This window comes from Ptychodera flava, unplaced genomic scaffold (genome assembly GCF_041260155.1).
Source record: "Ptychodera flava strain L36383 unplaced genomic scaffold, AS_Pfla_20210202 Scaffold_80__1_contigs__length_553813_pilon, whole genome shotgun sequence".
Classification (NCBI taxonomy): Eukaryota; Metazoa; Hemichordata; class Enteropneusta; family Ptychoderidae; genus Ptychodera; species Ptychodera flava.
The window spans coordinates 331366-475544 of NW_027248402.1; the positions used below are offsets into that span (position 1 = coordinate 331366).

The following is a 144179-nucleotide window of genomic DNA, read 5'->3' on the forward strand; positions in this document are numbered from 1 at the left end:
TTTATAATTGCAGTCATAACTTTAACGTGTACATCAGCAATTAAACCCGCCCCTTGAAATTCTTTTGGGGGAATGCTGGAAGGTTGAAAACCATACTTATCATGCAGATATCAATAGTTGCACAATACTGTACCAAAAACAACAGTTATGTTCTGTTTACTTGAAAGCTTCATGTATTTGACAGCTCTAAAATATCACCCAATTTTTGAAATGTTCAAAACTTGTCAGAACGAATAGCAATATAGATTCCTGTCTTGTGAATACTACACATAAAAGTTTTTAAGTTTACACTTGACAAGATTTTTTGAGTTTGACATCTGCAAATATAGATTAGACATTTAGCGACTACCAACAAAATTCAATGATTCGGTGAAAGAGCTGTCACCAAAACGTATCTGTTCCAAAGTGAGCATATCATCGAGATGAAAATAATCACCCCACTCGTCTAGAAAGTTTGCCAGAACTTTGAAATGATTTAAGAGTTATAAAACAACTGAAAGACTGTTTCATCTTAAATTGTTTTCATAAAATGTATATACAGCTGATGAAATTTCGAAGGAATCGTCGTAGTCAGATGACTATCTGTCATAGGAACTTATTTTGTCAATTTCCATTGAAAACTCCTCAATTTACAATATAAAGTACGCTTAAAAGGGAGATTAAAATTGTAATCCCGATTTTCATGCCTGGCTTGTAGAACATGATCAAAGTGATTTTGTGCTTTAGGCCAAATAAAGTACCTTGAAACCAAAACCTGCGTTAACAGTTTTGTTTCACAATTTTTTATACTATGAGAGACTCGTGAGAACGTAATACAGACTGTGTCCTCTTCGGTGTAAAGATTTGTAATATCAGAAAAATTAATAATATCATATAGTTCTCAGCCCTTTGTGTCGCGCCAGAGGTTAAGATAAGAAATTTTATTTGTATTGATTCATGATCAGTACTTTTACTAGCTATGTGCGTTTGTACGACAACTATACCCTGTTTACCCTCTGATGAAAACAGTTTACACACGTATGTCAGACCCTCCAGGTATAGATTTTCTATAATGTGTAAAAATTTTGGATGTAAATTGGCAATTTTCACCATGATAACCACCCTTTGTGTTTTATCAAGGGACGTATTGTGCCATCATTATCGTTGCAATAGTAACTGCACTGCCTAACTTCGAATAGCAAGCTGCAACAATCGTTTCCTATAAAGACTGGCAATTTTGGCATAAGCCACTGACACAGAGGGCGCTTTCTAAAATTCAATCTCAGCATTCTTTGCGTATGTCCGCGTCCATATGCACGACAGTTTTCTCTCTTTTCTCTTTTTGGGCATGAAAGTAACGATGTTTTGTATCAGTGACAAGGTGGATAATAATATCTACTGGCTAATAAGAGAGATATATTTTATGAATGGCATGTTATAAAATAATACTTTGCACTGTTTATATTTGTTTATCTACGAGCACTCAAAAAATATGGCAGCGTCTATGAATTTAGTCGCGATCGGGAACACTTCCCTTTATATTATGAATCTGCTCATGCGCAGTCATTAAGCCGCTGGTGCGACAATTAACTTCCAATTGCCTTGGAATAGAATAAGTAATACTACACCATTTTAATAACATTTTTGCAGAATTCCGATCCAGAGCTTTACCAGATCTGTCAAAAAAATGTCTGACATAAACAAAACTATTGATAATATCTCTCTACATTATTGAACCATGCATTGCTGAAATTCTGACAAGTTCATGGACAAAAACTTCATATGAAAATTACATAAGAATTGATTATTATAAAACGTTTGCGTTTCAAATCTAAATCTAAATCAAATATCTCCAAGTAACATCAGATATAACCTTACACTACAGCAATAAATCACAATCGATTGATCTTCAACTGTTATGTGAGTCTCTACTCTGTCTGTGGAATTAATTTTCTCCCATTGCGCATCAAGAATATGAAATTGACATCATTTGCATCTATCATACAATTAATAAATGCCATATCTTTTCTTGTGCGAATTTGATGTCAGTGATGTAAATTCACAATTTACAGCCTTGGAAATTTCGTGTCCATGACGTAGAAGCAATCATGTCCCTGACAACGAAGTTTTATTCAAGATGAAGTAAAATTCTCATCGTTAACCTGCCTTTATACAGACTTCGGGATTACAAAATAATATTCAAGGCATGGGAAAATTTTAATCTGTAATAAGGATATTGCACACAGTATACCACGCAAATCTTCATGTGACAAAAATGTTTATTACAATATATCAAGAAACTGTGTACAGAAACTTAAGTGACAGTTCGCGTATCTTCAAATCTCGTCTGGGAAAATTCAACTTGTTCACAGTAACATTGTGCAGTCTGCTAAGGTGTTACATCATTTCTTTTTCTCGTTGTATTCTGCATGGCGTAAGCTGTAAACGTAACTCAACTTCATTTAACTGCGGTTTCTCTATATTCCTGAAATATAAAAATGAACAATACATCTGAGTTGGAGAAAGTTCTGCCGTTTTTTGCAAGTGTACCTGTAAATGAAATCATCGAAGGTAAGATTAAGGACTGCTCTGACATATTTCCTGAAAGTACACTTTCCATGAAAGTCAGTGTTCTAAAGATGGGTGGAATACAAGATAATGATGTTTAAAAATATAACGATAATCGTTGATTGTGAACTTCACACGATATCGCAAACGTATGGATAATTCATGCTACAATACTCTTTGTCTGAATTAAGTCACAACTTCCTGTAGCCGGTGACTATATTCTCAACCAGAAGACATGCACTGAATAGAAAATGTAGATATAAACATATGGAGGTCTGTGACGTAGGGATAATTGATGTTTGCATAACATCTGCAAACTATCTCAGTCTCTATATTTCAAAATCTGATATCCAGCAGGACATCATATCAGACGATCAATCTCAGACCAACTTTACCATAATCTCTTCATTTAACAAGGTACATGCACAATGGATCTGTAAATTACAGATTATTGAAGAGTGAATAGCGATGGAACAACAGCGTCATGGCAAAGTTGACTGTTCTAACTGTTGTACTATGACGCATGCCTGGTATGGCATTGTTGAGAACAGTGAGATATGAGGCCCCTCACCTAAGCTATGTGTTCGAAATAAATAAATTCTCCGTTTTCGTACATTTCACACTTATTTTGATGTTCGAAACAGTCCGCTAAGGGCTTGTGTATGTAACAAAATATTTTTCCTGATCCGATACACGACCAATCTGCAATACCCACGCTGAACCGAAATATTGTATCGCCTTTCAAAGCATCGACTTTCAAATAGCTAAGTCCTACAGTGCTTTGTTTTGTTTATTTTGTTAGTTACAAACGGAGGCATACGTGTTTTGTTTTGGGTAATTTATATGCATATTTTGACGCAAAGGATCGTCATGTTTATAACTGGATGCACTTTCCCGCCAGAAATAATCCGACACAAAATGCTTTCTGCTTATTAAACCTCCCACATAAGTCTACTTATATCCTTCATCTAAAACGTCACGCAAGTTCAATTTAAGTATCCGAAGTATCAGTCGTCAAAGGCCGCTGTACTGTTGATTGTATTGCCGTTTATTAGAATGTGATTAGTAATTCGGTAAGTTCAAGTTTGGACTTCAATTTATTACAGCAACACTCAAAAAAGGAGGTTTCAATGCTTCAATTAAGCTTGTTACATTACAATTTGTCTCTTGCTTGTAAATTAAAACAGTAGCTTTCTTGATGCTCTACAAGTGAATTTTCCCTACATATACACATATCTTACTTACAAGGAAAGCGACCAGCTTCATATTCTTCAATCTTTGTAACGAGCTTTTCTTTCTCCATTTTAATAAACAATTCTTTCAGGTAGTTTACATCATTGCTGCTGATAATTCCCTTGTCCTCTAGACTCTTGAAAATATCTGTGGCGTTTTCCATTTTCTCGAGTTGCCTTGGAGCAATCTTGTCGTCAACGAAGGTTTTAAGCTTATCGAGGTCATCTCTTCGGCAACAATCGCTTAAAGACACATATAGTTGCGCCAGTGGTTTGATTTCATGTTCCGCCGTAGGGTCTCTCTATAAAGAGATGGACAGAAAACCAAATAACATAAAGTTTGTTGCGAGCCTTCGTGAGATATGAAGTTGTCAGTATCAAAACAAGAAATTTAAAATAAAACCGTCGTGATTTTTCACAAACTGATTCAACACCTACTATTTTCTTACCATATTGGCTCTCATCCTTACCCTACAATTTAACTCGAAAATCCAACCTACTTTCTCTTCATGATATATCCGTTGAACATAACTCTAATAATTCTCTTGCCACCTAAAGTAGTGTTAATTGTGAAACATCTAGCTCAACGTAATTACCAAATGAAAAACTGTAATTTAAGATAATCATGAGACTGCTTAACCTCTAACGTTCAGAAGAAAATTTACTTTTGAATCTGCCGTTATCCTGCAATAGAGTCAAGCATTTAAGGCCATAAATATTGCTCATGGTACATGATTAAATTGAATTTGACATACTTGGATTTATTGTAATGTTTGTTTAATAAGAAAATTTAAGCTCATCTATTTTTTCTGCAATTCGCTTGTGTTTATTGAACTTGCAATATTGAAACTTTCAGCTACTGAGGTCCTGACCACTTTTAATAAACTTAAACTTCAACAATTAAAATACTCTATTTTCCAAAACTAGTTCAAATCATCTTTTATTGATTTTGATAAAATCAGAAAACAAGATTTTTTTAAAGATGACAACCTTATTTGTTTGGACAAGGGCTGAAAAAATATATATCACCCTCAAGGTATTTTGTGCCTTAATGAACTGCAACAATACAGACAGATTGAAAAGTTAAAAAATCTTGATAACAACTATCACTGATCACTAGTTCCCTAAACGGTCAGGTCGGGCCAGCCGGTAGCCGGCTTGCAGAGCCGGAATAGTCTAAGCTAGGAAGCAGCGCAGATGAGGTACACATAGCCTGAGGTACTTTGACAGATTCGAGATGACAAGTGTTTTGTAATTAACAAAGAGTGTGAAGAAGTGTATCCTACGATAAAACAAAGAAATAGACAACTTTTTACAACTCTTAGCATGCAAAACGTGGCTTGTTTCTACTGAGGATGGTATTCGTTCTTTATTATTGAGCTTAAATCGTCCATTATTTTCAGGAATACAACCTGATATTTATTTGATACTTTTTCAGATTAAAACAAATAGCTTATAAATTTCACAGAAACTGCCATATTAAAATTGCAATCGTCAAATGCAAAGGGTAAGATAAGGGATACACTACCATTCGTACTACAGATATCCACAGTGATGCCGAAGGCATGCTGCTAAGACGACAATGACTGTCAACCAAAATAAAAAGTTCCAGTTCTCTTTTCTAGAGTTCTCGAAGCCAGAAAGAAAATTAATGATCTACCATTTGTTTTCATTTCTTTTGTAATTCAGTCAGCTGATTACACTACAAGGCCGAGCTTAACTTTTTTAATCTGTGCTTATAGTTTTAGACCTTGAACCCTGAGTAAACATTGCTAACGACAAAATCTGTCATCTGTTGCGAAAATAGCTATCTAGTTATCACAAAAATGTGAGAATTAGAAATGATCACAATGAAAGCTTGAAAATTATAATTATTTCAGAACCAGATAGGACTGTTTACACATTTCATAGTTCTATACATATGAAATGTGTAAAATATATAGGGTTTAGTATTTACATTTCGGACATGATAAATCACCAAAATGTTTAACTGACGACGAGTGATGAAATAGATTTTTTGACAGGTTGTAGCTTCCGATACCAGAGTGACTACAAAAACAATGCCACTTGTTTGAAAACTAAACAATAAAAAAGCAAAACTTACCCCGCTTGAATTTGGTGGCCTTCAAACAGAAAGAAAGAAATATGTTCATTCAAAAGCGGCGAATTAAAGGAAAGTGTGCTGTGTAAGGCTGATACTTGTGTTGGGTATGTTAAAAAATGCGCATGTACCGTCTAAACCTAAACAGTATAAATTATGTGACCCTGCACGCAAGTTCTACCGATAGCAGTTCTTTGTCACAATAAGTTTTTTCCCCTCCCCATCAAGTTTATTATTTAGGTCATCATAGAGATTCTTGCGTCTACTTAGGGTTTGGGACTGTGTATCACTGTGTAGTAAGCACAAGTCCATACAATAGCTAGATTACATTAATGGAGCCACTGGAAACTGATTAACTTGAAATGTACTATATGTTCCGTTCAATAGATTAAATGTAGCTTTAAAGCAATACGGTAATACGTTTAAGTTATAGAACGCGTGAACGTTTGTGCCAACAAGTATTACCCGATTTACCTTCCGGTGTCTTTCCTTGCATCAGCTGCACCATCATCACGATTTCCGGGATATGGGAACAAAATAAGATACATTTGAAGTTATGAAGTTAGCAAAGGGTTAAAAAATATCAGAGATGTAAGGCGGCATCACAATTGTTCATACTACTTCTACTGTCATCACCAACATTACTAATTAATTGTACGCTTTCGTTCCCATTCAAATTGTTGTCGGGATAATATCCACTGATTATTTTCATCTTTATCCCGTATTTTAGATATGATGCACAATATGTTATGAATGCTACAATGTTTTGAACAATGTAAGACCACTTACGTTGGGGTGAATCAGACAGATCCTTCTTGAAATGTTCGATGACACCTTCACATTTTGTTTTCTTCAGAATATCATGGATTATCTTCTTTCTTTGGATAATTTCAAAACGACTCGTTAATAGGTTAGCCATGTCATCTGCATCCTTAAGCTCTTCGACTCTTCCCCCAGGGACACCATGATCCTTCAAGAATCCTTTAGCCCGTTTGAATTGAGCCCCAGTCAATTCCTCGAATATAGCGATGATGACTTCCCGATCACCCATATCTTCGATGATTACGCTAATGTATTACCAGTGAGAGTTATTACCCAATCTGCAACAAGAAAGTGAGCAATTTATGGCATGGATTAGTATTGATACAACTAAATTTTTCTTTAAAGCGATCTATTACGCCTACTACTCAAAAACAGATAATTTGTCTATACATATTTCCTTCGTTTACAAATCTCTGTCTATCAGTTCACTTTCTATCTGTCGCTCGCCTGTATGGACTAGATATACAAATAAAAGTCAAATTAGTCTAGTGCAGTTTTTAAGAAAAACTGAAATTCATAATCATACTCTGAGAATGTACTCCTCGTCTCATTTCTCAATATTTTTAGGACCATGGTTTGCAAAGAAGTATGCCCTCCTAAATCAAAGCTTCCCAGTAAAGAACGTGGTACATAAAAAAAATCGAGAGCTCCGCGTCGTCCTGCTTTAGGTTTGTTGAGTAAGATTTTATTCCAGGAAGTGGAAGGAATTGTCACTTAGGTTTGTTGAGTAAGATTTTATTCCAGGAAGTGGAAGGAATTGTCACATATGGGTTCTCTCGAAATATCAGAACTGTTGACATCGCCCTACCTCTCATTCATCAATAAAACTAAACCGTTTGGTCTGATTTGCATTTCAAATTAAGGTTATGTTGCCTAAACGTGACACCAAAGTAACAGTGCAAATCAATTATTTTTAAAATATTTATTACTCAAAGCGGCCATCATCCTTGTGATATATCTGTTGGGGAAAATAAAAATTCTATAATTGATGCAAGCTTCAGAACGACCCTCACAACTGATAGATCAGAAACCTTGAGCTCAAGTTAAAGTCCATGAATCAGGTCAATGAATTCAGTTGAATCTCCACTCGTACGAGGTGAGTTGATGAGATTAAGGAGACGAAAACGAAGGAGTGTTTACACATTATGACGGTGTCCTTGAAGAATTTTTGAAAGATCCATTTACAGTTCAATATAGGGCTGTCCTGTAAACAACTATAAAACTGTTGTGCCCAACAAAATACCAATCTCATTGATGAATCATGTGATATTTTTGGTCCACGTTTTGCTTAAACATTTACTCACTGAATACCAGATGTAATGAAAACTGGCTGTTCTAAGCTGTATTCAGTAATGACGGGACATGTAACCGATCCTTGCTCCACAAATCAAATTTTCCAATCAGCAAAACCGGTGTCATTCAAGGGTTCGAGTTTCTCGTTCTCGGAATTCACTTAGCCACAAAAAATTGAGTTGGCTGGTTATAGTTTAACACATTTACTTCTCCTGTGAAAATTGTCTCGTTGTATAGAGAGTTGATAAACAAGAGTATTGGGGGACTGAAAGGTGTCTCTCAGAAATGCTGATATAACTCCACTCTGCTATTTTAAAAATATAATGGCACACAAAATACGTACAGCATTTTGGAAAATTCCATGATACGAGTTTTGAGAACGCCAATAGTTAGGTGTGATCTTTCCTCTTTTGTTAATGTCACAGGCGTTACTTACAAACTAGCTAAGTGTAAAAAAGAACTGCTCAAAAGCAGCCACTGGGTTAACCAACAGACAATTTGCCTCATGTCAACCAGCACAGAGTTTTGCTTGATTGATTAGTTGGTGTATGGCAAAGAAGCTAAAGGTGTTGGCGGTGTGGTTCGTCCAGGTAGTGGAAAGATGTCTGAACTACCTAGAAATAGGTAGGTCAAACAAGTACTTAGATATCTGATCATGTTATAAAATGATGACGCTATAACTATATGGTATAAAGAGGCAAATTTGGAAATTTGTAATTCTGCGAAGAGAAGTAATTTTCCATCATGTGCGATGGCATTAATATTAACCAGAATAAATGCATGCCCAGCGTCTTTCAGAGGGATTGTAGGGTAAAGTTGGAAGCAACTAAACGTTTTCGAAATGAAATGAAACACTGAATGACACATGAATATTTACTTTCAACAGAATCGTAATCATAAGCAACAAAATTGTAAGCCTAGGTTAGAATCTGTACAAAAGAAATACAACAGCCAAGACTTGAATGACATTTTTAAATTTGCGACTCCTGTAGAATGCACCACAGGGACAGACATTCAGTCTCTGAAACTTCAACGATTCTTCTCTAATCTACCACTTGAAAAGGCTCCTTTAGAAGCTCTTGTGTTAAAATTTCTCCACCGTCCTATATTTTCAGAAATGTAAAATTGTATTTTTCTCCATACAGTTAACACATAAGTAGCGGCCGTTTTGAATTTAAATTATCGGTTAAACTTGAGTAATTTGTTTCTCTAGTACCAAATTTGCAACGAGTGACCCCCGATTATTATTTATCGGTTTTGAAAGAGAATGATTGAAATCTTCCTTAAGAAATTTTGAGCAAAAGTCTAAGTACTTCATTTTCGAGGCTCACACTACATTATTATGTTTAAATGTATGCTTAAATAGTATATACAATACTGGATACAATATCACTGTCTATTACCTCACGGTTACTTAAACAGTGGTTACATACACTAGTGCCCTCAACGGTCAGCCTAGGCCAGCCAAAAGCCAGCCCATAGAGCTGGACTAGTCTAAGGTAGAAGGAAGCACAGGTTAGGCACACACAGCGAGAAAGTCTTGATTAAAGTATTCGAGTCATTAACAAATGCTGTGCAGGAGTTTTTCCTATACTGACACAAACATACGTAGGACTCTTTACAACCATTGGGATGTAAAACGTAGAATGCAAAACGTAACTCTAACAATGCTCATGTTTTCCTTCATTTTATTGCTATTATATCGTCCGGTTTTTTTAGAAAAACAACATTATATGTATTTGTTTCCTTCTCTGAATTTCTCTGAAAGAAATTACACAACAATTGCCACATAACAATTACAATCTTCAAACGAAGATGGCGAATTATGGGATACGTACCGATTTCTACTAAAGATGGCCGACCTGCCAAAGGCATGCTGCCATGGGATAATGAGTACATACCAAAAGGTTGTTGCTCTTTTTCTTGCAACTAGACGAATCCAGGAAACTCATTAAAGACCTTCTCTGTCGCAATTATTGCTCATTGTTTCAAAATACTATCTTTGCCATTGTCTTTTTAGCTTTACAGTCTGTGTTTGTCAACTTTACAGTCAGTCACCTGGCTCTTGGAATTTATTCGACAAACAGATTAAACAATGGCGACTCAGTCAACGAACTATCTCGTTAATGCTGGGACATTACATTGCAAACAGGGTGGTCACCAGCATATGTTTAAGCAATACTACTTGTTTGAAAATAAAGCAAATATGCCATCAAAAACTTACCTCTGTAGAATTCGATGCCCTTCAAACAGAGAGATAGAAATGTATTCATTAAAAACGTCGAATGAAAGGACACTTTTAGTGTTATGTTGGTTGTCACATGATAAAACTTGTGCGCAAGCGCATGTACCGCCTATAACTGAAGAATATAAATATTGTAACTTTACACGCAAGTTCTACTGATTAAAGTTCTTTTTTGGAATCAACAAGCATCAAATGTGGAAATTATTTTTATTTTTCAGTGTAAGAGCTAACTGTATCAATCTACCTATTTAATTTTGGCTGTGAATTATCAAATAGAATTAAGATTTAGCACAATCAATACGTAAAAAGATTCTAATCGTAAAAGTTAGAACAAAGATTGACTGCATTTGTGTTTGTCTATATAACTACATATGGATTGTTTATGTTATTTGTTTTCCCTATTTCCTTTGTAATGGAAATAAAACCGTGACATTGATATTCTCTTTACCTGACAACAACGACAAAACGTTCCGAACAATGGCAGGTGCTGTCTGCTGAGGTAAAACTCTGAGACCGTCTGTTCTTCTGATAATCCCTACATTTTGGAAATACGTTTATTTTAATCATATTTTAATCATATATTAAAACAGCTTCATCCAACGCCATGCCAAACAACATCCCAATGAAAGAGATTCCATCAGCATTCATGAATTATTTTGAAAACAAGGTGTCGCAACTTCGTGACAGGATTGGTTTACAACCGCACAGCTGTGAGATTAATGATGTAATGCCGACCCATACTTTAGCTGAATTTGACCCGGTGTCACCTGGGGATATAATTGCGTTAGTGAAACAGTCATCACCGAAATCTTGTGAACTCGACATTCTACCACATGGAGTGTTGAAGAAATGTGTACACATCTTGGCACCTTTCCTTGCGGATCTATTCAACAATTCGTTCACAACTGGCATCGTTCCGAGTCATTTTACGTCAGCGATCATTCGTCCATTGATAAAGAAAGTAGATCTTGATCAGAACATTCTGAAGAACTACAGGCCGGTTTCAAACCTCCCTTTCTTATCGAAAGTCCTCGAGCGGGCTGTTGTTCAGCAATTGAACCAGTACCTCAGTCTTTTCACAAAGTTTCAAAGCGCTTACCGGCTGACCATAGCACAGAAACTGCTCTCCTCCGTGTTCACAACGACATAATGCTTGCCTTGAATAACAAACATGATGTGATTCTCATCATGTTAGATCTATCAGCGGCATTCGACACAATTGATCATGAAATTATGCTTCAGAGACTACAATTTCGTTTCGGTATAACGGGCAAATGTCTATCTTGGTTTCGTTCGTACCTCGTTGATCGCCAGCAATGCGTCAAGGTTGGATCTGCATCATCCCCATTTTCTCGCATGAAATACGGTGTTCCGCAAGGATCTGTTCTCGGCCCTCTCTTGTTTACACTCTACACTGCACCTCTTGAAGACATCTTCGTACTCCATGGGATTGATTGCATGATATACGCGGACGATACGCAAATTTATGTCATCTGCAATAGACCTGACGATATTCGTAATAACATTGAACTCTGTGTCGACGACGTCCGCAGCTGGATGAAATCTAACATGCTTGTACTGAACGACAACAAAACTGAAGTTATTCACTTCTCATCACGTTTAAAATCTGATGTGACAAAGCTAGACAGTCTGAGAATTGGTCAATGCGACATAATCCCTTCAATTTCAGTCAGAAATCTTGGCATTACTTTAAGTCAGGACGGTAGCATGTCTGACCATATCAATATGTTGTGCAGAAATGGTTTCTTCTCTTGCATAGAATAAGTAAGATTCGTAAACTTCTTGACAGATCTACAACTGAAAAACTAGTCCATGCATTTGTGACTTCCCACTTAGACTATTGTAACAGTCTTTTGTTTGGTATCCCTAGAGACAACTTGCTCGACTACAGTCTTTACAGAATGCTGCGGCGAGGTTAGTTTCTCATACGCGCAAATTCGATCATGTCACACCCGTTCTCAAAGATTTAAATTGGTTACCTGTAGAGGCCCGCATCAGATTTAAAATTCTGTTGCTTACATTCAAAATTATCCATGGAAATGCACCTATTTATCTGAGAGATTTATTAGATTTATATGTACCTGCCAGAGACCTGCGATCGAGTGACAAATTATGTTTAACCCAGCCCCGTGGCAACTTTAACAAGACATATGGACAGAGAGCATTTTCAGTATGTTCACCCTTACTATGGAATGATTTGCCATTTGAAATTAAGACCGCCAGAAGTGTAGATAGTTTTAAGCGCAGTTTGAAAACCTACCTTTTTACTCAGTTTTATTTGTAATTTTCTGTTTTAATTTTTTAGTGTGGTTGTATTTTTAAATTATTTTATACAGCTATGTACAATGTGCTGAGACGTATGTGTAGTGCATTTTAAACAATTTTTAATAATAATAATAATAATAATAATAATAATATTATACTACAGGTAACGAATTATAGCAAAGGTGAGGAAAACGTGATAACATCATGCCAAATGAAGATTTTTTGCCTTCATTAAAATACATACTACTTCAAATAAGATAAACACCAAAATGTTATCAACACTTGTTGCAGTCGTCGGTCTGGGGGAGTTCACCCAGAGACGAGAGGTATGCTGGAACTTTGAAAATGTGAATATCAGTCGATGTTAAATAAGGCTTGTATTGATGAAATGTAAGATGACATATCTGTGATGCCCAGATGAAGATTGACTGTGTTCTTCTCATCACTGATTAGTTAAGACAAAACATACATATTTTTACATCTCTTACACAATTATTGAATAAACGTGCTACATATTCTCTTATCCAATTTGACAACAATTATGACTGAAGACGCAAAACTCATGTATCACATCCTTAGGAGTAAAGGAACATCTTCAATGTCTCAAGCAACGAGTTTCTTACTGTTCGTATCGTTTATTTACCTTTACAAAAACTTTGGGATTACAAAACAATATTAAACGCAAAGAAAAGAAAATTTAGTCTGTAACGTGCTCACATTTGTAAAAGGAAGCTTATTGCTCAAGATTTGTTCTAATAGTCTCTTGCGCCACATGAATTGGTATTATATTGTAAAACAGTTATACATATTAACTATTTTTGTATACCGTAGGCTTTACAATTTTAAGGATTGAGACATTCGATATCGTAGTAAATTTGTAGAGAAATGTGCACAGTATGTATATAAAGTTAGATTTAGCACTCCGTGTTGGCTAAATACTTGCAAATGGACCGTTATATTTATGCTAATTTATGCTACAAACAAAGGGAAATTATTTTTTAAGTCAAAATGTTCTCTCCTGACGTATAAACTTGTAAACTCTTGATTTGCTGACAAAAAGTGACCATTCCAATAACGAAGTTAAATTAATAGGATCCATAGATCAAGTTTCAAGGGCAAGATTCGGTACGTCGTGGATCCCATAAGCTCTTAAACAATGGCGATGAATAGAGACTAATAAATAAAGGCACTTAATTCATTCTTACGCTGAAAATCTTACTGCTGATAATCTTACGTTATGAGTCTCTCTGTCTGTCCGTCTGTCTGTCTGTCTGTCTGTCTCTCTCTCTCTCTCTCTCTCTCTCTCTCTCTCAATCAATCAATCAATCAATCAATCAATCAATCAATCAGTAGCTTATAATTGTGGAGGTGCGTATCTTCAAAATGATCACAAGCATGAACATATACTTAAAATGGAATAATGGACATCGATCGGTCAGTTTCAAATCTATTATGAAAGTGAAACATATTCGGTCAATCTTGTCATGTGCACGCCAACAATAAATTACAAGTATAATATGCAATATGCACAGGAGTCACATTTTATTTCAAATGTGTGAAAATGTTGTACACACTACAAGGCAATGACAAAGACTTCCAGCAACCGACGAAAATATGGAAAGTCGAAGTGTATGTAAAGGTAAACAATGTTTTTATGCTTGTTCTTATAGCCAATCTTTCAGCAAAAATGAACCAAGAACAGTTTTCTCCGGAATGACTTTTAGGTGAAGGGGGACTGCAGACCGTAACTCCTGTAGTCTGTACGAGTCGATATAAACCAAAAATATGGCATGATGCTGTTGCTATAAGTCTGGAATGGAATAGTAAACACAGAGATTAGTTAAACTTGAGTAGAGATGATTTTCTTATACTTCTTAATATTTTGCCCTGCATTACTTTGCTTTGCTGTACAAGACTCGTTTCAAAAATTGAGAAAAGGAATAACATTTCTAGCTGGCATGTGTGAATACATAATCTTAGGAATAATGTTGTCGTTCTAGGAATAGCATATCTTCCCTGCACAATTATGCTGAACGTCTTGTCATAAGTTTAGCTTAGCCGACTATGGTTTTGTACTTACCTGTTCATTTCATGAACTTGTTTCTCTTGCCATATCCCGTTCGCATTGCTCTACAAGTTTGATCAATGGCTTTCTTTGAATTTGCTTCAGCAGGTCCTTGAGCAACTCAAAACCATGGTCGAACTCGCCCTTGTCATCTAACCTGTTTAGAATTCCAGTTACATTTTTTAACTCTTGTAACTCTCTCTTTTCGAGTTGGTTTCCTTCCAATAAATGCCGCAATTTGTCTTCTTCGTCCACTCCAAGCTTATTATTAAGGTCATCATAGAGTCTCTTGCGCCTACTTAAAGTTGAGGCCTTTGCATCGCTGTGTTGTAAGTAAAAGTCAATACATAAATCCGATTACCTTAATGGAATAACTTCACATTTATTAACAATTCAATAGATTAAATGTGCCTTTTAAGTGTAGTTCAGTGCGTAAAATTGACTTTAGGACTTAAGAGTTCTTACGAGTTAGAAGGCGTGAACATCTGTTTAAAAATTTTGTATAAAAGCCCATTTACCTTGAGGTGACATTCTGTGCAGTAACGCTGGCTTCATCACCATCAGCAATTCCTGTATATAGTAACAAAATTACATACCTTTCAAAGTTCGCAAAGGCAAACAAATATTAAACATGAAGATTTGCGTTTCTATTTTCCTTACTACTAGCATACAATGTACCCAATTCAAAGCGTTGTTGGGAAAATTAGCAGAGTGTAATTTCCTATTTATTGCGTATTTCCAATATGGCACGAAATATTGTATAAATTCTGCAAACTGTGGAACCATGTAAGACAACTTACGTTGGGTTGACTTGGACAGATATTCATTGAACATTTCAATGACATCTTCACATTTGGTTTTCTTCAGAATGTCGAGAATAATCGTTTTTCTCTTACTACTTTCAAAGTGACGCCTTATTAAGTCAGCCATGTCATCTGCATCCTTAACCTGTTCGACTGTTCCCCCAGGAACACCATGATCCTTCAGGAAGCCTTTAGCCCGTTTGAATTGAGCTCCAGTCAATTCAAGAAATATATCTGCGATGACTGCCCGATCGCTCATGATCGTCGACGATTACGATAATATTTAACCAGTTAGAGGTATTGTACAGTCTGCAACAAGAAAGTGAGCGTTTTGTGTCATGAATATAATATCTGAATACATTTTCTGTATCATGATATTTTATTCTACCCAGGCACAGCCAGTTAATTATCAAAATATCGCTTACAAACTCTGCATCTGACTAAAAATGTATGTTTTAGTTATGGTCCGTCGACTTGCCTATTGTGACTGGATAGTTAAGGTCATTAGTTCACTCATTGTCAAGAAAACTAAAGTTCATAATCACATTCTGGAAATGCGCTCCTCGACTCGTTTCTCAATATTTCTAAGAATATTGTCTGATCATCATGACGAATTATGCCCTCTGAAGTTAGAAACTCTCTGTAAAGGACATGGTAATTTAAACGTTCAGAGCTCACTTCGTCTTTCTTGGTGGTTGTTGAGTTAAATTATATTTCGTGACCTACATAACAGACATAATCACTACATTGGTTTCGTTTGAAATGTTCGACTACTTGACATAGCCGTACCTTTGAGTCAGCAATAGATCTCAACATTTGGTATGATTTGCACTTAAAATATGGTATTGTTGTAGAAAAGTGGCCAAAACAACAAGGTCATCCAATTTGACTGATTTTAATTGTCTCAGAGAAATTTATCAGTTATATTCATATTGACCAATGTTTACACCGTTCAATTAACCCCAGTATATAGATTACACTATGAATAAATAAATATATATACAAACACATACACACTCATATATAATATATATATATATATATATATATATTATATATATATATATATATATAATATATATATATATATATATAGTTAGTTACGGCAAATTTATATCTACACAGATATATATATATATATTATATATATATATATATATATATATATATATATTTATATATATATATATTCTGATGATTGCTTAGCGCATAAAACAGCCTGTAGAGTGACAACTACGAGTTCCAAGATTCTCAGTATATATATATATATATATATATATATATATATATATATATATATATATATATATATATATATATATATATATATATATGGATATATTTGGATATATATAGATATATTTATATATATATATATATATATATATATATATATATATATATATATATATATATATATATAACCAAGCACTTGCAGCACTAAACCACTCAGTAAAGCGGTTTTTAGTGTCTTTAAATTAATTTTGAACAAGTACACAGATTCCATCTAAAAATAATTTTTACAGCAACATCAAAACTTTCTGGGTTGTGAAAAATTCTTTTCAAGTAATTGAAAAGTTGAACGTCATCAACACTAGGAAAAAGGCCAAATGCATCTCAACATTCGATTTCAGTACACTATACACCAAAATTGAACGTAAGGATCTACTGAAAGAATTGTATAACGTAGTTGACTTTGTATTTGAGGATGGAACTAAACGATATATTGATTTCTCTTCTTATAAGGCATTTTGGTGCAAAGAGAAACAAAGCCTTTGTTTTTCTCAGGCATCACTGAAGTCTGATATAAAACATCTCATAGTTGAAAGCTATTTCCAGATAGGCAACATACTCCTTTTAAAAACACAGGCATTCCTATGGGTATTGATCCAGCACCATTTTCGGCAAATTTATATCTACACAGGCATGAGTATAGATTCATGTCAAAACTCATTCAAACCGATATAGCTCTTCCTTAAAAATTTCATGGATGCGCACGATTCATCGATGACATATGTCTTCTCAATGATGGTGGAGAGTTTTGTAGATCATATGAGCAAATATATCCTGCAGAGCTCACGTTGAAGTGTGAGCATAATGGACAACATGCTACATTTCTCGAATTGGACATATCTATAGTAGATGGAATATTCGTCTATAAACTCTTTGACAAGCGCGATGATTTCAAGTTTTCTACAGTGCGAATGCCAGATCGCGAAAGTAACATCCCTTCGTATATTTTTATGGCACTGTATTGTCAGAATATCTTCGCATTGCTCGCGCAACACTTCTAATAGAAGATTTTCTTCCAAGAGTTGCCAGCCTGTACAACAGGATGTTGTCTCAAGGAGGACAACAACCTAAAATTATCAGACAGTTTCATAAAGCTATGTCAAGACATCCTCAACTTTTTGAAAAATTCAATGTAACACCGCAAGACATCATATGTAACATAACACTCAGAATAACTTAAGGTGTGGTGGTACCTGATCAGTACTGCTTGGGGAGCCAAGGCAGTTGACTGTATTGTTTTCAAATCCCCGAAACAGTCGCCTTGGTAAATAACTGATGAACACCTAGGAGATTTTGATGATGTTATTTCTTTGCTGTATATTAATTGTTATAAACTAATCCTGCTGATGTCATATCTTCATCACTCATATGACGCAATCATAGTGAACCCATATGATCTATTGCTTGCACTTGCATGACGTTACTTTACATCATTGCTGTATTTATTCCATCCGAGTGAATTTAAACTGTTTAACTACTTTTGATTATATATATACATTAAAAAGATGTTGTCTAAGAATGTTTACTCTTATTTATATTCACCTTAGTTCAGTTCATACTGTTAACATTGAATTAAAACAAAAAATTTATGATTGGGGATGAGATGGAAGCTATCTTCTATAAAACGTACATAAATTGTCCTTGCACGATTTCCAGAAACTTGTCATATTATAGACGACTACGCATGTTTAGTATTTTTCTTGATCACATGTTATTGAAAGACCCAAATTGTGCATTAATTTCTAAAGGATGGGAACAATAACTTGTACCGAGTTCAAACGATAAATGACATCACTTGAGGTAGAATATGGCTCTAGGACAGATATTATGACTCTCAAACTTTTTCAATTCTTTTCTGATCTGCCACTTGTCGGGTTCATTTTGAAGCACTTTGAGTAAAAGAAACCTTCCACCCTCTTAGAATTATGCCAATGAGAACTGTATTCCCCCGTGGATTTAACGCAGGGATGGCGGTCATTTCTTTCGGTAAATCTTGGCTTATAAGTTTCTCTAGATCTAGTACCAAAATTTACACGGTGACCAATGATTGTTATTCTTCATTGTGAAAGTGAATGGTTGAAAGATTCTTTGTGGAAAATTTCAGCGAAAGCTTACAAATTTTACTTTCGAGGCGCATAATACTTTAATGTTGCCGTCATTTTTTTCTTTGTGACATTTCAAATGATGACCTCGAGACTGGCAAAATGTAAATGCTTTATTGTGGTAGTATATCCCGAGAATTTTAAAATATGCAAGGTCCGTCTTTTGTTACACAATCTGAAGTCCATGCATCTGTATTATTTCTGAGGACATGACTTTGTAAATAATTGATTACGACTATTATGTCTTCAATTAGTAGGGTAATTCGCAACTTGAAATTGAAAGAGTTAAAAGTTTGCTCAAACTTTCCTCAAAAAATCTTACAGGCATTTTATTTCAAAATCAAGATCGGGTCAACGTAAAAATTTTAGTACTTTCGAAACAATAACCACATATTTACCAATATTTGAATTTCAAAATGGGCACCATCCCTGTGTTTTCTCTATGGAAGGAAATTCCCTGTTTTCACAAAACTGATGTGATGAAAACTATACTCCATAAGCTTCAAATTTGTTAAAGTAAAAAAAAAATATAGCCCCGTATACTAGGCGCAATCTATCTAATATTCCCTGAGCTCAAACATAAGTCCATGAATCAACTCTTTGACTCAAAGAGTCAATCGGAGATGTGAAAGGCGACCGAGTTATTTCATTTAGATCAAATCCAAGCTCTGGGCATTACGCCTAACCTTTACAACTCAGACGCCTGCATCCGGAATTAAAATGATTCAAACACAGAGACTTAATTTTTTTCGGTTAACGTTTTATTTAGGGAACTCTAAGGCTGCATTCAAAGGGGCTTTGGGAGGGGGCTGGAGGAATTCAGGGGGATTCGAAAATTCTGGGGGTAGCCGAGGGGGGACTTGAAAGTTTTCCTCTGCCTACAGGGGGGACTGAAAATCTTTTGGTTCCCAACATTTTGATGTCGTTCAAAGGTTCTAATGTTACCAATAACTACAAATCTAAAAGGCGTTTGGTAAATTTTATGACTTGAATCTCGAAAAATCGAAAAGTGTATGAACGCCATTAAAATTTTCGTAAAAACAACAAGTTGGCCTTGTAACGGGGCAGGAGCTGCAACTGTTGATATTTTTTTTAATTTATCTATACAATGAATCATATATAGTTTCGTCGTGTCTCTATAAGCATGCTGAAAAACACAATATTCAGTTTGTCAACAAACCCGTTTATCGAAATATTGGTGATAGTTGATTTAAAGTTAAGATTTAAAGTTATTTGTCAATGATACAAATGCGGGGTATTATACAATATATTCACAGGCTGTGTTTGCAATCTGAATACTGGACAGTTCAACACGGTTGTATAAACTGACTAAAAATATTGTTAAAATGCAAAGTTAATACAGCTGCTGCCCTGCTACTGTCTTCGGGCGGTGTCACTGTCACTGCACACCGGCTGTGAGAGTGATACATGTAGCTCTGACTCTGATATAGTTTAAGAAGAGTCTGGGCCATAGGACACTCAAGTGACAGTAAAACATACATCTAAGTTGTACACAAGATCGGATCAGAGAGCAACACATAGGCGACTAGGAGACTTAACAGTTACCACGTATTATTTTAATTTTGACCTATGAGAAATAGAATAATTCAATATTAGAGAAAATATTAGAGAAAAATGGGGTCACAATGCTTGATTTTTTACAAATGTTTGATGAAAAGTCTGATGCAAAGAGTACTTCTCAAATCACTTAAAATCAATGTATAAAATCACTCATTTAAAGTTCATGCAATAAATGAAATTTTCTCATCTCATCGTACAACAACACAAAAATAAACTTTGGAAGAGTAAGACTCTAATTTAAATCTAAAAACGCGTGACTGAATAGAATTATTTATTTTTTACCTAATTAACCATTATTACACCCAAATTTTCTGAGATTGAAACATTTCTTTGATGGGATATTTAAACTTTCCAGTATTGTCCATTTTGTAAACCATTTATAAGTAGCATCCAAGATGTATATGTCTTGCACTTAAAAAAAAATTATGGGTATGTCATTGTTCTCAGTTTTTCACACTCTGGTACATTTTTTCACACTCTGGTAAAATGTTGCCAGGAATTCACAATTTGCATACTCTCTCATGATTGTCATTTTGTGTGCTGTTCAGCTGGTGCCATTCACCTGACCAGAGTTGGATAAACTCAAGTCGGCTTAGACTGATAAATCCAAATAGTCTACTGATGCGTTTAAAAGTGAATCAATCTAAGAACTTGCCTTAGGAATACATGTATGGCTCTATAACCTGCTGAAAAGAGGTACTGTCGAACATTTGCGTGTAGAAGTGCGCAATACGTGTTAAATTTTACTCTGCGTGCATTCCTAATAAATATGCGGCTGTATGATAATGTTTGGGGGGGGGGACTTTAAAATTTTTGATCATATAGACTGGACGGGGAACTTGAAAATTTTTCAGGGTGTTGAGGGGGGTCTGAAAAAAATAAGATTTCAATCGAAATTCCCCCAGCCCCTCCGTCTAACCATTTTTGAACGCAGCCTAAACCTTTGTACTCTGGCAGTGCCACCCTTCTGTCGTCGTAAATCTGCACTCAGTCTACCACAGATCTTTTTGTCGATCGTAGGCTACTTATAAGATTAACCGAGTCATATTTTAGAATTAAGCGTTAAAAAAAACCAATCATATTCGTTCCACGAGTTTGCGAATAAATTGGTAACCTCCACAGCCAAAACAACTATAAGACACCTACATAACTTGCTGTAATATCATGGCGCTTCTTCATCCAAGCATTCTGTATAAGGAACGTAACCTTTAACCTGCCATGAACATAGTCATTCAATGGCTATATTGACAGTCAAGCATTATCAAGTAATAAAATTCAGCATTCTTTACTTTACATCCGTTTTCAATGGCAACTATACCCTCCATTTGCATTGAAAAACAACAAGCCGAACTGTAGTATTACACTAGTAAGCCGCCCACTGTATCCCTATTTTCAACGATTGATTGGTGTTGATTTCAAGGACATAGTAAAGAGTTGCAATCTTTCTGTTTGTTGTCGTTAGCCAATACAAGTCTGGTTCCGTGACACACATCGAAACTGATGATGTTAATCAAGCCTATCTTGATATTTACTACGATATCGAAAGTCAGGTATTTATTTTAAATGAGCGATAAGGACATGCCTATTACCAAAATTGTAGCAGCTGAATCTTTTATTAAACAAACAATCCTATCAGCAACTCAGCTAGATTAATGGTGTACAAACATGCAATCAATGGATCTTCAAATTACCCTTTGGCGAAGTGCTGGCGGCGAATTTACACAATACCATTCTGACACAATGATTACCCATGTCTAATTGGTTGTAAACACTATCATTTTCATATCAGGATATTGTATCTCATACGGTAAATCGGTTTGAAGTGATGTTTCCGGTATTTTCTGTCAAAAGCCCAAACTCCATGCACGTTAACATGTACTTGACAATGAATTCCATTCCTCATTACCCTCTACAGACATATGCACACGGACAAAAAGTAGAAGCAACGGTACCTTAAGTCTACTGAATTCCCTTGGTAGACGTTTTCTGCCAGGAAATTTTCGCTAGGTATATCCAAAATGAGGGCGATGCCGTCTATTACTTCTTTGGTGCAATGTCACAAACACTAAACTGCCCATGCGCAGTCACTGCCGCCATTTAACGGAAATGCAGGAGGTGTTTATTTAATATATTGGTGTGAGTTAGAAACCCAGCCATCGTCATGTGTGCAAAATTGAAAGCCAGACAACAGTAGAGACCTAAATATGTAGCACCGACCTATCCCATAGTGAAGAGGATGGAGAAATGCAAATATATGTTACTATATGCATTAAACACACTGTTGGGCATAACGGAATATATTTAACGTAACTCTAAGCGCCACTGATCATTCTTTAGCTTTAGATATTTGGCGCTATACAAAGCAGGATAGATAGATAGATAGATAGATAGATAGATAGATAGATAGATAGATAGACAGACAGACAGACAGACAGACAGACAGACAGACAGACAGATAGATAGACAGATAGACAGACAGACACACAGACAGACAGAGCCGTGCTTCTTCACAACTTTGATCATTGTACCTTAACAAGTCACTCCCTAGGTTTAAGTACACTCTATCCCTGACTACATTTTTCACATTTCCTCCTCTACGTCAGTATTTCATGTCTTTACTTAACGGCTGTCATTAGCCGCATATATAACCTCACAGAGTTTATCCAGTTTAGCAATACTATAGTGACCCGGAACTATTTTGTACCTGGCGCTGCTGCTCAAGATTGGCGACAAGCTAGAAAACCAGGGTGCAGGAAACTAAATGTTTGCACTCATACAAAGTTGATCTAGCTCATATCTTGTATAATAAACATACTGACACACAAAAGAAGCCTGTTTAATGGAAATTTCATATGACTATTCGAAACACCTATAGATAGGTGTGATCTTTGCCTTTTTAGCTCCGCTCTCAGCGATGCGGAGCTTATCAAATAGATTGATTTTCAGTCGTCGTCCGTCGTCGTCCATCAACAATTGCCTTCTCCTTTGAAACCACAAGTCCGATCGCTTTGAAATTTTATATGCAGTTAACCGAGGGTAACCTCACTTAGGGTGGTTGGAAAGGCTATTTTTGCACCAATTCTTTTCTCAGAGTTAATGTCAAGTTTCAAGTGTTAGAATCAAGATATTTAGTTCAAATTTTCAGGATAACTCCCTTAGTTTATATTTTCTCCATAGAATCTAAAATTGTATATTTGTAGCCATGATTTTGAAAAATGACACCAGTAAATATTAAAATTTAATTTTTCATATTTTTTTACATATTTGAATTTAATAATAATTGGATAGTATTAATATTACCAAATTAGTTATACATATGTTGACAATATTTATTGTAAGATTTGTACGGCAGGATTTGTAAATAAAATTTGTTTTTATGATTTACATGGGTTATATATCAAAAAATTATTAAAAATTCTTTCAAATTTCAAAATGTGATTTTTCAAAAAGTACTTCAAATACAGGAAAATTGTGCCGTACAAATCTTATCTGTAACCTTGTTAATAGGCTGTAAAAATTCCATGTCCATATCTCATTTCAAAGTTGGATTAAATTGGTATACAATTATGTAGGAAAACTGTTATTCTGTCAAAAATGTTGAAAACAAGCCATATTTGCACCCCTCTTTAGAAGTCATAGAGCAGTTTTTTTGGTTAATCTCACTTTTGACACCTCTTTGACACTCAAAGAATCTAAAAATGCATTTACAATAGCAGTCACTCACTCTAAATGCCAGCACCGCCTTGTCAAACTTTCCTGAAAAACAGCAAATAATGACTTTCCCTTTTGAAACATTTTATTAAAAGCTAGGGGACCTCTACCATAGTTAATACACTAAGGACTCCCCAACTTCTTCTTATTTGGTCAGTTTTTCAGAAGTTTTAAAGGCTATAACTCTGCAATGCCTTTGTGCCCAAATGTCTAGTTTTTTTTATTCCACAGAGAATGTTGACTACTTTTATATTTTAATAATTTTGTTGAAATTTATAACTGACGCTCTAGCCTTTCCAACCATCTTAAGTTTGTTCAAATCGTGGTGAAATTTGCATATTTTGTATTTAGGGGGAATTTTTTACTGGTTTTTGGTAAAAAAAATCTTCTTCTCTGAAACCACTTGTCCGATTGCTTTCAAATTTGATATGCAGTTTACTTAGGGTGACCTCAGTTACATTTGTTCAAATCGTGGTAAAACTTGTTTACTTGTATTTTTAAGGCAACTTTTGTCGGTTTTTGGTAAAAAAATCTTTAAAAATCTTCTTCTTCAAAACTACCTGTCAGATAGCTTTGATCTTTGGTACAAACGTCTCTAGGGATGATTTATTTCACATTTGTTCAAATTGTGCAGAAATATGCAAATTTGCATTTTTAAGGCAATTTTTGCCATTTTTGGTCAAAAAATGAGTTTCTGATAAAGTACTTGTCTGATAGCTTTGAAATTTGGTATACAGGTTTTTATAGATGAACTGAGTAATATGTATTGAATTTCTGATGAAATCTGTAATTTTGTAATTTTGGTGCAATTTTTGCCATTTTTGGTCAAAAAATGAGTATTTCCAAAACTACTCATCCGATAGCTTTGAAATTTGGCATACAGGTTCCTACAGATGAACTAAATGATCTTCATTGAAATTATGATGAAATCTGCAATTTTGTATTTTTGGGGCAATTTTTTCAATTTTTGGTCAAAAAATGTGTTTCTCAAAAAGTACTTATCTGATAGCTTTTAAATTTGGTATACAGGTTTCTACAGATGAACTTAGTAATATATTGAATTTCTGATTAAATCTCTAATTTCATATTTTTTCGGCAATTTTTGCCATTTTTGTCAAAAAATGTGTATTTCCAAAACTACTCATCTGATAGCTTTGAAACTTGGTATACAGGTTTCTATAGATGATGTAAATGATATCTATTGAAATTATGATGAAATCTGCAATTTTGAATTTTGGGGGCAATTTTTGCCATTTTTTTCGGTCAAAAAATGTTTTTAGTCGCCACGGACACCATGTGGGGGGACCTATAGGTGTGGTCATGTCCGTGTGTCCGTGCGTGCATGTGTGCGTCCGTGCGTCCGTCCGTTCAAACAGATATCTCAGAGATGCGTTGAGCGATTTCATTCTAACTTGGTACAACGATTACTTCATTTATCATACATATGCACGTTGATTTGTTTTGTGATACGATCCAATATGGCTGCCATGCGGCCATTTTTTACGATTTTTTTCATGTACGGAGCCATAACTCAGGCATATCTCAACAAATTTTATTCAAAGTTGGTACAAGGACATTAACCCATGTCCTACATATGGATGTCAATCTGTTTCATAGTATGATCTAATATGGCCGCATGGCAGCCATTTTGTTACAATTTTTTCATGTCCTTAGCCTTAACTCAGGCCCGTCTCGACCGACTTTATTCAAACTCGATTTTATTCAAACTTGGTACAAGGACATTGACCTATGTCATACATATGCACATTTTTTTCTTTTTATAATCAAAATTCTTTATTCAAATTCACACTTGAAGTGAAAAAGCACAACTTTACATAAGCAAAAGGAAAATCAGCCGCTAGAAAAGAATACGACGAATTCTCAGTTCTTGTCTATATAACATTTCACATGCACATTGATTTGTTTGGTGATATGATCCATATGGCTGCCATGCGGCTATTTTGTTACGATTTTTTCATGTCCTTAGCCATAACTCAGGCACATCTCAACCGATTTTATTCAAAGCTTGTACAAGGACATTGGCCTATGTCATGCATATGCACACTGTACGATAAGATTGAATATGGCTGCATGGTGGCCATTTTTAATGTGTTTTTTTTCATGTCGAGAGCCATAACTCTTAAGTCGCGCAAGTCTCAACCGATTTTTTTTTCAAACTTGGTAAATGGACATTGACTTATGTTATACACATGAGCGTTGATTTTTTAGACAGTAAGATAAAATATGACTGCGTGGCGGCCATTTTTACGATATTTTCATGTACAGAGCCATAAGGCAGAAATATTTCAACCAGTATCATTCAAAGTTGGTACAAGGACATTGACGTAATTCATACATACGCACATCACTTTGTTTCACGGCATGTAGCAGTATCATGTCAACTACTTAAGTTTATTAATTAGGCTGAAATGTCAAGAAATACTCCATCAAAAATTCATGAAACTTGGTACAGATGTTAAGCTCACATTGCTTTAACATTGAAAAAGTCATTTATTAGTGTCATGTTAATTAATTTGTAATTGCTTATGTAATGAACTTTCCTAATTAGAGTGATATATCCACAAATACTGCATCAACGTTTCTGAAACTTGGTACAGATGTTGATCTCATAGTGTTGTAAACACTGCATCAAACTTTATGAAATATGGTACTGGTGATAATCTGTCAGTGTTAGGATAGTATGCAAAAATGTTTGACAACATCCTGTCGATTAATTACTAATTGACTCATTTAATGACCTTTTGTAATTAGGATGGCGGCGTACATTGGTTTTATGTTTTCACTACCATGGAACTCATTCTTAGCCACTGAGCGCCATCTGTCTCACAGTAGTTTTATCACAGACCTACTTAATGAAGATGACTCTATCCTCTCTGAGGACTTGTAACTAAATTACCCATTAACAAGTGGGGACTGTGTCATCAACGATGACTTGTTCTCAAAAAAGTACTGGTTTAATAGCTTTGACATTTGGTATACGGTTTCTTCAGATGAACTGAGTAAAATATATTAAATTTCTAATGAAATCTGTAATTTTGTATTTTTGGGGCAATGTTTGCCTTTTTTGGTCAAAAATGTGTATTTCTAAAACTACTCATCTGACAGCTTTGAAATTTGGTACACAGGTTTCTACAGATAAACTAAATTATATTTTTTGAAAAAATGATGAAATCTGCAATTGTGTATTTTAGGGGCAATTTTTGCCATTTTTGGTCAGAAAATTTCTTTCTCAAAAAACTACTTGTCAGATAGGTTTCGTTGACATGTTCTCAGGGATGATCCAATGTGATATATTCAAATTAAGATGAAATCTTCAATTGTGTATTTGTGCAGCTATTTTAGCCACTTTTTTCTGGCCATTGAAATGAGCTATCAGAGATTTCCACCTTCTTCATCAACATGTGTCAAAAATAGTTATTCTCTACATAAATACAGCGGAGCTATATCGGCCGTTGGGTCGCTTGTTGTTAATATCGCAGGAGTTACTGACAAAGTTAAATGCAAAAAGAGCATGGTTAGTCAGCAGAAACGTTGCCTCATGTCACCAAGCATATAATTTTGCCTGTTTCATTTGTGAGTACACGAAAAGAAGGTGGATGGGTGCGGGGTAGCAAGTGGAATGTTCGTCCAGGTCGTGGATTTTCCAGCAGGGAGGGCTATATACAAACTGATTGTATAAACAAATATGGAGATATTTGATCATATTATGAAATGATGGGGTCAGAACCATGTTACATGAAGAGGCTACTTAGTAGAATTTCCAATTTGGCAAGGGAAATGAAATTATTTTTTACTCTTGTGCAATAAGAGGCACCAATATTGACTGGAAAGAAATGCCCTGCATCTTGCAGAGGGATCTCAAGGTAGTTGGAAGCAACTTCACATTTTCGAAATGAAATTAAAAACTGAATGAATCTTTACTTTCATCAAAGTTCCAACCAAGCGCCAGGAAATTGTAGGCCTAAGTAAGTGTGTTTACAAGGGGAGAGTTAAACTTAAAACGCGTTTCAGAAATACAACAATCATGACATGAATGGTATTTTTATTTGCTATAAAGTGATGTTTAAATGTATGCTTGGACAATATGATATCATCGATAGTTTAAATTCGCCATAAAATCCCATTACAATGCATATCTTTGTATGATGTGTAAGCTACTTAAACTATCTAATGGTACTGCCAACTACTAATAAAATAAACTGACAAACCATGCATCTTCATCAGGTGATGTAAGGATCGACATATTCAGAAAAGCAGAAGGTAACTGCTATAAAAGAACAGTCACTTTTACATGTTCACAGAAATATCACCACATGCACGTAGATTTGTATAGGTTTACTCTCATGCCTGCTGTTACTATGATATATCATAGCACCAAATCCAATTGGAAAATTCGAATACTATGTTGACTAAAACTACCAATCATACTAATAAGATACCTGGTATTAAACCAAAGGGCAGCTTTTTCTTACTGTAACACCTATAGTGTGCAAGCAGGGAAAGCAAAAGACTCTATGGGCTTAGCGTTGTATTTTGATCATTGGTGTCTTTGCTATATCGTGGGTATATGTATCATACGGTAGGTTTTGAATTGAAATCCGATAAAAATTGTATAAATCTATCTATATGGAATGCTTGGGTCAAGCTAAATAAAAACAAAACTGTAATGATGTTTATTTTGAAAATAGTAATCACAAACTCATTTATTTCTAGGGAAGATTCTGGCATCCATGGGTTCCACTTTAAGGAATAGTTGTCCCTTTATTAAGAAATAAAAATTGTCATTTGTTCGAATGTTTACGTAACAGTTTACTCAGAACACACTTCCTTAAACCTCATTTGTGTCTTCTTGATGTCTTCACATTTCAAAAGTAACTGTTTGATCTCCTGTGCTCTCTTAAAAGCCCCTTCGTAATCATTCAGAACTTGTTGTATGCGAACTGACCACTTCTCAATATCTTCTTCACGCTGTCTATCGTTGACCCCTACATCAAGGATGACAGCATTAGCCCTATCTCTGTCGATGTACTTTATCAGAAACTTCGCCAAGCCTGAATTTTTGGTCAAGAGGACAGGTATACCTGCTGCGATGGCTTCAAGGCCGACCATACCGAAGGGCTCACTGCGTGAAGGCATTAAGCAGATATGGCTCTGCTGTAGATCTTCTCGAATCTGATCCTGGGATCCATAAGGATAAAGATTATACTGCAGGTCTCCGCAGGTCACATGTTTTTCTATGTATTCCCTTGACTGTTCTCCCTCTCCTTCTGGGATACCTCTGATGGTCCATACTGGAGCATCTTCGTTTGGTCTGAACTTCTTATAGTCTGCAGCTACTTTGCTCAGGGCACCTGCGACAAGATCATAACCCTTCAAATTGGCCACTCCATGTACTCTGCCAAAGGTGAGTATCTGGACTTTACAATCAGCCGTTGGCTTCTTCATTGTGATTTGAAAGAACTTCTCATCTGGCATGGGAAGGAAGAGCTCATGTCTGAGTGAAGGATACTTCCGGTATTTGTTTTCAAAATGGCTGTACATCCGGGGCCCAACAGAGAATACGACAAAGGCCCTAGAAGCTTCCTTGCAGAGTGCATTTTCCTTTTCTTGTACCTTCTCTGGGGACCATGAAGATTTGTGAACTTCGTTATCTTCTGGTATGACGTGGTTGAAAAGAATGACCTTTTTTGACTCGAACAGTTGGTCCCTGATATTAAGGGCGGCCGTGGACGTGATTGGAAGGTGACCAATGATAATGTCAATGTCTTCGTCTTTTATGTCTGGAAAGTGGACAGTAGAGTAATACTCTAACCAGGACATATCAGGCTTTCCTGGAGCACCTTTCGATGATGGTAGCATTAATGTTATCCCCTTTGAGTTGGCGTCATCTATGTCTTCTCGGGTGGCTTCAAGGGCGGTTGCATAAACCTTCTCTGTAATTTCTGCAGCAAGCTCACCAATGTGTCTGTTGACGGTTGATAGGCCACCTTTCTGTGTCCCCCACTCGCTGCCCACAATGAGGATGCCTTTATTTATCTTGCTGCAAGAGGAAAATAGCAAGCAAAATCTCAAACTTGATTCTCTTTGCGTGTTATGAGGTAATATCTTTTTATGATGGGACTATGTTCGTATTATCCTTTCTGCAAACTCTGCTCATTGATGGACACGTGCCTAATATATAGTTTCAGATATGTCAACAATGTCATGCCTTATCCATCATGTGTTTAGTTGCACAAACAAAAATCATTCATCAAGCTTTCTTTCTAAGAATTACCTTTTCAAGAAATCTTTCAAAATGAATTGTATTCAGCTGTATCTATCTCTCACACTTACCTGGATGCAGTGGGGCCTTTTTTATGAACCTTGCTACCTTCGCCTGCTGTACCTGAAAGGGGACAGTAAAACACGTATTATAATTGTTAAAATATAAAATCTTTAATGGGATAGAAAAAGAGTGAATACATTCCCTCCCTGTTTCCGCTAAATACCAATACAATCTAGGCAACATACTGAAGTACTTTAGGTAGTTGGACGACTATATTTCAAGGTATGCAAACTAGATACATTAATTTGTTCATCATCTATTATTATAAATTCATTTGTATATTTTTTCTATAAATACAAGTTTTGAAAAAACAGCATTTTGATTCATATTTTCCTTCTAAAAACAAACTTTATATTTATATTCACATGCTTTTTCCATGGCACTGCAAATTATAAAAATGTGAGCCACACGTAAACCATATCATAGCATTTAAAATTTCTTGGCGTTCAGTGATGAGATTTAAATTTGAAATCAGTCAAACAAAACCTTACAGATTGTCACAGAGACCCCGTACAAATGAATTGTACATCAAAATGTGGAGTCATGCCACATGTAAATCTGAATAAACAAGGGACAAACCTGATAAACGCAAAGCATGATCCGAGGAACAATTGTCATACTTTGCACTAACATTTTGTATGTCAATTCATTTTGGCAAAACTGGTTGAAACGTGGTTGATTTTGTAGAATTAAATTTTAAACATGTAATCAAAGGTTTTTCAGCTTGTATGATCATTACAGGGTGTTTGATTTCTTCTGACTTACCCGAAGCGTGTTCATGTCCTGCAATCGGTTGTTTAGACCGTACTGTGGTTGATACTCGCTCTGAACCATATGAAGTAGTCGAACTGGTTCCTTTTGTCGATGATGTGACTGCTACATTTTCGATTGGTGAACATTGAAATAAATTACGTTAGATTACAAAATACAATAGATTAGAATGCAAATGGTTTTCATTATGTATTTATTTTTTTCTGTCGCTCAAGTTATTTTGCGACGATAATGGTAGTTTAGATCTGTGTTTTGAAGTGAATGTACAGCTCAACTTAGGCTCAATATGTTTACGATGTCGTGCATTATTTCACTTGTGGCAGTTGTTTGAATTTTATGATAATAACTAACGAATTAAATAAGGAAGAATGGTTGGACTTCCGGAGACATAACATGGTGACCCGTAAATGGTAATGGGCTTAACATTTTACTATGACGCACATAAATCGAGATTTAATTCGACCAGTTGCATCAAGGATATCAAAGATATTAAACCTGTATAATATAAAATAAGTTTAATCAGATTTTTAATGAGACAAATTAGTAACTACAATAGGACTAATGCAAATAATGCAAGACACTTCTACCATCATCACCAGCATTACAAACTTTGAGTAAGCTATATTCCTCATTCAAATGTTGTCACGGTGATTTGCGCAATGTGAACGTCATGTTTACTGCGTATTCTAGATAAAACGCGTAAAATATTAGAAAACGCCACAAAACGTTTGGAATCAGATGATTCAACTTACGTTGGGGTGGATCAGACAAAACGTCCGAGAACTTTTCGATCACATTTTCGCATTTGATCTTCCTCAGAATACTAATAATTATCTTCTTCCGCTCCCCGTGTCGAAAGTGACCCTGTATTAGGTCAGCCATGTCGTCTGCATCATTGACCCGTTCAACCATTCCACCAGGGACATTATGATCTTTCAAGGCGGCTTTAGCTCGTTTGAATTTAGCTCCCTCCAGTTCCAAAAATATGTCTGCGATTTCTTCCCGGTTGCTCATGATCGCCGATGTCTGGGATCAAGTATTCACCTGTTAGGGATATCGTACGATCTGCAATAAGAAAGATAGTCGTTTCTTGTAAGAAGAAATAAACATATGTTTTGAACGGTAAACTTAGGGAAGATGAATTTCATCAATTTTGTATGTATCATCCCCGATTATTTACATTATGTACAAGAAATTTATAAAAAATCATAAGTTGAAACTTGTTAATTCGGTGGCCCGCTACTTATGACTATGAGTATTCTGACGAACTGCATGCTTTCCTTAAAGAGACAGGACATTCTGTAAATAAGTAGAAAACCAATAAAATAGGGTTAAAAGCTGGGGCGAAATACATGTGTTCTATTTAATTTTCACACGTTGGGTATGGATTAGGGGGCCGTATGAGTAGGTTGAAGTGACGTAACGACCTAGCGAAGGACCGTCTGTTAATCAGTCAAAGTTCATGGTCCACAACACATACGAAGCCATACAAATATTTAAAAAAGAACCCGACAGAATGAAATCGCAATAACATTAGGTAGAAACTAACTGTATTGCCTCATGCAACTGTGCGTTCAATGGATCACAACAAATTGAACGATTACGGAATAATTTTAAACTTTTCTCTCCAACACTCGTCATCAGCCAATAGACCGATTTGTAACAATAAAAGTAGCTTCAGGCAGAAACGTAGACATGACGATTACCTGTTAGCCTAGTTTTCTGAATGACGCCTAGTCACACACCATTCACTGTTACAGTAAAAAGCTAGAGACTCGTAGAGCCCGAAGAAATAACATTTCACAGGTGTGCGGCCATCCGTTTTTTCCACTCCATTTGATTTTCTACCGGTAAGCACGAGTCTTTGTAACTACTTTCAAATTAAAGTTGATCCGTTAGAAGTTACGAAAATCGCCATTATTTTTGAAGACCTTCAAAAGTAACGGCGATTTTCGTAACTTCATGCTTCGATTGATTTATTGTGTACAAAAGAAATTTAACATCTACAAATAAGGAATAAAACGTAAGGAATGTTATTACGAAGATGACAACTAACACTTGTTACATCAAATCAGTACAATCGGAATTTATGATCACGCGACGTTAGAATTACCGGAGGAAAAATTATTAGAGGTGACAATATCTTAATAAGATCGTGTTGAAGGGTACGCTTTACCCTCACAGGGACACCATGAACATGAACGCGGTCGTATTGTTTCGTAAAATGGGTCCTTGACAGGCTGCATGGCTGGATGGATGGGGAATCTTAAATTTCAATCGCCCTGCTGATCTATTGTTGCATTTCAGTAGCTTGACAGCGAGCCATCTCTTCCGAGTGCGTAAGGGTGGGCGTCTGCTGACATCAACTGGCTTCGCATAGGTCTCTACGTCACTTCCGCCTACATGCTTCCCGACACTGGATTCTTGGAAGAGTGAAACTGTGGCACTATCGGAAAGTAAAAGTGAATAACTCTGAAACAATAAACCAAATGATTCGTAGAACTAACGTTTAACCAACAGAAAAACGGGGGACCCCCTGTTAAATTGGTCAAATTTTGCTGCGAATGTTAAAATCTAACTATTGGTATTTTATCTTACGATAAGACACAAGGCTACAAGCGCGATAAAACAACTATGAAAAACAAAAAAGGATTCGTGTCAGAGGGTATCATAAATTATCACTTGTGTAAAGTTGATAACAAATCGTCATATGTAAGGTCTATGTGCGAACTTCAATAACAGATTTACAAATGCAGGTGCTTATTGTATTCGTCCAGGCATATTTATTTACGTGGTCGTAACAGCAATCAGACCAAACATTATGGTTATGGTTATGTTGCAGTTATTTTTGTGGATAATATAATTACAGTTTCGATACGTGCTACGCAGATGAAACATACAACAAAAAATATCATTGAAATACCATAGCTACGCACGCTTTGCCAGTCCATGGCGCTTATGGACGCAATTTAGAGATAACTCAGCTACCAAAGTCATAAATAGATCTTAAAAGATGTCTTTTGTCGTTGAAATACGCAAAAAAAAGCAGCGGTAATTTCGATTTTAAAGGTTGATAAAGGTAACGTACCTGCAATTTCGCAAAAATGACTACAGAGCTTCAGATGTTACGGGATCTCCGATTTTCCTTGGGAAGAACATATTCAAGGTAAAATTACTGAGAGCCTTGGAGGCTCCTATGGATGCTGCGCGCAGACTAATAACAACTTTAAGATATTTAATCGTTGGTTACGGAGGTGGGTTGAGGGCTTGAGGAGGTTGGGGTTTTGACGGTTACTGCTTTGATGGTTGAGGTGCATTGGAAGGATTACTGGAACACATGATTACAGAGTCTGCGTAATAGTATGCAGATAAGAAAACTGGGAGTTTTCTTAACCGAAACTTGCCAGGTTGCATGACGTGTAAACGCTATCTCAGAACATTCGGATATCCGAACAAACGTTCCCTTCCTCGCTTGCGAATATTTCGAGTCTATTTTTTAGTTTCGTTTATGTGGTGTTCACACAACACTATTGTTCTTTGTTCAATTTTGAAATGCAAAATACCAAAATAAGTAGTGTTAACCTTTTTCAGTAAAATTTCAGGCTTGCTTTTTCTTTACGTGAAATCGTTTTCGGGAATAACCGACAACGTTGTGGGTTATATGTAACACATCGACGCGAAAATTAAGGCGCTATAATCCATGTATTGGATAAAGTCAAAAAAGTATTTTGAACTTTGTGTTCATTCTTTTTAAACACAGAGAATGCATATCTTCTGGTATTTGCTACACTTAGTTTTTTATGTAACATCGAATTTTTTAAAAAAAAACGTAATTGGAATGTATTAAAAGTGTTGCAGGTCAAGTGGAGACACCAACTCTGTTTTGAAAAATGAAAAATAATCAATTTTTGGGGCAAAGACAAGTAGATTCTCCACCACTGGGCTATCACTTCCTGTTTCAGCAGTTCTTTAAGTGATTGATATTCCATTATACTTATACGAGACAATAAATTTTAAAACTGTTAGGCATATCTTATTAAATATCTCACCAAAGCTAAATTTACAATTTGACTAAGTTTATACAATGACTGTACCTTTTCAGTGAGTTTACAAATAAAATGCAATGCGAATACTTAATCTAATCTTGTAACACCTTTCCCTGGTGTAAGACCGTGGACTGTCACGAAAATCAAGCTGGTTGTAAACATTTACCCTTTCATGTCACCTCACGTCAATGGAAATTTCAACCAGCATGCGATGAGATATGTGACCCGAAGACACACAACATCTCATTCAGACGGAGGGTCAAAGTTAAATTTTTACACATTCATTATGCAATGACAACACTATGCAAGAAAAAGGCCAACGCCTAAGGCATATCACACAGCAGCTCGAGTAAAGGAAATTGCAGTCATACACAGGCGACAGAACGCTCAGTCAGAAACCCATACAGCTATATGCTCTCAAATTATTTTTGCCGACTACACCCCTAAACGCTTGACACAAGTCGTTATCCAGACAAAAATTGTAAGTGGAGTAGGCAAACATAATGGAAGACAAAAATGTACTTTGGCACGACCGTTGCCACAATCATCACACGCTAAACAAAACAAATGAATCGAATACATACATACATACATACATACATACATACATACATACATACATACATACATACATACATACATACATACATACATACATACATACATACATACATACATACATACATACATACATACATACATACATACATACATACGTTCATGTGTACGTACATACGTACGTACATGAGCTTACATGTGAAACTCGTTGCCATTATCATGGTGCAAAGTTTGCGATCAGAGAAATTCAAAATGGCCGCCACAGCATGTGCAATCTCTACAGGGAGACATGAAATTATCACTTAAATACAAAACATGGTGAAGCCTTCATTATATCCACAAGGTCGAGATGAGTTCATAAAAAATAGAAGACGATAGAGCCCAACAACTGTCAAGATGGCGCCGGCTACATAAAGTAAACATTTAACCGTATAGATAAACCGCGACAACGGCAACAGTGTTAATGATTTTGTTCCTTTGCATATTATTCCCTTCTGCTAATTGAGCGTACATTAAATGTGTACAGTGACCAAAATGATAACATCACCAACCTATTAACGGCGTCAAAAGAACCTGGCAGCGCTTCAGTTGAACAGTTCGGTCTGTGTGAAGAAAGACAAGACTCACAAAGTCTCCTTTGCGGACTCTTCGTGTATTGTGGCGTATAATTGCAGAAGGGCTGCGCAGTGGTTCCTGTTAGGGTCTGGTCAGTTTCTTTGGCCTGGGGGTAGATTATTTTTGCGGACATCAAAGCGTGCGGACACTGCCCCCCCCCCCCAACCTTTAATAAACAAACACAGGCCAACCCCTTCCTTTACCGACTTCTCTCTCTCTCTCTCTCTCTCTCTCTCTCTCTCTCTCTCTCTCTCTCTCTCTCTCTCTCTCTCTCTCTCTCTCTCTCTCTCTCTCTCTCTCTCTCTCTCTCTCTCTCTCACTCACACACACACATACAAATATATATATAATATATATATATATATATATATATATATATATATATATATATATATATATATATATATAATATATATATATATATATATATATATATTCATAAATTGGAGATACTCTCTCAAAGGAGAGCTAAGACAAGACTACTTTAACTCTGTGTTTTCACGATAATTTAAGTATAACAGTTTAATTCAGTGAGTATGCATTATTTTAGTTCTCTGAAACCGTACTTACGTAGTTGTCCTACAATCCACTTTATTGAATATGATTTTTTGTATTTTTATTCATTTCAGAACAATAGCTTAAATTCGACTCCTGATAGCCAAAGAAGGTCTACTGCTATACATTTGATATTACTCTATTGCCCTGGCGGATAAGTTAATGAATCACATTCAAGATATCCACCAACCAGTACGAGTTTTGTTTGCACACAAAATACACTGGCCAACTTCTGCAGAAGTTCAAAATAAGGGAGCGTTCAGTTATTATGGCCGGGGGTGGGCCGGCAAAATCCAGGGGGGGGTCACCTCAAATTTGAAAACTGCAAAGGGGGGTCATGTATTTTTCAAACAGCTCAGAGGGGGGTCACTTAATTTTCATAAGTATCCGTCTCGTCAAAAAGCAGTTTCAGTGTTCAGAAATATTCTGGGAGATAAAAATGATTCGTTGCATGATTTCATTCTCTGAAGTTATTCACCTGTAAATCTGAACAAAAGAATAATTAATCTGTCACATGAACATCTTGACTTGACAACTCTGAGGCTTGTCTTATTGTAAATCAAGCTCACTGCACTGAGGGCGATGAACAATTCCTATTACTTACATATTAGAGATATAGCAAGTTTTGTCAGGGAAATTATTTAACAGTTACTTGGACTGAGACTACTAGTACCATGAAAAGTTAAATAATACTTTTAGGTGAAATTCCAATATCATAATTGTTGTCCACATCTGAACTTTTAAATACCGTATTTGAATCAAGTACATTTGTATCAATTATCAAACACCTATAAAAGCACAAATTAATTTAGTTTAGCATTGTAAAAAAAATTATTCTTAGTTTTCTCATAGACTCCAATGTTTAGTGAATCAACATTTCGGTGAAATTCCAAAATCCAATTTCTTGCACACATATCAACCTTTAACCATCCTAGGCTAACTAAGTACTTTAAAATGAATTATCAAATGTCTATAAATACACAGATTTTGATAGTTTTGTATTGGAAAAAAATTATTCATTTTCCTCAAAGACTCCCATGTACAGTGAATCTACATTTTAGTATAATTCCAAAATCCAATTTCTGGCGAACACATCCATTTGTTACCACCCTAATGTAATCAAGTACATTGATATCAATAATCGAGAGTACATAAATACATGGGTTTACCTATTTTTGTATTGGAAAAAAATTATTCATACTTTCCTCATAGACTCCCATGTATAGTGGATGAACATTTTCAGTGGAATTCCACAATCAGATTTCTTGTACACATAATATGCACCTTTAACCATCATATTCTAATCAAGTAAAATTATGTTAATTATTGAACATCTGTATATGCACAAGTATACCAAGTTTTTCATTGAAAAAAAATTATTCACAATTTTATCATTGACTCCCATGTATAATGTTATCATTGACTCCCATGTATAGTGGATGAACATTTTTGGTGAAATTCTAAGGTCAAACTTTTTGTCCACATGCCAGTTGTAACAACCCTATTTCATTTAAGTACATTTATGTAAATTATCAAATATCTATAAATGCATAGATATAGTTTTGCATTGAAAAAGTATTACATAGATTTCTCATGCATGTATGAGAAAATATATGTATACCATGTATGGTGAATCAACATTATCAACAGCTGATTTTTAATTAAATCCAAATATCAAAATTTTGTATACACACGCTTGCGCAAAAATATTGCGATCGACCAGTAATTTCTGTCCAACCCCTTTGAGGGGTAATTTCAAAATTATAGCAAGTCAGAAGGGGAAATCTGAGAATTAACACCTTTTGAGTTTTGTAAGGAAGGTCATTTGAAAAAATCTAAGCTCTTTTTGGGGGGATTCTATTGCTCCATACCCCCAAGGTGTTTGTGTGTGCAGCTTTACTCAAGCAATGTGGGGGGGGGGTCATGAAATTTTTGTCATCTTGAAAGGGGGGTCATCATTTTTTTGGTACAATGGGAAGGGGGGTTCACTTATTTTGACTGATGCGCAGGAAGAATTTGCCGGCCCACCCCCGGCCATAATAACTGAACACTCCCTAGGTAAGCCAATCAGATATGTTTCACTTGTCCGTACCCAAGTTGCATGTATATCAAAGTATAGTTAACTACAGTTGACAAAAGGTGTCGAATACGCTCGTATTATGAACAACAGTAAGGCTAGAAGCCTTGTTGTTGTAGTAAATATTTCACAGTAACTTAATCGTTTACATATTTATCAGCATTTCCATGACAGTGGTGTTAAGTGTTTACCAACTTATCTACACGCAAAGTGGAACGACACCACCTCCTTTTTAAATATTTAGTTCAGATCTGATAAGTAAGGTCAACGGATTCCATGAATCCGTATCTACATACATGAGAATATGTATTTGCAACAATACCAAGAACTAGTCGGAGTTTCATCACATTAGGTACGTAATGGGGAAAACCCAGGCAGATAACAGAGCCGTGTGTCATGCTCTGTAAGGATCTTTAATAGATATCATGTGTATATATTCAAGGCGATATCTTAGGTAAAATTCCATCAGATAAATTAAGTTTATTCACTTTATTCTTGAACTTGACCATCAAATATACATCTATCATTGAGTGAACACATATTGTATTGAAACTCTGTCAACACTTTGCAATCATACGTATATCTGAAATTATATCGCTTACTTATTTGTGTTTTGCCGATGACACATGATTATTAGGCTTAAAAGCACAGTGTTTAGGAAAATACCAAATTGTCTTAATGCATTGTTTAGCGACATCTCAACAACAACGACGATGTTGTTATATTTTCTGTAATGTATATTCATAAAGTTACAAATTAACTAATTCAACTTGATGTCTTATTCGACATTACTCTACTACCGAACAAGCGTTTGATATTCACACAGCATGGCTACGCTGATAAAAAGATTTCAAACAGTTCTAATCCCATATTCTTACTCAATGAATTATTTCAGAGTGCAACATTTCACGAAAATGTGATGAAGGATTTCCTATGACTCATAGCCGACATTCTAAAATTAGAAACGGCACAAACAAGTCATAAACGAGGAGACGCATATGATAATGTTGCGCGACTTGACCTGTCAATTGACCAATCACGACACAGCAAACTATTAGTGTACGTATGTCGTCAAAAAAGCTGAAACCTGAAGACCGTATGTTTTCTACTAACGCCGTGTTGCTTTGTAGTATAGAAATTTGCTCCACATCTCTTGACTGCATTTTAAAGCTCCAGTATAATATGACTGGAACGCTATCTTGCAGTGAGGCCTTCCACCTCGTTTATTTTTTCAGTTTAAGAAAGCAACACCTACAACCTGATAACAAAAAAATAATTCTCAGTCAATGTTATCGGTTGAGACTGTGGTCCATTTTAATGTACCACCCTATACCTATGCATAGGGACGTGACCTTTCAGTAAGATGTATCCGTTTTATAAAAAGAACGTGTAACCGATCTCATTGTTTTCGAGTCAGTTTCCTGTGCTTTTTAGGTCATGCCCTGCATAGTGATGATGTCATGTCTGTACGCGAAAACAATGAGCTTGTCGACGTCAACGCATTGCTCTAGTTCTTTGTCCGAAGATCAATGTATTATCATTCCTATAGTATCATCTGTTGTACAGACACTGAGACAGTATGAATAATGCTGAGTTTTCTGCCACTTTGCACGGTCTATTTTCGGTGCACGTGTCATCCTTTCTGCAGCACTAGTGTCTCACATTCGTTCACAAAACAATGGCCGGTCACAGTTCTCGTTGCTTGTCCAAAGTTCCGTCAATAGCTAATCTATCGATAAATTTATTTGATAAGAAATCCATTTTGATATACGCTTATCGAACAAGGAGTCTGGTTTTAGAACAGTTCACCTCAAAATTTTGAAGGGAGTGACATCAACATTCATCTCATATCCATCTCGTCTTTGAAAGAAGACACTTCAATAGATAAATATGGGGTGGATGAGAACAAATAGATAAACTACAAATATGACATGAATTATGTCGATACGAAAACATCCAAAATTCCCAATTGATAAGCTTATCATTTGATAAATAAATGGAATGACTGCAAACTCTCAAATAGTAAGCCATTATGGCGTGGATATTTGCAAAAAGCCAGTTAATCATTAAACCTTTAAGGTTGTGGGAACTGTTAACATGGCAGCTAGGCCTAACAGTTGAACAACACTTACCTGGGCAAGTTTGAAAGCAGCTTAATATACGCATATGAATATTCTCAAAATCGTAAACGTAGATAGCTTTGTGTTTAGCGGGGAATTATTATTATTATTATTTTTTTTTTTTGACGAGGCGAGTAATAGCAGAAACATTTTAAATTTTGTTTAGTGTGGAAATAGGAGAGTATGCTACCAAATACATGGTGAATGGTGATAAGGATAACACCGGACGATTGTTTCCCCTCAGGCATATTAGCTGCCCCAAATCGTCTGCTCAATACGCCTATGACCTCGTATAATAGTCTACCGGGTATTTTTCTGGCGCCTCTTATAAGCCCATGGGATGGCAAGCGTATGTTATTGTCCCAATGGCGTCGGTGATATGTGAATAACAAAGCTATCAAGAATTTATGACTGCCATGCATCCATGTTTGTCATTGCTGTGAACATAGAAGCTATCGCTTCTCTCGATTTCCCCTAGCGTTGTGAGACGTCTGACTTCGAAATACTTCATTTCTCAATTGTGTACAATTATTAAACATCAAAATCACCAAGACCGACAACTACATTGTAGATCATACATCACAGCTTTATGTGGTCAAGCTTAATTCTTTGAACCCTGATCTCTTGATGACCCGTGACACCATTTGGAGATTATCAGCAGAGTAAAAACTACTATGCCTGATGTTCTAACATAGTTTGAAAGCAGATCAGGATCTACAATAAATACAAGAATTAAGGATTTTACCCAGTAGGAAATGGTGGATAAATATGGAATACTGCTTTGCTTTCAAATTGATTCTAATGCAGAACCCGCCTGTGTGTCTGTCGGTTTTTCTGTTTCCCTTGCTGTCTGGCTTATTTTCTTCCTCTGCCACTCAATGTTTGCTTTTTTATGATGGCTCAAATGTTTAGCATTAGTAAAATACAAACATAAATTTAAGTGATATACACAAAATATGATGTGGGACAGTCTACCTGCCATTGTCATGATATCATGGCCGGCCGCTTGTGTTCCTCTCTGTCGCGATTTAAACACTCAGCAGATTAAATGTGATGATATGTGTTAACAGGTGACGGTTACTTCAGCAAGGCCGTCTTTTATTCTTTCGCTTTCGGTTCGTAACTTTGCACCAATACAAAATAACGGCACCGCAAATATTCGTAAAACATGAATCAAATTTTATATCAGCTTTACATGTGTCCTGGCAGATCTACCGAGAAGAAAAGATTGGCTATCAACATTAAATATTTGCATATCCAGTGAATAATTATTGATCACCTACAAGTCACAAATACGTAATTGTGATACCGCTTAACCACTCTAGCTGTTTTGAGTTGGAAATTGTTGAGAAAAAATCTCTCTACCATCCATTCAAACTGGTCGATCATATAAGAAGCTTTTTGCTGTACTGGAAGGAATCTTTACAAAGTAATATCTGCAAGTATATGGAAGTAGTCCAGAATGAAATTTCTAACAGGTTCGACATGACATTAAAGGTCACGCGATTTTCGCTCTCCCTTTTAAAGTTAATTCTCCAAGAAAGTTTTCAATTTCTTGGAGTCATACCATGCATCTTAGAAAGAGTTAAAATTCTCAAAGAAACATGTATAGAAATTCAAGGAGGGCGTAAAATAACTCTACAGTATAACTGTCACGTTACGATTCATCAAGTGGAAGCAACCTACAAATCCACTGGAAGCACAGTAAAATAGTATCCATATCATCTACGCGTGAGAAAATGTCCTGTGATTATGGTCACGTGATAACTTCCTTTATTGAAGCGCAGAGAGTGAACCAGTGAACTAAATGCATATAAATAGTTGGGGCAACGAGAAGAGTTATTTATATCTCGTTTTCTAACAAAGAGGATAAAGTAGAAAAATGCATTTGTCAATACGCTTAAATGAAAGGCAGCTTTTGTGGATTTAGATATCCAAAAAGACCACACAATATTTGAAGTAGTTTTGGTGGTGATAACCTCAGACGATCAAACTCTGATTACACTGTGAAAGAAATTTAGTCACCTTTTCTTAACTTTGAATAGTAGTACAAATTAGAAGGGCAGTCTACGGTGTCACTTGAGACATGTTAAATTTATGGCAGGTGTCAGAGGCCATGCAAGGCCAGAGTTTCTCTAAGTCATTGATTCAATGCATATGGGCACTGGCCATGCTTAGGATTAAAATTACTCAAAGAAACCGGATGTTATAAAAGGGAATAGCAAACTTTCCTTAGTCTCACAGACTGCCTTAAACATAGTCCCATTTCCTGTTCGATGGTAATTCACAAAACTATCTGCAACATCATCATTTTTCCTAAAGCTTCAAAACAGTATGTCCACTTGTCCGACGCTTTGGAAGCAATCACGGACTTAATAAACGTCGAAATATAGTAAACACAGAAATATATCTGGGAAAGAAATACAATGGGAAGACTACTGCAATATCAACCAGGTTTTTGCATTAAATCTACACTTTTTCGGAACAGGGCTAGGCTTTGTGAGGGAAGGCTGCTTCGAATTCTGGCAATTGTTGCCTTTATTGTGACTATTGAAGTTTTTGTTACTCTTGATTTTCTCCAGCCTTTTTAAGACATTTGACTTCGGAATATTTCATTTCTTAATATATTTGTTCACTTTTAAATATCGAATTCATCAAGAACAACAAGCAGACTGTGAATCATACAACACAGCTCTGTGTGGCCTGACTTAGTTCTTTGAACCCTGGCATCTTGATGACCTATGACTTTATTTGGAGGATAATTATCAAGTGTCCAAAACATTGATACCGGATGCTCTAAATATTTTGAAAACAGATAAGGATCTAAAATAAATATAAAAAAATTGAATTTTATCCGATGAGAACTGATGGATAAATATGAAATACTGCTATGCTATGATTCTAATGCAGAACCCGTCTTTGTGTTTGTCTGTCTGTTTTCCTGTATATCTGGCTTATTTTCCCATTTGGGTTATTGTAAAATTATGTTTCTTTAATCTGAGTGGACAGTATTGCTGGTGGATATTTACTGTCCCCGAGTCTGTCTGATAGCTCAGTAAAAAGCTTCGTGCTTTTCCGATTACTATATGTGTGTACTGTGCGTGTGTGTGTGCTGTGTCTGTGTGTCGTCTGCTCCACGCACACCGTGTTGCACGGTCGCGCACAGAATTGCAACATCTAAGTCGGTTACTGTGACCAACTCTTTTTGGGGTTGGAAGCAGTGGCCGACTGGTTTTGTGTGAGGCCTATCAGCTGGGCGATGTTGCCGTGAGTGTGTTTGGGTTCGAATCGCATTTGGGTTATAGTAAAATTTATGTTTCTTCCTCTGCCACTCCATGTTTGCCATTTTATGATGGCTAAAATGTTTAGAATTAGTAAAATGTAAACATGAATTTAATTGATATACACGAAATATGTTGTGTGACAGTCTATCTGCCATTGTGGCTTGTTTTCCCCTGTCAATACTTAAACAGTGAGCCACACAAATTGTAATGATTTCAACCTTCCTATCTTTCCCTACATATACACAGACTCTTTGCATTTAGATTTTTAACATGAGTAAACAGGCGTCGGTTACTTCAGGAAGGACCTCTTTTATTCTTTCGCTTTCGAATCGTGACTTTGCACAATACAAAATGGCGGCACTGCAAATTATTTGCAAAAAAAATCAATGTAGTGTTATGTCAGCTTTACATAGGTCCTGGCAAATATACTGAGAAAAAAACATTAGCTATCAATGTTTCAAGTTGTATGTTTGCTTGTCAAATGGATAATTATTGATCACCTTCAAGTCACAAAAACGTGATTGTGATACCACTGAATCACTCTGTTTGTGTTGGTAATTTTAGAGAAAAATTATCCATACCATCCATTTAAACTGGTCGATGATATAAGAAGCGTTTCAATGTACTTGAAGAAATCTTTATAAAGTAATATCTGCAAGTATATGGTATCAGGCAAGAATGAAATTTTAACACGTTTGTCATCACGTCTAAGGTCACGCCATTTTCGCTTTCCTTCTGACATTAATTCTCCAAGAAAGTTTTCAAGTTCTTGGAGTCACACCTTGCATCGTCGAAAGAGTTGAAAATTCTCAAAGAAATCTGGAAAAAATGCAAGGGAGGCGTAATGTAACACTTTGGAGCTTTACTATAAATTATAAATTTTCCAGAGGTGAGGCATGGCAGAGGTACAGAGGGTAGTCTCTACGGCTTGAACAATAAAGGCTTAGGCATAAGGATTTATCAAATGGAAGCAACCTACAAATCCATTGGAAGCACAGTCAAATAGTATTCATATCATCTACGCGTGAGAAAATGTCCTGTGATTATGGTCACGTGATAACTCTTTTATGGAAGCGCAGAGGGTGAACCAGTGAACTAAATCCATATCAATAGTTGGGGCAACGCGAAGGGTTATTTATGTCTCGTTTTCTAACAAGGAGGATCAAGTAGAAAAATGCATGCTCAAATGAAAGGAAGATTTTATGGATTTAAATATCCCAAAAAACCACACAATATTTGAAGTAGTTTTGGTGGTAATGACCTCAGACGACCAAACTCTGCATACGATATATGAATGAATTTTAGTCATTTATCTTAACTGTGAATAGTGCTACAAACTATAGAAGGGAAGTCTACCATGTCACTTGTGTACGGATGTTAAATTTACAGCAGGTGTCAGAGGCCATGCAGGGCAGAGTTTCTCTACATCATAAATTCATTGGGCAGTGATGGTTATTAGGATTGAAATTACTTACAGAAATAATCCGAAATTTACAGGTTGTAGTACTTTCTTGTGTTTCTTAGAATGAAACGTTTATTTTTTATTTTGTGCACAAAGCTGAATCAGTTATAGGAGGAAACAACAATATTTTGAAAAAATATCATTTTGCAACACAAAGTTGATCAAAGCGTTTGCATCCTTGTTTTCATGGTTTTAGAATTAATAAATTTAACTTAATCCATTAATGATGTCATTTAAGTTTACCTATATATAAGATGCATACTTGGTATCGGCTAGTTGATATTTGTGTACAGGGTAATGTATTCAAAGGAAGATAAGATAATAATCGGAGCTGACCTCATTCCAGGCAGTATAAGCACTGATTTATAAAACTTCACAGTAGAGTGCAGACAGCTTTGCTAAGTTTCACAGACCGTGAAACAAACAAGACCATAAAATGACAAAAACATGACACAAATCTGTTGACCCGGCCAGTAGCTACCCTGGCTAATAAAACTATTATAAAGGAAAATTTACTATCCTGACCGAAGCTGTCAATAATTTCGTCTGACCAACCTTAACCTTAGATGCCTATCGAAGAAAAGACACTGCTTTCTATTTCGACAGTGTTAGCCAATTAGTGTTTCAACAGTCGGCGATTTATATCAGGCAATGGGACACCTTTGCGAGGTCACTCTGCTTCTATGCTCTGAACACTTACAATAGACTGCGTTTCGGCGACAAGTACCAGTATTCGGTACTGATCGTGGGGCCTGAGTTCAAAGGTTATGGAGTAACTTGAGTTTCCACCAGCTTACTTTTGTTAAAATCTGCAGTTTTGTTTTTCCATCACAGATAGATATTTGGCCATTAAATGTCGGCAAACAAAAGGAAATTCGTTTCTCTTTCATGAAGGCCCCCTATTTTTATTCATGATTTCGAAAATGGAATGGTTCAAAGATTCCTTGAGGAAAGTTTGAGCAAAAGTTAATTTCGGGGCGCTAACTACCTTGATCAACAAAGGGTGACTGTTTATTCGGTAGGGTAGTCTTTCATTTAAATTTCTTCTTTCATTTTGGAACATGGCCTTACAAAAATCGAAAATGGAAGCGTTACAAATTCGGGGAAGAAGCCAATTTAGTACGATCCGTTCTAACGTAGTTCTTTGAAATCTCTCGAGGAAAACAATCAAGTCGCTTTTGAACGTCGAATGAACAATAATGATTTGCAGTGATTATATCCAAAGGAAACAATGACTGACACTGACGCTTATATACAGAAATCCAGATATGTCAAATCGCTTCAGCCCTGCAAAATCGAATTTCTATGTTGTTATTTATCTGCCGTCCGTGGTCGTAGAATAGTGAAGCCATTTTCACTATATTTTCAGAGATCTGTACAAAATAAGGTCTTACCTGTTTTGTTCCGCCTTCCGTCAATCGAGTGGGTGGCAGCTTGTCAGCCGATCTTCAGGGTTTGACCTTCAGCAGGGGTCATAAAGCACGAATAGGGAGGGTAAACTTTTAACTCAATTTCTCCCGCCCTTTATTGTGAAACTTCGTGTCAATGCGTGCAGTTTCTTCACGTCGCCAGTCATCATGTAGTCATTTGAATTTGTCTTGCAAAACGAACACTATCTAAGTCTGGTTTTAATTTTGCATACGTTTTCCAAGAAACCAGTGCTTCAGAAGTAAGCAGAACTACATCAACATAGATACTCCGCCATTTTCAATTGAAATAAAATAGAGCTACAGGTGGTAGTGATTATTACTTCAACAACGACAAATAAAAGCTTTATAAGACAAAATCATCCCTAACCATATTTTAAGCACAGACATGATAAACGAAGACGTCCTCTGTGCTAAAAACACTCCTTTTTTGGTCAGGTGAACATTTCCACATAGGAAACGTGAACACTCTGGACAAGTGAAATACATGTCGATGGTGTTTGGCATCGCAAGATAGTCTGGGTGTCAGGATGTCTGGAAATAGTGAAAGTGAAACCCTAATTTTAATGGCTCACTGTTCTCGTGGTTCGTACGCATTTTTAGAAAACCCCAATGAGCGAAAGATTTGTAGTTTTTGATTGTCCAAAAATACTTTACATTTGGATCATTGGGTTCTGATACAAAAGATACGACACAAAGTAGTATATGCCTCGAAAGTGAAAGACTTAAATTTATGCTCAAACTTTCCATGGAACTTGTTACAATTTTCTTATCAGATCAAGAATAAAAATCAGGGGTCACCATGCAAAGCTTGGTGCCAGAGAAACAAATTACCCAAATACATTTATTGATTTTTAATTCAAAATGGCCGCGGTCCCTGTTTTAACTCTATGGGGAAAAAATTCGATGTTCAAAAAAATGAAGAGCTCCAAGAGTTTCAAAATAAGCCCCATCAAGCACTAGATCAGAGAAGAATTGTAAAATTTGAGAGTCTGAATATCTGTCCCAGAGGCCCATTCTACTTTTTAAACATACTGTACATGCACTGTAGAACGGCTTCAGTCAGAATTGTACACAGCTCTGAACAGCGGTACAGGTATGGACTAACTGGGGGGAGAGATTTCGTTGCCACGTCAGCCGTGTCAAACTTAAAAATAGATGTGAGAGGTCATGCAAGGTCAGAGTTTCGCTACGTCATCAATTGTGGGTAGAATTTTCTTTACTTTTTTTTGGAATTCACAAGAAATATTCTCAACTGACAATGTAAATCCTACCAGCTCGAATACAATTTACCTATGAAGTATTTATCGTGATAAATGATATATCTGATCTCGATAAGAGTTGTGGTCTATTAAAAAGATTTGTTTTTACCCTAGAAAAAGGCCTGTTTACTGACCAAAGTACAATTTAAAAATACCGACAAGTACAGCAACAACTGGTTTCTTAAAATTCATGCCGTTTCTATGCTGATATTTAATTTAAAGCAAGCATAATCAGTCAAACCAATTGCTGCTAACTGTCAATATGATTGTATCAGGACTTTCTTTGAGTATGAAACTTATTTATGTACACCATTAATCAGAGCATATCATTGTTTTTTCCTTCTTTTCTTGACAACTAACACACCTACGGGTTTAGACAACAATGCTCAGTGCTGTCGCTATCTGTTCAAAGTTCAAACCATTGTTATGTTTTGGCGAGATCTTTCTGACAGAGAAATTGGATACCAGCTCGGAACAGTGGCACATTATATATACACTATCTGGTAGTTAATGTTGCAGCCCTTGAAATTGAAGAAAACTAAAAAATCTATAAGATAAATCAGAACGTAAAAATGAGAGTAGGTACCACGTCTAGTATATCTATTCATTTTTCCTTGAAAATATGGCAACGATTACAAAGTAGTGTGAATGGTGACATATGTACCTGGCGGTGAAAGATCACGTGACCATTTTAAAAACATAGTGGCCTCTGCCAAGTGAATACAAGCTGATAAATTTAGTCTTCTAACTGTTAAGTGTAACTGGTTGTTTTGTAAAGACAGGGAATCAAAACCGAAAATCAAATTTCTCTAATGTCTTGCTATTCGAAGATTTTTGAGAAACGTCGAATCAAAAGAATGTAGTCACGGTTGTTTTTCGATTAATTATAAATTAACCATCGATGAATAAGATATAATAGTCTGAATTCTGTCTCCATTTTACGAAGACTTCGATCAGCTTTTACACAACTCTAGTGATACAGGTATGAACAAAGAAGACATGAATAGCCACGCTGCCACTTCAGACATGTGAAACTTATCAATAGTGGGTGTGTGAGGGTTTGAGGTTATACAATGCAATGCACTACGGTTTCTGTACGTCATCAATTGTGCACGGTTGTTGCTTTGGTTTAAATTTAAACCAAAGCAACAAGACTGCGAATAGCGCACAACAGTCGAAAAGATCTGAACCCCTATTCTCCATAGGAGAAATTTTCACAGCCTGTAGACAGCCATGCAAATATTAGTTTCTAAACTATACTAAATATTTATTATCTGTAGAAAAGATACAGCATGCTTCTGTCTGTGGACCAAAGCATAAATACAGACGGTTAAAATCAAAATCTACTTTGATCAGAATTGGCTCTCTGATATGCGTTCTGTCAATATCAAAAGCTTGTAATCGTATAGGGGTGAAGTCTAACTACATCATTCTAAACTTACAGATCAAAACAGTGAACAAGCATACTACCAGAGTTCCCGTTTTCATATTTTTCAAACGCTTTGTTGATCACAGAAAAATAGTCAAATTTCAATGTCTATGCGTTGACTGTGGTCATGTCTTGGCTGGGTGACTGAGTTCGATTCCGGTCGAAAAGATGAATTTAGTATGAAATCTAAAACTTTAAAATTTTTCGTACCAAATTTAGAAAATGTCACAATAGGTACAAGCAAAATTTGAATACACTAAATATTATTTACAGAGAATTAAAACGCCATCAAAACATGTAACATTGTCGTTTTAAGAAATCATATTTTAGACAATTCATTCAAGAAATATTTCAGTATATAGACTTCCTGAAACCTTTTGTAGGGACACTAATTATTGATGCATGATCAAAAGACGGATGATTTCAGTCATTAGAAGTACTGTTTTTAGATGTGACATTGCACGATGAAGTACGGATGTAGAGCTACGAAGTACATAGACTAAGGAAGTAAAACTTAAAAACGAATAAACCAGTCAACAAATGTGATAAACATGACATGGAATGTTAACCCGACGAGGTGCATAGTTTGACCCTACAAGATGACTTGCAAGGACCAATCAGACCAGAGGAAAGGTGTCCTTACATGACCCAGTCAGTGAATAATATCGACAGGCAGTGTCCTGAGTGACCGAAATACATAACAACCGGGACTGAGTGACACCGTGTCCATCACATATTCTTAGCAGTCCCTCTTAAGCTATCCTAGGAGAGTTAATGAAAGCGCACATTTGTTCTTGCCCTGTGTTGTTGATTTATTCGTATCCACTTAACAACAGGCCATCATTGAATCGAACAGAAATTGTCATTCAAATCCAAGATCAAGGTATAAGTGGACGTCCAGGTCAACAGGTGAATTTCAAAATTGACAGTTATATGCAGGAACTTTGTGAGATGACGACGAATTTCCGTCATGACACTGGGTACTCACGATAAAACGATGTCATATTTGCCCCATGGTCGCCCGTTTCATTACACTATATTGCTGTGGGCTATGAAGGTTTTGCCTGGCTCAAATAGCGTTTGCTGTGAGGGCTCAGACCAGTTGAGATAATAATATCCAGATTCATTTGTTCACACTCCTATCCAATAGGGGTATTTTGACCGCTAAGTCCGACCAGATCATTGATTTTTAAAGTTGTGTATCAAGCACACTCCCACGACTCAGTGCATTGGAAAATATTGTGCGGGACTACACTGTGAATTCATATCCGCTCATTTGCTTGATTCCACTCTTTATTTGCGCTCTCTGTCTTCTGCTGTTAACTTTCTCTTTTAGCAGTCCCCCTAGGAGTAAAAAAGGTATAAAATCGCCATGAATTAAAACGCAATACCAAGACAGTCGATAGTACACCAGTGATATAAGTGCAGGCCCTGGAATAATTTTGTGGTCGAGCCAATAAATTAAAAACTGAAGCTGCTACTACATTTCGCGTTAACTTACAGTAATATAAAACCTAATCCTCTTTTGTTAGAATGTGTAGCAATCGAATTACGTTATTTAGGATAAATGACAACTTAAATGTAATCAATACGCCTGAAGTGGATAATTCCAAATAGCACGGTCAAAAAATGAATGGCTGTTACTCGCCTGTGATTTGTATTCTTCATAGTTGTTCTTCACATCTTACGACCTTTTATTAATGGCGACCTGTCTATCCCTTTCAAGAGAGCCTTCAAAAATTCAAAACCACCTCTCTTTCTCTGTATATGGCCTCTTTCTTCTAGATTTACAAAAATGGCAGCAGCGTCCCTCAGTTGCTCAAGTTTTCTAGGAGGTATGTTCGGACGGACTAAGTTCTTAAGCTTGTTCAGATCATCTTCGGTTATCTGGTCATTTAGATGGACATAGAGACTTGACACTGGGTCGATGCCACCTGTAGCTGGTAGTCTGGAAGCCATCGCTGAGGTATGTCGAAATGAAAATGCTTAACTTTAAACTTTTGATTACAATCCTACAAGGAAATGACGAAACAAAATAATTATGTTTTAGCAAAACGGTAGCTATAACAGAGAGAGGGGGAGAGAGGGGGAGGGAGGGAGGAGGAGGGAAGGAAGGCAGACCGAGATAGATACTCAGACAGAGACATAGAGACAGGGATACAGAGAGTCCAAAGAAACAGAGTGACAACAGATAGACAGAAAGACAGAAAACAAACAGACATAGATTTCCGCATACAAGTTAGTGCTCTGTGTATCATGTCTATGTTCAAATCACTAACATCACGAATCATAATAATACAAATATGAAAATGAATTCTGATGCTTCAAAATGCAACTGAAAGTAGATCAGTATTCTAAAGGTATCTTAACTAAAAACGATTGATTCACTACACAAAATGAGAAAACCACGATTTACATCATAGCATGTAACGTGCACGGTTTCAATCTATATTTAGCCTGTCGCTTGAAAATTTTGTGGAAATTGTGTTTATCGATAATTTATAACAAATGTTGCAACGCCAAAACTTCATTTAACCGCGTGGAAGGCGGATATATTCAAACATATTGAGGTTGAGTTATATGTCTACACCATCAAACTTTGACATTCATGAAATACGACCATCACACCGCCATTCTTCCCACATTAGTATGCTGTTAGGTTAAACAAAAAGTGCGTCGGTGATTTTTTTTCTGAGGGGCTAGTTTTGTCCCAAAGACAGCACTAGCACAAAAAGACGTAGACTTGCCAATGTGGGAGATGTACTATATTTGAACGAGTAAGCTTTGCTGTTGCTACTAAAACTGATCTCCATTAAAACTCCTTGTTTATGGATTGTTTGTTTGATAAGTCCCTAATGAGAAAATGTTTCTTTCGCAACGCATACGTGCCATTGATCTTCCCAACAATGGCGTCCCAACGCGTTATATAGAGCTGCGGAATCCTCGAAAGTTTAGATATCTATACATGACCGGTAAACGTCATGCAAAAGGTGAGAAAACGTCTCGTATTTCTTGAACACAAAGATACACATTTCACGCTCGCCAACCCGAAATATATTATCATATGAGCAAAGCCCACAAGTGCAACGGGGTCAGTTTGTTAATTATCCACCAAGTTCTTTAGATCTCATTTCCTCAAATATATGATAATTGAACAGACACACTAAATTCCTGACTTACTTACCCTGTTCCTAGATGCATATAACAGAAAAACAGACACAACTATACGTCGACAGAAAGAAACAATGATGGTACAGCGTCAACTAAGGGACTGGTCAGTTTCTTCAGCCTGGGCGGAAGATCCTTTTGGGTGTCACCCTGTTGTAAACTCTGTTGATGGCGGGGTGGGGGGGGTGGGGGGTGGTCACCATGTGACAAACATTCAACATGCACAACAGTTTGGGCATCTGGTTATGCAGAGAGAGTGTGAAAGGCATTAAGAGTAACTGTATTCACACCTTAAAAATGACTTTTAAATTCCTATCCTACAACCGATACGTCAACAATTTCTCCATTATATATATATATATATATATATATATATATATATATATATATATATACCGGTATATAAAAGCTTATATATACACTTTTGCAGAGGCTACCCCCGTTTCGAAAGTGTGAATATGGTGATTAGCCTGTTTTAGTTTCTTCGTAGAGGGATGGCACAATAATCCACGCACCCCCGCCGAAGAAATCGATCAGGTCCTCGCGGCACTCGCTCTTCACTAGTAAAAATCACTCAAAAACTAGCCTACCTGTTTCCAGTGAATGATCAGCGAAAATTTCTCAGATCCTTTATATTTGAAGAATAGGAAACACGACAGCAACGTGAAGCCTTCTTAGTTGTGGTTTCAGGTTCGAGGGAAAACACCCAATTGTGTACATTGGGGGATATCTGTATCTAAGCGGTATGATGGACGAGTCGAAATTCACCAAGTGGTGGATGTGAATGGCCTTCAAGGCGGCTAGTAAGAATTGACTTTACTGACACGGAACTACCGGTATCTCCGTGCTGACATCATGTCCTTGGACGGAAACACAACGATTGGAAATAAAGTTTTTGGCTTTCTAATTCACAGTTATCTCAGACAATGACCATTAGCTTCGGCGACATATATGCCATTCCTTGTAAGAGTGTCAAAGTTTTATCGTCTGAGGGACTGCTTTACAGGTATAGGTTTAAGCACTAGCAGCTGTTTGTTTGTTTGAGTTCCCTCACACCTACTTTCAACAACTTGCTTTTACAACGGTCTACCCTAAGCGTCCCATCAAAGAATGGCGAGGATTAGTGAATGTCGCGTGACTAGTTTTTCCACGAACTGTTAAATCCAGCTAAGATATAAACAGAACAATGGTGTTTTTCTGCTTTATTGGTTAATTGACTTAATGGTTCATTCATTATAGAGTTAGACTTAAACGAGCAAAAAATACGGATGCATAAATATATACGGTGATCAATGGCAACATAAAGCTCACATTTCCGCTGACACGCTTCTGCTTTGATGTTCGCAACTTTGAAAAGACTTTCTGATCTATTTTCATAATATGTAGGGAGGGCACATTTTCCGCTCTGCACGACTCAACACCTTTTGTTTCCATGCGTGATTGAAATACACTATGCCATTGTGTCAGCCGTCATAGATCACTGCTGTGGAATCAGACAGACAAACAATTCTCAGTATTTCGTCTATTTTTAGTGAGCACAGCTACAAATATTTAGGTCAACGGCCATATGTTATTATGAAGGTCTCCTGCTTACCTGCTCAATCGGGATATTTATTACTCAAATAAACCAAGGCTGTGTGGCCATTGATTTGGAAAGCTTTAGCATGGCAAATAATCAGTTGAAAGTCTACTACACTCCTGGATGACTTTTTACAGAGTGATGGGGCTTCGATAACCAAATGTGGAAGATGGGCTGCGGCCCTGACCAAGAGCCATTTGTCTCAGCTACATCACAGGGGCTGTCAGCCGGTAGCTACAATGATTTTCGTCTTGAGGCCCAACTTCGCTAGCCAAGGGCGTTTCGTCGGTCAGAGACCATTGTTCTCCCTCGTTGGTATGGCATGGAGGTCGAAATTAAAGAAAGACTACCTCCATGGTTTTGGGGACTATGCTAGGTAACTATGCCAGGACGACCAAAACGAAGCCAGTACACCTAGGCTCGTGCGCTGCTGGCTTCTGTCCGCACCGTCACTCCACAGTCCCTCTAGGGACTGTGGTCACACGTACGTTGTTCAGAGCTATAGCTAGAGGTTATACCTTGGTATGTGTTCTGACGGCAAAACTAGACCGACACACACATACCAAGATTAAAAAAACCCCTCTAGCTACGGGTAGTACAAGATATCCAGTGTAACACATCCAAGGGTGAAATCACGTTACTGGTCTTCGGCTTGTGTTTCAATATTGTCCTGTATTGTAGTGTGCTTGGTTTTTTTTGTCTTCTTTGTAATTTTTTGTCCTGTGGACGGTTTTTGACCAGTCTGATATAAAGTAAACAATAAGAAAGATGATAATTTTTTTACTGGACTTTCCTGTTTTGTCTCTTTTCATACATCCTATTTTTGGCTTCAAACGAATTAATACTTTACTTTATTGCTCAACAACACACTCAGGGAGTGTGGTATTAAGGCAAACAATTACAATGGAGCACGTTGTGAATGGAGTTGGCCAAAATCAGACTGATACATAATCAAAAAGTCAATCATATTTTTTCGGCCAGCAAATGTCAGTAAAACTGAAGTAGCCTTTGTTTTGTTTATATTGAATCAGTAATTAATGTACACAAGTGTGTGAAGACTTCCTCACCAAATCTGACATTGTTGGCTTTCCACACACGACCCGGATCCCGAGAGCATGCACAGAGCGAGCACCGAGAATAGAGGGGCGCCCTCTACAGATTTTCCTAGATAAAGTCACAAAAATACGGAAGTGGTGGCATGTGAATTTGCAGGATATGTGATCAGGTAATGTTCTTTATCTACAGTTGATCTCATCGGCAAGGAAGATTCGAGCATAGACCTACGTCCGTTTTTAAGGTCTATGATTCGAGAGAGTTTTTTTAGGTGCCAAGTATTTATCATTGCATTTAGGATCTGTGACTAAGTTGGTGAACAATCTTGACGGCTTCATTTTTTAAGTTCGCAACTCGCGATCGACGCTTTAGCAAACTTAACCAGGACAATTTACACTTCGTTGATTGAACCATGCATGGGGGCAAAAGTATATTATAACTTAACACACCGTCATTCAAACATGTTCTGAGAGTGACAATGTGCATCACACTCGAACGAGTTTAGCAATATACCTGAGAAAACTACTAGTATCAGTACACCTGGTCGATCATCATATCGCAGGAATATCACCTGACCTGACCAGGCGTAGACAACAGATACACCCACCATTGCAGGACCTGTAATTATCGCCGGCTGTTTTCCCCGATGTTGTCAGATAATTGATAATCGTTCACTTCTGTTTGACAGCGACAATTCACGATTAACTCACATCCATTCATAACTGATACAAAAATTCTAACCCCAAACGGAGGGTATTGTATGCACACATTTGTACTATGAATGCATTCTTATCTCTAGACACAATATGCAAGTACGTTACGTATGTACCGGTATGTATGTGTGTGTATTACAAGTGCATGGTACAGCAGTTATGTATGTCTGTAGGCCTATATGTCTGTACATGTATAATAATAACCAATCACATCACATCAAAATGGCACATGTGTTTGTTTAATACTGGTAGGTATATACCGTAAATACCGGTATATATATATATATACATGGAGGTAGTCATGATATATATATATATATATATATATATATATATATATATATATATGTATATATGTATATATAAATATATATATATATATATATATATATATATATATATATATATATATATATATATACGTATATGTATATATGTATATATATATAATATATATATATATATATATATATATATATATATATTATATATATATATATATATATATATATATATATATATATATATATTTATATTCAAAATTTCACCACCAAAACAAATATTATTTCTTAATAACATCGTGCAGCGGAGGTATTGTCCGAGATGCGTAGCGTCGAGGACAATACCGAAGCGTACAAGGACATAAATTCCGGTTTTTTGGGAATAACCTTATTATTATACACCTTTTTAGTCCAACTTTAGAAAAACGTTGAAATTAAGGTGTCTTTTGGATGGCATTTAAGTTTCCCAAGTTGTTTTAAATTCCTCAAAAAACCAGCAACAAATTGTGTCAAAGTGCCTCCTTAACTTTGAAATTTGAAGAGACTTTGAGATATAAACTGATGAGGAACTGATTTCTTTTTAGGATACTACTGTGCATGACAGGACCAGTTCAGATAATGGCATTAAGAATGACAGTGCATCTGTTTGAAAAGCAAGAAGCTGAGAAACTCTGGCGGTTGAAGCTATGTGAATATGCCGAGACAAGGTACATGGAAGAGAGGTCAAAGGTCACAGGAAGTGGCAGTGTAGGTGTATGTTCAGCACAGCATCTTGGGATTGAACAGGAAATGTTGCTAGCACATCCAAATAAGGCTGGATTTGAGAATGAGCAAAGAGACAGATTTTGATGGAGAAATCATGTCATCAAGATGACCTGGTGGGATTGTCAGAGAAATTTGGAAATCTCTCAGTCAGAGAAGTACCAGAAACATTTGAAGGTATTGTAAATCTTGCAGAACCAGGAAAAGGACAACAAACTGAAATGATGCCAAATTTGTTGAAACATTCTTCAGATAGGAGTAAGACATCAACTCAGAATTGGCAGCAAATTGCCCCATTTGAGAGACAGTTTGCTGAAAAATTGCAGTTGATTAAAGCAATGGAACATGCTGAACTGCATCATGAGGAAAACAAAGCCAATAGGAAGAGTGGTAACAGATAGTGAAGATCAGAATTTAGATAGACTGGGATTTGAATTTGTAGTTGGACATACTGTTGAAAAATCTAAAGGAAAGGCAGGGTTAGAAAATGATAGTTGTACCGGTAGTGTGCGTATGACAGAACATAAGCTGTCTCATTCTGCAGAGGTCCAGGACAGTAATAATGTTGAATTAGTTGTTGATGCAACCAAGACTTCAGACTGTACTACCAGTGGAACAGTACCATCCGTGGTATCTTGCAAGATAGACGAGACAAATATTATTGATGAGGACAGCAGTAGCCATCAGAGATTTGTCTCTGGATTTTATTCTGAAATTCACTCTCTGTCCTGTGAGTCTGCATCAGTGGAGAAGATTGAAGTTGCAGCTCAGACAGAAAACGTCGATGGTGGACCCACAAAATCAGAGCATGCAGAAACACAGACAATCTCCCCGACAATGCTGACAGTGGCAACAAACTTTCCTGAGGAACCCATCAGCCATTCCGACTCTGAAACCCAGACTCTCCAGATATTTACAGAGTGCTGCAAGTGTGGCCAGTTCTCAACTCCGGAGTCAGTGAGGCTATCCTTGGATTTAAAACGGGAACAGGGTCAAAGGTTGGCGCTGGAGAAACTTGTCTCCATTGTGGAACAGGAATCCAGGGAATTGAGGCAGCAGCTGCTTCTTGAAAGAACATCAACATGTACTGTTCAGAATGAACTCATTGATATGAAGGTAACCATGCTGTTTGCTTCATATTGAGAAAAAATATTAGTATGCCACTCTTTGTGTTTATGATGGAAAGGTTAGACCACCACAGAAGTAGGGGACAATATAATATGCAGCACTACTATTCTAATTTTTATCAGCATTGCCATCTTTTCTTTAAAACTTTATAATATATCACACATACAGCAGGCCTTATGCTGTTTGCAGCCATGGTAACATAGGTCAAAGTTCATATATTTAGCATGTCATTGGTGTATTTTGCAAATATTTATGTATACCGTAATACAGTTACCTTTAGTATGTTAGTTTTGTCTGTTAAAATTCTTTTGATATTTTTAAGTATAAATGAAAAGGTGAAGCCAAAATGGCCATAAGCAATTGGGCCTTCATGTTCTGTGTGTAATCTTTATTTTCTGAACTTCAGGCAGAGTTAACAAATGCCAGGAAGGTGTCATCAGAATATAAAATGAGAGTTGAAGAGCTTGAACAAATCTTCAAGGAGCAAGACAAATGGTAAGAATCTCATGACTCGTGATAGTCTTTCTGACATTGAGACGATTCTTAAATAGTTCCAATTCAATATTTCCCATCTTTGGAACTGCACTCCAGTTAGGTTACCTGGTCCATTATTACATTGCGACAACTTATCGCTAAAAAATGGCGAAGTTCATGCATCATAGTAATGAATATTTGCATCCATTGGGGACAGTGGAAAAAGGTAGAGATGCTGGTGTCTGGCTATGCAGTGTATGTACTTGTCAAGTTAAAGGGTCGAGTACTGGTATCTGTAATTTTTGATGACTTTTCCAGTATTTTTGTTTTCTATATCAACTAAAGTTTCTTGTTCTGCTGCCCAAAGCATGTTGAGATACACATTCAGCTTGTCAACTCAGCCTGTACATGTGTAGACTGCAATATTATTGTTTACAAGTCAATTCTGGTCTGGACGAAGATTCAGATGCAAAAAATAACAATGAATGCATTTTAAGTGTATATGCTCGACGTTGACAAGCCAAAGTTGTTTTTTTTATTTTTTTGGAGTAGAACATTGACAAAATTTAGTAGATCTTTGATCAGATTTGAACCCACAATGTATGGTACAGCACACCTAGCATTATACCGGTATGATACATCACAGTCAAAACTGCTCGGCCAAATCCCCACTCTGAAGAAGAGTGATTCAATAACTGAGCTAAGTTAATAGAGGAAAAGTCACCAAAATTACATTTATGGCGTTGCTGAAAAGCTACTATAACCGCTGTTGCAGGCACAGCACCGAATGACAGCTGCGAGATGTATTTGAGTCCCACTTATCAACAAACAAAATGAATAGCTCAACCATTACACCATGACATCTCTGGTTTAGGTCACAGACTAGTGACATCATCAGCATGAATGTTTAACCCTTGAGTGGTGTATTTTTGCCGCAAAAAAATTAAGTTCAACATTTCACCAATTTTTTATGAAGTTTTTTCTGCAATTATGTCGTTAATTTTGAAGCAAATGGACATCACATTTCATTGGCTTCAGTTTTATCAAAACTTTGGCAAAAATGTGAAAAAAATTGACCGGGGTATATATTTTGTAAGGGGGACAAACACTGACTGACACTCAAAGGGTAAGATTAATGTTAGATAACCTTTGGCAGGAAGAAAAACAATATAGTTAACTGTCATTCTGGCAATCTGGCTTTAGTCTGTTGTCTTGTTTTTGAAAATTTTGTCAAACAACAAACCAGTTAATTTTGACAAATAAAATGTGATCTGTTAGATCATAAAAAATATGTAAATATTTGTCATTTTATCAATAAACAAAATTCATCAGAAAAGACCATTCTAGCTCTTTTTATCAGATTGAATGAATTCCCTTTCCAATCATATTTCATTATTTTATTTTTTCTTCAGGTTTTCAAGATGGAAGAACAGATAGAAAATACCAACTACTTCAAAAGGTCCAATGTTCATTTTATTCAGCGATATGTTGTGTCAAGATACCGGTACCAGCAACCAAATGTTTCCGTTGCCAGCGTAACTGTGCAAACAGAAATACAAAGTGTTGCTTGTGCCGCCCTAAGTATATTTATATAATCCCTGTTAACCCAAATATTGAGGTCACGTCATTTGATAATCACCATAAAATCAGGTTTATCAAAAGGTCAGTAGACACAAACACACCATCAATGAGGAAGTGGATTAGAAAAACATGTGTATGATGATCAAAATGTAGTACAGTACTTAGAGTCAGACAGATTTCACCACTACATGTGGTTTTAATTTTGATGACACAGCTTGGTATATGACACAGACACATTGTATGTACAAAACGATATAAGCTATATTTTTATTATTGTTCACAATTCACATTGATGAATGGCATGGCTAGGTCATAGAGATTATTATGCATGACGCAGGATTACTGTTCAGTCTTTGCTGTGAGGTTTTCAAACTTTAATTTTGTAATCTAGGTTTTTGTAATTCAAGTTCAGTATTCTTTAGTAGAGGAGAAAATTTAAGGTCAACAACAATTTGACTTAAGTCACTCTAAAAGTAAGAGACAAGACTATCATGACTGCTTGCAAGTTTTAATCGTGATCACGACAGGAATATTTAATACCAATAGAATTCTCCTCCATTAGACCAGTGTGTATAGTACCGGTATTTCAGTCAACAGGTTTTGGGGATTACAGAGAATTATTCAGGCTAATAAAATGCATTATGTACACTGAAGGTGCAATGTAATTGTTGGCATTGTGAGCAGAATAAATTCACAGTGGACTTTATCCATGTAGTCCAGACTGAAATTAAGTTGTCAAGAATTACATTGGCCATTACGTTATTCAGACCTGCTAGGTGACAAATACCCGTGGAATGATAGGCATTTGACATTTTGGTTGAAGAACCAGTGATGGTATTCTACAAACAGGATAAAAATTGCGCAAAATACATCAAAATTTGCAATTCTGTGTTTGCAATCATCAAGATTCACAGCCAGGTCATCTGCAGTAATCAGGATTTTTCAACTGTCATATCACACATGTAGTGACAGACAGTGGTTGATGACATCAAACCATCATGCATGGACTTAAACATAAAATATGATGTACAAATAATGTCACAGTCATGTGTGTCATATTATTTGCCTCAGAGGACAAATCTATTTTGCAATTTGCTCTCAAGTTGAGTAAATTGGTCCTGAAATCTAATTTGCCAGCATTCCTGTAGACACACCTAGCCATTCAAGCACATTCATATTCTCTGGTCGGTCTGACCAGAGTAACAGCAAAACCACTGATCTGAGACAAACATGGAATGTCAGGTCTTCTCAGATCGCTGGATTTACTCACTTGTGTCACCACAGTGTATAAATATCATTTGGATTTTGACTTGTGATATTATAAGCCTTTTCAACATGTGTCTCAATTTATTTACTTCAGTGGGGTGGATTACTTGTTGGAAGCCAAACTAGCAACATCAAAATCGGCAGAGGCTCAGAAAAAACTGGAAGGTAAGAGAGGAAAAGATTTTTGTCTTTGGCATAAATTTATATCCAGTTGGAAGTTTATATTTCCAACACTTTTTCCCTTGACAGATCTCAAAGTCACATGTCAACCTAAGTTAACTTTGATGTTTCTCAAGTTAATATTTCCAATGACAGTTGCCTTCAAAAATTGTGTTGATATTTTGCATAATTTCAAGCTTTTTAGAGTAATATGCATCCACTCTATCTTACCAACCACACAAGTGCATTACACATGTGTAGACCTGATTTTGAGTAAAGAGTGATAGCATTTGAATGGAGGAGAAGACAAAATGTTGTAAGCAAAAGTTCAAAGGTCACTCCTTTCTGAAAAGATTGTCTGACAGCATTGTTAGTATTGTTGTGTGAATATTTTAACATCAACAACTCTTTTGCTACATATATATTACACAGTATGTTTTATCAGGAAAATGTTGCCAAATTTTGAAATTTTACATCGGAATTTATGGTATTGTTGTCTGTTATAATGCTCGCATAAAAGCTGTACCACAAGGTGCTCCATCAAATGACATTCTTTTGAAAATATAAAGCAAATCACTTGCCATTCACTTCAGAAAATACTGTGTCATGCAGGAAAATATGAACCCACCACAGACACTGGTAGAGAGCTGACACTAAGAAATTCCTAAATTGACTAAAAAGAGTTTGCAACAGTGAGGGTGCACTGCATGGTTCAAGAATGACACCCATGTTTTTCTCCTGATAAAATTAGTCAGGGATCCATTGCAAGTGGTTTGAACAGACCAGAATTTGAATATGAAAAGAGCCTGGCTATTTGTATGTACAATGAAAATTTCAGGTCATGGTATTGGGGACAGAGCAGTCACCTGATAGTCTTTTCACCAGTGACAGGTTCCTGTTTATGAATTATACATTTCAATGACAAGACTGCATGACCTTTAACATCTTGTCACTTTCAGTGACATGAATTGACCAATTTGACTGAACCACAACCATTGCCAACAAATTCTTCTTTGAATTGCCATTACATGTGATTTTCAGACAAAAAATATTCCTTTTAGACCCAGTAAAATGTTGAAATGTAAATACTACACACTACCAAAAATACCAGGATGTTAAGGTCATGTAGAGGTCATGAAAATGGCCATCTTTGATTGACAGGGTAAAATTGCAGCTAACTCTCCCTGGTTGTTGTTTTCATTTCACTACCGGTAGGCGTTCAGACTGAACTTCTGAGGTCACAGCAGGAGGTCAATCACCTCCTTGATAAGCTGGCTGAAATGAACAAAGAGAAGTAAGAATTATTTCCATGCTCTTCTAAAATTTGTCTTAGAATTTCAAGAAGCTTTGCATGTATTTGAAAACTTCAAGACATCACAAATGTTGCTTTTGAGATATTCACAATTTTTTCGCTTAATCTGAGCTTCATGACATTCTGTGTGAATTCACAGTAACAGTCTATAATTTTACATTGGCTTCCTGTGGTTTGAAATCTTGTAATTAAGAATTTTGTATTGCAATTTCAAGAACCTAGATAAATGCACATAAGAATAGTATCTCCTCTCTGTTCCAAATCTTTTACCATAGTCCCAATTTTTATCTAGGACTATCTTTTGTTTATTGTATTGTTTTCTAACAAGTATCAAAAGGGGGAACATTGCTTCCTTTTGCAGATACACACACTCAGTATAGAGTCCATGTGTTATGCATTTTATGAGCATAAATGAACGCATGTCCTATAACAAATGAAACAGATAAAGAAATCTAGCATTTCATATGTTGTAAGAGGTTATTTTTGTCTTTTTTGTATCAACAGAACTGACATGATATCCAGCAATGTGCACCATGAGTTGTTGAAGATTTCTGACCAAAGAGCAAAAGATGCCGAGATGAGATCACAGCAGCTGGAATATGAGGTGCGTTATATCTTTTTTTGAGTGAGAAAATATTACAGTTACATACAAATATTTATGGATATATGTTATGTCTTTAAAGTTCATGTCAGCCGTCTGAATGCTACAAAGTTAAGTTTAGCTTGTTGTACCGGTATGTACAAATGGGATAATTCAGAGACTACACATGCCTTTTTGTACGCCAGGCTGTAAAGTTTTCCTTGAAAGATTTATTGGTTAGCAACCACCCGACTGTGAAAGTTTTATGCAGAACAGACCTCGTACCTCAACTAGTACAAGGACAAATTAAATTGTAATTCTTTTCAAGCCCATCATCTGTCTTGAAGTCAGTAAAAAAGTGATCTAAAGCAATTGGCCCAATAATATTGGCCTAAAGCAATTTGTGGATAGATAGTGGTGAGCAGTCTTTTTAAAAATATTTCCTGTGAGAAGTTTGACACTATGATCTGTGTCATTTAACATGTACACCTCAATGCCCTGTGAACGGTCCACACAATCACCAGTGATAACAGTGTTTTTAGGCCAATTGCAATATGGTGATGAAGGTTAATCTGTGAACTTTCATTTTTCCTGGTCTGTATATACCAGTATGAGAGAGTGTTGTTCGTCCTCATTGTAAAAACAAACTGAGCTTTAATTGGTAAAGGTCACAGTCTGTGATCTAGATAAACATTAATGTACAATTTGTTCATGAAAAGATGGCTGAAATTCACTGGATGGAGACAACAGTTAGAGCGCCCTCATACATGGTGTTCTACATAAACAAAATTCTTATAAATGGACTCCCTAGGCTATTCACTGTTAATTTAATTTTGTGCTCTGTTTTCTTCATCAGGTATAATAGTGAAAAAAAGGAATACATATTTTGGTAAAGAGCAAGTAGACAGATGCAGATCATTTTACTGAATTTTAGTATTTTTATCTTGCCATAAAGACAATTTACCATTCTATGTTCCAGGTGCGACAGCTTAAAAATCAACTCCAAGCATCTCCAAAGAAAACTGTTAGTTTTGCCAAACATGTGACAAAACCGAGCAGTCCAAGTACCACAGTCCAAAATGTGGCAAAGAAGCCACCAACTACAGGGTTGTCGCAGACCAAAGAATCCAGTTTTCAGTATAAAATTTTCAGCACAGACAGTGTTCTGAAATCCATGGCATTGTCCAGGGAAAAAGGAAAGGAAAAGATTGAAGTTCCTGGAACATTCCAACTTCCAGAGGTCTCATCTCTCAAATCAAGTGGGAATATCAGTGCGGACCCAGCGGAATTCAAGGAAGCTCCTCTGATGGGTAAGATATGTCCTGTCACGGTTCCTTTGGAGTAGAGTAACCGTGGTCTTATAAAGATTTCTCTGATGTTACTTTGTAACATACATGTGTTTTTGTAAGTTACAGAGAACCTTCACTGATATACAGTGTAGTGTGGATTAATTTCATTACGTTGAACTTGAATGTGACTAACACTAAACTGAAGCAAACACCAGATAAAGGTAGTCCGTGAGATTTTGTCTGGTCCAAGCTAAGGGTGAAAGCAATTTATAATCCATTCCAAGCATTTGTTGTGCATGGATTATCTCAGGAGTCAAGACAGCTGATTTGATAAGACACTGATCACTGTGTTAATAGATACATGTATGCATCATAATGACATACTAATGTACCTTCACTTCAAACTATTTATGTACCAGGCTGGCCAAAACCTAATGGCCACTCTATATAGACAGCGATATTTTTATCAATTTTGTTGATGTGAAATTGTTAGTCATCTGAGACCATAAAGTCAAGTGCATGAAAAAATTTAAGGTTGTATTAACCCAAGGCTAAGGACTCCAATTGTCAGACACTGTATGATTTTTAAGCAATTAAGAGTTTCTTGGGATTTCATAACTTTATGTGTCTCCAGCATCTCCGATACATAATCCAGTACACATAAAGTTTTCAAAAAAAGATCTGTGTTGGTTCATGTCACCAGAATTGGCCTATAGGACACTGTGTACTGGTATATGAGTGCAATGATAAAAGGGGAGAATGTAGTATTCCAATGTGAGACAAGGAGTTAATATTATCTGAAGTTCATAGACATCAATTGACATTGTTGTTACCTTGTCAGTTTCAGCTGCCAGTGACAGTGACAGTGATTGGTCGTCAAGTGGCGCTGAAGATGACAACAAGAGAGAAGTTCAATTTTCACCTCCTGCCAAGAAACCAAAACCAATGTCAAGGAAATCAATTACACCAGAAAGAAAACCAATCATTGACCAATCAGGAAGAAGACCTCCCATCGCCCCAAAGCCATCTCTGCCGCCAAAACCAGTGTCTACCACGCCAATGAAAATGAACTTGAAATCTGTGGAAGAAAAACCCATTTCTTTTGATGATGTATGTATTTCATATTGTGAAAACATCAGTAGATTTTTACATGGTCACTCCATTTTGACTGTTATATATACCGGTGTACCGGTATATATATATATATATATATATATTGTTATGTAGGTCATTTACCCCACACTCATCATGACCTGAGTTCAATTAGTCTAGAACATTCTCTAGGTCACTGCCCTTGATGACCTCACAACCTTGAATTCAATTAGTCATGTTTGGAATGTTCTGGAAAGTTGATTAGTTGTGTAAGGGAGATAATTTTAGAACAGTAATTAGCATGTCAATAAAAGTTCTAGATTGTTCTTATATGCCTTTATAAAAGGGACGTGCACAGCTTCCAGTCAGACTTTTGGGATCGTGTCTCTTGTGTGTTACTAAACTCCAGCAGTAGTCATTCTCAAGACTTTTCAAGACCTTCACTGTCAACGCTGGATTTATACTGTGGACTTTGTGCAGCTTCAAGCCTGCAAGCCAAAGGACTGTTCATTCATCCGACTGACTGTTACAACTCTGAGACTGGAGCTTTGCCGTCCCAGCTGAGATAAGTAGTCTGTACACTTTTAAAGCTTGTACTCTGTCCCTGACTTAGCAATTAGTTTTGTTTTCGTAATAATTTTGTTTAAACGTAAACTGCTGAGTTCACCCTTTTGTTCGTTTTCTCTGCACGTAACAAATTGGGGGCTCGTCCGGGAGACGAATATTTTGAGCCGTTTGACAACATTTTGCCTACCTTTTCAAAACTACTTTACACTGTGAACTCAGCGAAATTTAATCATGGCGGAATTTAAGCCAGACGAATTTATGGATGACCTTGATCAGGACACATTTAATTCCCTCAGAAAAGACAACCTCATAGCACTGGCCAATTTCCTTAAAGTAGATGTCAAAAGATCTATGCGCAAGCGAGAAATACAGTTCAAGATTGCAAAACATTTAGTTAATTCTGGCCATTTTGAGGAGTCTGCCTTAAAAGATTATGAGCCTGAGTCTTCCTTTGAACTCAAAAAATTAGAATTGGAAATACAGGCAGATTTCGAGCTAAAAAAATTGGCATTAGAAAAAGAAAAGAATTACAATGAAAGAAAAAGAATTACAAATGGAAAAGGAGAGACAGGCATTAGAAAAAGAAAAATACAAATGCAGTTAGAAATGGAAGAAAGACAGAAAGAGAGGGAATTGGAAATGAAAGAAAAAGAATTGCAAATGGAAGAAAGACAAAGGGAGAAAGAAAGAGAGGAAAAAGAAAAGGAAGAGAATTAGCAGAACACCGACTGCAGTTAGAAATAAAACGTTTAGAGCTTGGACAGTCAGGAAAATTCTTCCCTTCAGACAAGTTTGACATCACTAAGCATTTCAGGTTAGTTCCCCCTTTCCAAGAAAAGGATGTTGATAAATATTTCCTTCATTTTGAGAAAATTGCTCAGAGTCTGAACTGGCCTAAGGAGTCCTGGTCTATGCTTTTGCAGAGTGCTTTGGTGGGTAAAGCCAGAGAAATTTACATTCAGTTGTCAGTAGAGCAGGCTTCAGATTATGATTCTGTGAAGGAATTAATTCTCAAGGGCTATGAATTGGTGCCTGAAGCTTACCGTCAGAAATTTAGGGATTGTGAGAAGGTGAAAGATCAAACTTACGTTGAATTTGCTCGAACAAAAGAACAACTGTTTGATCGTTGGTGTTCTTCTGAAAAGGTCAGTCAGAATTATGACAAATTACGACAGCTTGTTTTGATTGAGGAATTTAAAAGGTGCATTCGGAGTGACATCAAGACATTTATCAATGAACAAAAGGCAGATACATTAGAGGTTGCTGCACGTTTGGCCGATGATTATTCATTGACCCACAAATCTTCCTTTCTCAGCAAACCATCCCAGTCCTTTTCCTACAGAAACAATGCAGGCAAATTTAACTCCTCCTTTTTCATCCAAGAATTTTTCAAAGGAGAGTAGGAAATCAAATGAAAACAGTTCACAAAATTCAAGTAACACTTCCACATCATCAGATCCCAAGTCTCAATCTCCTTCTGACAAACAGTTCGGTACACTTTCTTGTAATTATTGCAAGAAAGACGGCCATTTAATGTCAGATTGTTTCAAATTGAAAAGAAAACGTGAAGGTCAAAGTAGTCAAAGTGGATCTAAGCCCACCGGCTTTATTTCTTCATCAACTCAATTAGAGTCTAATAATGTGTGCAACACATTTTCTGAGGTTAAACCCCTCTCATCCCCAATTAATGAGGTCAAGGTCAATTCTTCTCAAGATAGCATTATGGGTATTTTCGAACCATTTATTCATAATGGTTTTATATCACTTTCTAGTGATTTCTCTTCCGCTACCCCTGTCAAAATTTTAAGAGATACCGGGGCTTCCCAGTCTCTTTTGTTGGCAGATACCCTGCCGTTTTCTGAAAAGTCATTTTCAGGTTCTAAAGTTCTTATTAAGGGGGTAGATTGTAATGACTACATTCCTGTTCCTCTCCATAATGTCTATTTGTCTTCGGACTTTGTTTCTGGACCTGTGGCTTTAGGTATTAGGCCTTTTTTGCCTTTCGAAGGGATTCACCTTCTTCTTGGAAACGACCTTGCTGGGGACAAGGTCATTACTAATCCACTTGTGACTGATAATCCTACTTTAGATCAGGATCCAGAGCCAATTGAACAAGAGATACCCGATTTATTTCCTTCATGTGCCATTACTCGAGCCATGTCAAAGAAAACTTCCGAGAATCAAAATACTCTCAAGAATAATGTCACAGATGTTGACTTAAATGACACCTTTCTCAGTCAGGTGTTTGACACGGATCATTCCGTTATCCCTCGTGGATTTGAAACTTCCAGTAAAACTTCTGCTGACCAAAGTCAGACATTTTCTAGATCAAATCTCATTGCAGAACAACACAAAGACCCAGATATTTTGTCTTTGTTTGACAGGGTAGATGATGAAGGTAAAACTTCAGATAGCTCTGTTTCCTATTATACAAAATCTGGTATTCTCATGCGTAAATGGAGACCTCCAGATGTTTTGGTTGATGACGATTGGGCTATAAAACATCAAATTGTGGTTCCAAATCCCTATCGTGCTGAAATATTGCGCCTGGCCCATGAAACGCCCTGGGCTGGTCACTTAGGAGTCAGGAAAACTTATCATAAAATTCTCAGTCACTTTTATTGGCCTAATCTCAGGCAGGATGTAGCACATTTCTGTAAAACTTGTCACACATGTCAAATGGTAGGAAAGCCAAATCAGACCATTCCAAAGGCCCCTTTACAGCCAATTCCTGCATTTCAAGAACCATTTAGTAGGATACTAATAGACTGTGTTGGGCCCCTACCAAAAACAAGATCAGGAAATGAGTACATGCTGACAATAATGTGTACATCAACTCGGTTCCCGAAGCCATACCACTGAGAAATATAAAGACAAAGACTATAGTGAGAGCTTTAGTCAAATTTTTCACTTTATTTGGCCTCCCTAAATGTGTCCAGCCGATCAAGGCTCCAACTTTATGTCTGGAATTTTTCAACAAGTAATGGATCAGCTAGGCATTAAACAGTATAGGTCATCCGCCTATCATCCAGAAAGTCAGGGTGCTCTTGAGCGATTTCATCAAACTTTGAAAAACATGATTAGGACCTACTGTTTTGACACAGAGAAGCAGTGGGATGAAGGAATTCATTTTCTGCTCTTTGCTGTTAGAGAGTCAATTCAAGAGTCTCTTGGTTTTAGCCCATTTGAGCTTGTATTTGGACATACAGTCCGTGGCCCACTTAAGCTCGTTAAAGAGAAATTCCTATCAGACGATGATGATTGTCTGAATATTTTGCAATATGTGTCAGATTTTCGTACAAAACTCTCTAAAGCATGTGAATTAGCCAGAGAAAATCTTGAGTCATCTCAGCAGTCAATGAAAACCAAATATGATAAAAGCACCTCAAAACGGAAGTTTGAACCAGGTCAAAAAGTTGTTGTTCTACTTCCATTCCTGGCAAACCACTCCATGCTCGTTACTTTGGGCCATACCTAATTGATAAGAAATTGAGTGATTTAAATTACATCATAATAACACCTGACAGGCGAAAACAAAAACAGCTATGTCACATAAATATGCTTAAGCCATATTTGGATAGGGATAATCCTACTATAACTCAGCCTGTCAGTGCAGTCAGTTCAAACCATTATGAAGATAGTGATACTGAAACTGACTTGAGTGAAAATACTCTAAACTCAAAGCTGGGCTCGGTCAAGCTTCAGAACTCAGAAATCCTGGAGAAGCTGGAATCTACAAAGTTGGCACACCTCCAGCCAGAACAACAACAACAGGTGAAAGAACTGCTCCACGAATATAAACACCTGTTTCAAGATGTTCCAACGAGGACAAACGTCATCTATCACGACGTTGATGTTGGGGACAGTAAGCCTGTAAAACAACATCCATACAGACTGAATCCAACAAAAGCGAAATATCTCCAGGAAGAAGTCAAATACCTGCTGGACAATGACTTTATTGAACCCAGTAAAAGTAACTGGAGTTCGCCGTGCATACTTGTTCCAAATCAGATCACAGTTATCGTATGTGCACGGACTTTAGGAAGGTCAACACTTTAACAAAGACAGACACTTTCCCAATCCCGAGGATTGATGACTGCATCGACCGAGTGGGAAAAGCCAAGTATGTGACAAAATTTGACCTACTGAAGGGATTTTGGCAAGTCCCTCTGACGGATCGTGCTCGTGAAATATCCGCCTTTGTTACACCAGACGGATTGTTCCAGTACAAGGTGATGCCATTCGGAATGAAGAACTCTCCGGCAACGTTCCAACGGATGATCAACGACGTCATATCCGGGCTAGACGGGTGTGCAGCTTACGTTGACGACGTCGTCCTGTATAGTGACACCTGGGAGGAACACATCAAGCTCATGCGGAAGTTCTTTGAGAGACTGAGTAAAGCAATGTTGACTGTCAACCTTGCCAAATCTGAGTTTGGTTGGGCGAGGGTAACTTACCTCGGACATACTGTAGGACAGGGTGAGGTAAAACCTGTTGATGCCAAAATCAGTGCCATTTCAAGTTTTCCCATACCAAACTGCAAACGACAACTGATGCGCTTTCTCGGTATGGCTGGTTACTACAGAAAATTCTGTCCAAATTTCTCCACAATTACTGAGCCTTTGACTAACTTACTTAAAAAGAAAGTAAAGTTTGTTTGGTCAGAGCAATGCCAACAGGCATTTGATACACTTAAAGCCATACTGCAAAGTGCCCCAGTGTTGTCTGCACCAGATTTCACTTTGCCATTCAAATTAGCTGTAGATGCTAGTGATACGGCTGCTGGTGCTGTTTTATTGCAAGAGGATAGTCATGGTATAGATCATCCTGTTTGCTATTTTTCACGCAAATTTAACAAATCTCAGAGAAACTACTCTACAATTGAAAAAGAGTGTTTATCTTTGATATTAGCTTTACAGCATTTTGAAGTTTATGTTACTTCTTCAAATCAGCCAATAGTGGTTTATATTGATCACAACCCTCTTGTTTTTCTGCAGAAATTTAAAGGCAAAAAATCAGAGATTGCTAAGATGGAGTTTAATGTTACAGGAGTTTAATCTTGACATTAGACATATCAAAGGCAGAGACAATTTAATTGCAGACTGTCTCTCTCGTATTTAGAGTTTATTGTTGTTCACTTTCAAGAAATTTTATTGTTGTTCACTTTCAAGAAATTTTACTTTAGAGTAAAAAAATTTTGAGTACTTAAATCTTTTTCAAGATTACATTTGTAAAAGAAAGATTTTTCTTTGAAAAATTTTCCTTTTTTGAAGAGGGGGTGTGTTATGTAGGTCATTTACCCCACACTCATCATGACCTGAGTTCAATTAGTCTAGAACATTCTCTAGGTCACTGCCCTTGATGACCTCACAACCTTGAATTCAATTAGTCATGTTTGGAATGTTCTGGAAAGTTGATTAGTTGTGTAAGGGAGATAATTTTAGAACAGTAATTAGCATGTCAATAAAAGTTCTAGATTGTTCTTATATGCCTTTATAAAAGGGACGTGCACAGCTTCCAGTCAGACTTTTGGGATCGTGTCTCTTGTGTGTTACTAAACTCCAGCAGTAGTCATTCTCAAGACTTTTCAAGACCTTCACTGTCAACGCTGGATTTATACTGTGGACTTTGTGCAGCTTCAAGCCTGCAAGCCAAAGGACTGTTCATTCATCCGACTGACTGTTACAACTCTGAGACTGGAGCTTTGCCGTCCCAGCTGAGATAAGTAGTCTGTACACTTTTAAAGCTTGTACTCTGTCCCTGACTTAGCAATTAGTTTTGTTTTCGTAATAAATTTTGTTTAAACGTAAACTGCTGAGTTCACCCTTTTGTTCGTTTTCTCTGCACGTAACAATATATATATATATATATATATATATATATATATATATATATAATATATATATATATATATATATATATATATATATATATATATATATATATATATATATGCTGGAGATAACAGATACCAGGTATTTGTTGTGTAGGGAGTATCTCAGACAGCAAGACAACTGGTTTAGGGAGACCCTCATCAAAGTGTTAATAAGTTTGCATAGTAACAAGCTAGTGAACCTTTGATGACAAACATTCACATACTGGTACATGTATGAAGGCAATCAGAACCTAGCGACCACACATCATATGTTAAGTAAGACCATGGCTCAATGATAAAACTAAATTCATTGCAAATTAGTGTTCTTTTTAAGAAATTACATTTTTATAAGAAATTTTCACAGGCATTCTATCCGTAAATGTTAATAAAAAATTTTGAAAACTATGCAACCTTGAAAAATTTCATTCTTTGGAAGTATTTCAAGAAAGCTTTAAATCATTTTACAAAAGCTGCAATTGAGGTACAATTTCATGAAGCTCTACTTGTGCTAACTCAAGTTGTTTTCAATTATCTGTGCTTGCATAATTTGTATTTTCAAAATAGATTTACTATGTCAAAATGTTTAGCAACTTGTTGTGCAAGCTGAATGCAATATACCGGTATGTGACATTGCCAATCTGTGCTTTATCTTGATTATTTGTAGCGAAACACAATTATTAACAAAAAGTACTGCAATATAAATATTTTTCATTATTCTTTGTCTCTTCTCAGCAAGTCAAGGCACCATCACTTGCAACTAAACGAAGATTATCTGGACCAAAGGGACGTGCCCGGCCATCCAAATTTAGGAGAAAGAATGTCAGCATGGAGACTTAATCAGGAAAATAGAAAAATACTGGAATCTCTTCTCAGTCTTTCCCAGTTACTTCAGTTCATTGCCGCAATAGTTTGTTTCTTCCATAAATAACTGTAAAGCTGTTTTCTCGAAGCAATTTTCCTGTCCTTTTGTAACCAAATACACAGATTGAGATGATGAATATTGTCACATGATGCGAATGTAATTTGATCAGAAAAAAGTAATTGTCACTTTTTCAGGAATTGACAGTGCTTCTGAAAAACGTAATGATGTATAATTTTGTGAAGAATTCATTACATTTGGTGGTTTTTGTATCATTAGTCAGAATTTATATTTTATTTCTTTTATTATTTTGACAATCATTCCCCTTCCAAGAGGAGTAAAGTTTTTGAAATCATAAATCATTAGGGGAAGGCTGCATTAACTTGCATGGTACCTGAAACCTGAGTCCTTGCCTGAGCAACTCGGGTGACAAACAGAAGACTTTTAATCCCCAAGGTGTGAATGTTCCATTGTTATGTTTATCTAATCCAGCTGGTGCTATTGTAGTGTCATTGTAGGAAAGGCAGGTCTGTGAAATTGATCCTCTAGGGAAGTCAGGTTTTCCTAAGTTAATGAAGCTTTCCCGTAATGTTGTTCTTGATGCAATTTCTAAGCGATATTACTGCATTATGATTCAGATTAAGATTTATTGTATCTTAAGTTTATTTAGAACAGAACATTTCTTTGAAGTGATAAGAAAGTTGTGCAATATCCATTGAAAGATGAACCGTGCAATGATATCACTCTGTCACTATGTCATCTGTGTGGCTACAGTTTAAAAGCTGTGTATAATACCCTAGTATATCCTGGTATATCGAGATTGTTTTATGAACATTTATTTGAAAGTTGAACAGAACTGACAATGTCTATAAGAGAGAACATGGCAATCAAATTATTCATGATATATACATTAACCATGTGACTACTTATTTCCTCCATCAAAGATTATATGAACACGGATACATTATCACAGGAATTTTCCAGCATTTAATTCATCATGGTAGCAGTTATCAGGATAGTCAAGGGATTCAAATCCATTGGTAGTAAATTTGTTGCCAGATATTTTGAGTCCAGACCATATGTTTTCAAATTTACTGAAATGAAATTGCTTTGTGCAATTTATGCAGAATATAAACTGCTCATTGTAAATGAATTGCCCTCCTGACATTGAAAACTTACCATAGGACAATAAAGTTTTGTCTATAGTTTGTTTGGTTATTTGCTCTGAATAGAAGCTTTAAAACACTTTGTACTTGGCTGGTCAACATTCATGATCTGTGTACATGTTTGTGTTAAGTGCATTGTTGTTGTTGATAACATGATGTTGTACCTTTTGCTGAATTTTGTTTGTCAACAATGACAATGCTGGCAGGGTGCACAAGATTGATCTTATATCTCAATGTGTTGAACAAGGAATTTGAACGGATCATGATACAAACAAAATAGGAGCACAAACTGGCTTAGAAATACATGTATTTCCAAATGTGTTTGTACATATGGATTGGTTTGTACTGCCATAAGGTGATCCATTGGTCATACAGAGTCTATTAAACACTGTGCGTCCATGTTATTCCAGAGTAGAACATTACTTCGAATGACAAAGCAGCAAACTGTACACTGATTGTCTCATTGAAAGAATAATCTACTTAAATCGATTAGTAACGGTCACATGGCATGTAATTGTGTCAACACCTTAGTTTTCTCAATGATAATCATGGGACCATGTCATTCAATAAATGTGTATAATTTTATTAATGATCTTGTTAAATGATGATTACCGCTTACATGAAATAAACTACATTTGCTGATAAGATTGTTTACGGTGTGGTTATCATTGCCACCAATTGCATCAAGCAAGTATTCTGTAAGATGTGAACATTAATTGTGGGAGGCAGGAGCAGTAGTCATTTGAAGAACCAACTCTTTCACCGCATTCCATGACAATGGTTTGGTCTGAACCGATTGCTGTCAATGCTTGGTGATTGTGGAACTGTCCACTGAAGATGGGGGTTAGCAGGTTAACCCTTTAACCCTCAGGCTGTTCTTATTTAAAAGGTCCAAATGTCCCACAGCACTGACAACCAAAGGAGTGCTGCATTGAACAATGGTACTGAATAGGGTAGTCCTTCAAATCACAACATCCCTGCATGCCTCTAAAAATGTCCGGGTGAGATCTTGCAGAATGTTTGTTTGATGTCAATCAATATGGTAATTTGAAGTCATGAACTCTGACCCCTATCAGTCTAAATACCTAACAATTTACCTCTATGACCCTTTCATACAGGTTTTATTTCTCTCTTTTGTTTATTGCTCTTCAGCTAATTTTCCTTTGTAAAGATCCACTCATTCTATTGAAAACGGGGAATGTGAAAAGATTTGGCAGTAGAAGGATCTCCTATTGGCTAATATGGAAGAGATAATTATACACACAACTTGCTATGTCAAAGAATTTATATTGTCAGTATTGTTTCTATTATCTCCTTCTGTAATCACTAACTTTTGTTTAAACTACTTACATTACCGGTATTTGTGCAAATGAAGCTTCCTACATGAAAATGTTAGGACAAATAATTGTAAATAGTTTAACCCTTTGAGCGCCAGAGTCAGTTTTTGTCACATTTATGAAATGTGCACCAGTCAATTTTTTTGAGAGTTTTTATTCTGCCAAAATTATGATAGAAGACTGTAGGCAATGAAATTTGATGTTCATTTGGTCTAAAATTATCAAAAAAACTACAAAAAAATTTATAAAAATTGATAAAATGATGCTCTAAAATTTTGATGGGAAAAATTACAGCACTGAAAGGGTTAAACAAGTTTCGCGGCAACCTACTTTTGTGCAAGTTTTGCTGGACCATTCCTCCAAACATATTTGGATTTACTATTAATTCATATAGTTATCAGTGACGAAAGAACAGCCAGCCATCTCTCAGTATATAGATTTTTACTGTCGCTTGTTCCAAGAATAAAAAAAATAAAGATTCTTTGAAAATTCACCGCTGGTGGCGCCGTCCTGGAGTGGAGTAAAGACACAACCTGCCAGCGGACAACTTTAAACATGGCTGCGCCCTGTACCACGTTGTTCGTGAGAAACCTGCCGTATTCAACAACAAACGAGAAGTTAGAAGAAGTCTTCAGTGATATTGGGCCACTGAGAAGATGTTTTGTTGTGAGCAAAAAGGTTAGTTCCGATTACGAAGGCAACTTTTTTGAATATAGTGTATGTCATTCTGGTAGCTCTCCCGGAGATTGCTGCGAATCCGTAGCCTCTGCCACTCGGGTAGGTTGGTCATTGCTGCGAATCCGTAGCCTCTACCACTCGGGTAGGTTGGTCATTGGAGTGGTAGGGCTACGATGTGTAATACGCAAATATCGCACAGGATACGGCCTTGGCCAGAAATTTTCAAAGGCACAAATTTGACATAACTTTTCCAAAAGGACCGTGTCCGGTGTTCATATAACCTACCCGCTCAATAATTACTCGGTATTTGTCATTTTTCTCTCCTCCAAATGGATTTTTCGCAGCAAGACCGACGATCGCCTTGCATAACCGCCATCTTGAATTTAAAGCTGCTTGACCCATGACGTCATGCAAGTCTCGCAAGTTCCCGTTCCTACTTCATTTGCATTCAGATATCAACAAACAACACGTGCGCTGACTAGTATTGCTGTCTCAGCATTGTCGACTACGTTATGCGAATTTTCGCGTGGTAAAAAGTGAATGAATAGAAAGCAAATTACTTTAACTTCAAAAATTGTGAATAAAATATGTAATAAGTTTATAAATAAAATAAATTGTTGAATGACACTAAACTTCTCCAACTATTATCCATCATGCAAATTATGTTAAATTCCCCAGAGAAATTTTACATTATAGATCATGATGTTCTCCATCACATGTAACACAAAATAAATGCAATGATCCTTTTATTTACCATATCGTAATATTAAACAAACTTGGTAGAGCTGATGTGTGGAGTTGCCCTTATTTTCCTTTACATCTTTCACATTTTCTGTTTTATGAATGCCTTCCAATGGAGACTTGTCTGTAACCTTTTGCTCTCTCCTCAAAGACTTCTCCACAGTTCATACATTTGACCTCCATAATGTTTCTGAACTTGAACTGAACCAACACCCTAACTTCTTACTAAATTTCAAATGAAGGACCACTTATTATTATTATATCCTTTATTAATCCAATATAAAAAATTGAAATGTGTTGTGGTGTACACAGTCTAAAAAGAAATATTCCACAATATATAAAATACAAAGAGATCACACAGATTAAAAAGCACAGTTCCAAATAACAGACAAAGCACTTGTCGATCAACAACAATACAATTTAAATAATTCTAACAGTAGCCATTAATGAGTTTGTTTTTTTGTTTTTTTCACCTGTTAGAAAATTGGTTTAGAATTCTCACTGCTGAGGGTACAAAATATTTCTAAACCTGTTTGTGCGGCACCTTTACTGAATAGTATCTGGTACCAGACCTCATTTTAGTGAAATTACTATTCAGTTGATGCGTTTTGTCAGACAATGTAGTTGTAGATTGTTTTTCACTGATTTCATATACAAGTCATCAAACTATACAATTGTACGCCTAGAATATTCCTAGCAGCTTTGATGATACGATTTATATGAACTTTATTAGAAGAGGAAATACTACCGCCCCAGCAAGAAATACAATAACAGATGATTGACTCAACCGTTGATCTGTAAAACATGCAAAATGTTCCCGGATACACCAAATCTATGCAACTTACGCAGAAAATACAATCTTTGCTGACATTTACGGTTTAACATATTCACATGGTCATCCCAAGAAACCATGTTTGTAAGAAGTATCCCAAGATATCTATAACTATTTACCCTTCCAACCTCCTCACCTTTGATTTTTAACGGAGGTGGACTGATTTTGTTTTTGCTGAAATCAATTATCATTTCTTTTGTTTTCTTTACATTCAAAAACAAGCTTAATTTATTATCATCACACCATGTAACCAATCTGTCCACTTCTTGCTTATAGATTGTGTCCTGATTTGCTGTAATGAGGCCAATTAAAGACTTGTCGTCATCATTACTGTCCGCATGTATGGGGGTACAATCAGATGTAAATATGGTAAATAATGACGGTGATATAACCGAGCCTTGAGGCGAGCCGGTATTTGTCAATCGCACATGCGATCGTATTGAATTTACCTTGACAAACTGTGGCCTCCCAACCAAAAAATCTGCAACCCAATAAATTAACTGCGTGTATACTGACATATTTTTCAATTTTCTGATTAATAAGTTTGGTGAAATAAATGCATTTGAGAAGTCCACAAATAAAATTCGAACAGATGCATTGGAAGTATCAAGGTGTTGTGTGAGGGTATGTAGAAGACAGAGAACTGTGTCTTCCGTACTCCTGTGTTGGCGGTAAGCAAATTGCAGTGGGTCTTGGTACGGTAATGTTTGAGAAACCAAATATTTTAGGAGGATTAACGACTTAAGATGTCGTTATGTGCGCCTGCATTATACAATTATTTTTATACAACTATTTTTATACAATTATGTTTATTTATAAAACAAAAGACTCTTTCATAATATACATGTCAAGCCCCCTCCCCCTTCCAAATTTAAAAAAAATGAAATATAAAAAAGTGCAAAAACACAACTCATTCCAAATTTCTTTTCTTTTATTTCCTTTTATTTACGATATTTACATTTCCGGGGTTTTTTTGCGAAAATACGCACAACGTTGCCGGCAATGCGAAGTGTGAAAGACGATGGTCGAGCGCACGTGTTGTCTGTTTACTAGAACGGGAACGTGCGAGACTTGCATGACGTCATGGGTCATGCAGCTAAAATTCAAGATGGCGCTGACTTCAAGGCGATCGCCGGTAACAGTTGGAAAAACCCGTTAAAAGTAGGTAAACTTGAGGAATACCGAGACATCTTCCGATGGATAGATGCTAAATGGACTTTGGACCAAGTCTATGGAAATTATTTCTGTAAAGATCGAAAATTGGCGTTCAAATTCGCGCCGTTCGAAATTCCGTGCGCATCGGCATAGTGCATGTGTAATACTATCCTGTGCGATATTCAGTTCTTCACATCGCAGCCCCCACTCCCAGCAGAACACGTCAAGGAGTGGCAGGGCTCGTTTTCGCAGCAATCCCGGAGATACCATGCTGCAGTTCCATACCCGACAACTTCCCCCGCGATTTCGGTTGATGTAGAAAGGTGGGCTTTCCTTTCCCACGTTCCTAACTATCCAAAGTCGCCGAAGACGTTACGGAACTGCAGCAATAAGATACCCTGACAATTGACATTCTGTTGTCACGGTATCGCAATTAACCATACGGTTGGCAGTGTTCAATCAGATAGACACTCTTGCACTTCCTATCCCATGTATGGTTGAAACTAGCTGCAAAATTGTAGCGCTACGGTGAGGCTAGCTGCAAAATTGTAGCTCTACGTGAGGCGGTCGGTGAGTTTTGGTTTTTTGCGACTTCGCTCACCAGTAGAGCTACAATGCCGAAGGCCCTGTAGCGTACAAAATAAGCGCGCCACACATGGCGCGGCATTTTCATGTAAAATCCCGCATATTTACTGCATTTGGTCGTACCGATTTATCACTACTGAAGACTAAACACTATACTTCACTAACCTTGTCGTTTATGGGGGTTTGGTATTAGCGCGAACACGTCGATCGCGTTCCATAAACATTGAGCGTGTTTCTGGGAGCCGCCATTACCGGAAGTTGGTAATGGCGGCTCCAAGAAATGTTTTTGGAACGCCATCGACGTATTTGAACAATACCAAACCCCATAAACGACAAGGTTAGAGCAGTCTACTGTTTAGTCTTCAGTAGTGATAAATCGGTACGACCAAAATGCAGTAAATATATGGGATTTTACATCAAAATGCCGTGCCATGTGCAGCGTGCTTATTTTGTATGCTACAGGGCCTTCGGCATTGTAGCTCTACTGGTGAGCGAAGTCGCAAAAACCAAAACTCACCGACCGCCTCACCGTAGAGCTACAATTTTGCAGCTACGGTGAGGCGGTCGGTGAGTTTTGGTTTTTGCGACATCGCTCACCAGTAGAGCTACAATGCCGAAGGCCCTGTAGCATACAAAATAAGCGCACCACACATGGCGCGGCATTTTCATGTGAAATCCCACATATGTACTGCATTTGGTCGTACCGATTTATCACTACTGAAGACTAAACACTATACTACACTAACCTTGTCGTTTATGGGGTTTGGTATTTGTTCAAATACGTCGATCGCGTTCCAAAAACATTTCTTGGAGCCGCCATTACCAACTTCCGGTAATGGCGACTCCCAGAAACACGCTCAATGTTTATGGAACGCGATCGACGTGTCTGTGCTAATACCAAACCCCATAAAGCATATCTTGGCCGACCTTCCCAACTGGCTGAGATTGCCGATGCAGGCACTGGCCAACATCCTTTGATAAACTGTACCTATATGTACACGCCATTCTGTAGGCCACAGCTTTCCCTGACAACTTTCCATGGCTAGCTTTCCCTAACACATACCACTGAATCTACAGATATGCTCACTGTAAATCTAAAAATGATGTACCAGGGGTTGTACGCAAGGTCATGCTGAAATATTTGATGGCCTGAACTGTCTAAAGTGATTAGAATATTGCAACACAGTGTGTCAAGGTATGTGATTTTGAGAATATATAAGAGTTGGGTTAGGACTCCCTTGTGAATAGAATCTCCATTTTCAGAGCAAATAAATACCTGCAATTGATACAAGGTCCATCGTCTGTTCAACTTTAAGCCTCATTGATGTCTTTTAATATGTTTTCAGTTTCAATAAAGTAGATGTTTTCATTTGCTTCAGGATCATCAGAATGCCGCGGATTTGGATATGTGACATTTGCAATGAAGTAAGTAGTAATGTACATTTATTGCAGATGAAAATGTTAGCTTTTTTCCATTTAATACATACAGTCATTGTAATTACATACTTTGCAAATTTCAATAGAAAACAGTTAAATTAATGTGCAGCTGATAAAGTCAAAATACTCTGCTTTGCTGTAACTGACTGTTTAATCTCCCCTCTCATTCCTAGCTGAAGCTACCACAACATTGAATTCAAATTCAGGTGGAATACAGGTTGATCTGTGTAGTGTTTATGAGTTCAAAAAATATTGTAAGCAGTCTGAACACTTAACAAGCTGATTCTGAATGAGCTTTCAATGATAGGACAATATATAGGAAGGGAATTGTCTTGGTGGATAGAAAGGGAAATTTTACCCCACTGACACCAGTGTGTGGTCATTCTGGCTGTGGTACATTTTGACAAATGCACATGTACCCATGGCTTGCTACAGCGGCACATAGTATGATATTTACACAATCTGTATACAGTTTTCTTGAACAAAAATTCTATCATCAGGTTTTTGCCACAAGAATGGGCTTGCAGTACTGAAGAATTTTATGATTCAGTTTTACTCTAAAATGTACAATGTACGTCTTTCTAGAATAGAGATTCAAATTTTCTTTAGTAATCTGCAGACACAATAACATCTTCTGATCTTTGACAGAGATGATGCCGTAAAGGCCAAGACATCAACTGTGAAACTTGAAGGAAGGAAATTACACTTGGATTATGCAAATAAAGAATTTAAAAACAGGAAGAGGAAACAAGATGCAGAACATGAACAAGGTACATGTAAAAACCCTATCAATTCAATCAGAAACAAATAATTACGATTTTAAATTATCTTATTATTTGAAAATTAACAAAGCCAAAATAATTTTAGTGGTTGAATTATTAGGGATTTTAACTTTTTGGACAGTTCATAAGTGATATGCTTACCATCTTGGATGATTGAAACATACAAAGGTGATTTTCCTAAAGTTCCAACTTAGACATTCTTTGGTATACAATGTATTGTTTTGTGTATTTTATCAAAAATAAAATGTTCAGAACAGTTTGTCATGATTGGTTAGTCAAATTATTAGAGATTGAGAAAGTCCAAAATATAGGATGGTTGAATTGATAGTGTTTTTACAGTAGTTAATATTTGTAAAATTGTTATTCTTTTGAAAGCCACAGACATTGTTATCAGTGCGCAGGAGATTACCCACGCATTTCAATATAATAATGTATTACTACAATGATTTTAATGAGTTACAACTTTAGTGAAAACATCTTCAGTTATATGATTTCAGTTCCATTGAATTTGAATCAAGACTTCCTAACACGTCGAATACACTCTTTTCCCATATAATTCTTGTTTCTTAGCAACAGTTTGTCATGTGTAGTCAGAAAATCAAGTTGAATAACTTAAATATTTCACAAATATAAATGTATTCATGTGTCACTAGAAATACTTTTTTCATGGTCTGTCAAATTTCAGAATCTCCAGAAAGCAAAAAACCCAAACCTGATGACAACACAGATGAAAAAGCATCGTATACAGAGATGACCAGAACAGTGGTACTTAGCGGACTGACCAATGATGTAACCAAGGATGATCTAGATAAATTACTCAAGTGAGTGACTCATGCTTTTATGCTTTCCTTTTATTCCCAACTTTGGTGGAACTACACATAGCTTCCATTTTTTTCACAACCTAGGTGGGACCAGCTTCCATTTTTTTCACAACCTAGGTGGGACCAGCTTCCATTTTATTCACAACCTAGGTGGACAAGCTTCCATTTTTTTCACAACGTAGGTGGGACCAGCTTCCATTTTTTTCACAACCTAGGTGGACCAGCTTCCATTTTATTCACAACCTAGGTGGGACCAGCTTCCATTTCATTCACAACCTAGGTGGAATTAGCCTTTATTTTATTCCCAACTTAGGTAGGACAACATATAGTTTTCAATTTATTCCCAACTATGGTAGAACTAGCTGTTATTTTATCCCAACCTAGGTAGGACTAGCTTTTATTTTATTCTGTGCTTAGGTAGCACTACATTGTAGCTTTCATTTTTTTCCCAACTTTGGCCTGACAAGCATTAATTTTATTCCAAATTAGAAGGTAGACGTGATCATGTGTTTCATATCAATCCCAACTTAGGTGTGAGTAACCTTCATTTTATTCCTAACTTATGCAGGCCAATTAACATTGAGGCTTCTCAGTCAGACTTTCCTGAGATGTGTGAACATATGCCATAATGATTTGAACCATTTCTTCATGACAAAATATTTTTACAATTTGTTAGGAGGACTGAAAACGTCATTGAAGTGAAATTTCCAATTGAAAATGAAAATAAGGTCACTGCTGAGATCGTCTACACCAGATGTAAAGATGCCAAGTCTGCTATTGGTCGATTACACAGGAAGAAGTTGAAAGGTCAGTCAAAAGGTCATAAATATAATTCTCCTTTCTGTTTCTGTCAATGTCAATGCTTTCTGTGACCAATACATCATGTTTACTTTAGATTATCTACATCTGTACCACTTGGATATTCTGTGTCTAGTCATCCTGCTTTGATGAACATAAAATTCTCAGACCTGATTCACTCTTGTTTGCAGGAGCTGTTTTGTCTGCAGATTTACAGTCAAGAAAAAGAAAATCATTTGCAAATATGAAGAAGTCGAGACTGATTGTTAGAAATCTTAGTTTTAAGGTAAGCAGTATCTGTTTTATGTGTCTAAAATGAAAACTGTGGTCAGATAATCTCACAATATCTAGTAATCAGAGTTCAGGTTGATGAAAATAAATTTTTGAACTTGAAAAAAGAGGGCATTGGAGAAGAAAACTCGAGTCAGGAAGGAAGCATATGAAAATCTCAATTTGTTGAGTTTCATATTTGTCTATATACAGTAGCTATGTGACAATTTAGGAGACTGCTAAGCATTGCTGCAATGCCCCTGGTGGAGACATTACATTGGCTAATCCATCACTATAGCTTGTGTTTAAAAAGAGTGTTAAATGAAGTGTCTTCAATATCAATTCGATGAATTTCAACTAATCATTCTGTAATATTCTGTGTTTCAGTGTTCTGAGGAAGATTTGAAAGAAGTTTTCAGTGAGTTTGGTCAGATCAGCGAAGTGAGCATTCCAAAGAAAAGCGACGGAAAAATGTTTGGTTTTGGGTTTGTACAGTTCTCCAATGTAATAGAAGCCACTAAAGCTGTGAAAAAAGTTAATATGAAAGAAATCAAAGGTAAAATGTGAATTTTTACTGTTCATTTTTCAACTGCTGATATGTGTATTTACATAGCTGTTTTATTTTCTCATGCATTCTGACAAAACCATGTTAACCTTTTTACATGATTTTATCCAAAACCACTGGTTTCAATGGTGACTGTTTAACTATATACAGGCAATTGGGATTAATTAATTAAATACCATCTGATGTTACAGTGAAGAGGGTCACTTGCAAATTGCTGGCAATATTTTATGGTGATTGAGTCACATTAAAGAATGAAATTTTCTTTTGTTTATATTGATGTTGACCATTTAGCTGACCATGTAGTTCCTTCGACTTTTAAATGACAATATTTATGTCAACATCCTTTGATTACATCAGGCCGACCTGTTGCTGTCGACTGGGCAGTTCCCAAGGTCAAATATGAAGCAGCTGTCAAACAAGAAGAAGAAAATCAACCAAAACAATCACAAAGCACAGAATCAGGAGATTCTGATGAAGATGTTGAACAGCAAGAGACCATGGACAGTGAAGGTAACATTAATAATCTCCATTGAACAGAGTAAAACATTTACTGTGAAGTCTGCTGTCAGCTATCACTCTGAGGTCATAGGTCGTGCCTGGCCAATCAAAGATTTTTGAAGTTCAAATTGCTTCATGGGTCATGCCTGGCCAATCAAAGGCTTTTTGGAGTCAAAATTGCTTCAATCAAATATATCACTCTGTGGTCATAGGTCATGCCTGGCCAATCAAAGGCTTTTTGAAGTCAAAAATCACTTCAATCAAATATATAACTCTGAGGTCAAAGGTCATCCCTGGCCAATCAAAGGTTTTTTATAGTCAAAACTCTTCAAATCAAATGAAATATTTATGTTACTCATATGTCTGTGTTTCTATGAGAATGTTTGATGTATATAACTGCTTTCATTTACCAAGGGTAGAGTCCAGTAATGTGATTTGTGAAGAGAGGTAACATTGCATACTGACTAAAGTAATCAGCAACAAATATGACAAGCTTCATTTCAACAATGTAGGTTGTTATGTGTGGTGCATTTTGCTGAGATTGATGAACAGTGGTAAATAATTTGGGAACTATGGTAACATTTCTGCTATTCCATAATTTGATTGTATTGGTATACTGAGGGGAACACCATTAAGATTAACCTGCTGAACGCTCTTAATAAAAGCATGAATGTGTCAGAAGAGTTGTACATCACTTCCTTGCTGGTAAGAACTACATTGATGACTTTGTGTGTCTGGTCATCAATTGAATCAACTTTTTAAATTTTACTGTTGAAGATTCTGATAAAGAAGATGAAAGTGAAGGTGATGGATCAGAGGATGGTGACCATAGCAACAGTGATGATGATGATGACAAATCAGATGATGAATGGTCAGATGATGAAAATAGTGAGGACGAGTCGCCACAGAAACCAAAAGAACCTCCACCATGTGATATTTCTGAACAGAAAACTTTATTCGTCAGGTTTGTAGGATATTTGTGACTCAACCGTTGGTAGCAAGATCAATTATTCATCCGTACAAATCTTCTTATCGACCTAATATTCATGAAACTGTTCATTATTCATTCTTGCATGTATGATAGATTTTCAGTTTCCTGAGAATGTATCCCATCCATATTTAGTCAGCAAATGGATATAAAAAAAACACAAACCAAACTTTCCTGTCTATCAAGGTGCAATGTACATGCTTATTTCAGTCAGTTACATATTCCTGAGAATCAACCATGACCTGGTATAGCAAAGGGACATTCCTGACAAAAAAATTAAAAATCACGCTTTTTGAGCCAAATGCGTGATCTTTTACAGCCATTTTTAATTTCTGTGTATTTTCTATCATTCTAATTTTTTGTTCAGAAACATACCGTTTGAAGCGGAAGAAGAAGACATTTCTGAAAAGTTTGAGGAGTACGGGAAAATAAGATACTGTAAATTATTAATAGATCCAGACACAGAACGTTCAAGAGGTAAACACAGTGCATTCTTTATCCGACCCTGCATCATTCCATGGCCAGGTGACCGATGTAAAGTGCGCCACCAATGGCAAATTTCAGTAATTCCTTCTGTCTGAGACTCTGTGCCTTTCATAGACTGCCATGACTGAATACTGTACAATCCGAGTCATGGCCAGGTGACAGATGTAAAGTGTGCCACCAATGGCAAATTTCAGTAATTCCTTTTGTCTGGTACTGTTGTGGTTGCGTGTGCATATCGTAGGCAGCCATGCCGTCTACTTTGTCACATCCAGAGCATTTCATGATCAGGATACTTTTGCACACTGCACACATCTTGCATGTATTTCACATATTTCATGATCATCAGCATGCATTTTTGTCAGTAAGCGAAGAAGGAAGCTTCAAATTATTCAATGCTAGAAGCAAGGAGAAACATAAAAAGGAGATAGAGTTTCTTCGAGGAATTTTTTAATAAGTCCCTTTATCTGCAGTCATTTTACACTAAAAACTCTGCTTTTAGTGTTTGTTTTATGGGGTACTGTTGCAATGTTGCAAAATACTCCTCAAACAAGTGTATAACTTAAAAAGAAAAACAGATGAGCTAACATTTGCAGATTAAACTGACATACTTCACAATCTAATTATCCCAAATTAGTTCCAATCGTGTTTATCAAAAAAGAAACAGTTTGGCTCAAAATCGTTAGATACTAAATAAATTAACAGAAGGAATTACTGAAATTGGCCATTGGTGTCGCACTTTACATTGGTCACCTGGCCATGACTGGAATTGCACAGGATTTAGTCATGGCAGCCTATAAAAATTTCAAAATGAAGTCAAGTTTTTCACAACTCTATTCCTCTATAGGTGTAGCATTTATTAAATTCCAAAAAACTGAAGACGCTCAGAAGTGTTTTGAAAAATCAGAAGAGATGGATTCAAAGGTGAGCAAAGGAATTTATGAAATAATTAAATGCTGGAGACACTGATAAAGTTGCTAGTATCCCTTATATTGTCCCTTGTTGTATTTGATTCTGCGTTTCCTCTGCCACTCTCAAATTCGTAAAATTACTAATTTTTTAGATGATTTACAAATTTTTTTCATTGTTGATTTGTAAATATACGAATGCAAGGAAGCAGCTAGTTGATTGAGAGCTGAAGGCCCCAAACCTCAAAATAGTTCTGTCTAAGCACATGTTGTACTTAATTTGAATTTGATTGAATGATATTCCGTATTGGAACGGTTAAGTTTACTTATGAATTTCAAAATTTACGAAAAGTTTCAATACCCAATTCGTAAATTTACTAAAAAATTTCAGAAGCCAGAGGAAACACAGTTGATCAAAATGTGTTTTGTTTTGTTTTGAAACCTGTGATGGTAAGATGTTGTATCTTATCATGGCTTACATGTGCTTCATTAACCTGTAAACAGGTCCATAATCACCACTGATAACAATAGGTTTGGGCTAAACCATGGTGGTGAAAGGGTTAAAGGATTAAGTCCAGGTTAGATTTATAGCTATGGTCATAATGAGGACTGAATTAAAATCTACAGCTGAGAAATTTGACAACTCACAAATAATGCTCTGCTGAAGCCCAATCAACCGTCAATTTTGCTCTATTTTTCTATTTTTTTCCTTGTGTCAGTACAGTTTCCTGTCCTATTCCCAATATTTTGACAACATTCCCAGAATTTACTTCGTCAAACAGCCTGTGTGAGTGATATCCGGTGTTAGTGCTGGAAACTGAATCTTATCTCAGACTAGATTTCACCTGTATAAAGTTGGACACAACATGTTGCTTTGACAAGAATTGTACTTTGTAGTTCGACACAATTCAGAGAGAAGAAACACAAATGTATTTGCTTTGTACAGTTGACCAGAAACGATGAATGCATGATAAAAATTTAGTCTCCTGCTAATGTGCCAGTCCATGTCTTTGCCCTTTCTTGCCTTCACAGACTGGTGGCATCTCTATTGATGGCCGCAGATTGGTCATATCCATGGCAGTAAGCAAAGATGATGCAGAGAAAATGAAAAAGGATAAGAAGAAAAAGAAGACAGGCAAAGATAACAGAAACTTGCATTTGGCAAGGGAAGGGTGTAAGTAGTGGGAAATTCTATCATCAATTTGGTTAAAAAATATTTATTAACTTAGCAGTATTTGGTTTTGGCTTTGTGTTCATGCTTACATTGGGGAAACTGCAGATGTAAAAAAAATGATGTCACTGAGATATGTATCACAGTGGAGAGATAATCTAAGGGGTATGGACTACTTCTTAGAGAAAACACTTATTAAGGTAGAACGCACCTCGGGGACAGACATTCAGACTCTCAAACTTTTACAATTCTCTTCTGATATACCACATGTGGGGGTTCATTTTAAAGCTCTTGGTGAAAGAAAACTTTTCACCGGCTAAGTATTTCGAAATTCGAAAATTTTTATTTTTCTCTATAGAGTTAACACAGGGATGGCGGCCATTTTGAATTTCTAATATCGGTAAATCTTGGGTAATTTGTTTCTCTAGTACAAAAATTTGCACGGTGACCCCCTAATTTTATTCTTGATTTTGAAAGAGAATGATTGAAAGATTCCTTGAGGAAAGTTTGAGCAAAAGTTTAAGTCTTTCACTTTCAAGGTGCGTACTGCATTAATAGTTTTGAAATATTTTGCATTATGGCATGATAATGAACATTTCAATTGTAATGCACAGATTTCATGTATCCTACTGGACAAATCTACCAGCCCAGCATGGCCATGATATTCATCAAAGTTGACTATCGTCACCTGAATAAAAGTTGAAAGTTCTCGAACATTGATTGATCAACATATGATAAACACATCAGAGAAACAAAAACAATCGTTTTTATCTCAAAAAGGATCAGAGCTGAGTGGAACACGTCAAATTCGGTAGCTATACAATTTGGGAGGGAGAGAGATTTCTTTGCATTTATAGGCAAATAAGATCTTATCATCTTCACTTCACCTGTCTTGTAAAACATTATAGTGACTGTAGCATAGATACTTGCAATTTAATTTACTGATACCATATTTGGACATTCTAGTGATCCGGCCAGGCACCAAGGCAGCTCAAAGCTTATCAGAGTCAGACCTTAGCAAGAGGAGCAAGTTGGTTGCCTTGAAGAAACAAAAACTGAAAAGTTTGGACATTTTCATCTCACCGACAAGACTAAGTGTTCACAATCTACCCAAGTCAGTCACAGATAAACAGCTGAGAGAGATATTTGCCAAGGCTGTCAAAGAAAAGGGAATGAAAATCACCGAGGTTAGCCATCAAGATAAATTTTACTGCTGATGTGCAGCGTGCTCGGAAGGTTTTACCTGATTGGTCAATTGTCACCATTCACAGCAACTTAGGGAGTCAATTTGTATTATTCAATTATAGCAGCAAGATTCAGCAACCCAATTGGATAACAGTTTCCGAGACGCTGCTCATCAGCCCAAATTTTACTCTTTTTTGGAGTAAGCTACACCTTAGTGACACTGTATGGAGAGGAGTTAAGGGACAGCTGCAGTAGCTTTTGACAAAATTGTCATCATGCTTGTTCTAGAAAATAGTGAAATGTTAATTTTTCTCCCTGTTAGCTTTCACAAAAATATCGCACTGAATCTGTGCACAATATACAATGTTATTGCTGATATGTGAATTCTAGTCTGGACTAGATTCATTTATCAACAATAACATCAGATGTTACAAACATACAGGCTGTGTTGACAAGTTTCAGGTAAAATGTGCCTTGAGGACAGATATCTGGATTCTCAAACTTTTAAATTATTTTGTGATCTACCACTTGTTGTGGGGGTTCATTTTGAAGCTCTTTGAATAAGAAAAACTTTCACCATCTTAGTTTTTTGAAAATCGAAAGTTGTATTTTTCTCCGTAGAGTTAACACAGGGATGGCGGCCATTTTGAAACTCAAATATTGGTCAGTCTTGGGTAATTTGTTTCTCCAGTATCAAAATTTGCACGGTGACCCCTGATTTTTATGCTTGATTTTGAAATGAACGGTTGAAAGATTCCTTGAGGAAAATTTTAGCGAAAGTTTAAGTCATTTACCTGTGAAGGGTATACTACTTTAGGATTTCAACCTGAATTTACAACGAGAAAAAGCATTTTTCAAAACAGAACAAAATTTATGGAAAATGTGTCAAAAGTTAAAGCTGATGGAATTTTAAACTGAAGGTACCATGTAAACTCATTGATCTAACCCCTCAGCTTGCTATATTTGACCCTTTTATACCCATTTGCAAGTGTAGAAGTCCAACTTTACGGGAGAAAATAAGTGATTACGACAGTATACTTGACTAAGGGATTATATCGGAATGAAAATGTAACCAGAACTTGCTTTCACATTTTCAGGCCAAAGTGATGAGAGACTTGTCACAGGTAAACAGCCAGAATGTTCCAAAGTCAAGGGGTTATGCCTTTGTATCGTTCTCCGAACATGAACATGCTCTGAAAGCTGTCAGACAAGTCAACAACAATCCTGAAATATTTGGACCTGAAAAGGTGAGTCTTGTCTGAGAGGTACTATGAACTGTTGTAAGTGTTGCTCAATTTCAATTCCACCGTTACACTTGGTTCAAGTCTGTGATTTGTTAGCTGGGTTGAACACGATGATTTGTGCTCTGTTTTCATATGGAACGTGTGAGTGGGGTGAACGCAATGAGTTAGGTGTAAGCGTGACACAGGAGAGTTTCACCTGTAATCACAGACAAAGTTTTCCTGCACGATGTGAATTACTGTAAATTATTAATGAGATGAAGTTTGTATTTACTGATACATTATTAACCCCTTGACTACCAAGGCCAATGTATTCCTATATACCAGGCCCCTTATGTAAATATTGATAAAATCGTGGGTGTGGTCATTGCATGAACACTGCTTAGAGTAAAAATTAAGTAAGTACCAATAAACCATATATTTTCTGAATCAGCATGAAATTTCCCACTTTTTCATATATAAGTTTTGTATTTCCCGGTCACGTGACTGATCACATGACACATCATGTGACCGGAGTTGGCAAAGAATATGAATATTTGAAGCATCAGGACATGTTTTTAATTGTTTTTTTCCCTAAAATGACACAAATTTGAATACAGTTGCAATTTTCATGGCATTGTCTTTACATACATGTAATAATAACTATCCTTTACTTTATTTATAGATGTACCTATTTAAGATTTTTCTAATAAAAGGCAGAATAAATGAACCACAAACATCAGCATCTGACGTGATTCTGTATTTGAAAATCAACACATTTTATATTTGTAAACACCTGCTTTATGTCTTCCTTGCAGAAACATGCATCTAAAATGGTTATGATTTATCAAAATTAATTCACAAAATTTAAAAATACATTTTACGGAACAACATATCACATGACCAAACACATGACCAGTCATGTGACCAGTCATACTGATAATATGGCTGCTATAAAATTTCACTGGCTTATAGTAAAAAATTGTATTTCCTCTAGTTTCATTCACGAATATTGCTGTTAATAGAACATATTTACATATAAATCATTTGTTTTCAATAAATAAACATTTCATTTCATTAAAAAAACAAACCATAAACATCTTCGCGATCGTCCGTACTTCTGAAAACTCCGAAACTTTAAACAATCAGCTTGACACTTCTGTGATCAGCCTGACCTTTCACGGTCGAGGTCATGGGTCACGACATTTGCTTCCGGATTTTGGCCATACTCGGACGTACGGGGGCGCAATCACATTCAGGCCATATCGGAATACATCAATCGTAGTCGCGCTGCATGCCGACGCCAAAATTACGGGATTTTTAGAGACAAAAACGAAGCAAATACGCCTATTTAACTGTGCCGGATATTTCCGGCACTCAAGGTATATGGTAATTCAATATGGCGCCGGATATATCCGGCGCCATAGGTAGTCAAGGGGTTAATAAAACTACATCATCATATTCGGCATATTTGGAAGAATTGCCTCTCGATCCCCAGAGATATGCATAAAACTTCTGGTCTTGCTCCTTCATCAGAGCAAAAAGTGCAGAGACTATAAATAATTATTACAGTTTTGGTCTGTTCTCTTACATGTCCCAAGCGATGCACACGTAAGAGAACAGGTTAAAACTGTAATAATTATAGTCTGCCCACGTATTCATGGTGAAATTCTCCTGTGTCACCATTCCTGTTAATTAATTTCGTTAAGTCTCATCAAAATTTTCTGACAAGCAAATATTTATTTTTGCATATTCATGATGGAAATCTGATGTCATCTAAAATCAGTCGTGTTACCTCTATTTTACTGATATTTGGGAATTCCAAACCGCCATCATTTTCTATGTCATCGTCAAGGATAATATTGAATTTTTCATCAAAATATAATCAAGACAGTGATAAGTAAATTTCCTTGCAGGTTTCTGAAAATGTGAACATAAGGTGAATTAACTTGTCAGATCTGGTGATGAAATTTACAATAAATCTGCTGTTTTCTGCAACAGCATAGAGTGATGAGATTGCTTTATGGATATTTATAGTTTATAGCGCCCTCTAGAGGCAGAATAATTTGTTACAACTTCTTGTAAATCTATCCTGAACATCAACTTGTTCTCTTCAAAGTGGGAAACTCTTTTATCTTTTGTCTATGTCAGCTTTATCATATCAGTGTGGTATTTTGTAGTAATGATTTAGACGGAGAGACCTGAGTGTGTGTCCTGTATTTTGACTTGAATCTCTCTTCCAGAGGCCCATTGTGGAGTTTTCACTGGAAAATAAAAGGGCTCTAGAGTCAAAGGAACGAAGGAAGCAGAAATCACTTGTAAGTCTGTCTTCTATTTGATTCTTTGCCTTGTGTTAAAGTTATGGGAGAATGCCTGTCACGATATTTCAGACTCAATTTTATCGTTCAAATAACTTTCTTGTCTGTTGCTCGGATGGACTTATTTTGAAGACAATGATGAAAATGAAGTTTTCAAAATCTTGTTTTGTGGAAATCAAAATACCCTGGTAGTAAATTTTCCCGATAGAGTTAACACAGTGTGCAGCAGCCATTTTGAATTGCAAATATTCAGGATTCAAAATTTGTTAATTTTTGATAACCAGTTTCTACAATTCTTTCCTGATCTACCATTTGTCCAACATGTAATTCCCCCATACAGTTAATACATGGATGGTGGCCATTTAAATATGGATCCCGGATTTAGTCTCTCTGATCTAAAATTATGCGCTCCAACTGCTGATTTTTGTTCACAATTTTTGACAGCCAGCTGTTTCAAGTTTCTTTGAGAAAAAAATGAGAAAAAGCTTCAAGCTATCTGTTTTGATCAATGTATTACTTTGATTGGTTAACTATGGTTAGTCTATGGAAGTAGTATACATGACATTACAAAGATAGCTTTATTTATGCAAGTACATATAGGTCAACATCACCATATACTTGGCTTTAAATGAAATATATGTGTTCTGTGGAACAAGAAGGATGAAATGTAACAGCTATTGACCTTTAACCTGTTCATCCTCAATTCCTGTAAAAATATCCACAATATCCAATAATAACAATAGTTTGAACCATACCATGGTAATGAAAGCGTCCACCTTGTAACCACCAAATTTTGGTACAGCCCATTGTTTATGCAACAAATTTGGACTATTCCACATGATAAAGGGGTTACAGTGACAGGGTATGATGTGTGAAAACCTGTCCTGATATATAACACAGTGCATCTTATGGCATAGTTTTTGTCACAGTTTACAAAGTCCAGTCTTTATGTTGACAGTTGAAACAACAGCTTACACAGCAAGATAAACAACAAGTCATCAAGTCAGCCAAGAAGACATCAAAACAAATGGTGTTAAAGACGCCGGACAGTGAATCTGGTCAAAAGGTCAAGAAGGGTTTGCCATCTCACTTAGGTCCGAAGATGCGGTGGAGGAATAGAAACAAGAGGGCGACAGCCAAACCACCAAAAGACAAGAAGAGTCGGACTGCAGTCAAACAGAACAAAATGAAAAGTGATCAGAGTGGTACAGCTCCTGCAAAACTTATGGTATGCATTGTAAAATGTCAATTATTATACTCTAGATTTGTCTTATCGTCAATTAATTTCTCAAATTAAAAATTTACTGTTTGACCTTTTCAATTGCTAGTGTACAGACCCATAATATCCATTGATGGTAGACAGTATATATATTTTGACTTAACTATTGAAAGGCTGAGGCCAAAAAATCATTTTTAATTCCTTCTTTTAAGGTCGTGTACAAAATTAATGATGTGTAACATATTCTTTCACATATTTTTTGAACTTACAAGATCCAGCTACAACACAAAAACAGCCTGTGTTTGCATCCAACTTCAATTCTAAGTTAGTGTGTAGGTATTGTCTAATGATGCAGATGTGTGCAAAAAAAGATCACACCACAGTGCCAGATCCTTATCGTTAAGGGTTTAGCAGAGCAAGGCAGCTGGTTACAGGAGATCCTTATATCCATGTTGATAGATGTGAAACATTTGCATAATTGCATACTAATGAATATTTCACTATGAAGATTGTACATGTCCAGCCAGACAAAACTCCAGTAGCCACTGTTTGCATGCATGAAAGAAATGTTAAGACTCACCAATTAATGGGCCGTGGATAATTAAAGCATGCACACAGTAAACGCAACCAATTTTAATGACCCCCCTCCTCCTAAACGAAAGTTTGAAAATGCGAAAATCCAACCAAGCCTCATTCTGCATACCTAAAATCAATAATTACATCGCTATGAAATCACGCATATGCTCCCATCATCTCTGGCATAACCCCTCTGAAATCAGTCTTTGTTCAGCGCCAACTCGACAATGATGCAACCAATAGAATGAAATGATTTGAAACAGTGTATCCAAAATGATTGTTACATTATTTCACATGTGAAATGAACCACATGTAGGCCAAAAAAATGGTGTTGCGTCGGTTGTGGCCTGGTGCACACCAAACAATTTAACGATATTTTGTGATACATAAAAATGTGTAGTGAGAGGTTGCGAGATAAAAACATGTAATGAGATTTTGCACACGGTAATCAAAATACAGTAAAACCCCTCCCTCCTAAACAAGGTAGTTGCGTTTGCTGTGCGCATGTTTTTATTATCCACGGCTCCAGAGGGAGAGTTTATTATTTACAGATTTTCATGTGCTGACATATTTTAACCACCATGGTTTTACCCTTACCAATCAGTATCTTCGGTCGTTTTTTGGACTTTAGGTTGGGATTGGGTTGAGCAAGTTAAATTAATAATTGCAATGATGTATTTTCCCGACATTTTCCCAGGCCAAGGCTCCTAAAGTTAAAAGACAGAAGAAGAAACGTCCTGCCAGCAGAGATGATTTCGACAAGATGGTGCAACAGTACCAAAAGAAGAAAATTGCTAAAACAAAAGCACCGGAAAAGACTGCAAGAAAGAAAAAGTCAAAATGGTTTGAATAAATTTCCAAGCCATGGCTAGTATTTCTACTGGAATTTGTTACTGAGATATGTATAGAGAATATACACTCTTCGTAAATTAAAAATTTTAATACATCAAAATCCTGATTCCTCAATTACTGTAATTTGTATGATTCTTGTTTGTGTCTATTGATGTGTTGTTGGAATGCTTGTGCAATGATTCCTGCTTCTAATGGTAACTTTGAAATAAAATTTCAGCAGACAAATGTAAAATTAATCAAAATTGATGAAAGCATTTAACTGTAGTACCAAGGAATAATCTCTCACACTCACACACACACACACATACTCACACACACATAAATATATATATAATGTATATGGGACATAAGTAGTGATGTAACCTAGACAATGGTAGATTTACAATTAACTGGAACCATAAATTATAAGGCAAAGTTGTTATTTGTAAGTTTCATAAACATGCCATCAATTGAGAGATCTCCATTACTGGGTCAATGATCTGCTACAGCCCCGTGACATAATTTATGTATGTATGCATTGAATGTATGTACGGATTTGTGTTTTTGTGTGTGTTCTTCTATCTGTATGTATAATTATAAGTGTCTGGTGTGTTTTCATGTCTGTATGTATCAGTGATGTATCAGTGTGTTTGTGGGTGTTTTTCTGTCTGCCTGTGTACATTGTATCTGACCATGCACTCAATTAAGTAGTATCGCGAGCCAGGTCCACATCAGCTGACACTACAATCCATCACTTCATACCACTCCTTTGTAATAATATTGGCAACGTCATCGGGGTAACCTAGGCAACGGTTTCCTCTTTTCTTTCCATAAATCCTCCCAGCGTGTAATTCACTCGGGAAATCAATGCTTCATAAATATCTCAGCAGATTGCATATAACTTGCTAAACCGAAAAATCACTTTCCGTAATCTGGGCTTTCATTGCTAAAAGACGGTCGTAACGGCAGGGATTTATGTATCTCAGCCGAGGTCGTCCGATAATCGTCACGCGGAAATATCGAGCGCGTTCCTCATCCATGATTAAACAGTTTGTCTGCAAAAGTACTTGTTCGAACCTCTGTTTATCATAGTTACTGCAATGTACATGCCTAGTCAAAGTCAGCGAGTTAAGAAAAGTCGATCCCAGCAACCCAGGTTATTAGGTTAAATGTCCTTCCATGTGGAAATGTTGTACTGGCTGTGGGAATATTTCATCTTCGGCGACATAGCACAAACAGTCCGGACGTCACAATATTGAACGGTGTACAGCTATTTTTATCCAAGTTCAGTGTAAATTAGCAGTATTGCCATTGCTATTACCTTACTGTAAGTTTCAAATGAAACAAATGATAAGCACAGAATTCACACGTGTTTGTATTTCGCTCTCAGAATTTTAAGGTAGAACGCGCCTCAGGGACAGATATTCGGATTATCAAATTTCTACAATTCTTTTCTGATCTACCACTTGTGGTGACTCATTTTAAAGCTCTTGGAGAAAGAAAATTCTTACCGCCTTGGTTTTCCGCAAATCCAAAATTTAATCTTTCCCTCGTAGAGTTAATATAGGGATGGCGGTCATTTTGAATTTCAAATATTCTAACTTGAAATGTTTGGTAAATTTGTTTCGCTAGTTCCAGACTTTGCACGGTTATTCTTTACTTTTTATTGTTGATTTGGTAAGAGAATGGTCCACTTAGAACATGATTGGAACTAATTAGGGATAATTGGGAAGGTCATCGGCTGGTTTCTTCGCTGTCCCGTTCGTAATTATTTAGCTGGGAAAACTTTGCTGTTTTTGGCTATCAATACATTTCTTTGGACAAACAATGTCATTGCGAAGTGGCTGGTGCAACAACTCGACTCACGTAGTCTGTACGTAGAGGGCGTCCGGTCAGCATTTTGAGACGGAACGACTCTGAACGAACGCCAGTCTCTAACAAATGCCCCGGCCCATTTCACAAAATAGATAGCACAGAGTATCATCCACGACATAACTTACCATGATTCGGCCGGGAATTTACACTTCATTTAACTTACCCTGCCAACAATACCCAGGCCTCATAAAAAACCCGATACTTCTTTTAATATTCGAAACTATTTTCACGGTGAAAGGAGTCTCATACCGCAGCTCGGTTTGCCAGACAGCATTGATACAGAGATATCTTCATTAGAGCGCGTGGCCTTGTCTCCAAAGTCCAGATTATTTTGCTTCAATACATTCAAGCGTGTAATATACGCTAAATGATTAAAATGGATTTACTTTAGGTAAGTTTTAACGGAGGCCAAAATGAAAAAAGGTATTCCCGTGCATGCCGTCAAGGACTCGGGTAGGTCGGTCGGTAACCTTCTTAAACGGGGTGCGACCTGTCAAAAAACAGCAAAATTTGGCAAAATCGTGCCAGTGCGTGGTTTTTTATAGCGAGAAAAGTTCAGGGTCGGAGTATTCTTAGGGTAGGTCTGACTTTTAGCAACGCATATAGTTTTTATTTGACCTGATACTGAATCCGTGGACATACAGACAACAATGTTCATGTGATTTTAGTACGCAAAGCGAAGCTGTATAATGATAGGATCACCTCTGTTTTTTCGAAATGCGGACGACATTCTTCTGTCTTTTAATTATTTGCACTGATATTTGGAGTTTAACGTGCATTTATTCATACCCTCCCCCGTAAATCAGTGATTTTTGAGTGTGTCAGTATTTGCACCTCTATATCACTACAATGACTCAATGTTGAATCTGTAAGTTACTCATAAATCACAGTTTGTTCGACCGTCTTCGTTCTTTTGTTTGTTTGTTTTTTCTCTAAGCTGGTGTCATTATAAGCAGGCGACAACATGCATTCTGCAAACGTGGAGAATTTCACGAGCAAATAACACTATTGGAACTAATTTGGGATTAGTTCCAGTCGTGTTATAATTTACATGCAGGAGCGTTGCCATCTCAACATTGCACAAAGAAACTTAACACTGTCCACTTTCACACTCAAGCATAAAATCAGACATGATGCAAAATATAGAATTCGGAAAGCAATTTAACTAAATTTATCAATGTTTCTATGATGTTGCTGTCATGTTCACGAGATGGTGAAAATATTCTCTCTCTAGAGATTTGAACATGAGTCAACGCGAGCTCTAGATTGAGAATGGTTTGCGGAATTTTGATTGATTAAAACTCCCCTCGACACATTCTACCCGAAACAATATGCTCTACGATAAAGAAATGAGTCGACCAGAGGTGAAGTGGAAGCTCACTATCCATGCCATGCATAAAATATTTGCCATCGTGTCACACCTAAAGACTATTGGCGAAGATTCCAATTGGAGATCTAGTAGCTGCTCTGGGGTATTTGTTAACAATTTTCGCATGCGTGAGAAGGCAAGTCCTTAAAGCAATTATGCTGCCCCGTGGGTCAAAGGTCAAAAGAGCATGACAAGAGGTATTTTCTCTCGAGTCCAGTGGCTGGAATAAAAAGTCTGCTGTTAGACTGGGTACCCGCCGTCAATACCTGATTATGGTCTCGGGAAAATAAAATTTGCATAATTCTGGCTCAATAGTAAACCATTTGAAATACAATGTATAACAGTTAATGCAAATTAAAGGTCGTGTTTTCTTTATTTGTAGAGGTTGGAGTGAATCGAACTGTTCACAGTGGCAAAGATATGTATTTTTATAGAGCCGTCATATCATTCACGCCCTATCAGGCGACATACTTTTCGCTGATACTCTTAGCGTACGTGACATAGAGTATCTTTGCCAAACAAAATGACATCCCCAAGCTTTGCGTTGTTCGTTGTCATGGAAACACACGCCTGCCATAAGCGCAAATCGCATTCCGTACCGTCGCCGACAAATTCATACTTTTAAAGGGTGGAGACGCATTTCGCGTCATTTGTACGTGTGTCACGTTTTAATTATTTAGAATTCCCGACAGCGTACGTGATGTTTCATGAACTTCGTCTTCTTAGGGTCAGGTTTCTATCGAGAGACCCTATCCAATAAACAGTTATACAGAAACCATCTCTGAGCAAGGTTCCCGGATGAGAATGTTAATTAAAGACTGTAAAGAGAATGACGTTGCATCTTCATCCGGGGTAATTATTAGTTCGACGTAGATTTCCTATGCGTAGATCAAAAAATAAAACAAACGTTTTCAATTAATTCTACGAAGCCGTTTGCCATGTAATTTAGCACACTGTTACTAAATTTACAATCGATGCACGTACAATAAGATCTTGAACAATGGCACATTATTTCGAACAAAAAAGCAGGGGTCTGGGAAGCATTACTTAACACTTTTCTGACCTATTTTTGAGCTTTCTGTCATAACAAATCATAAATCTGAACTGATTGATGGCCACATGTTGTGTATAGACACTTCAAACATAAAGCTGCGAGGCCATATTTGTTTTGCGGACTGCCGCGAACAGTTCCCGCTTCAATCATGGACGACAATTTGTGAACTATCACAGCTAATATCACCGCCACAAATTATCAAGAATGCGATGCTACATTTAATATTCCACAGGATGATTGCATTAGAGACATCCCTCGACAGACATAAAGATATGCGATATGGAACGTGAAGATATGGAGCCCACAAATTAAAATTTCAAAGACGTGCAATTAGCCTTGAGGAAAATTCTCTTATCAGATACTGGGCAAAAAGGCACAAAACTTCGTGAAAAGGTGTAAAATCAAAGGCAGAAAACTAGCAAACTGAATGATAAAATTGAAAAATGAAAATCACAGATAAATTAATTTATCACAGGTCAAATGTCTATTGTGTGTTGCACGCACTTCACTCAGTAAATATCGTGTGATTGTGATTTACATTATGCATGACTGATTGAAAAGTATTTTTTCAGTAACGCTTTGTAATCCCACAAAATAAAATAAGGCAAAAATACGATTTCAAAATGGCAAATTTATAAAAAATTTCACCTACTCTTCATCGATCAGACTGTCATACTAGTGTAGCTATCCGAAATCACTTGTACAAGGCACTGTATGGAAAAAACGTATATTAAATTACAAAAAAAATCGCAAGATGTCTCTACGATTAAGAACTACGTTTTCAAGCACCATGAATTGCATATGTTGTGTCCTCTTGAATGTTAATTTCTCTGATGTTTATGCAAAGTAGCTCGTGTCTTCCTCTTGCAAGCCGAATTTGTGTATTCCACATTTTCTAGTCTGTTCCACCGAAACCATTTCCTTATCTCATTGGCACAATAGTCACGTTGTAGTTGTCGTTTCTTTGTTTATGCGCGTCAGTTCATCAAACCCAGACGCAAATCCGGAATATGTCTCTACACACTGCTCTACATTTTTTAAAAGAAGATAATAACTACTGCGTCATGGATATCTGCAATGGTAAATCCCATACCGCGCCTCAATATTTTTTTCTGCGTTCAGTACAATCCTCCACACGAGGCGTTGTAAACATTATTTTCTGGACAAGTTGTTATTGTTCCCCAGTAAACAAAAGACATCAAACCTCCGCTGATCGATGTAAACTAGGCTGCCGCCTGTAAGCCACGGCTGGCTCACCAAGTTTGCTTTTATCGAATGTTCTAGCAATGGCAGCGTTCAGAGCTTCCATTCTTTGCGGGCACTTCAACTCTTCAGCCGTCGGACTTTTGGGGCTCTTCGGGTCTTTCTCGATGTTGTCATCTTCATCAACCTCTTTTATCTCCGCAAAAGTAATGGGTTGTGTCTTGTACCTCTCTAGCCGGCGCCTTGGCTTTCTTTTCGAAGGCACGAACGGTCTTGGGTATTCCGTCTTTGTATGGTACTTTGATAACCGCTCGCCATACGGAGAAATTAACGGATGGGGCCCTGGCATCTCGCCTTCGGGTGAACTCATTTCCAGCTCCGCTGTAGCCATATTGGAAGCACGTCGAAAAAAACGACAACAAGAAATTAGCAGGACTTTGACAACACAGTCCTGAGAAAGGCACTGCCAACTTGCTGCCCCAGCAGTGTAATTTCTTCGCTTAAGATTTCCGACGATGGAAGGGAAATTTGCCTCTTATCCACCGCCCACGTGACTCTGGTTCTGCGACGACCGTTGTACCAGTGGATCGGAACGCCGTGTTAACTCGAGATCATGAGGTCACGCCACCAAGATATCGAATGACGACAAACTGCTGCTTCGGAGGCCGGCGAACCTGGCAATATGGAGAAAAAACAATTTACCTGTTATGACTTCAACACGTGAACGTATATTTCATCACATCGACATAGCACTACGGTGACAGCTGACTACTATAATGCAATTACGTTATGGAGAGTTATAATAATTGAATTCAGCGTGTCTTGTGACCCTGAACCTCTTAACTGTTAATGGTTGCATGGAAACTACCAGATTGTAAAGTGGAGAGAGAGAGAGAGAGAGAGAGAGAGAGAGAGAGAGAGAGAGAGAGAGAGAGAGAGAGGGGGAGACAGACAGACAGACAGACAGACAGAAAGACAGAAGCAGACAGATTTAGATAGATAGATAGATAGATAGATAGATAGATAGTTTGTTTATAAGAGTCAATTCAAGCTAGACATCGAAAATACCATACACATACACAAACAAACACATACATACATACATACATACATACATACACACATACACACACACACACCCACCTACCCACCCACCCATCCATCCATCCATCCATCCATCCATCCATCCATCCATACATACATACATACATACGTCCATCCTTCCATCCATCCAATATTCTTTTATGAAGCGATTGGAATACGGCTAGACATATCAGTCAGGATTTCCCGTGACAGTATCGAAACTATGATAACTGTCATTGCTATCCAACCAATGAGTGCAACTAATTTGTGCGATTTTAATTATTTTCACAATTCATTCATCATGAATTTATTGTTTTGATGAACCGTATTATGTGCATTTTTTGATATATGAACGAAGATGTGAAAGTAAACGGAAATGAGCAATAATCACCAGACTATATATGTCTTGCGCAGTCGTTACGTCATGTATGTTTTCACCCAGTGCATGTGATAGCGTTGTTGTAAAAGTTTCATATCCAGCAAGAACGTTTAGTTTATAGAAGCCTCTTTGGAAACAAACTACACGTGTATAAGTTATCAAAAGAAAATATCGCCCTTTTTGGTAGTTTTCTTAAAATCACCAATCGACACAAATAATGAGTGGTGTATAATATTTTCGTCAAATTATAAAGCCCCTTGTACGTGCAACCCGAGATATCGTAAATCGTCGTAGCAGACCGTAGCTCATTGACACATATTCTTGGCCGAGAGAGAAATTGTTGTCGTTTTTCTCTCTCTACACATGCTTCAAGTGTGATTGAAAACACATTTCCATAGCATATTCCGATTATGAACAGTGATGGCGTTGACCCTATACCGATATCACGCAAAATTGAAAAGTTATGTTCAAAAAATGAGCGGCTCTGTACTTTTAAAGGGACAAAGTCGGCCACTTTTCATGAATTTTGTTTGATACGAGATACTATACTTATATTGTTTGACGTGTTGAAAGATACTAAATAAATGGGTGACCATGCATATATTCGACCCAGGTTTTAGACAAATTAAATGGAACCATTGCAAAAATGAATTAATGGTAATGACCATTCATATTATCGCGATAGTTTCATGTGTCGTATCTAAAACCAGGGTCGAATATATGCATGGTCACCCATTTATTCAGTATCTTTCAACACGTCAAACAATATTAGTATCTCGTATCAAACAAAATTCATGAAAAGTGGCCGACTTCGTCCCTCTAAGAATTACCGTCAATTGTTTTGATTACACATGCCAGTAATATTAATTACCATTCTATGGTTTCTATATTTCATTGGCGGACGGACTTTCATGTCACGCAATATGCGTTGTTGTCAAAACATTGTAATTTTTAAGTGTTTTTGGTACGTCTGGTTCTAAAAAGACGGTCGTTACGTAGCCGAAATAATTTAGCCGCCTTTTTAATTGAATAATATTTTCCCACGAAATTCAAACAAACAGGTCAGGCTAACACCGCCAGTGTTGGGAAACCGAAAATAGCCGAGGAAGCGAAACCGGACACCAGGACGACGGCAACGTGCAAAGCGATAATATCCCGATCATGACACGTGACCTTATGGTATAAAACAAACAGCCACGGGTCAAGATCTCTGTACTAAATTCTCCAGACGATACTTAAGTCTGATTGCAACACGTCTACAAAATAAACAAAAGTACACTTGTTCAGAGGTAGAAAGATTCAACGTCGTATTCTCTTATGGCGTTCCAACCAAATGCATCGTTTACCCTTCAACTGTGTTTGACGTCTGGCAAAGGTGGACTTTTACATTTGAAAATAGGGGTGTTAGGGTTACAGTGGACCATATCGTAAACGTGAGTCATTACTTTATTATGTTTTCAATTGACGGTACATGTCATACAATATCTACATTTCGTTGAACTGTGTGTCGCCCGAGGCTTTACATCTTTATTTTCACTAACATTTGCTCTCTGTGACCTATGACCTATGACACAATCAGTGTGTAATATCACGGTATCGGAATCGTGTTCGCTTTTACACCAGTCTTCTGTCTTTTCTGCAATACTCCACCAATCTCTCTCTCTCTCTCTCTCTCTCTCCTCTCTCTCTCTCTCTCTCTCTCTCTCTCTCTCTCGCTCTCTAATTACAACAAATCGAGCGGGACCGTTTAGGTTCATACACCGGCCAAGCAGCCGTTGTGAAGAATGTGGTTGGTGATATGGTCACTACCGAATTTCTAGATCTGGTTGCTTACAAAAGCGACGTTCCGAACATTGTCCTTTTTCTGCATGAACACAATTCTTATATCTGTCATGGCAGAAATTTGACCCAAGCTTGAGAAAAATAAATCTACTTCAGAGCTCGGTCCTTACGGCAGGTTTTGCCTATCCCTGGAAAATCCAAACTGAGTGAAATTGTTTTACCTACTTCACTGCCAAATGTAGGGAAATAAAATGCTATTGATGATGCGAGTTGTGGGATAAAAAATCGGAATTTCGTGCAGTTGTTAGCGGTTCTTGATAAATTTGCGTCGACATGCCCGCATCACGAAAGTGAAACAACTTAATATTAAGGCGTCGATGCATCGATTTTGGTAATGCTATTCGCAAATATTTGAAACCGGCGCGACATCTGATCTGCAGTAATTGCTAGCCAAATGACACAGATATGCGCTTTCGCGTACATTACGTTAAAATTTAGAATTGGTCCGTAAGTCCCGATCCATCCCTGTTGACAGTATTTTCTCCAACGCTAACACAGGGAATATAGCTAGCGTTTGAGAAGTGAACGAATGAGTGAATGAATTAATGAATGGATGGATGGATGGATGGATGGATAATTCAATGGATGATAAAGTCATAAATTAAGTCATTTATTCATTATCCTCATTTAGTTCCGTGAATTCATTCATTGCAAAAATATTCACGTCATTAGAAACTGGACGTGGAATTCTAAAAAAAAACCCTGCTTTGCCGAACCGTATAATGTTTATGGGTGAAAAAAATTATACGTCCCGACTCAGACTATTGGTGTCCAAGATCTAATGGTGCACTGCTCAGCGGTCCTTGGTTAAGACTTCGGACAAGACGAGGCATAGGGGCGTGGGTTGTAAAAGTTGAGGATTGTGTGCGATAGTGTTTCGTATACAGTATGTAATCATTCGCACACCATGGTGTTGATCGGCAACTACTCATATAGGGTGTTTTTAATAGTTCCTCTAGTCGGGTCTACTTTATGTGAGAGAAGTGTAAACGGAATCATAATTCTTGTCGCTCTTTTCGGACACTGACATGTACTCCCAAACAAAGACTGGATTGTCCGATATTTACATCAACAGCCAGCTAAGTAAATGCGATCTAAATGGGGTCAAAATGTGCCGCAACAGTGACCCCGAGTACAGGCCAATGAAGCCATTGTTTGTACATCTAGGAAAAAAGGAATGTATTCAAGTGCTGACGGATTTCTTATACCCCCAAGAAGATCATGTTGAAATATCATTGAGTCCCAAGTAAAACTTAAGTAATATTTCTACGTATTACGGTATGTATGATTTTGATTAGACGTTAGACTTTCAGTGGAGTGCTTTCATACAGTACGGGGAAGCATATATGTACGATTCCCGACAGGCCCCGATTGAGGCGCCGATGAGTCCGTCTAGGCGACTTGGACCACGGTCACTCAAATTTCCAAAACAAAAAAATTACTACGTGAAAATTTTGTGGAATGAATTTCCCGCGGTGCCGTCTTTTCCCTTCGCGCCAAGTTTTTTACAGTCTTTGTGATGTTTATCGCAAGCACTGCAGACGAACAAAAAGTACACACAACACCGATGCTGTAAGGGACCTATTGTAGTCAATTGACTGACTATACTCAATTGATGAAAAAGCACGTTCAGAACTTGAAAAATCTTCCTTGCATATAAGCTGACATCTCAACTGCAGAGAGAAGTTTGAACCCTACATTTGAGAGGGGGTTAGGGTCTTTAACACCTTGCAGTTGGTTGAGAATACATGTAATCTTTGTATATCACAAAGATTCTTGTAAAATTTCGCAGACGCAGTAGACTGGCCCCCGTCGCTTGGTTTGTCTTGGCAGCAGTTACTGGCAGGCCAACGTGTTAACCTATGATCTATGAAACAGCCTACCACTAGTAACGCAACACTCTGCTGGAATTTATTCCTTTAGCCTTTAATAAATTTCTTATTCCTTTAATTTATTCTATTTTAATATTTATATTCCAACAGACTTGGAGCAACTTGAAGTCTAAGGCTCAGCTTAATCGTCTTGTCTTCATGACCCCTTGACCTAAGACCGATATATCGATATACTACGCCAGCGATCACTCTTACCTAATATATCGACCGAATCGATGTTTATGTTCCCTTTTATATCTTTACAAAGACGTAACATCGCAATTCTGTTTTACTCTGTAACCATATATCTGGACGAGTTTGAGGCTCACCACTAAAATCGAGGTACTTAAAATTCGAAAGAAAGGCATGTGGAAATATAATAGGATTGTCAAGGAATTTGATGACGCGTACATTCGCTAGCTATGGAGCGCTGGGAGTATCATGATATTTGTGAACTTTGACCCGTAAGCAGTGACACTGACAACATTTTTGTCTAACTTCTCCTTACATATTTGAGGGGCATGTCAGGCAAAAGGTGGATCCAAGCGTGCAGACAGAATTCGAATGCCAGCCCAGTTTTTGAATTCGCCACAATTTTCATGAACTATTTCCAGTTTACCTTTAGCAGCCAAGGTCTCATTCAAATTGTGAAACGATCGTTACACCGTGCTATAATTGGAAGCTACTAAAATGTGTTTATCTGAGTATTTTTGATCGCGTTTCGTTTGCACATTTTGATTGCATATGTATTTATACATGTATGTACGTATGTGAGTGTGAGTATATATGTATATATAGATATGCATTTGACTGATGAGTATAATAATATATGCACAATATTTTAATCGTTATATATATATATATATATATATATATATATATATATATATATATATATATATATATTATATATATACATACATATACAATATTTAAAGTTGTTTCACGGACAGAATCAATCATAATTGTCGTTGACCTCGAGCTCTCTCGAATCAACATTTAACATTTTAATAGCACGATTGTTGTCATTTAAGTCTGGATTTAGTGGTAATTTAATTAGTGAATAACAAGTGAGTTTACACGTACCTGCGGCGTATCGTACTTTGGCGATGGGATCAATTCTTCTAAGGTCAAAAGGATTCAAGTTCGACAGTCGGACAGGCGCAGGCAGACGAGACTGTTCTGGATGTGACGCTTTGCAGAACTCACTGCTGCTGCGTGTTTTCAAAAGGAGTGTCAGACTCCAATTTGAAAGAGCAAGGCTGGTTCCGAGTGAAATCCGGTCACAACTAGGCATACGTACCTACAACTTGATAGTTTGATCCAGAAGAGGCCGTCGTGAAAGAAAAAGAAAACTTGATAGAATGAAGGATTTATTTTGATCCTGGCAGCGCAGTTCACAAACCGCCAACAAATGTTGTCTACAACAGATGCGCGCTGCGCTGGTGGTGTATTTAACCGTCTGCGATGACGTCATTTCTTAACATGCAAATTACGTTTCCTAGGGTATGGTATCCTTAGCTAAGTGGAAAAGTAACATGATTTCGGGGTTTCGGATTACCTAGTCTAGTATTCATTTATCTGTCAACGTTAACTATCAAGCAAACTATGAGTCAATGACCTGTACTCTGAATTTTCTGAGAATGACTACAAACATACTTGAAAGTAATCATACCCTTACAGTATGATTACGTCAACTTCCTGTTGTACGAACGACATTTGAACAACACTGACCTATGAACAAATTTGAAAAACAACAAGAAAGTCATCTCATGGACGTCAAACAAATACAGGGAAATATCTTCGGCATTTAAGTCTGTCGCAACATATTCGCAGTATTCGCAAATATTGACTTGATATATCGAGGCAAGGCCAACCTGCAATGTAAAGAAGTACACCGAGTTCTGTCGGGACTTTGTGTCGATGTAAGAAAGCATTGAAATTATTCAGGACAGATTGCATATGTTGCACTGTAATTGTTTTAGATTAATATTTGTATAGGCTGTATTAAACCATTCGCCAATATCTTCCACCATTTTCTACAAAGCAATCTATTGAGCATTAGCTCTTAGTCAGCTTTGGATGAAAATCTGACAACATTTCGGTCATGCAGTTGGTTAGAATTTCAGAAATATAAAGATTTGGTCAGTTGAAGTTTGCAGGCATTTACAGCTGCTTCCGTTTTCGCCTCGTTCAGTTCTCGGTAGCATTGACACTTAATACGCCTGCGTGGCCGTTCCTGTAACGATGTCAAGGCTTCCAGCTGCACTTGAAGTACTCCCCTGTTACACACATCTATCCTCGCATATCACATCCAAACGAAAGTAGCACTGTTTCAGAACCGGTGGCAAAAAAACTTGACTTCTTCAGTTCTTTAACACAACAACGCCAACTCCCTAAGGTTTTAAATTGTCCGAACACAGGAAAATAACCTTCGTTGGCTCACATTCGTAGCAAAACATTTCGGAAATTAATCGTGTTCAGACCTGGAACGTCAAAACGCAAGGTCGGAAAACAACACTGAATAAAATTACCTTGACCCGCCATCAAAGGCAGCTTAATTTGATTTTTGTCAACTATGAACATCGGCATCTATAACTTAGTATACACGCAAAACATGCTTGCGTTTACGTGGTATAAACTCCGCCACTCTTTACTCTTCTTGATGACTTTGCATCAGGTAAGCATGCCAGCCACCCTTTTAAAATAGAAATTCGAATAGTTTAGATAAAAAGCTATCGGGTTACACGTCAACCTTAAGAAGTTCAGCCGGAGACAATGAAGGTGAAAGACGTATTCCGCGGCGGTTTACCAGCCTAGACGTTTAGGAGTGTTTTATCACTTGAAACAAGGTGACCTCGGTGACTTGTCCCTGAGGAAATAAACAAGGAAGCTCTCTACAAAGGGAGTTGAAAATCGAGTATACTAAAAACCTTTATTTGTACGCCAACTTATTGTCCCTCACTCTTACACAATTGTTCGTTGTCTGTCTGGATCTTTAAGGCTGGGAACAATTATTGCTTCACAAAAACTCTTTAGATCCAGCTAATATGAGCAGTTGGCGTGTCACTGACAGCGCCGTGTATTCTGTGCTGTAGTGAATTGAAATTTTAACTTTTTCCACTCTTCGTCTCTGTCCGTCAGCCACGATATATGTTTTTTATCTGTCTGCTATTCTGACTCCGTTTGCATCACTTGCCATTCCCCCTCTCCCCTCTCCATCTCTAGTCTCCCCTTCCCTCTCTCAGAGGTTAGCACGTTTTGTTATATTTTGAAACCCCATAGCTTACCCTTCGCTCCAACGATGACCACAAAGCGAGACACATTGTCCCTGAAACTCATCCTTAATCGTTCGCTTGTTTATCATATCCATTGTGTCAACTCCCTGCTTTTTTCGCTTTCGTGGCGTCTTAAATTATCATGCATTATTTGTTCCACATATATTAAATCAACCTTTTATAGGTCTGCTTATGACATTTTTGATGTTTGCTGATAACAGCGTAATATATCTCATAAGAGGCATTTATACTTGTGATCAGCTTTGTCAATTGTTTGACTCTTTCTTAAACAATCTCGTCTTTTATTCATAGTTTTATTTTACATCAAAGTAATCTGGTGATATTTTGCTGTCAGCAAATATGGGTGATTGTGCCGTGAAATTTGAGTTTATTTCCACCAATAAATTGCAGCTATTTTGTTTACTTTACTATCATTGTGATGATAACCATGGACAGGAAGGTCATTCCACCCCGTCTTTCTTGTTGTATAAATCTTTGCCTGTCTGGGCCTTGCGGGCAAATAAATACAAACAAACGTACTATTAATATAGTGTTGAATTGTACCGTAGCTTAGCATCGGCCGAGTTTCCTTCAGTCTAGCGTCATTTGTACGACAAGTATGATAATTTAGAGGGCAAAACAGCTTAAGACGTACACATGAGTGGGTGGTTAAGCAATAACGCACGCCGCAGGATGATATACAAGAGATTTCGGTACGATGCGCGACATATAGCACGAGCCGATGCTAATTGTACCAAAATCGAGTGTATACCCAACTGCGGCGGGAGTTATTGCTATTATATTATATCGACTTGTGTGACTTTGTTGTCTTGCTTGGGTATTTTGACACTTTAAGCCCAAAATGCAGACCAGATATGAGCTGAAAATGCTCACGTGTTTCATTATAAATGTAGTTGTGTGTAAATTTAAACCTTTGCCACATCTTTGCAACTTCATTGAAAATATTCATGATCAACATCATGAACAATATTCACCGCATATTAATTCTAAAGGTCATTAAGTATACAAATATGTAATTAGCTGAAATACAAATACTTTCTTTGACTGCTGTCATTGTATCACCACTTTATATAGTAAGTGTAATTGCCTTTGGTCAAGTACTTAAAGCTCTGTATGCCAAACTGTGAAAGCTCATTAGATATGCAAATTATAAATTACATGACATGAAAATGTGAGATGACTTTCAATATTGTTTTAACCTTGTATCATCAATGCGCATAGCACGTTTCACCAACTTTTATCAATTAAATCCTGGTATATATCCCTAATTAGGAAGTTCGTTGAACCTGCAAATTAGGAATTGGCTGAAGTAAAAATGCTAAATGACTTTGAATAATGTTGTATCATAGTATCTGAAATGTGAATAGTAGGTTTCGGCAACTTTGGTCGAGTCAATTCGGATTAATATCCCTAATTAGGAAAGTTCATTTAATATGTAAATTAGGAATTGCCTGAAGTAAATATGCTTATTAACTTTCAATAATGTTTAATCATAGCATTTTCAATCCTGATATGATCAGCATTTGTAGCAAATCTCATCAAATTGTGTACAGTCGTTCTCAATTTATATCCCTTTTTTCTAAAATCATTAATTGTGCAATTCAGCAAAACAAATGCAAGTCACACCCACCAAAAACTAATCAGTTCTTGCCATTTGCTAACTGAATCTATGTATTAGATTTGATTCTGATCTGATGAGCCGTTTTTGAGATATCGGGCCAACAAGATAGACAGACAGACTCATCATTGACGTGTGTGAACACGTGAGCTAAAGACAGACGTATGAGAGATCGAACGTCGGAAATTCAGCGCCGGAGACCGAGCATTTTTAGCTCACGTGTTCACACACGTGAGCTAATATAATAGCGATGTCTGTCTGTCTGTCTGTCTGTCTGTCTGCCCATGTGTGTACGTGTGTCTGTCTGTCTGTTTAAACGACAATCTGCTTCAGAAATGTTTTTCATCATTGACTCCAACTTATTTTCACCAATAGGTGAGTTACACACCCATACTATATCTGTGTATCGAAATTTGGACTTCGGTCTTTGAAACAAAGCGGATTGTTTCGGATTAAGTTTAGATCGGTACGTTCAGATGCACCGACGGGATAATTTTAGAAAATGCTATGGGTCCGTTTTACCACTGCTATCAGTGCTAAAACAGCCTGAGTATTTTAGCATCGGTGGAATGAGTTCTCGTCCAATCCGAATGGCCCATGGTAGCATGATATAATATATTAATACCTTAACCTTCTTTTGCAGTGTGCCCTCAACGGCTGAGCCCTGACCTATACTGTTGTCAAAGGAATAGACTTGCGAATTAGCACTTTCAGCCTTGGCAAAATCAGTTTTCAAAATATAGTAAATATAGTAAAGTTATGGAGTTTTAGCAATCACAAATTCTGACAATTTTCAACCTTTTTATCAGCAAAAAATTGTTAAATTATGGAGTTCTAGTAATCATAACTTCTTCTTTAAAATGGTCATGAAAACGTGTCCATATCTTGTGACAAAGTGGTCGAACGGTGGTCTAAAATACAATGTAGTGCAAATGAAAGTGAAACTCTCTATCACCTTCAACCGTTAAGGGAAAGAACAGGTTTTTCAGAAATACGCTTGACTCACTCACGTTTCAAAGATTATGATACTGAAGATGAATGCCGGAAATGTCAAGAAAGGACATGGTCATAACACAGTTGCCAAAGTCCACCGGACAACAACCGACCTAGTTTACTCTGTGTGTAAGGTATGTGCCATTTCTTCATCGAGATAAGGGGCTCTAGCCATGATAGATGGATAATGTGAATCACTGTAGCAACCAAATATTCCCATCCACGCCACTGTGTTATCAGATAACATGAAATGTGCCGAGTAAGCAACAATCTACACTGAGCGATACAGACTAGATGAGTGATGCGCTACTTAGTCATGGATATACTCCCTGTTAAAAATCCTCACTCTTGGTTGAGGGGTACTGAATTGTCTGAATGGTCACATAGAAAAGAAATATAGGAATCAGTTGCCTTGAAATCTTACATAATTATTATTAATATCTCTGCTATTTATTGTTCAAACTGTCTCAGAGGTGTCTTGTGATTACAGTATATTTGTTCATTTTGAGGGGATGTGTGTTTGTCTGCAAATTCTACATGTCATCAATATTTCTGGTCTGTTATTAGTAGCACGACTCTTGATTTGTGATGTATAAAAATAAAAATAAATAAATAAATGGTTTATATTATCAATTTATTGGAATATTTATTTTTTAGGTTTTTTTTGTTTATTTTGTTTGTTTATAAATGTTTCTCTTCCATACATCAATATCCCTACAACTTACCGTTGCCCCGATACCAATAACTGATTATTCATATTTCTCATTGATTCATGGAAAAACTTTCCCTTAATTATTCTTTTTTTTCAATTTTATGCATCTTGTTTTGGATTCCTTCCAATGTTACCGTCGAGTTCTTGTTTCTTTCCATCGTCACACTTAAATTAAACACACAGCTTACCTCATTTAGCGGTTATCTATGTTCATCCCAATTCATGTGAAACTGTACGATGATGTGTTACTGAGACAAATTTATGCATTTTGCAGAGCAAACGTTAACTTGGCTCTGGCAGTTTCAGCCTAAATAGTAATACAGTCCTTCAATCCAACATTTGCGTAGACTGCAACATGGCGAAGACCCACACAAGAGTGAATCTTTCAGTACAACATCTGTGACACACGTTCAGAAGAGACTTTGAAGCCTTAATCTCGTTGACGAAACCACAAGGTCATACTGATAATCAAAACTATGTCAACGTTCGCTGGAAACTGCCCATGGCATTTCTGGTCAACCACGATGACTAGGCTGTATGTCCGCACGTACATTGCAGACGATGATGACGTACCGTATGGACTGAGCACACTGAACTCGATGGAAGTTGCACCGAAGCAGAAGCCTTTGCGTACCAGTCATGGCAGTCGGGTGTTTTGGGATGAACTTATGGAAGGATGGATGGATTCTTCTTTGCATTTATGTATCTATGCATTCATTTTTTTCTTATTTTTATAACACAACATAACATCTTTGAAACTTTCTTCGGTAATGTGTGAAAACCCATGTGTCTGTCACGTGAGTGATGAAGAAATAATCTCGTGAGGCGTTGAAGTCAATACGATTTAGTTACCTCTTTGAGAAAGCAAAAATATCTGATCATATTCTCAGCTTGCATAAATATATGTGACGAATATGAAATTGAAATTTCCGCAATTATAAAATATCGGTAATTTCATCTTGCCAAGATGGTTCGAATTACTTGGCCACTGTGACTGATTTCTGCATACTACCATATACATTACAGAGCAAAATGCCAATGGTAAGGTTTAACGTTACAAAGCCAGTGTTAAAAGTTTCCAAACCCTCTCCCTCATTTTCCTTGTATGTTCGCGTTTGTCTCGCCATCATATTCAGGTCATTGGAATGTCTAAACGTTTGCTGTTGAAACGATGATATTAATGCACGGTTTTCATCTTCGCCAGTGAAATCCAGGCGTTGTATATCCATGCAGGGCTACATGACTCTATCTACACCATACTACATAATTAAATAGCCGCTCTTTGACTCTCTCTTGCCATGATTTAAGCTTTGTGCAAGCCAGTTCAGCTATATGGCATGACCGACAAGGCGTTGTATCTTCAAGATTTCTGTTCGGCCCTTGAGGGCATACTATGGTGTAAGCTGTGTAGCAGACTACACCGATATTTGATGTGAAAAATGGGCTGTGAGAGAGTCTATGCAGCTGCAGCGACACATTTGACTTACATTACGCTGTGGGAAAAACTGAAGCAAACCCGATATGGCGACGCAGGTGCGCCGCCAGCTAAGCTGTTCGTGCAGAAAGATGGTCGTGCGCAATTTTTCAGCGGGCGGGCAAATTTCAAAACTAATCAGCGGGCGGGAAGAAAAAGTCAGTATTTTCTGTGGGCGGGGAAGAAATTTCATTTTTTCAGTGGGCTGCGGCGGGGAGAAAATTTTTGACAGTGGGTAACGGAAAATACGGAGAGGGAGGGGAAAGTCGTGCTTGATAGAACTTGTGGGGAGATATAAGCGCCTAACTTAGAGGGGCGCAATGTTCTAAGGTATAGTACTAGCTGCTTTCAAGGTTTTGCGCTGTCTGTGATTGCCTAGAGGACATTACGCGGGCAATGGGGAATGTCAGTGGTGGGGAGAGAGGGCAGTGGGGAGCTTGAATTGTTGTGGGGAGTGGGGAGCGGGCAGACCATAGATACTAGAGGGCAGTGGGCGTCAAAATTCAGTGAGAGGGCATATTAAGCTTATTCGTATATGCCATTTGGCAGTTACGAACAGCTCTACTTTACCCTCCAAATTTAGGTCAAGGTCAAAAATAAGTAAAATTGGTATATCAGCCTTCAAACATGTTTTGTGATGATTTTGCGAAATTGATGAAACTTACCAGTTGATGGCAACTGATGACGTCAACGAAGGCCCTCCAAAAAGACACCTGTAGTATCACACATGATTTCTCTGTCGTCACCACTGTAATAACTGGACCGTCATTGTTATTATTTTGCATCAGTTATTGATTAGCCAATATTGTGATCTCGCTGACAACGTGAAGACTTTATTGAGATGATCATGGCGGGACTTAAATGATACCAAAGTAACGGGTAGATTATTAACGTTCGGCAGTTATCATTAAACCAGAGAAACACGTTTACCAGCTAGATGTAGGACGAAATGTCTTCACACAGCGCATTATCAATATTTGGAACGTATTCCCTTGATCTACCTCAGTGAACACCTGTAAAAATAGAACTGACAAATACATAGAGGATGAACCTATGAAATACGCATTAGGCCCTTGGGTCCGAGAAAAAATCTTGTTCATCGGATTTATGGACTTTTTTGGACGAAGGTTCAGGAGCGGCGAGCAATTTTTTTAATTTTTTGCTGGCGATCAAATTAATAGTCATGGTGTATTAACCTTGACAAAACGGATAAATTTCAGCCAAAAATTGCAACAGTTTGTGTCGTGATTTGCAAAATTCAGACGTCGCAACAACGTGTTTACATAACCACAGAGTAACATATAGACAGAGTCGCAACACTTGCATGTCTTTTGTTCCATGGTCGTCTCGGTAGACTATTGGCTTTTCATATTAAAATGAGCTCCAAAGGTGTTAAACTTTTTGGAGGCTTTGTTTGTGGTTGATAATTACACGAGATTATGCGAAAAATACGACGAGATGGCATCGTACTGCCAGTCGCGTAGCAACCATAGTTACTTTGTGAGCTCTCAGGCCAGAAACACTGCTTCACGCCAATCAAAACATAACACGCCAGCAGTTTCATAAACATGTCCTTCCTTGACGCACGTGTAAAAGAGGGTATGACTGACCGTAACCATTGAGTAAAACCAGACAGTATCGATAAAAGACTTTCAAATTTGGTTCAAACACACTCATTATATATTCATAAAAATATGAGAGGAGTTCATTTTCCTGAAGCTCAAAACACTCCCGTTTTCGCCAGCACGTCAATTCTGCTCAGCACCACACTACAACAACAACACAAACTTTGCCGAACATACTTTCGCTTAACAATTGGCGAAAATCCGAAAATTACCGAAGGATTCATGGTCGGCACTCTACGGAAAAGAGAGGCTAGAGCAATTGAGGCGAGGCGAACATGGATGGGTTACGTAACCGCTTCACGCCTTAAACAATACCTGTTGCCACTCTATCTATCTTTCTCTATGACATAACAGAGCTCAGTGCAGACACGTCGGAAGTCTCAGTCAGAATCAAACATGCCTGCGAAAACCTGGCGAAGTGTAGGGCGCCGCCAGGGGCGGTACTAAAGTATTTGCAATGCAGAAGTATGAATTTTCCGAAATAAAAAAAAAACAACATTTTTTTTTCTTTCTGGCCTTATCATGAAACCAGCGAAGGCTAAACCACATGTACACAAACTGTGATTGCAAGGCATTAGAGCTTGATACAAAAGTATCATTCTGAATGTTTGGGATAAAAAATAACATACGGAAAACATCAAAGAAATCAATCAAAAAGTGTTTGTATATCGCTGAGTGACACATGGACGGCTTGTTTCCCAGTTTTCACTTGAAAATGCATGCGTACTTCACAGGTGTTCGAACTTAGACTAGTTATTCCCTCGAAATCATCAAAACTGTTGTAGTGTGATGCAAAATTATTAAGTTTTCCTCCTTTTTAGCAGAATGGAAATAGTCTTATTGCCACGATTCTTTGATGTTAACTATTGAATTACAGCTTTATCTAAAGCATCAATCCCAGTCAGTAATGGGACTGCAGATTAAAAGGAAACTGAAAACTTGCATTATGTGTATTTCTTTTATTCGTTTACAAAAATACACAAAAAAAAACTTATCAATGGTTGATAAAATTGTAAAAATGATGGTTTTCAGCAAAGGAGTTGAAATGGCATTTTCAATCTGCGAACACTCTCTGTAATTCTGCCTCACTCGCCACATGGAAACCAATAGTAAAGCCTGGTACAGTTGTATCATCGATTGCATTCCAATCACAAGGTGGCGCCCTCCTAAATTTCCGTGCCTGGCGAGGTCGTCTTCATTTGACATAAGGTTTTCATTGCTTTATTTTCTTAAACTGTCATTAAAAGATGAGGAAGAAATCTCGTTAGTGATAATAGGTAGACAGGTAGGAAGTTTGAGATGTCGACATATCACGATAGATGGAGAGATAGATAGATCGATATATAAATAGATAGATGGGTAGATAGATAAATAGATAGAGAGATTGATTGATAGATTGAAAGATAGATATAAGAGGCAGACGTACAGACAGACTGATAGACAGACAGAAAGATAGATAAATAGAAGATAGATATAAGACAGACAGATAGATAGATAGATAGATAGATAGATAGATAGATAGATAGATAGATAGATAGATAGATAGATAGATAGATAGATAGATAGATAGATAGATAGAGAGATAGGGAGATAGGTAGGTAGGTAGGTAGGTAGGTAGGTAGGTAGGTAGGTAGGTAGGTAGAACGAACTTACTCCGTGGGTTCAATCTTCCTGGCGTCATTGGCATCCCTTCATGAAGTTCACGTCTTGACTGAATGTATTGAGAAAGGTAAGGCTGTCCCGTGATTTCAAGGACTGCTTGGAATTCTGTCAGGGGTATCCTCTTTCTCTTGAGAATGTTGAATAGTGATCGAACTTGACTGAAGTTGTCTCGGTAAACCTAGGAGACGGATGAGAGTGTTTCCATAGTGATTCGTATATATATATATATATATATATATATATATATATATATATATATATATATATATATATATATATATATATATATATATATATATATAGCTGCTCTTAATAACGAACAAAGCGATTGCCTATTGTTTAACATATTAATGACGTTATAACTTTTAAGGAAGTTACAATAAAAATATATCACCATTCGTTGTGAGAGTGGATGGCTGTATGGATAACAAAATTACAAGGTTTAATTGCAGCTCAGTGATAGTCGCTGTTTACGGGAGAAATACAAACGGGTACTTTTGATATTTTTTTCATCATCTCACTCTATAATCCTCGTATAATATACAAGCAATTAGCATTCCAAACGCAGCTAATTATGAACAATGTATAATGTTATTGTTGACTAGCAAATTCTAATCTCCAGGTAATAAGACATTACACACATAAAAGTCATACTGGCAGTTCAGTTGAGTACTGTGCATTTCATTATGATTTCTAGGACTAGGAGTAGAATTTATTGCCAGAATAAAATAATGGGAAAAGATGCAACACGTGGAGTTTTTCTTTGACATTATCGAAGCTGTTATTTTGCTTCCCTTCAAACTTCAATGTGGGCTGACGTCGTCGTAACATAAGCGCGCCCTCTAGAGTGCCACAATCAATAAAGCAAACCTATCAACATGTTGCCTGACATTGATTTATTGCACCGCCAGACAAATTTTCTAGTTGTTTCTCAGATTAAAATCTGAACACGTCTTCAGCTTTCTCGATCGATATCCGTTTCGTATCAATTCTAATCGTTAGTTCACAACAACTTAAGACGTAAAAAGGAATACGTACGTCGGAAACAAGGCTATTTTATAATTTTCACAGAATTGCGAAGTTAGTAATGTTAACCGCACTTCAATTCCTCGCGGCATTCGACTTTGTTATGAGTAAATTATTACGACAAGGATATCGATCGGGTTGTCAACAAGGGGAGTGACAACAAGTTTTCAGTGTGTGTGTTTTATTCTGTGTCTAGACTAAGATATCTTGTTAACTTGCTAACCATTCCTAACCTGCTATATGTCAAATCATATTGAGGTGGCTCCCAAATCAAAGATAAGTGGCATTCGGTAGTTGTTCACCATACAGAGGAGACATCACTTCACTGGCATTGTACCAAAGGAAGACAATATGCCCCAAAAGAGTCTTCATGACGTAAAATCGGGCGCGACGTAGGCGCAACTCAAATAGAGTATACGTGTACTGTATATGGCAACACAACATCAACTCACATAGAGTATGCCTTTACTGTATATGGGAACACAACATCAACTCACATAGAGTATGCCTGTACTGTATATGGGAACACAACATCAACTCACATAGAGTGTGCCTGTACTGTATATGGGAACACAACATCAACTCACATAGAGTGTGCCTGTACTGTATATGGGAACACAACATCAACTCACATAGAGTGTGCCTGTACTGTATATGGGAACACAACATCAACTCACATAGAGTGTGCCTGTACTGTATATGGGAACACAACATCAACTCACATAGAGTATGCCTGTACTGTATATGGGAACACAACATCAACTCACATAGAGTGTGCCTGTACTGTATATGGGAACACAACATCAACTCACATAGAGTATGCCTGTACTGTATATGGGAACACAACATTAACTCAAATAGAGTATGCCTGTACTGTATATGGGAACACAACATCAACTCACATAGAGTATGCCTGTACTGTATATGGGAACACAACATCAACTCACATAGAGTATGCCTGTACTGTATATGGGAACACAACATTAACTCAAATAGAGTATGCCTGTACTGTATATGGGAACACAACATCAACTCACATAGAGTATGCCTGTACTGTATATGGGAACACAACATCAACTCACATAGAGTATGCCTGTACTGTATATGGGAACACAACATCAACTCACATAGAGTGTGCCTGTACTGTATATGGGAACACAACATCAACTCACATAGAGTATGCCTGTACTGTATATGGGAACACAACATCAACACCGCATTGAATCATGGCCTATGAAAGTACAATGTATGTTGCCTACCTTCACTATGAAAGTATAATGTATGTTGCCTACCTTCACTATGAAAGTACAATGTATGTTGCCTACCTTCACTATGAAAGTACAATGTATGTTGCATACCTTCACTATGAAAGTACAGTGTATGTTTCATACATTCACTATGAAAGTAAAATGTATGTTGCATACCTTCACTATGAAAGTACAATGTATGTTGCATACCTTCACTATGAAAGTACAATGTATGTTGCATACCTTCACTATGAAAGTACAATGTATGTTGCCTACCTTTACTTTCTTGACGTCAGTCTCCTTGAATCGCAGTCTCATTTGTAATATCTGCAGCACGCTGTGTACGTACATGTCCTTTTGAAATCGTTCGAGACATTCCTTCAAGATCTTCCGTTCTCTGTAGTTCATCTTGATATTTGAATCCTATGGAAATAAAAAGGCGACTTTGGTGTTTTATCATTGGGTTTTCTCTTACATATGCTTCTTCTTATTTAGTCATCTAATCTTACCCCGACGGTGTAGACAACAAGTGACGCTTATGACGTTTTCTTGTTACTGCCTTGTGAATGCAAAATGTGCAATGTAGTAATAACTGTAAATTGCATTGTATGTGACACAGACATTCCAGATACGTATGGTTAAGGCTATGGCTTCGAGTTATCGAGCCACCAAGGTAAAATGCATCCCATAGACAGACACTTCTCCAATGCTTTCTTGGACTTGTGCTGCTTTTTACACACATTAAAGTATGTCGAACACATGAACTTTCATCTTGCTTTCGTGAAAATATTGTATTTATATTTCCCCACAGAGTTAATATAGGAATAGTGGCCATTTTGAATACCTGTATTTTGTTATAATTAGTTTTCTCTAATCTTAAGTGCCGTTGAGCAAAGTTTGAAAAATATAACATTTAAAAACCTTAATTTCGGAGCGCGTATTGCAGTACCATAAAGGTAAAATGCACTCCTAAGACAAGTATAAGACTTCCAAAAGTTATACTGTCTTTTCTGATCTACCACTGTGGGGGCTCATTTTAAGCTTTTGGAGTCAGAGAAATTTAGGTTTTCATAAGGATAAAATTACTATGTAAACATCGAAGTAAACCTATTAAAACCGAGATAACACGTGTAAATGTAAAATTGCTATCGATCGGGCAGGTAGACTGAGAGAGAGAGAGAGAGAGAGAGAGAGAGAGAGAGAGAGAGAGAGAGAGAGAGAGAGAGAGAGAGAGAGAGAGAGAGAGAGAGAGAGAGAGAGAGAGAGAGAGAGACAGCCAGCCAGCCAGACAATAAGACAGGCGACAGACAGCTACATTTCCGATAGTCAGCCACACTTGTATTTCTGAAGTAACAGAGATAACAATAAGAAGAGCAATACAGAGAAATTACTTAATTTTATCACCTCTTATAAAATGTGGTCACTTCTCTCAAAGTCACTCGAGTCAATACCTATTCTACCTTGATTTCACAAACAGGGCTATAAAGCTCTGATAGTGAACCTTAGTGAATTTTATGGGATAGATCATGTCTTTTGTTTGGTTCTGCACTGTTCTGTTTTATTCACAACAGCGACGAAGATGGACCAACTCATTGTTTTGCATAATATTAAACACTTATGTCACACTATCTCGAGCCGTTACTCGTGAAAGCCCCTTGTTGCTCTTGAAGGGAAACATAACGATTGCTTCTAGTTATTATAGCCAGTATTTGTGATGTTTCTTTGTAGTGGGCCCGAGGATCAACAATAAACGGTCGCATATCTGTCTCACCATGTTCCGATTTGACAGAAGTCGCCATTGTCCCGAAGAGTAAACTCGCGTATAACAAAAATACAGTAGCCTTGCTGACAATTCTACCTCTTGCGAGTTACTTACCTTGCGAAGAAAAAAAAAATAAAAAGAATGACTGGCGACTGCTGTATTTGTAACTGAACAATGGGTGTAAAATATCAGTCGTTATATCGAATTCCCTGCAGTATTGTGACATGTATTGAAGTGAGTCATGCCTGGATTGTGCCCAGCATGCGGGTCACTGAAATTGGATCGAAAATTGCTGCTGCAATCGGAAAAAACCGTTGTTTGTCTTAATTGAACGGTCAATTAATCTGCCGTATAATTACCTGGGAAACAGATATTGAAAAATAACGCTCACACGACGAACAATGACATACGATACTCTCATCTGACCGTACGTGCGTACAGAATTCACAGCGATGTATAGACAATATGCTACTACATACCCTTGTACTTAGCCCTTGACAAATTGTGGCTAAATATGTCACCAGATATCAGACATGCAATGGTTGTTTCAGGCAGCGCTTAGGGACGCTCAAGGAAAACATTAAATAACTCGCAATTGAGCCATCACCGTTGCTGAAAACGCTTGTAAATGGAAGAACTGCTTGTGCTGTCGCCGATGAACATGCCAACGAAATTTAATATCGCAGTGTAGTGCGCAGGTGCACAAAACACATGCGGAACCCGGAATTAAATGCCGTACCGCATTTCAATACCACGATCTGTATCCATGGTTACTACAAAATGGATTCCTGAAATCTTGAGCAGTACCACACGCTGGTGTTTATGACGTCATTTTTAATATTGACAAATAGTCAACAGGATTAACGAAGCCTGGAGTCAGAATAATGCAGCCTCGAAGGGAATTAGACAGTTCTGTGCTTGACACAATACCAGCCAGTACGACCGAGGTTAATACATTTCGGAGGAAAAAGAAGTTTCTTCACGCTCTGTTGCTGTCACCTGTATAATGTTATAACAACAAAAAACAAACCACTGCCTGATAGCTTGATATCTCAACTATACACCTGTTTCAGTCGTTCAATAGTGCGTGTAATGTTGCCCATATTCTGCGGAGGATGTCGATAATGCTTGAATCAATTACAATATCTGATTTATCGTTAAATAACCACTGAATCACCGTCAGCAATGTGCTTGACCTCACCATATGGCAACATGCAGGGTAGCTATTGCACTGATTATCAGTAAATTGTACGCTATAATGTCTCTTTTTTTCTTTTAAAACCTCCTTTAAATGATACAATCCAACATTGGTAGTCATCTTAATCTGTGGAAGTTTATATTTTGTCACTAGACTGTTCCTCAGCTGAGGATTGTATGTGTCCGGGGTTGGTAATTGTCAGCCTCTGCGTTCTTATAGTGTACGATTAAAATAATCATCTCTATATCTCTCCCTGTGTTCAGTAGGAATTGCCCGAACGAAAGAACGCCCTCTAATACATTCATAAAGCAGCTTTCACAAGCATGCAACTGAGGATGAACGTCAGCGTTGCCGTGGGGTTTGAAAAATGTATTAATTCTGTCTTCTAGAATAAACTAAATGGAAATATTATTATAAGTTACTGTTATTGTCCTTGTAGGTGTATATTGCTCTCACATTAGTGCAATTGATCTTTCATCTGGTATCTTGATGTGTCAAAGCCATTGCCTTAAGATAACCTCAGCTTGATCACGAGTAACGTGCAGGTCATGGTCGGATTTTTGACTGAGCATTTGTATGGTGTACAACGCGTACGTATTATGGCTTTCCACCACAGACAAGGCCTGCGATTCCACTGCGCACACCGGGAACGGAAAGAGAGCCCTCACACAAGTTAGTCGTGCGCTCTTTCGTTTAAGGAAAAAGAAAAAAAGTACCGCCCTTCCAACTAATCGACGAATTCGATTTGCCCGCCATCAACTGAAATACGGCGCAACAAAGTAGAATATATGCTGTGCACGTAGGAACGCATCGTTTAAAATTTGACTACCATCACAATTTTTCTGTCAGACGAAGATTGATCACTTGTATTTGATTGAGTGTTTGCTACTCAAGCTGGAATCGACCTTGATATGTCGAATGATTTGTAAATTGACGTTAGATCCCAAACCCATTTAGTTTACTCTTTACTTTTACTGTAGTATGTGTTGTTAAACCTTCGTGTATCAGGGTGAGGGGTGCATTTAATGTGATGTTGGTCTAAATCGTCATCACATGTAACTCTGCTCCTTTAAGTAAAATGTTCAGTTTGCAAAACCCAACGGGGTTCGTCAGGCATTTTTATGTCTCAGAAAAAAAATTCTGTAATGATGGCTCTGTCCAATGAGAAGGTGAGTAGGAATCAAGAAACTTGATTGGGTGTGATTGAGTGTGTATTTCCACTGATGACAAGTACAATGATGTTTCTTGGTACATGAGATGTCGGTCGAATAGTTTGTAGTGATTTGGTTGTTATCAACAAACCTTAAATTTCAGTAAAATGCTCGACTTTCAGTTCGTATTTGCATGAGACTCCTTCCGTTATATGTATCAAATGAACAGTTACTTCCATAAGACACTGGCAATACGAACATCTGGCCATGACGCGGAAGTTATTGTATGACATTGCGCATGTCAGAATATCATTGTTAGTTCCCTTTTGACCAGGCAATGCAATATGCACAATGATCCATTGGATAGTTGGATGGTGAAGTAATGTCGATTTAATCTACAAATGTAATCTCATCTGGCTTTCTTTTTAAGTTATACACTTGTTTTCACTGTGTAATTTGTGATATTGCAACATTCAGTTATAAGGCACTTAACATTTTTGAGAAGTTTGAACAATATGGAAATCCAATTATACCAAATTAGTTCCAATTGTGTTCCATATGATTACCATTACGAAGTTATGTATTGCTGTGTCAAACCAAATCACCTATTTTAAGGTATATGTCGAAGCTTTAGATAATTATTAGAAATAATATGGTTTACTCTATACTGTTTTCAAGGAGTACGGTATATTTGTTTTACAAAAGTAAAACAATGATCCCGGTGGAAAGAAAAAAGTAAATATTTTGTCCTATAGATATTTCAAGCGACGAACTACACAGTTTTATTTTGATTAGTGTTTTGTATATTTCGAACTTGAAGACAGCATTCGGATATTAGTTGTTGGAAAGGCGAAAGTAGAGAGAAACTGCATCACTAAGTTTGATCCAGTTTGCCCATACTTTCGCTCACTATCTCCACTGGAAACTGCTGTTTTATTTATGTTACAACATCGGATTGCACTGACAAATATTGGACAGTCGTTCTGTGCAGAATCACGATACCTGGAATAAGTATATTTTCAGAAATTAGCGCAAGCCTAATCAAAATTTGAGGACCGGTTTATGTCCAATGAGGTAGACACATGCACGTAAGAGAAGAATATGTCGATGCAAGGTGTGACAGGTAGGTAAAGTGAAATCAATATTAATACCGTTTCTATATTCACTACACTGACTCTATCATGACACATTTGTTGTACAATTATAAAACAACGATTGGGTGAAAAGGTTTTATACACAGACGAGCAGATTTAAGAAGAAAGTATTGAAAAATTAATGCAAAACCCTTTTCACTGTTTATAACACTGATATCATTCGGTAGTTTGATGAAGAATAACTGAAAGAATATCGAATGTAGTTTTTGAGTCAATGATTTTTCACTTAGAATGACAAAGTCGCCGTACGTACAGAAAGCACAACATTTTATGTCTTGTACGTTGAGCAATTCATGATGATGGCATAACGTGGAAACCATCAACATCATCATCATCATCAGCAGCAGCAGCAGCATAGCAGTCGATATAATTTCTTCAGCCTCGCTTACATCGTCATTTCGTTCAGCCTGCTTCATGTACAACAAAATAATGTCAACACTAAAGAACAAAAGAAAACTTATCTTCAAGTAATAAATGAACAACGGATAAGAAAAACAGCGATCGGATAGTTGAGGACCTGCCCCTGGGGACCTGCTTATGTGTAAGTCAAGGCAGTACCACAGATTACAACAAAGCCCTACCATTGGTATATTAAACCTGAGGTATTTGATGGTGTCGAACAGTTTGGCAGTGTATTCAATCAAGATACTACACAAATTATTGCAATACATTATACACTTCTGACGTACCAACACTAATTGGCATACTCACTCAATCGATACATGCCCTTATATTGTTAAATCTGGGCAATGACCTTGGTTTTGGGTCATTCAGATGTCAGTTTAATCACTATACTTCTACATGGTATCAGCGTTTAGAAAGATCAGCAGTCTACTAAGATGTTGTCCATCTTAGTCAAACACAATGGCTTTCTCAGTCAAGTCCGTACGTCAAAGTCTCAGAGGAACTAAATCTCTAAGGGAGCTTTCAGTAATTACAGGGGGGTGGGCCGGAGGGATTTCGCGAACACCTGTACCGTAAAATGTGACCCTCCCCCTATCTTCCTGTCTAAAATGTGACCCTCCCCCTTGTCCGACTTTCTAAAACTTGACCCCCCCCCCAAACCACTGCGGTATTCTCCCCGGGAATAACTAAAACAATATCAGCTAATTTACATAACAATTGGTTCAATTGTTATGTTGGGGACAAATTACAGAGGGGAGGGCCGATGCTTTTTTGGAGGGACGGTCGCAATTTATCATGCAAGAATTTTTGAAGAGATATGGTAATTCATACATTTTAGGGAGGGTCACCTTATTTTGTGCAACTATAAGGAGGCAAGATCTAGCTGATTTAGCGCTTCATCCAAAAATATCAAATCATAATACATCGAGTCTATCAGGCAAATTATTGACAATTTACCCCCACAAAACATGCTATATCTGTATTTTATATACGTTTGATAATGTATTTAAATGTAATTTGCTTGAATAGGGAAGTAAAATGAAATTTGTGTACAAGAAATTAATTTCTGAATTTCATCTAAAAAGTTGGTTCACTATCCATGGTGTCTATGATGAAATTATGAATAGTTTTTTCCAATACAAAAATAGATAAATCTTTGCATTTGTGTACTCTTGATTATTCACATTATTGTTCTTGATTAGACAAGAGTGGTAACAAGTCCATGGTCGTGCAAGAAATATGATTTTGATATTTCATTGAAATGTCGATTCACTATGCGTTGCGGTCTATGGTGAAACTATGAATAATTTTTTTTCAGTACAAAATTAGATAAATCTGTTCATTTATGTATGCTTGATTATTTAGATTATTGTTCTTGATTAGACTAGCGTGGTTACAAGTCTATGGTTGTGCAAGAAATATGATTTTGGAATTTCACCAAAATGTCCATACACTATGCATTGGGGTCTATGATGAAACTATGAATAATTTTTTTTCAGTACAAAATTAGATAAATCTGTGCATTTATGTATGCTTGATTATTCACATTATTGTTCTTGATTAGACTAGAGTGGTTACAAGTCCATGGTTGTGCAAGAAATTTGATTTTGGAATTTCACCAAAATGTCGATTCACTATGCATTGGGGTCTATGATGAAACTATGAATAATTTTTTCCAGTGCAAAATTAGATAAATCTTTGCATTTATGTATGCTTGATTATTTAGATTATTGTTCTTGATTAGACTAGAGTGGTTACAAGTCTATGGTTGTGTAAGAAATTTGCTTTTGGAATTCACCAAAATGTCAATTCAGTATGCATGGTGGTCTATAAGTGTGTGCGTATTTTGTCGGTGATTTCCTATACAGGAAATATCACACGGACAATCAAAGTTTGGCCATAATATCAGCTTCTGTCAAAAGTGACCCTCCCCCCAAGATAGGTTTATGACCCTCCCCCTTGAACTGTTTTCTAAAAAGTGACCCTCCCCCCAATTCCCCCGGCCCACCCCCTCCTGTAATTACTGAAGGCTCCCTAAGTGCAAGCGTCAAGCAAAGGAATGTCAACATAGGATTGTAGAGATGTACAAAGCGTAAAGTTCGCCTCTCCATAGAAATATTATGTACATTGCATACCTTCAAAAGAAAATATTAGGGTGCTAGACTTATAAAAAGGCTCTACAGGGAAAACGAAACGAAACAAAACAAACAAGAGCGATTATTACGCTCGCTTCGCCATAGACTTGATGTTCAATACAGACATTCCCTTCGCTTTGTATTGTTGTTCTTGGTTTATCAATTGCTGTCTGATTTTGAGATAGTTTAGGTAACAAAAGTATATACAAAGTCGCGCTGAACAAAGCAATAATCATTCCATTCAAGGTAATATATTACCAGGTCCATGGGACATTTGTGATTTACAATTTTAAGTAGGACCACCCTGAACCACTGATAGTTAGTGGTGGTACAGGTGTCCGGAATGGGTAAGCGTACCCTGCTAGCATGCTACACCCGTCAGGATTGGTCCCAAAATTGTCTAAGTTGTAGGAAATGATACAGTATATGAATCACTGTATTAAGTCAAGCCGGGAGTGCTTTCGCTAATCATTTGAGAGACCGAGGTGCCGTATTTGGCCACAATGTCGTCATATCGACCATATAACTTGTTTTAAAAGTCCTGACTAGATTTTTGGTGTGCATCTCTGTCTCACTAGTTTTTGATGCAAATGAGCTGTGTCTGATTTGAAAATCTGTGTAGTCATCACAAATTCTACAATATCTGAGAAGTTAAGACACGTACACACCATAAGCAGGTGCAGACTGAATATTACTGGACAAGTGGGGATATAATTTCAAAATCGAAATTGTCTCTCTTGTCATACAGCTTAGTTTGTACCATACTGTGGAACCGCAGACAACAGCGCACGCGCAGAGCGCGGCAGATGTCGCATATACACCGTGACACCTCCGATAACATTCAGGCTAGACTGAAATCAATAATTTGTTATTTTGTTTAGCTCCGTGGCATTGCACAGTTGTTCAAACACAAATTAAAATTTCAGTATTTCAATTTTTATCCCTGTGTTCTATCGACCTGATACCTGATATCAGATCCAAATTCTTCAGACAATGCCACTGTGCATGTGTAAGTTGGGTGTGTGAGTCGGCACGTCTTAATCTTGACTTGCTTCAAGTCGGGCATATAAAAATCAAAACAGAGCAAATTGAAGGAATAAACTTCGGTAGACTGTCGCATTTGTGGTGGGCCATTACGTAGATTGTTAGGTGGACGCGATGGTATACGCTCGGATATGTGAACCTTGCTTGCGTTGGCCAGCCAGTTACTGCGGACGAGAGAGAAGGCGAGCGACGGGGCCAGTCCAGTCTTGATCAAATACTGTGCGGAACACGTATGGACCGAAAAGCTCTCCACGTTACCTTCTCGCTATTATTTTGTGCAACATTTCCGTTCGTCATTTATGAGCCTAGAGGAGAATATTTATGAGTAAATAATGGCACCAATAATAAAGAACAAAGAGAAACTAATGAAGGAATCGTACGGGATTTGTTACGGGATTAGAAATACTGTAATTTGATGTCAAATTTTGCTAGTGGCGGTCGAGAGAATATATAAGCACACGATTTACTCGAACAGTTCTCGATTATTCTATAAATACATGATGACTCTTTTGAGCATATTGTTCTGAGTGAGTAAAATGCATTTGTTGAACAAGTAGATGACGAACTTTAGAACCCGCACATATCTTACTGTATAGGATCTACGCCTTTTATTTGTGTCGGCGCGGAACACATCTAAACCAACCGACCTCGGTGACTTTAAAATATTCACCATGCCATTAAAACATATTTCTTACTACCTTACAGAACCATGTTGCCGTTTTCCGCAAAATGAGCAAGCTACAGCTACTTTCTAACAAAGAAAAATCGGCAATTTTGTCCCTATTTAAATGATAAAGGTGGAAACATCGAATAAATGCCTTGCAGGATGTTGATAATTGAGTCTTGGGAAATTCTGCTATACTAGTTAAAATAATTTAGCGATCGCAGACAGACATACCATAATGCAGCACGACTGGTGAGATTACAGAGGGAGCTTAATTCAATCACCAGACCAAGATTACTCACCTGATATGCACGTTAGGTTTTCCAGCAATTGTACCCAATCTGTGACTTTTAACATAAAATTCCATATGTAGTAATGTTTAACCATTTTGTTATTTACTTTTTTTTAGGCTTTGCTATTACCTTTCACCTGTTATTTTCCATTGATCGAGAGTTCAATAAATTCTTGTTCTGAACAACCAATTGTCAGACATTTGTTGAAGAAATCAGGACCAATGCTGCATGTTGTCCACTCTGCATACAAAATAAATCGTGGAGCAAGATTGATAAGGATAGACAATACTTGTGACTGCTGACGGAGCTGTAATTCTTCATGCTTCAAAAGTTTTTCTTACGTCTCATTTTCTTCAATCACTAGTCCCTCTTTATTTACATCATTTATCACCAAAATACTGCTATCATTTTGTTGAATTAGTCATTCTCGATTCATGCATCTGTTCCTATTTCTCACTATCATTTTAAAAACACATGAACATCTGACCCAGACAATTTCCAAAGCATGGACATTATGAATTTGCCGTGTGGTATCAACGACTGCGACAATAAGTGACCTTTTGATGTTGATTACTTTGTCTTGGTGTCGCCATTTACCGCTAATGGATTTCCTCGTCACCAAGAAAATGTTTGACAGAATGTATAACAAAATGAATGTCTATTTACGCAGACAGACGGTATCATAAATGAATCTTGGACAGACGTTAATAATGTCAGTTTCGTCTATGGAATTGTTCAATTACTGTGCTTTAATATTTTTCCCAGATCAAAACCTCTGCGCTTTTTATTATGGTGCGTGATGCAACTGTCGAAACATTAGAACCTCCTTAGTTGACTACTCTTTATGAAAGGATGCGTCTAGCACAGGCAAATTACTGAAGAAAAAGTGCTTGTTTCAGTGCAGAGGCTGGGAAATTTGAAGCTGCCTTAATTTATTCTTTGTTGATTAAAGTCGGAGTTTCTCATAAACCACTAGATCGCAAAGAAGCGATACAAAGCAATTTTCATTTTTCCAAGCTGAACTTGCCTCATGCAACGGCTTATACAGAAGCTTTAATATTTATCTGCAAAAACACGTTTTAAATTTGATTTGTCCATTCACAACAAAATATGAGATATTGAACTGTTCAAGGACTTAACAATAAAGTGTGACAAAAAGTATGTTTGTCAAAAATTAAGCATCTGACAGCCTTGATATTGGGCATAGCCGTTCCTAAAATATACCAAATATGATAATTGAAATTATGATAAAATCTGCAATTTTGTATTTTTTGGCAATTTTACCATTTTGGGTCAAAAACTATGGTTGTCAAAAATTACGCATCTGACAGCTTTGATATTTGGCACAGCTGTTCCTAAAATATACCATATGTGATATATTGAAATCATGATGAAATCTGCCAGTTTTATTTTTGGGGCAATTTTTTTCATTTTGGTTAAAACAATTCTTTCTCAAAAAATCTAATAGCTTGGATATTTGGTATACACATTTCTACAGATGAACTAACGCGATATATTAAAATTATGATAAAATCTGCAATTTTGTTTTTGGGGCAATCTTGTCATTTTTTATCAAAAAAATTGAATCTCAAAAACTACTCGTCCGATAGCTTTGGTTGGCATTGTCTTAGGGATGGTCTTAATTTAATCATATGTTCAAATTATTATGCAACTTCAATTGCGTATTTTTGCAACTGTTTTTAACATTTTTTGTCAGGCCATATTGAAATGAGCTATCAAAGATGTCCATCTTCATAAGCACATATATCGAAAATTATTATTCCCTACATAACAGCGAGTTATATCACCGCTAGGTCGCTTGTTAAGAGTATGGTATCTCAATATGACCTTAATATTTTAACTGTTCATACCAAGAGATATGCGTCTCACTTTGCATTCCTCCATGTAAGGCAATGAGTTTGTGTTATTGTTACTTTTATTTATATGCTTATCTTTATTTTTTTTTTTGTTGCTGCTATAATTGGGTGTTTATCTAGTTGTTTGTGTTTTTTTTGCGTTGTTGTTTTTTTAAATAGTACAGTCCTAAGAGGAGAGTCAGTCCAACTACATCTGTTGAAGTGTTTCCGTCGAATTAGGGAGCACACAAAAACATGATAAAATGCTAGAGAAAGAATTATGCTCAACCAGAGTTCCCGTCTTCAAAAAAGTAATCTTTATTCAACCAACGTTTCGGCAGTGCACAGACTGCCTTCACTACTGAAAATAAATAAAATACAATGTGGATGTTACGACAAGTACAATCGCTACCAGGGAAATACAGGAAACATGTAAGAAATTAATTGCTGGCAAGAACTGAAAAACAAGAAAAGTAAAATTTGCGACTCATACACGTGAAAAAGTTTAGTACCGTATGAGATAATAAAAAAAACCCATTTAAATGCCAGTAAAATAGTAAAACATACATAGAAAACACAGAGACAGTTAAAAAATCTAACCTTGTTGATATGGTGTTGGGTCGAGAGCTGTTGTTGCAGAGTGAAAGGGATAGAGACTGACCCCCTAATATTGTCTGAAACGTTAACGTTACGGAGCCCCTATCTGCGATGAGAAAAGGCGTGCCGACAAGTTAGCAGTCAACCTTCTTTGTGATCAATATCATTTGGTGACATGGTTTCGAACTCAGAAATGTAAAAAGAGTTCTTTTTCATGTCTCTTCTTGGTATGTGGTACGGACATTTTACAAAGACCGTATGTATGTATGTATGTATGTATGATGTATGTATGTATGTATGTATGTATGTATGTACGTATGTATGTATGTATGTATGTATGTATGTATGTATGTATGTATGTGTGTATGTGTGTATGTGTGTGTGTGTATATGTATGTATGCATGTTAAATACATTTTACAACGTTTTAATTGTTTAAGCAAATGGTTTGGAAGAATACTTTTTTCTGACGCTGAACTGCATGTTAAGCAGGAAAGTAACAGGATAAGAAGTACGTCATACTTTAGTTATACGTTAGTTTATCCTCTGTTGACTAAAACAATACTTTAAACTCTCGTAAAATAAAATTCTTAAAGTGTGTTTAATTTTGAGCGAGACAACCTAAAGATAAATCAGAGGTAGGTCTGTAGAGCTTTTATTGATATAATCAACTCCCATGAGATCGTCCACCTAGCAAGGACTCATAAAGCAATTTGTTCTAAAAGAAGCGACAGCCGAATATAAGTATTATAGCACAGTTTTGACAAAGATCTGCATGGTAGCAAGATCAAGAGTCACTGGAATTTTTGATATTTTCACTGATAGTAACAACATGACTAAAATACATTTGCTATTTGTGATAATGTTAATGATGTTCTAATCCAACCTCTTCAGATATTGACGTCGAAATTTTGTAAATGTTGTAATTTGCCAGACTATCATCATGAACACGTAAATTTGTCAGTGTGTTTATTCGTAAAATAATTTGCTTCGTAATGAGTATATCTATTTTACGAACGATTTTATGTATCGTAAAAAGTACACAGTGGGCGGGATCTGATAGTATGAGTGAGAAATATTGCTTCTTCTCATATATCTTCTTCATAGCAGCTTAAATATGAAGGAAAGTCATTCTGGCTGCGCTACAACGTTTCAACATACGCTCAATAGCAATCGCTATAAAATGTAGTTCGCAAATACGTCGTCGACGAGTGAAATCCAGATATAATAAAAACATATGCATCACTTTTTCCATTAAATAAATGCCAAACGATCCACTGCATGGATCATTCTGACTTTTTTATTCACATATTTAAAAGAGCTGCATTCGATAAGTGTAAAACCACCCGGCTTCCTCTTTGTAATTTACGGCGACTTAGTACAAAGAAATCGCTGACTAAGAAAACTAACAGAGACAGATGGATAAACTATGCGTACTAATGTGATAATGCTGTGATTGTTATGTTATTTATTACGTCGTAATATGGACGCTATGGGTTACCTGTCATGTCATCATTTGCACACCGAGTTAACAGAAACCTGACAGCAAGTTAAGCAAAACATTGCCTTGACTAATAATCAAAACACTCCATGGAACAACTGAATGCCTGTATGAAACTCCGACAACATTTCTGTCTTGTATTGCCTGGTAATGTAACGATATATTTAAAGTACACTAAACATTTACCTTCGAAAATTGGTTTAAAAAGTTGATATATCAAAACTATTTTAAAATGATCAATTATTTCGAATCACGCTAGCTTGTGTTTTCTTCATGGGTATGCATGAGGAATTGTTTCATGTCATAAATCACAGCTAGAATTTATACAGTAATTAATCATGTTTCTCAAGTTACAATTACGCAAATATATCACACGTCAGGGCGAGTTGCCGTTCCACAGCACAAAAGCTGCAGGTCCGTGTGGAAATTCAGTAAAATAGTTCAAGTTGTTTTCGAATTCGAACTCGCAACTTTGCGTTACGTACCACTCTTCTTGAAAAAAGATCGGACACAAGATAAGATAAGATAAGATAAGATAAGATAAGATAAGGTAGATAAGATAAGATAAGATAAGGAAGATAAGATAAGATAAGATAAGATAAGATAAGATAAGATAAGAGAAGATAAGATAAGATAAGATAAGATAAGATAAGATAAGATAAGATAAGATAAGATAAGATAAGATAAGAGAAGAGAAGAGAAGAGAAGAGAAGAGAAGAGAAGAGAAGAGAAGAGAAGAGAAGATGAGGTGAGGTGAGGTGAGGTGAGGTGAGGTGAGGTGAGGTGAGGTGAGATGAGATGAGATGAGATCAGATGAGATCAGATCAGATCAGATAAGATAAGATAAGATAAGATAAGATAAGATAAGATAAGACAAGATAAGATAACCTTTATTAAATCCCTAAAAGGGCAATGTGAATGCCTGCGTGACAAAAGATACAAATAAATGATTCAAAATTCAAAATGGGCGAAACGGAAATAAAAGCGAAAACAGAAACAAAATGAACATGGCTGTTAATTTCCACTATTAAATTTGCGTTAAAAGGACTAACAGCTTGCGAATAACAGAGTTTGCGTAGCGCTTGGCACGGCCTACCGGTGGCCTAAGTCTGCTTCGTCTAACAATGCGTTTGTCGACCAAGTCGTGATGTAGAGGATGAGTCTTGTCGGTCAGAATAAGGGTTACATTGTTATCAATCGGCCATGGTCGATAAGGCCAACTTGTCGCTGTAAATTTCCGATGGTTGTTTCCACCTTCTTAATGATTTTGTCAAGCGTAGCTTTCTCTTGCTTTGAGATGTTACAACCCCAACAGACAATGCAATAACTCAATACACTGTGATAACGGCATTGTCAAATGGAGAAAGGATCTCTTTCCTTACATTAAAAGATCTTAATTTTCGAAGACAATACATATGGCAATTCAGCTTTTTCAACATTGCTTCAACATGAAAACGCCAGTACAGTATACTGTCAATAGTGATGACCAAGTACTCGTGAGTCACAACTCTGCAAATATTTTCACCTTTTATAACAACAGGGCTGGGCTCAATTGGTTGCTCACGAAAATCAATTAACATTAATTCCTTGGTCTTCTTAACATTCAAAACCAAGTAATTTCTATCACAAGAGTTGACAAAGCGTTCAATTTCAAGTAAGTAACTTGAGTAGTCATCATTACTAATCAAACCCACCATGGCTGAGTCATCTGCAAATTTAACTAAAGGACAAGTCATTTCTGTCACTCTACAATCGGCAGTATACAAGGTGAATAGAAATGAAGCAAGCACAGTACCCTGTGGTGTCCCTGTAATTGAATATGCAATTCCTGATGACACAGAACCCAATCTGACATACTGTGCCCGATTGGTAAGGTAATTTGTAACCCATGATATCATTGCACTTGGAATTTCCATTGACATTAATTTTCTTGCTAATAGGGATGGCTGGATTGTGTTGAAAGCACTTGAAAAATCAAAGAACATTATTCGAACTGAATTGCCAGTTTTATCCAGATGTGAATAAATCTTATGTAACACCGTCAGAATTGCATCGTCAGTACTTCTGTTTTGTTGATAGGCAAATTGCAAAGGATCATTGAATTCAATGACAAGTTTTTTCAGATGTTGCAAAACAATACTTTTACAAACTTTCATGACCGCGGACGTTAATGTCACTGGACGAAGATCATTCATACGTTCCAAGTAATGACATTCTTTTAGGGACTGGGACGATACAAGACTTCTTCCAAAAAGAAGGGATTTGTTGACTAGTAAAACACATATTAAAAGTAACAGAAAAAGATTTTCGCTAATTGGTTGGAGCATAATTTGAGGATGCGTGGTGAGACTGCATCAGGACCAACTGCTTTGTTTGGGTTTACTTTGGTGAAAAGAAAACGGACCTGATCTTCGGTTGCTTGAAATGTTTGCTCTTGATTTTCGGGGACACATTTCAATTGGTCTTCTGCACTGTCAAGCTCAACACTGAAATCATTAAATCTGTTGTACAATGTATTCAAATCTAATGTCGGTTCGGGTACAGAGGGGACGCTTTTATTTTTACAGGTGTAGCCAATCATGAGCTTCATACTAGCCCAAACTTTTTCATATTATTAGTAATGGTGAAATATTTCTCTATTCTACGCTTATAATTCTCTCTCTGTATTGTGATTACACGCTAAAGTTCTTTCTGTATAGTTTTTAACTGATCCCTGTCCTTCCTTGCATACACGAGCTTCTTTTTGTTGATAATCCCCTTACGCTCTTTGTTATCCATGTTTTTTTATTGGAAAATATTTTGGTAGTTTTCTTCGGCAAGGTGGATTTAACACAGAAATTTATGTAGCCGCCAATTGTCTCAACCAGTTCGTCTTTGGAACAGGTGGAATTCACAAACATGTCCCAGTTTGTACATTCTAACGCTCCTTGAAGTGTGATAATCGCGTTTAGGTGTCCACTGAAATGTCGTTATAGTCTTGACTGGTTCCCGTTGCACGATTGGACGGTATTTCGGGACCAGGTGAATGAGATTGTTATCTGAACGACCAAGTGGAGCTAATCGGCTACTTGTATATGCGGGAGCAATATTTGTGTAGCATAAATCTATCGTTCTGTCGTAGCAAGTTGAACATGTAACAGTCTGGTTATAGCTGACATTAGTTTTCTTGAGTGTGCAATGATTAAAATCGCCATTAATGACATGCAAAGTGTAAGCAGCTGATGTTTCCAAATCATGAATTATTCTGATGATTTCCTCTGAAGCATAACTTGCTGTTGCACTAGGTGGTACGTACACCGTGGTCAGAAGTACGTGAGAGAATTCTCTAGGCAGATAGTATGGTCTCAGGCTCATGACCCTTAATTCCTCATTGGTGTACATGTCTTGAGTTTGACACTCACATTGTTAGGATGACACCATTTCTCATTGAACGTAACACCCCTGACAAGTTTGAAACCATCAATTTGTATGCGCGAGTCATTTACATCAGCATTGAGCCAGGTTTCTGTGAAACACATTGCGCTACATGTCCGGAAGTCATTCGTGATTTAATGTTTGCTACCAGTTCGTCAATTTTCTTATGAGTGACTGAACTGAACTACCCCAATAATGAGAATTGGCAAAGATGGAGACAAGTCGACAATAAACCCATAAATGTGACAAGGTGATAGCGAGCCAGCTACTTTGTCGTGATTTCATCCGCTATCCCTCCACAACACTGAAGCACAAAACACGGACGCACATACTACATGTAGTTATGCAAGAAAGCAGATAACGCCAGCATACACTATCAAAGCCATTAAGAAGGAATGATTTTATTTTGTAGCAAAGAGCTATGATGTTACCAAGGCTGGTGGTATTCAGCCAGGCACAGGGTCAAGCAACGGTTGATATTATCGACAAAAGGAAAGAATTATGCACTTCATACAGACCAATTATCAGAAAACAAACCCCAATTTTTGTTTCCTTGGTATTAATTTTTTTAAAACAGACACAGAGCATCAGCATTACTAGTTTTGAATTCTTTCAGTAAGTGGTTTTCTGGTAACGATCTCTTCGAGCACGAAACACTGAAATTTGATGATATTATCGGGTGTCTAAATACATATTATGTTTATAATTCAAACACGACAGCATTTGGGTTTTGGGGAAAACAGTAACACTTGTCTCATTTTCTGTCCCTTTTCGCTTTGTGCCTGCCTCAATTGCTTCAATAGCACACACCACTCTCTCTCTCTCCCCCCCCCCTCTCTCTCTCTCTCCTCTCTCTCTCTCTCTCTCTCTCTCTCTCTCTCTTATCATAGTGGTAAAGATTTTGGAATTGTTTTTACTTCGCAGATGTGTTTTAATACCCAAATTAACAACATTGTCGGGAAGGCATTTAGATTAATGAGTTTCAATACACAAACCTGTGCTAATTTCTTAAATATTTCTACATTGATGTCTTTGTATGTGAGAAGCCATCTGGAATACTGCAGTGTTATACGGTCTGCATGGCAAGTAACAAAAATTGAAAAAAAATCAAAACTATGAAATTCTCTGTTTTTAATCAATGGTGCAATACGTTACACCAGATAATAAATCTCTTTGTATCAGGTTTAAGCTTCTTCCACTAGTGAGGAAACGTCAATTTTTAGATGCTACTATTGTTTACAAACTAGTCTATCCACATTAATATTGTCCGTCCATTTTGTGTAAAGTATCTTTTAATGTACCGAGCAGGCAGCTGTGTAATAACTATATTTTCCGAGTAAGCACCTCTAGAATTAATATGAGAAAACATTCCTACAAGAAATTTATCCGCTCGCTATCTGCTTGTACATAAATTGTTTTTTTCTGTGAAGTACTGATTTCATAACAAATGTTCATGATTTCAAATCTTTAAAGTGTACATGCTGAGCATACACTTAGAAATGAACCGTCGATCACAATTTATCAGCTTGAAGAAAAGTTACATTTATATAATCGAAATAAAATGTACGACTTAAATCAATGGCCATCTCAACGCGAATATGAAAATATTGAGAAAAAATATTCGGATTTATCTTCTACTATAAACAAATTGCTCATTGTAGTTCATAGAAATGAACTTATGAGTATAAAAAGGAATGATCTTTCTCTTAAATTGCCGAAGCCCTTGCAAAATGTTGAAATTACTGAGCATTCATCAGATACTCAAAGAAAATTGAGTAATAAGACAGGCTGGACTTGTGCAAGTGTGCCCAGGTAACGCCTTGTTACTAGCCACAAAAAGTTGAACAGATTTCAATATACTTACCTCTTTCCTGAAGTCTTTCAGGCTTTTCATCATTCCAGCACCAGTCTTAATTTCTACGATTAGCGTAACAGAAGTAAACACTATTTCAATCAAAAATTTAATTACCTTAACAGTCACAAAAAACATATGGATAGTAAATATATTCACATAGTACATAGGAAAGAAGCACGAAAATTGTCATATACAACGAATTTTACCATTAGCCAGGTGGTATGAACAATACAACAGCAGATCATAACGTGTCTGTGATTACGTGCGACATGTGAATCTCAATGGTTTCCTTTCCCCGAGACGAAAGTGATTTTACACAAATGTTCAAAACATTTCGAAATGCTCATTTGTGGTCGGACGGAAAGAGTTATAGACAAAATCTGGAACAGATGGTCATTGTGATGACAGCTTTTAAGAAAAAATTGTTTATAGGAAAAAATGAAGGTTTCACTCAATAAAAATGCGAACTAAGCCCTTATTTTGATTTGTGACTGACGAAGCGTCGGATGCGCCCCCGCCTTTCAATTCTATATAAGCAGGTGTAGTGAACACAAACAGCATCACTGAAGGCCAGCTCTACCACTAGTGTAACTGCTGAGACTGGTAAGTAAAGCACTTACGATATTTGTCATTTGTTACTAACATTGCCTGCCAGATGAATTTTTCAAAGTGTAGTCTTCTGATGCCGTGGATCTTCCATCTGCTCATTGCAAGGACTTAATGCCTTTGTTGTCTTGTTGCTGTAGTGGACTAAAAGATTAAAATATGGATCTTCACATAATTTTTTTTCGAGAATTTAGCCTCAATTTACCTAATATTTATAATTGCGATTATGGTGGTTTATTTATGTGCTTCTTTAAAATTAAGTCATTTAAGCAAGCTTTTAGTGAGGCATTTCTGCACAACACCAGTGCGATCTATAGGAAGTTTGTCCAGACTCGCGATAACTCCACTACAGCAGAGTTTGAAAAAAACTAAAGAGAGAAACAAAAACACAACAAAAACAGTCGCGATGATTCTACCAACTTTCATTCGTAGAATTGTACTAATATAATTGTTAACGGAACCGGGGAATGGCTGAAAACAGAGAAATAAGATGTAGTATTACTCGAAAGAGCCCTTCAAAGCATGCTTTTCAAACACCGGAAAGCAAGCACTAATATTGATCCGATCGGAAATCTATTACAACGCAGAAAAATTGACTCAAAGCTAACAGTTTGGTAATCCATCTAAAAAGTGCCTAAAGCAAACTAATTGTTGATAGATCAGTACACCATTTACTGTTAACGCAACGAGCACTGGCAAAGCTCAAATTCATGACCTAAAACAAAAAACCGATAGCGTCCAGAAACTCCGGTCGATGTTTGGTCATTTTGATTATGACACCACACACGTACACCGGATCGCTCACTAGTGTAGTCTAGCTGGCAACAAGCGAACTGTTGAATTGTTTCTTGAGGTTTAACAAACGACTTTTAAACGTTTGTCTTTGCTAGTGATTGTTAGAAAGCATTATTTTACCATGCCGTGTCCATCGCATTTTAATTTAGTCGAGCTGAACCATGCGACTGCCCACAAATACACAGTAATTGCTTGTTTACATGCCCCTGAATATGAATAATATCGTAAACATAGTAACTTTACAGCTAAAACGAAAAATGTGATTTGTATAAAGATCATAAATTATCTATCACAAATAAAATGGAGCGCTTGTGGGCCAAGTTTAGACACTTTTACAAAAAAGATATCCGGATTGCAAAATTTTTGCAGCGCGCACTACTCACTGACAAGTTCTGGGCCTGTTGTCGTTCGCGTGAGAAATTTTCGTAAATTTTGACGTTTTTTTTGGGAGGGGGGGGGGTGTTGATGATATAATGGAAAAAAGAAATACCGCGCTGACCATTAACGTTTATTTATGGGACGGGCGAGAGGAAAGTCAAAATTAACGGGCTCGGCAAGCCTGGCCCGTTAAGTTTTGGCTTTCCTCTCGCCCTTGCCCATAAATAAACGTTAATAGTCAGCGCGTCGCCCGTTATTTCTATATTGTAATCACTTTTGCACTTTAGAATAACATGTCAGAATACTGAGATTTTCGTATTCAGTATAACAGAGTCGTATTAGACTCTTAGCCTCGATGGCAATACCGCAGAGTACGAGAACATAAATCCTTGTCTTTTTTATATAATTTTTCCTATCACATGACTTTTCTAGTCGATTTTAAACAAAAAAGATCGAACTTACAGCTTTTGGAATGTCCTGCCTAAAACTTCGTCGCGCGATATCGAGCAGTTTGGAACAGTCCGTCCGCTTACACGAAAATTGGACCCGTGTAGCGCACTGCACGTGCTAGAATTTGTACTTAAGCAGCATAATTCACTGGTTTTGAACCTCACCGCGTGACTGTAGAATCATTATCTGTATATTGTTACTTATTGACGTCGCTGTTTCTTTTTGTTGATAGATTATTGCAACAAACATGTTTAAATTTGCTGTCACCTTCTTTGCCTGTTTGGCGATGTGTTACGCTGTGAGTATACACGATTTGTATCTTTTCTCTGTTCTCGTTTACGATTACTGCAAGTTTTGTCTACTCTCTACCAGCATTACAGTGATCCTTCTTTAGTCTAAAAAACCCAATTAAGCAGCAGTAAGTATACAATGCTACAAACAATATGGACTCTGCATTTTTCTTCTTCTTATTCTGCTATGGAAAACTGGGCAATTAAATTGACATCACCCTGTTCGTTTTGACCAAGAATGCTGAAATTATTATGATAATGATTATGATTATGATGATGATGATGATGATGATTATTATTATTATTAGTGGTGGTACTGTTGTTGTTGTTTATTTCAAGAAGGTAGTCTGAGTTACAAAAAATATTGTAATTTTCATCAGAGCCCTGACAAAAGGACATTATACAAACAAAGAACAAACTATTATAATGCAAGAAAATAAATATAATCAATTGAAAAGCAGTAAGCAATTATTGATACAGTCCAAAAACATATGTTTGAAATCAAGCTTATGACAAAGGAAAAAAACAGATTAATTGAGAGAAAAAAATTCATTCATATATTTGTGGTGAAGGAAATTACATAATTGAATTTTGATATATGGCAAACTCCCGATGTTTCTAATAGAAAGAGGAATACCATTCAAAATGATAGTTGCACGATAAATAAATGACCTTTTACCTGTACTTGTCTTGAATGAAGGAGCATATAAATTACGGTTACTGGAACCACGAGTATTTAAATTATTCATGTAAGATAGATAACGAAAATGGTTTGAATGGAAAGGCAAAAGAAAATTTAGGACTTTGAAGTTTGTAGCGCCTTCAAATAAACAATACAAAAGTCAATCAGGGACCATTTAAGACGAGAGAAAGTAGTAATTGTTGACACTGTGATAAGTGGTATGGTTTGAAGAGACTGTTTGTAGAGTCGAGTTCATTGTGTAGTCCTGTTATTTTAAAGACAAAGTCTTGCTAGAGTTACAGTAGGGCGTAGATTTTTGTACAAATCACGCAAAAGATAAGTAATTTAACAGATAATACAAAGTACATGATACATTGCACTCATATGTTGTCGTTCTTGATATAAACGTCAATCGACTAATTAACTTATTTTCTCTTTTTAAACCTCATGACGGAGTAGCAAGGTCCAAGTAAGTCACCCTGCTCACAAAGGCTCATTATTAGTTCATATATATATATATATATATATATATATATATATATATATATATATATATATATATATATATATATATATATATATACTATAGTATATAACCTTGCGTCATTTGTAAATTTACATAACTATAAGTAGTGTAACACCCGATTATTATGCGAATACACGTTTTTTCTTGTTATATTTAACTAATTTGTCCAGCGGCATAATCAAACGCATGTAGGTGTTTGTGTGAATGCGTTATGCTATATATTCTTTCGTCTGAGCACCCGTAAATTCTCGTTGGTCTTATATACCTAAGTGTTATATTGTTACCAATGAAACCGTACTCGGATATCAGCCACATGGTACTATAGTCTTTTTCCTCTTATCTCAAAAAGTAATTTGCAAAACTTATAACATATTATAGTTCAGTTTATCAAGTCATGCATGTGCACTTCATATGATCACTTTCTAATTCACAACTATTCTTATCATTATAGAGTAAAGTTTATCACTGTCTTCTGCAAAGCAAGTCAGATTTATAAAGCTAGTATAAAACGAATGTTTACAGTTTTACGAAGTTTCCTTAGTTTGTAATCAAGCCAAGCAACTTACGCGATATAAAAAGTCGTTATTTAAGAAGATATTCTTGTTAATTTTTATTAAAGGGGAAGTTCACCACGGATTATTTTTTACATATATGGTAGCTCTGTGGTCATTTACCCAGGAAAAAACTATTTTCACCGTTTATAACTCGCAAGACTTTTTACAAAAAATGATAAAAATAGTACAGGAAGTTTCCCA

At 36.9% G+C, this 144179-nt stretch overlaps 4 protein-coding genes and 3 long non-coding RNA genes across 11 annotated transcripts; 2 read left to right on the top strand and 5 right to left on the bottom strand.

Annotated features, from left to right (window-relative positions):
* Positions 1–2240: 2240 nt before the first annotated feature.
* LOC139128951 (uncharacterized) lies at positions 2241–4077 on the bottom strand. The gene is made up of 2 exons (XR_011551461.1): positions 3793–4077; positions 2241–2464 (listed from the first exon to the last, which is right to left on the bottom strand). It is a non-coding gene; the product is annotated as an uncharacterized lncRNA (long non-coding RNA).
* Positions 4078–14051: 9974 nt separating this feature from the next.
* Positions 14052–47436, bottom strand: LOC139128962 (uncharacterized). 2 transcript variants are annotated; one of them, XM_070694646.1, is made up of 5 exons: positions 47310–47436; positions 15392–15703; positions 15110–15161; positions 14607–14913; positions 14052–14336 (listed from the first exon to the last, which is right to left on the bottom strand). In XM_070694646.1, exons 2-4 carry the CDS (start codon positions 15651–15653, stop codon positions 14616–14618), a joined length of 612 nt encoding a protein of 203 aa, XP_070550747.1. In that variant the 5' UTR covers positions 15654–15703; positions 47310–47436; the 3' UTR covers positions 14052–14336; positions 14607–14615. The 2 variants fall into 2 exon arrangements, with proteins under 2 accessions (XP_070550747.1, XP_070550746.1); XM_070694645.1 differs by lacking the exon at positions 47310–47436 and adding an exon at positions 22323–22502.
* On the bottom strand, positions 28128–36548 carry LOC139128960 (uncharacterized). Its single transcript, XM_070694644.1, has 5 exons — positions 36354–36548; positions 31951–32263; positions 31193–31303; positions 30436–30487; positions 28128–30142 (listed from the first exon to the last, which is right to left on the bottom strand). The coding sequence occupies exons 2-5, from the start codon at positions 32210–32212 to the stop codon at positions 28912–28914; spliced, it is 1656 nt and encodes a 551-aa protein (XP_070550745.1). The 5' UTR covers positions 32213–32263; positions 36354–36548; the 3' UTR covers positions 28128–28911.
* An 8450-nt stretch (positions 47437–55886) lies between the features above and the next one.
* On the top strand, positions 55887–74549 carry LOC139128959 (titin homolog). 2 transcript variants are annotated; one of them, XM_070694643.1, is made up of 7 exons: positions 60612–60650; positions 62133–62203; positions 63413–63491; positions 64014–64113; positions 65069–65399; positions 66220–66488; positions 73648–74549. In XM_070694643.1, the coding sequence occupies exons 1-7, from the start codon at positions 60613–60615 to the stop codon at positions 73750–73752; spliced, it is 993 nt and encodes a 330-aa protein (XP_070550744.1). In that variant the 5' UTR covers position 60612; the 3' UTR covers positions 73753–74549. The 2 variants fall into 2 exon arrangements, 1 of the variants encoding a protein (XP_070550744.1); XR_011551467.1 differs by lacking the exons at positions 64014–64113; positions 65069–65399; positions 66220–66488; positions 73648–74549 and adding exons at positions 55887–56005; positions 57412–58705; positions 59124–59212 and having other exon boundaries at positions 60604–60650; positions 63413–63480.
* A 2246-nt stretch (positions 74550–76795) lies between these two features.
* Positions 76796–96459, top strand: LOC139128958 (RNA-binding protein 28-like). 2 transcript variants are annotated; one of them, XM_070694641.1, is made up of 17 exons: positions 76796–76955; positions 81647–81693; positions 82354–82475; positions 83173–83308; positions 83985–84115; positions 84298–84392; positions 84764–84932; positions 85299–85451; positions 86217–86403; positions 86795–86904; positions 87758–87834; positions 88851–88992; positions 89956–90176; positions 91272–91421; positions 93638–93712; positions 94671–94940; positions 96205–96459. In XM_070694641.1, the coding sequence occupies exons 1-17, from the start codon at positions 76833–76835 to the stop codon at positions 96358–96360; spliced, it is 2364 nt and encodes a 787-aa protein (XP_070550742.1). In that variant the 5' UTR covers positions 76796–76832; the 3' UTR covers positions 96361–96459. The 2 variants fall into 2 exon arrangements, with proteins under 2 accessions (XP_070550742.1, XP_070550743.1); XM_070694642.1 differs by lacking the exon at positions 76796–76955 and adding an exon at positions 79609–79689 and having other exon boundaries at positions 81648–81693.
* Positions 96460–100831: 4372 nt separating this feature from the next.
* LOC139128963 (uncharacterized) lies at positions 100832–109877 on the bottom strand. Of its 2 annotated transcripts, XR_011551469.1 has the most exons (3): positions 108749–109877; positions 108101–108323; positions 100832–102513 (listed from the first exon to the last, which is right to left on the bottom strand). It is a non-coding gene; the product is annotated as an uncharacterized lncRNA (long non-coding RNA). The 2 variants fall into 2 exon arrangements; XR_011551468.1 differs by lacking the exon at positions 108749–109877 and having other exon boundaries at positions 108101–108480.
* A 7802-nt stretch (positions 109878–117679) lies between these two features.
* On the bottom strand, positions 117680–123105 carry LOC139128950 (uncharacterized). Its single transcript, XR_011551460.1, has 4 exons — positions 122912–123105; positions 120947–121093; positions 118389–118575; positions 117680–117969 (listed from the first exon to the last, which is right to left on the bottom strand). It is a non-coding gene; the product is annotated as an uncharacterized lncRNA (long non-coding RNA).
* Positions 123106–144179: the final 21074 nt, after the last annotated feature.

What these genes read in the sequence shown, in the direction of transcription:
- LOC139128962 (XM_070694646.1), bottom strand. Translation starts at nt 15,653, where the DNA reads ATGAGCGATCGGGCAGTCATCGCAGATATATTTCTTGAATTGACTGGA. An exon ending in TCTGTCCAAGTCAACCCAAC is followed by an intron (nt 15,162 to 15,391) that starts GTAAGTTGTCTT and finishes TACTATATACAG; the next exon opens with GAATTGCTGATGGTGATGAA. An exon ending in GCACAGAATGTCACCTCAAG is followed by an intron (nt 14,914 to 15,109) that starts GTAAATGGGCTT and finishes CTTACAACACAG; the next exon opens with CGATGCAAAGGCCTCAACTT.
- LOC139128960 (XM_070694644.1), bottom strand. Translation starts at nt 32,212, where the DNA reads ATGAGCAACCGGGAAGAAATCGCAGACATATTTTTGGAACTGGAGGGA. An exon ending in TTTGTCTGATCCACCCCAAC is followed by an intron (nt 31,304 to 31,950) that starts GTAAGTTGAATC and finishes TCGAAAATGTAG; the next exon opens with CAGTCACATCATCGACAAAA. An exon ending in AGGACATGAACACGCTTCGG is followed by an intron (nt 30,488 to 31,192) that starts GTAAGTCAGAAG and finishes GTCCCCTTTCAG; the next exon opens with GTACAGCAGGCGAAGGTAGC.
- LOC139128959 (XM_070694643.1), top strand. Translation starts at nt 60,613, where the DNA reads ATGGAAGAACAGATAGAAAATACCAACTACTTCAAAAG. An exon ending in AATACCAACTACTTCAAAAG is followed by an intron (nt 60,651 to 62,132) that starts GTCCAATGTTCA and finishes TATTTACTTCAG; the next exon opens with TGGGGTGGATTACTTGTTGG. An exon ending in AACCCATTTCTTTTGATGAT is followed by an intron (nt 66,489 to 73,647) that starts GTATGTATTTCA and finishes GTCTCTTCTCAG; the next exon opens with CAAGTCAAGGCACCATCACT.
- LOC139128958 (XM_070694641.1), top strand. Translation starts at nt 76,833, where the DNA reads ATGGCTGCGCCCTGTACCACGTTGTTCGTGAGAAACCTGCCGTATTCA. An exon ending in TAATATGAAAGAAATCAAAG is followed by an intron (nt 84,933 to 85,298) that starts GTAAAATGTGAA and finishes TGATTACATCAG; the next exon opens with GCCGACCTGTTGCTGTCGAC. An exon ending in AGACACAGAACGTTCAAGAG is followed by an intron (nt 86,905 to 87,757) that starts GTAAACACAGTG and finishes ATTCCTCTATAG; the next exon opens with GTGTAGCATTTATTAAATTC.